At 43.1% G+C, this 144,179-nt stretch overlaps 1 protein-coding gene across 1 annotated transcript; it reads right to left on the bottom strand.

The window, feature by feature from the left end:
• Positions 1-51,273: 51,273 nt before the first annotated feature.
• LOC126281605 (trypsin alpha-3-like) lies at positions 51,274-119,337 on the bottom strand. The gene is made up of 6 exons (XM_049980712.1): positions 119,257-119,337; positions 117,408-117,493; positions 112,477-112,565; positions 72,404-72,542; positions 61,823-61,989; positions 51,274-51,845 (listed from the first exon to the last, which is right to left on the bottom strand). Exons 1-6 carry the CDS (start codon positions 119,306-119,308, stop codon positions 51,593-51,595), a joined length of 786 nt encoding a protein of 261 aa, XP_049836669.1. The 5' UTR covers positions 119,309-119,337; the 3' UTR covers positions 51,274-51,592.
• Between the last annotated feature and the right edge of the window lie 24,842 nt (positions 119,338-144,179).

Consider the following 144,179-nt stretch of genomic DNA (forward strand, 5'->3'; position numbering starts at 1 on the left):
GGCAGTCTATATTCATCTTTTAAAACAAATTAAGACTCTTTCGAAAGACATTGACACTGAAACATTTGCTCATTTCATGTGCTTGAAGAAAATTATTGAAAGCCTCCCATTAGTTGAGGTGCAAATACAAAATTATTTACGTAGAGTGTCTGTCCATGCTGAAGAAATACATGTCAGGTGTAGTAATTTAAGAGCACTTAAACCTTCAGTTTCGTTCTTGGAAAATCCTCTCCTTGGTGTGGAAGTGGCTATCTCATTTCACCGCCAATTATTAAGCACTCAGCAGCTGTACAGTTGGAGCTAATAGAGATTCAAGAGGAAGAAGGAATAAGGCTCTCCAGCGCTTGTTCAAATGTTCAGTTTTGGAACAAACTTCCGGAAAAAATATACACTAAGAAGAGAGTGTGTCAAGACACTGATTTTTATTTTTGGGACAACTTACGTATATGTTTGACTCACTGTACTCAACACTCAGGTTTATGATATGTATATATCGATCTATTCTAATTGAAGAACATGTAAGTGATCTTGTGCGAACCACGCTGACCAATTATCAGCCAGATTTCAAAGAGCTCACAGCAGAAGTAGATATTCGAATAAGTATATCACAAACATAACTCTCAATTTATTGTAGTGTGATAAAGTAGTTCAATAATGTTATTTTTAAAATAGTGCTTCTTCATTTATATTAATTATTAGTTCATAAATAACGCAGCTCGCTTCGAAGCAATTTCGTACGGAGCGAGTGGAGGGAAGCGTAGTTGCCAGCGTGTGCTGCCTGCACTTCAGCAGGTGGCCACAATATAATGACAGTTCTATTCTGCGCGAAATCTGGTAGGGTCGATTGATTGCGTGGATAACAGGCCGTCCGAACTGCGAATTTTCTGAATCGATTTTCAATAAACTATTCAGTAGTAAACTCTGATTCTCGCAAATTTTATAGTTTAATTCGTCAGCTTTGTGATGAACCACCTATAATTCTGTTAATGGTCATAGTCGTTGCGATGTTTCAATAATACATAAATTAATGCAAGTAATTCTTAGTTTGCAGTGAAAAACAGGTGTCGCTATGAGTTTGTGTGTGGTGGCTGATAGGTTTGATGTTGCTGTGGATTAAATTTAGGTACTATATTGAATTATTATTAAATTGGGAAGGATCCAGCTGTATGTTTCCAGTCTCGAGAAAACGGAATGTATGTAAGGCGCTCCGCCACGAACTCATGCATCAGTGAAAAAGCTAGAATGTAATATTCATTAATTCTTCGTATCTTATGATACCGAAACAAAATCTTGGCAATTGATAGCGTGCAAAGACGAGAGTGTTTTGCCATATGATTAATACGCGATTAAATATCTACCGCGTTTTCAGGAGACCGCAGATTTTTTCAGTCAAATAATGTTATCAATGAGGGCCATCGGTAGCTGGTGAAACGAGAACTGCTGTGGGTTTTGTAACAATATAAGAGATGAAGTTACACGTTGATTTTTATACTGAGAATGGTCTGTTTTGTAAACCATTGACCTGACTTGTACGCAGTTGTTAGTTTAACAATACACTATTTCAGTATTCTGTCGCCATTTCAACTGCATTACATTGTTAGTGAAATGAATATTTCTAAATTCTACCGTGTTCTGACAAAAGAAGTAGATCTTCAAATAGCAGCAAGAGAATTTACCTATTCCTCAGACCTCGTTACAGTCCTTTATGAATGGCTCCTCAACTACCTTCCTGGTATGGCTGACAGCTCCAGTCCTGTCATGAAACATTTGCAGTAGCTTCTTTTGTCAGCATTTTAACACAAATGGTCGTAAACGTTTTGCTGTTTTTTGTCACAGCACTTTTCACGTAGTTCCATATACTGCCAGTTGGATTGAAATGAGCTTGATACGGAGGAAGCCTGCTTAAACCATGCCCTTTACCGTTAGCCGTTTCGTCGACCTGGTAGCGTAGAGTTTTGACTTGTACTATACTACACGTTCCACTAGCTTCATCTTATTCACTCTAGGTTAAACTTTACCTCATGGAACATTTCATTGCACCCAGAAAAATGTCAGCTTTCGTCCACTGCACTGTTGAAGCTTTCTGCGTCGCAGCAGCGTGGTATGGCTTTTGTCCATTACTAATGTCGAATTCCGAGGAATGTTTTGCAGCAGAACGTTGTCTTGCCACCCGGTGAACGTGTTCTTGGACGACACTTTTATAGCAAAACTCTTATTCCGATGTACTACATTGTTGATAATAATGCAACACCATCACGAAACACACAACTGATCACTTTGCAACGAGATCTGACGAAAGCTGATGGGTGTCATTATACGGCAATGTTTACTCATTGTGTGGCAACAGGAGCGCTTTACCAGCCTAACCGCTGGTGGGTAAAGCATGGTCGTCATTTGTGTTACCTAGGCAACGGCGTCTCGTGCTCCTCAGGTCAGCCAAACGTCAAAAGTTGCAGCTAATTCTGAACGCACTGATGGGTAGTCGCAGCTTGAGTAGAACCTTCCTTTTCTTCATATTTAGTGAACTTGTGGTACATCCACATTACGTCAAAGTTGTTCGGAATTTTTCTACGGGATGACAGTTTCCTATATAGGGTAAACAGTCATAAAACCAACAAACCCGAGCGACGGATTCACGACTGGAAATTGAGGAGAAAAGGTCTGGTGAACAAGTGTCTTGATATGGACGGTATGTGTGCAACGACAGCAAATCCTCCCAGGGAACATTACAGAGCTGCATAGCATTGGCTTCACCATCGATTTTGAAACTGTCATCCAGAGGATGCAATGCATGTTTTCAGACATCGCTTCATGGATTTCCGCACTCTTTCCCACATTCCGGCCTCTTTCCGTATACCGTCACATGCGTCGTGAACACGGTGTTGAATGGTCTGCACGTCTGAAACTGGTTCAGCACACACAACGCTGGTAAGGTGCTCCCAGAGGTAAAAGTACAGGGTGTATAAGTCTGGTGATTTAGGAGGCTTACAGAGCCTCCACGGGGAAGATGTGGTTGAGGTGTCGGCGAATTGTAATGCGGGAAGTGCGGTGGTGCTCCATCATACAGGAACCGCGTAACCTGCCAAAGGTACGCCCCGAAGGAAATCTAGGTACTTTCCTCCATCTAGGCGTTGTGGAATAAAAATGGTCCAGGTATTTGGTCGCCAAGAATCGCTACCCTCGTGCCGATGCCGAACCGATGTTGATAAGACGCCTCAACCATTTCCCGAGCACTGTCTGTAACCCACAGGTGACAATTATGCAAACTGATGATATCAGTTGTGGTAAAGTTTGGTTAGTCGGTGAAGGAATTGATGACAGAAATTCCAGAATTGTGATAGTCTGGTGCAAAGACCATCGATAAAATCCTACCCGTAGAGGGAAATCAGCAGACGATAATCCTTGCCCTCGTTGCATGTCATATGGAAAGTACCGGTTGTCATACAGGATACAAATAATCCTACTTTGGCTTACACCATGTTGATGGACTACTTACCATGAGCTTGTGCTAGGGTTCGTCTCAATATCCTGTAGAAGCCAGTCTTCCAAATTCGTTACAAGCCCAGTCCGCCGTTTCTCTGCACGTTCGTCCAACCAAAAGGAACTGTGATCGCACAATCGGCCAAAAAATATCTTGCAATGTAATGTGATGTGGGCTGGTGTCTGTGAGAGTACTTTATTTGGTACCGCCGTGCTGCCTCTCGCCCGTTTCCGTCTGCTTGACCGTACACAAACACCATCTCGGCTTGTTACCAACTTGAGTACCGGACCATTCTGCTGCTTACAGTACATTCCGTCACACAGCCTGCAACTTACAAGGCACAAGGAACACACGGTACGAGGAACTGGTCAGAGGAACTTTCATTCGTCAGCAACGATGCATTTCCACACACTTGTTCACAGGACTTTTTTCACGTAATGGAGTGACAGGCCATTTATCAAAATATGAAGATCGTAATTAGTTTCCTCTGTTCCACTAAAAAGGTTATATTTCGGTCAAATGATATCATATTCCACTATGGCATGAGGGTTCTCCGTACATCAGGTTCTAGCAGATTATGTTATTTATTCTCTGTCATGGAATCATTAGTAATAACAGTCCTCTCATAAGAGATTGCGCAATCTCACTTCTTCAATGGGCTCGTTATGGCTTGGAAACTGGTTTCAGCTTCTGGGCAAACTACAGTACGCTTCGCTTACAGAAGATACTTCAATCGAACACGCTCTATAGTACCATACTGCAGGCACATTTAATTCGCAATTAGATTTTCTAAGGTTACTGACAAGTTTGGGTATTTCCCCCCAAGCCTGCAGATCAGTACAGATAGTGACCAATGACGTTGCAGTTGGGTCCCTTTCCCCCGTTTTAAATCAACCAACAAGTACAGATCTAGTGCATACCAAATCCTTCACCAATCATCGCATGCAGTTCATATTTCCCCATCTCTTTGAAAAATGAGTTGTGAAATGTTTCTGGACTGCTAACAACGTCCCCTCTTGGTTTACATGAGATCACGCAGAACGACGTCTTTGGCAGCATAATCACTGTTTCGTAAAGATCTCCAAATGCGTTTCTAACAACGAGTATGTCAGTTATATGGGCAGACGAGAATGTCACGTGTGGTGAAACGTATTGACGTCGTCTAACACGGCACAGCACTGCGAACTGATATACCAACAAAAAATGAATCGAATTTACTTTTTCGTCACCCTTTTTTTAAACAAACCACAAATTCAGAGTAAACAAGATCATATCTCTTTAATTTATTCATAATACGCCATACTTGTTTTGAGGTCAGCGTCCAGGGAATGGATCGAACATTCTGTTGCTACGCTGTCCTCCTTGTGAAATGCATTTGGCATGCCGAATGGTCAGTAGTGTTTCTGAGGTCTTCAGGCAAACTATTAGTCTCGCCTTGCAAAGTTGTCTCTTTGTAGCATGGTAGAACGTGTAGCTGGTGCCGGCCAGAGTGGCCGAGTGGTTCTAGGCGCTACAGTCTGTAACCGCGCGCCGCTACGGTCGCAGGTTCAAATCCTGCCTCGGGCATGGCTGTGTATGATGTCCTTAGGTTAGTTAGGTTTAAGTAGTTCTAAGTTCTAGGCGACTGATGACCTCAGAAGTTAAGTCCCATAGTGCTCAGAACCATTTGTAGCTGGTTCTACCCGGAGCTGTGACACGTGACGCAACAACTCACGAACGGGTCGCCACGTACTTCAAAGTTGAAGCTTCTTAGATTTTCTCTGCTCAGCGACTGGGTGTTCTGTGTCCTTATCATCATAATTTCATCCCCATCGACACGCAAGTCGCCGAAGCGGCGGCAACTCGAAAGACTTGCACCAGGCGAACGGTCTACCCGACGGGAGGCCCTAGCCACGTGGGATTTACATTTATTACCTTGACGCGTGTAAGAGACTGGGTTACTAGTCTAGGCAGGACTAAGCTACCGTCTTCAGATCAACAGTCTACTGATTATGGAATCAGGCTGAGCGATAAACCGCACTTTTGTTTACATACCATCGTAATGGACTCACAATAAAAAGAGAGTAGAACATTAAAAAATATAGCCGTGTCCTAATAGCAAGACAAAGTCACCCAAATATGGAACATCAGAAGTGGCACATGGGTCTGGGATAGCTAACAGTTACAAGGAGTATGTAGTTGTGGATCTGAAGATGGCAGCTTAGTCCCGTTGAAACTAGTAATCCAATATCCCACACAGGATGAAGGGCGTAAGAAACATCAGATCTGAAGCTTTCCTACACCAAAGTCATTGATCGGTCTCCAGCCTACAGTTCAACTCCGTACTGATCTGTTGCAGTAGCGCACGTTTTCACGTGTAAAGTTTTAAGGGTTCACACACACACTGCCGTTCTTATCATACAGCTGAATAAAAAACCATATTTACAAAATTTTAAAGACTCAATTAAGTGAAACGGCTGCTTTTCAATACAGAGGTATTAAATATGTGTGTTGCTAACGCAAATCTTCTTAACGTTAATTTATCAACGCTTCATGTGTTATAACCTTAGTCTAACTTACTATACAACTTCAGTGTAATGAGTGTGTTCGACATCAAGCTGTACTTAATGTAAATGGAGATTGATATCATCTATTACAGCTGAACACAAAGAGTATACAATACACCTCTGATTTAACCGTCAGTGAAGGACAGATTGGCAGAAAAAATAGTATTGGAAGACAAAGTATAACAGTTCTCCTACCTGTAAGTTTTTATCAAAAGATGTACTATAAATAGCTGCTACTTATAGTCGGTTTTTTTTCTGTAATGCAAAAATACTTCTTTTCACTGCGGCTACATTGTTACTGGTTTTAAAGCTTTATTTCTCGGAAGTTTTAATTAATGGAGCTGAAAAATAGCCTTTGTAGGACTGTAACATTGTGTGATTGTGAATTACATGTTAGTTTCTGATGGTTAAATCCAATGAAGTTTCGTACGTTGCGGAGCCGATGTTTTGCTCTCTCTGTTCGCTGAGAAAAAGGTGTCTGGACATTAGAACTGCCGATAAGAGCTTTCCGCCAATATGGCAATGAGGTGTCTCATATATTAAATGACTTCAACTGGAAATTCAAATAATTACAGCTATGGCTTTTGTCTCACTGTCCGGACTAAAAAAAACTGCTGAAAATACTAAAGGTGGGATATGCAACAGGTATATGATTGGCTATCATCTAAGAAACACAGTTTTTAACCGCGACAATGAACGCCACGCAATGAACAATTTATATGTCGTGGCGTTATTTATTTACTGTTTTCATTTTCATCAGTACTTGGCCCTCACATTAAATAATTCTGACAATCGCTGCACCATTATTATAAGAGTTCATCGTACAAAAAAAACCTGATGAAAAATAACATGTGGCATTTTTTCCGATTTTCCTATATCGTTGGGTTTCGTGTCGCGTGGAGCGGGAAAGTTCGATAATAGTGATAAGTTTTATACTGTGCCTTATAAAAACATCAACTCAACGATAATACAGGACAGAATCTTTACCGGCACTATTAACTTTGACAGCACAGAGCAGCGAGCTGGACCAACTAACCAGCAGTTGCGTGAACCGTTGCAGTGATGACGTAAAAAGAGACAATCTGAGGAACAATATAGCTTCGAATGTCATCTAATTTAGAACAGAATGAAAGAACATACGGCTAAACTCTGGTAGTAAGCGTCTTAGTGGATTAGACGGAAACGTGTCTCTCGATATTTGCTACAATAGTATTGTAATTAAAAACAAGAGTGATGACAATTCCTAACTTGAACACAGTAGTTTTTCTTCCATAACGTAAAAGTGTATTGCCGAAGTTTCGCAATATAATTAAGTACTAAAGGCACTGAAGTTATACAGTCTGTCGTCTGGTAATGTCTGCACTCCTTCCACATCCGAAGCCGAGATATACTGTATAATTGAGTACTATCTGCTATGTTGACAACGAGGCGATCACCCGTATGCACGAAGCCACAAGAACACATGTCCTCCTTTTCTCGTATGTTGTACTTTTCCGGATCCCGTCAGCGTTCTGCAGTGACTTGTGCCAAAGCTTCGTGCATTAGTTCCTGTATGTCTGGCACCTTAACTGTCTTGATATCTCTCGAGAAAAATCGCTTAACCTGGCTTCAGACCAGTTATATTGGGTTCATATTGCCATGTTTTGCTGAGAATTACAAAAATGCAACCTTTGTACGGCGTGCTCGAAATGATGAAAACTTTTGTTTTCCATATGTAGACAACAAGTATCTGTCTTAATCGTGTGAGATCATATATCTGGTACAGAATAAATAAAGAGTATTTGGTTTCTCCTTGGTCCCAAAAATTTAATGTGTAACGTCTTCTGAATTTAAACTATCTTCATTAACAATCTTTCATAAACTATCGATAGTTAAAAATTTCGATTTTCAATGAAAACTGGAATTTTGCATGTGATATGAAATTAGAAACATTTCCCGAAACTAAAAGAATTATTTATGTGTTAACTATCATTTTTAGATGAATTTTATATTTAAATGATATAGGTATAGGAACTGAAGGAAAAAAAATCTATAGGACAGACCAAACCTTGATTCGAACAGAATCACCGTTAGCGATTTAACGACATATCTCTTTTACAAATACCACTTAATTGTAGTGCATAAAGCTACTCGTAAAAGTTCAAACCGTGTTTTCTCTGTAAACCTGTGAAAATGTTAAGAATTATCTGTTTCTCGACACATATTAACGGTGTTCTACGACCGTGATTCACTGTGGAGTGGAAAGCAACCTCAGACATTTTCAGACTACGCATTAACAGCCCTACAACCAGAGCACAATTAGCGTTTACGGAGAGTGTGACTATACATGACTTTTGAAATAAAACCCACATAGCCAAAGTATGTTCAGAAAATGTTGATAGATGTTAATATGTAAGAATACCTGTAAGTTTCATTTACAGTTTCTTAGTAAGAGATATCTAATACATAAGCAGGACCAGCTTCAAAGAGCAAAAGTACACCATGTGTTGTGCTACAGCTGCTGGCCAGTCATGGCGTTTGTGAAACTTCCTGGCAGATTAAAACTGTGTGCCCGACCGAGACTCGAACTCGGGACCTTTGCCTTTCGCGGGCAAGTGCTCTACCAACTGAGCTACCGAAGCACGACTCACGTCCGGTACTCACAGCTTTACTTCTGCCAGTACCTCGTCTCCTACCTTCCAAACTTTACAGAAGCTCTTCTGCGAAACTTGCAGAACTAGCACTCCTGAAAGAAAGGATGTTGCGGAGACATGGCTTAGCCACAGCCTGGGGGATGTTTCCAGAATGAGATTTTCACTCTGCAGCGGAGTGTGCGCTGATATGAATCTTCCTGGCAGATTAAAACTGTGTACCCGACCGAGACTCGAACTCGGGACCTTTGCCTTTCGCGGGCAAGTGCTCTACCAACTGAGCTACCGAAGCACGACTCTCGTCCTGTACTCACAGCTTTACTTCTGCCAGTACCTCGTCTCCTACCTTCCAAACTTTACTGAAGCTCTTCTGCGAAACTTGCAGAACTAACACTCCTGAAAGAAAGGATGTTGCGGAGACATGGCTTAGTCACAGCCTGGGGGATGTATCCAGAATGAGATTTTCACTCTGCAGCGGAGTGTGCGCTGATATGAAACTTCCTGGCAGATTAAAACTGTGTGCCCGACCGAGACTCGAACTCGGGACCTTTGCCTTTCGCGGGCAAGTGCTCTACCAACTGAGCTACCGAAGGACGACTCACGTCCGGTACTCACAGCTTTACTTCTGCCAGTACCTCGTCTCCTACCTACCTCTTTGTGCTTGTTTACATCATCAGGTTTATTCTTACGGTGAACGATGCATATAGTCAAGTCGGCGTAAGTAGATTCCTGATGGTTGCAGCTGTTTGGGCGCAGCAGCTTCGCTCGCTTATCTCATCCAGTCAAGTAAGCCTCAGTGTCATAACAGCTCTATAGAAGGCTCATTTGACCTGCAGCTATCTTGGCTTCCCAAATAAAATTGGCAACAGCGATGCTACCTGCCGGGATCTTCTTACGCTATTTCGACTATACTTTGTCTACTCTGGCACAGAACACTGTGTGGTGTTCTGTTTCTATTTACACTGTCCGGTAATCTGCTACAGTCCACTGGTTCTTCTCTTCTAAATGAACAAATTTTGCCTCCTCTGACCATTATCTGTGTTACTGCCCCACTTTTCTTTAATGAAAGCACGAACAGTTATTGGTTTGTGTGGTTCGCACAAGTATAACTCATACTAAAACTACAACTATGCGTCCAACAATGACGTCATCAACAGTCTCCGATGATATCTTTGTTACTCTCAAGCTCTTCTTCCAAGAAGTGCTTTAACTGAATCACTTTTCTGTTTATCGCTTGTTTTATTCTATTCTACTCTTCGCTCGCTCAACGAAACTCCTTCTTCCCATAGTTAGCAAACGCGAACTCCAACAAACTTCTCTTCTCTCGTACGCATGTGTAAACCATCAAATGTCTCGCCGTTCTGGGCCGTAGCACCTGCAGTTACACTAATATTACATAGAATCTATATTAACTTGAGCTAAAACCAAGGGAAAAACATATATTTGCTGGTAACATTTCTGTTTTTTGGATTTTGTATGTAAAATGAAATGTGACCTGTTTTATATTGAATCAATATAAAAATCACTATCATCACCGGAAAGATACTATACTCATTTACAATGGATAAAAATCTCCAATATAGTACAAGGTCAAATAATAAAGAATGAAAACCCTAATCAACTAAAAGAAAATTAATACGCCTATGGAATATTGCCCACTAAGCTCATTTTCCGCATCACAACTAGCATGGCCGTCCGGTGTAGCCGAGCTGTTCTAGGCGTTTCAGTCCGGAAGAGCGCTGCTGCCACGGTCGCAGGTTCGAATCCTGCTTCGGACATGGATGTGTGGTTCGTTAGGTTTAAGTAGTGTAAGTTCTAGGGGACTGATGACGTCAGATTTTAAGTCCTATAGTGCTCAGAGCCATTTCAACAACTAGCATTCTGGTGCATTACATTTGTTCCTAGACAGAGACTAATCTAAGAAATCACCAATGTCACATATCTTAGAAACTTCTCCAAAATGGTGAAAACCGTTAGAATGCACTCTAAATATGAAAGGCTCCTTCTTCTTCAAAGAGGGGCCTTAATGTGGTAATGTCTTTGGCATCTGTTAGAGCGTAGACGGGATTATAAACCTTCGAGCAACGAGGACAGTATCTGATTCCAGTGTCGCAGTAGGTAACACTGGACCGTTGTCATTCTCAGCTGTTGCCAGGAGGCATTTTTGGCATCAGAGGCTTACGGAAGACCGGCCACTCGGAGGTTATACAATTCTGAAACTGTCGTCTCGGCTCCTCATTCGGACATTTGCTGTTGCAGTTAGATGGGAAGTTCGGAAGGTGTCACGGTTATCACATTCGGTTCCAGACACTTGCCACCTATAGTGCTTTTAAAATTAGTTCTGACTTGTGACAAAAATGAAATGGAATGATCGTATGGCATTGTTGGTCGGGAGGCCCCATGCGGGGATGTTCGGCCACCGTATTGCAAGTCCTTTTCAGTTGACGCCACTTTTTTTTCTTCATACTCTTCAAGTTAAACCGCATCTCTCTCTCTAACTTTCCCCCTTTTTTTCCTTATGTGAACATATATACACTAGATTATAGGTAGACATATAACAAAGATACATAGAGACTCCCTATATTTTACCTAGAACAACATGTAAGACACAAGAATGAGATCAGTGCACGAATCATCAAAACTCCATTGCGAGACTGAATGACAATTGATGGAAACAAAAGGAGGTCGCCCACATCTTAGAGTTGTTTCGCATAAGCATGATGCAATGCAGCTGATAAGAAATTGACAAAATATTCATGGTGTTTTTCACTGTTTTATATCTTAGAATATTGGTCCCAAATTTAAGCCAAAAAGGTGAGTCCAACGTGAATTTGCCGATCGATAAGAGCATAGACAGTATGGCCCAACATCCACACAGCAGTATTGTGTTTTGCACGAGGGAAATATTAAAATCCGGTCCAATGACACTATCAGCAGAGACGTGGGCCGGAGTAGTTCACGTGATGAGAGACACCATTAACTGGCAAGTCCTTCACACATCGGAAACATCATGACATTGCAGGCTGTGTTCTCTGGTGTCAGGCACGCCACACCTGCCACAGTTGGGGGAGGAGTGAAACTGAATATCGGCTAAACGCTGATTGGTGAGCAGTGTGTTGTTGACAAGTTTGTACCACAACACAGTCACATCGGATGGCAGAATACTGTTATTGATATTTGACCACACTTGCTTCCACTTATAGTAGGTAGCCGAGCTTCCAATTTATGAAGGGGAGGTTGTCCCAGCAACTTAGTATAGAGTTGCCGTGCTGTCCTGTGTGTATCCGTGTCCGTGTGGAGGACGTAACTTCTACTAAGTATATACTCTCGTACAAAAGACACACCGTAAGGGATGTTCGCCACCGATACTGGGGCGTTTTCAGATTCTGTCCGATAGCTTTCTAGCAGGACTGCTGTCGATCCATTGGGGAAGCCGGCCTGCAGATCAGCAGTGCGGTTCACGAGGAACGCGACTGAAGTCTACTAGCCCGAGTCCTCCCCTTGACGGCTCCAACACACAAAATGCTGCTCGCACATTAAAAATTTCGTGACGCCAGAGCAGCCAGTAAACTGCTTGAGATATAGCGCGTCCTATTAGTTTCGGCACGCTAAGCAACTGCGCCATATACCACGCCTTAGAGAGGATAAAGGAATTTATTAGTTTGACTTTCCGGTGCAAGTTAAGGTGCCGGGTTGCGTGGCTTTTGCAGAGGCCCTTAATGGAGTTGAGAATTCTTCTCCAATTTCATGCTTGCATATGCTGCGGGCACGCAGTTATATCTAGACCCAATATTTGGTGGTCTTTCACGACTCTTTACCATGGACAATGTCGGTGGCAAGCAGACCCAGTCGAAGTAGAACAGTTTTAGAAGTATTGCTCCAGACGCACGTTCATATTGGTGGAGGGAGGCGCGTATCGAGTCTATGCCTGCTGTGTGGTCAATGAAAGCGCCGACATCATCTGCGTATGCCACACATTTAACGGAAGCATTATTTCGGCGACTTGCGAGTGAATGATGATGAACTGATTATAAAGAACACACAACACCCAGTCATCACGAGGCAGAGAAAATCCCTGATCCCGCCGGGAAAAGCGAGCGAGGTTGCGCATTGGCTAGCACACTTTACTCGCATTCGGGAGGACGACGGTTCAATCCCGCGTCCGGCCATCCTGACTTAGGTTTTCCGTGATTTCCCTAAATCGCTCCAGGCAAATGCCGGGATGCTTCCTTTGAAGGGGCACGGCCGGCTTCCTTCCCCGTCCTTCCCTAATCCGGTGAGACCGATGACCTCGCTGTTTGGTCTTCTCCCCCAAAATCAAATTAACCCGCCGGGAATCAAACCCGGGACATCGTGCGCGGGAAGCGAGAACGCTACCGCAAGACCACGTGCTGCGGGCTGTGACTTTTGACAGCTGAGTGTGGAGGGAGTGGAAATAAGGGTAGCTGCCAGCATGATCTGAGCTCATCAGCTGCTGACTGAATGAACTGCAAGCCGCGCAAGCTGGCCGATCTGCTGTCTTTCTTGAACTATTGTAAAGAAACTGTCAGCTGAAAACATGTGATTGTCGCACATCTTACAGGTTTATTTGTCAGCTTGACGATGAACTGCGTAGCATTTAGTTAATGCTCGTAATTATTGTGATATTTCGACATTAGGCAAACTCCTCCAAGAAACTCTTAAAGTTTACAGTGAAAACGGCCGCTATGAATTTGCGTTTAGTGCACTTTAGGTCATACGTTTCTTCGTGTGAAATGCAGAAAACATACTGAATTGTTCTTGAAACTTGAAGTGATCTGTCTGCAGTTTCGAGAAAATTGAATTTATGTAAACCACTCCATCATGAAAGCACGCGCCAGCGGAAAATCCAGAAAGAAATAGTCATAAATCCCAAGCAGCTCATAATCCGATCGAGATATCGGAACAAGATGTTTGAAAAATGATATCACACAAAGAGCAGAGTATTTTACTATATGATTAATATGCTAAACTTCCATATCTACCGTGATAATCAAGCGACTATACATGTTTTTCAGTGCAATAATGTAAGTTTTAAGGACCATTCATGTCCGGTGAAACGAGCACTGCTGTGGGTTTTGTGACAATATTAATTGAGAACTTATGCGTTTATTTTACTCTGAGAAAGGGTTGTTTCACAAACTATTGACCTGACTTGTCCTCAGCTACTTGTTTCATAACATACCATTTCACGATTCTGTCGCAATTCCAACTGCATTAGAATGTTAGAGAGCTGAATATTTGTGAACTATGCTGTGTTTTGACCAAAGAAGCAGATTTTAACATGGCAGCAAGAAAACTTATGTATTACTCAAAACTCGTCATAGTCCTTTGTGAGTCCTTCTCTTTCCACTACCTTCTTGATATGGCTGACAACTCGAGGCCTGTCCTGTGCTGTAACATTTCCCATGGCTTGTTCTTTCAGCATTTTAGCTTCACTGAGCGCATTCTCAGTCGCATTTAAAGTAGCGTGATACGGATGAAGGCTGATTAAACTATACCATTTAGCGTCAGCTAGTCTGTCAACATGCAACTGTGACGTTTTTGGGTCGTAGAGCACTTCACGTTCCATTAACTTCACCTTGTACGTCCTATGTTCAACTTTGTCCAGTGGAACATTTCTTCATACCCACAACCAAATATCCAATTTCATCTACTGCGCTGTTGCAGTGTTATCCATCACAAGAGAGTGGTATGGCGCAATGTCCGTTATTATTGTCGAAAGAAACATTTTGCAGCAGAACATTCCTTTCACAGCCAGTGAATATGTTCCTCAATGTTAATTTTTATTGTTAATATTGTGTTTTCAGACGTACTGCACTGTTATTAACGAAGCATCTACACGAAACACTCATTCACTACACCTGACGACCACAGAACACTTCAACGCTAGGGTATAACAGTTTACAACGACAGCTAATGAACGTATGTAATCTTAATACAATTATTGCTTCAGATCAATTCATTTATTTGGTGAATGTTTACTCACGGTATGGTAACGGGGGCGCTTTACCAACCGAACTGCTGGCAGCTTGGTACGGAAAGCCCCACTGATGTTAACTGGGCAGTGGCGTTACATCATCGCCGCTAGCCAAACTCAAAAGTTCAAACTACACTACTGGCCTTTAAAATTGCTTCACCAAGAAGAAATGGAGATGATAAATGGCTATTCATTGGAAAAAAATATTATACTAGAACTGACATGTGATTACATTTTCACGCAATTTGGGTGCATAGATCCTGAGAAATCAGTACCCAGAACAAATACCTCTGGCCGTAATAACGGCCTTGATACGTCTGGGCATTGAGTCAAACAGAGCTTGGATAGCGTGTACGGGTACAGCCGCCCATGCAGCTACAACACGATACCACAGTTCATCAAGAGTAGTGAGTGGCGTATTGTAACAAGCCAGACGTTTTCAGTTGGTGAGAGATCTGGAGAATGTGCTGGCCAGGGCAACAGTCGAACATTTTCTGTATCTAGTAAGGCCCGTCCAGGACCTGCAACATGCGGTCGTGCATTATCCTGCTGAAATGTAGGGTTTCGCAGGGATCGAATGAAGGGTAGAGCCACGGGCCGTAACACATCTTAAATGTAACGTCCACTGTTCAAAGTGACGTCAATGCGAACAAGAGGTGACCGAGACGTGTAACCAATGGCACCCCATACCATCACGCAGGGTGATACACCAGTATGGCTTTGACGAATACACGCTTCCAATGTGCGTTCACCGCGATGTCGCCAAACATGGATGTGACCATCATGATGCTGTAAACAGAAACTAGATTCATCCGAAAAAATGACGTTTTGCCATTCGTGCACCCATGTTTGTCTTTGAGTACACCATTGCAGGCGCTTCTGTCTGTCATGCAGAGTCATGGGTAACCGCAGCAATGGTCTCCGAGCTGATAGTCCATGCTGCTGCAAACTTCGTCGAACTCCTCGTGCAGATGGTTGTTGTAAACTTTCCCATCTGCTGACTCAGGGATCGAGACGTGGCTGCACGATCCGCTACATCCATGCGGATAAGATGCTTGTCATCTCGACTGCTAGTGATACGAGGCCGTTGGGATCCACCACGGCGTTCCGTATTACCCTCCTCAACCAACTAATTCCATTTTCTGCTAACAGTCATTGGATCTCGATCAACGCGAGCAGCAATGTCGCGATATGATAAACCGCAATCGCAATAGGCTACAATCCGACCTTTATCAAAGTCGGAAACGTGATGGTACGTAGTTCTCCTCCTTACACGAGACATCACGACAACGTTTCACCAGGCAACGATGGTCAACTGCTGTTTGTGTATGAGAAATCGGTTGGGAACTTTCCTCATGTCAGCACGTTGTAGGTGTCGCCACCGTCACCAGCCTTTTGTGATTCCTCTGAAAAGCCAATCATTTGCATATCAGAGCATCTTCTTCCTGTCTGTTAAATATCGCGTCTGTACCACATCTTCGTAGTGCAGCAATTTTATGGCCAGTAGTGTAATTTGAAACGCACTATAGTCTTGTTGCAACTCTGCTACTCTTCTTTGGAAAGAAACACGTAATTTCCCATGCTCTAAAGCGGCATCATTTCAACAACCGGAGCAACTGTTTCGGGCAGGAGTGTTGCAGCAGCCTGTTGACTGCTGCAACCAACATTCAACATCCCCATATGTTAGAAACACTTCGCAACTCTCTAACTCCCCACCCCCTCCTCCTCCATTTTTCACCGCAACCAAACTCATCGTTGGTGAAATATTCTCTCCGGTTACCACCAAAGCTTTCCCCCAACAGTATCTTCAGTGAACAGGAGGTTTAATTTTGCTTCCGGAGTAATGGCACGTTATCCACCAATCTTTAACACCTGTTTCTTTAGTAATTTACAATCCATGTCTGTTTCCTTTTAAATGTCAGCTTTACTTATAGAAGTCTGCAATGAAGTCGTAGCTGGAACCGTGTTTTTGTGATGGTTTTTTTTCCAGTAATGTGAATGTTGCTGTTTCAGATGTATAAATATTTTAAGTACAATCTTTTCCCTTGTACGTCGTAAACCCTGTCCACCTGCTCAGGATTTTAATAAATCGGTTTAGAACATCTTGAAAGTAGCGACGAATTCGCTTCTCTTACGCGGTGAGGACTGATACCGAAAATCATAATCAGTTTTCACGTCAAGAAGACAAGAGGTTGCCACACTCTAGACATTTAAGAGGGGTGACTCTCTACCAAACAAAAAGCCATGCAGTAGCTACACACGTACCATCGGTGGCATTGCTCACGACAGTGAAGCCGTTTTCAAAGCTGCGGATAATATTACACGATATTCGAATGACGTCTTCTGTGAGTAAGTAAATTTTGTCTGTTGATTAATACACGCTTAAAACAGTGGGCTTCCAGCTGCGTCTAATAGCTAAAAAGCCACAAGCTTTCGACAAAGCACGTTTTGGCCATCATCAAATGAAGTGACTGCTGATGAGCTGTCGGTACGCCCTTGTACACTCCAGCTGCCGTCTGTAACGTGACTGGTCGAATAGATGCTTGTGCGTGTACGTTGACTCATTGCTCATTGTCGTCCGTTTCAACCTCCAATCGCTGGATAGCACGTTGTGCTGAGTTGTAGGCTACGGTCTCTATTAAGGGTGTTGTCAGTGATCTTTATTTTGATGGTTTCTTTAATTAGACAATCCCAGAAAATGTTAGTGCAAGGTACAACACAGATTTCGTCAAATCTGATCTGGTGACCATTTTCTAGAACATGCTCTCAGCTGTAATGGGTTTTTCGGGGTAGCGTAGGCGATATAACCTCTCAGTCTTTTTCTATAGTGCACACTGTTTCCCGACGTAAGACTGATCATACCCGCAAGACATCTTGCAGACACAATGTTTTCTGAGACATGCCGCATTTTTAACTCGTCTCAGTAACTGCCGGATTCTTTGCTGATGCTAGTTTGTTAATTTTTAGCAAACGGCCTATCTTGCCGACCATTTACCCACAGAAAGGCTTAAAACCAAATTTTCTAGCCTGCTCCTTGTTGGTGGTCTTATTGCGATTCGTACTTGAGATCCAATTATTTATTTGGTGAACACTGTAGGCGTCATTTCTGAAGACCTCGTGATGGTGGCTTAGCTCATAGGTATCTGATGCAATCTGGTTGTTGCTACATGTACGAGTGCGTTCGGTTAGTAATTCCTTTTTCGGACTGTGTAGGGCACTGTGCAATATTCCTGCTTCAGCACCTATTGTTTTTCAAGTTTCAGTTGGTGGGAGGGGCTATACGTTGTCTTCCAAATGGTGTCTGTACCGGAGATGCGGTCCAAGCAGAAAAATGTCATTGAAATCCTTTTGGCGGAAAACCAGAGCATCGCAGCCAGCCGATGTGGCCGAGCGATTGTAGGTTCTACAGTCTAGGTTGTAATCCTGCTTCGGGCATGGATGTGTGTGATGTCCTTAGGTTAGTAAGGTTTAAGTAGTGCTAAGTTCTAGGGGACTGATGACCTCAGCAGTTAACTCCTATAGTGCTCAGAGCCAGGGCAACGCAGATATTCATAGGCGCTTGCAGAAAGCCCACAGAGACCTGGAAGCTAAGAAAAACACGGTGCGTACTTGGGTGAGCTATCGGTCACAATCGGAATAAGATCGCGCGCTGCTGACCGATTTCCCGCGTGCCGGCCTGCCGCACACAACTGACATTCCTGCAATGTTAGTACGCGTGCATACTCTCATTCGAGGTGATGACGATTAACCGTCAAACACATCACTGCTCTACTGGTTGTTGATGTTGGTATTGCTAACACACTCGTTCCCCTGTTGAGGTAGTCGAAGGTGGATGACCGCTGGGTTCCTCGCGGCCTAACAGAAGACCATGAAGTCCAATGGAGGGCCATCTGTGCGGAACTGCTTGCGTGTTATCGGGCTGATCTTGACAAACTTTTGTTGAACGTCATAGGCACTGAAAATCTGGTTATCACCTCGAACCGGCACCAAAAGGGCAATCCATGTAATGGCCCATACTACCTCTCTTCCAAGGAGAAAGCTAAAAGGCGCCTTCTTAGCCATTACAGTCACGGCGATGGCCTTGTGGGAAACTGAAGGCGTCATTCTGATCGACGACCTCCCTGATGATGCTACCCTCTAGAAACTGAAGAGACGACTTAAGCGCGTTCGACGCAAGAAACACGCAAACGATCTTCTCCTTGACCAAGCTAGACCTCACATAAGTATGCGCACCAGAGAAGAGCTCACAAAACTTCTGTTCTTCCTTATCCACCTTTCAGTTCGGATCTCGCACCTTCCCTACAGTCATGGACTGTGCGGCTGGTCCCGGCGGAGGTTCGAGTTCTCCCTCGGGCATGGTTGTGTGTATTTGTCCTTAGGATAATTTAGGTTAAGTAGTGTGTAATCCCAAAGGATTTCACACACATTTGAACATCTCGCACCTTCCGATTTCCATCTGTTTGTCCCAGTGAACGAGGCACTCCGCGGGAAGCAGTATATGGCAAGCAGTATACGGCAAGACGTTGACTCCGACATCGAGCAGTAGAGTGGTACGATGTGAGCATACAGGCCCTCCCAGTAACGTGATGTGAGGTTGTCGCATTGAAGGGAGATTATGTTGATAAACAGACTTTTGTAGCCCACAGAGCGGGGAATAATATGCTGTACTGGTATCCTAAATAAAACAAACCTGCGTCCAGCAAAAAAACATACTGTAACCTCCCCACAATAAAATAATATAAATAGTATTGAGATTTAGTGTAACCTCAAAACAGGAAAATTCCTAAACCTCTCAACAGTAAAAATATAATTATGTCGTTCACATTCAGTATAACCTACCAACAGGAAAATTGCGTAACCTATCAATAATAAAATGTGACTAATCTCTCAATAATAAAAAATGTGACTCACTTATAACCTTTCAATAATTCACAGTCAATTTAACACGGTAAATTTTGGACGTCAGCAGTGCTGCGTCATGGCCCTGAAAGATCATACTGAATAAATTCAAAATTCTTACCTCAGTCTAGTCGCCGGATAATGCATATATATCAGCTCCTACATGAAACTAAACTTTTCTGGCACAGCCCAGCGCAATGCTGGCAGACAGAGTTGTCATGTATAAAAAGAAACATCTGATTTTTCCTTTCAATAATAGGGATGACCAAGGATTGGAGAAATTAGTAAATTCCTTAAATTGAAATAAATGATTGTCAAAAGTTACTTTTTATGAGAAAGATTATTATTAAGAGATTTTTAAAACATTTACATGGGACTTGTTATAACAATGCTACATATGCGCGAGGCTGCTTTTACCTTATACTACAACGCTCAGGCTCCGCCATCGCTCCACCACGACCGGCCCAGCCAACACGATACGCCAAACTGCTAGCTAGCAACTACTTACTCCTACTAACACACAGTTCCTACTGCAGTCAACACTGCTCTTTGGTCTCAGACTCTCTTATAGCTTACATATCGCAGGCAGCGCGTGAGCAATCCATCGAAATTACCCTGCTCTAGTGCGCTGGCAACAAATTCTTTAATCATGGACCTCTTACATAGCCCTCCACTGGAGGGGGGGGGGGGCAAAAATTTGGCAGCGATGGTGAGTCAATTGCACTTGCCATGAGCAACAGATTTTTCTGTAATCACACTGCTCTAGTGCGCGGGCAACAAATTCTTTAATCATGGACCTCTTACAATACGACGGGTGGGAACCTAAATAGAGGCAACTATTTATTCACAGTCGTTACAAAAGAGTTACATGTTTGCACCAGTTACTGTCCTTCGAAGTAGTCACCAGCGTCGTGCATAACCCACTGCCAGCGATGTGGAAGGTGTAGTATATCGTTAACAGAGCCTGTTCTGTTGATGCGAATGGAGCGGTTAACTGGAACAGAGCAGCCACAGCTTGCGCTGTATGCGCCCGCGCATTGTCGTGCAAAAAGTGTCGCCGCTTCTTTATCAAAGCTGGTCGCAGGTGATGCTCCAAAAACGAACTGTAAAATATTGACGGTCTACCGTGGAGGAACGTAATGCGTACACGAGAATCACCATAACCTTAGACCGCTCCATTCGCACAATCAACAGAACAGGCTCTGCTAACGGTATACTTCGCCTTCCACATCGCTGGCAATGGGTTATGCACAACACTGGTGACTACTTTGAAGGACAGTAACAGGTGCAAACATGCAACTCTTTCGTATCGGTTGTGAATAAATAGTATCCAGGGTTAGGTTAGTGTTGTTTAACGTCCCGTCGACAACGAGGTCAGTAGAGACCGAGCGCCAGCTCGGGTTAGGGAAGGATGGTGAAGGAAATCGGCCGTGCTCTTTCAAAGGAACCCTCCCGGCATTTGCCTGAAAGGATTTAGGGAAATTACGGAAAACCTAAATCAGGATGGCTGGAGACGGGATTGAACCGTCGTCCTCCCGAATGCGAGTCCAGTGTGCTAACCACTGCGCCACCTCGCTCGGTCACTATTTAAGTTCCGAACCTCGTATATTGCATTACTTATTGAACGCCTCTTGTACCAGTATTTGTAACATCATGCGCTTCTGTGCCAGATGACGATGGCTGATGGCGTTCAAGTATGGTATACGTAGGCTTTCAGCAGCCGCTGTGGCCAAGTCTTCCATTTCGTTTACAGTGACCTAGGACATGGAGGCAGGGCAACGGATCCTCTTTTTCTGCTTCATCTACATCAGCAGTCATACGACTTGACAAGAACCAAGGAGTGCTTGGTCGAAAGCTCGTGACGTTGTAACAACGTAACTCTGTTGGCCGCCGGAGTACATTTTGTTCAAGTTACGTATATGAACTCTTGATGGAATTCAGCATGATGCGGCGACCAATGAATGTCGTGGACTTGAGGCGTTACTAAATAGTGCTTGAGAAATTGTGTCATTAGGCGACAGAGACACTTGCCCAGATTTGGATACGTAAACGCACACGCATAAGCAACGGTCTTCGAAACGGCGCAAGAAACGGCATCTAACCCCGTCGGACGACTCCCTAATACATATGCAGGGCGACGATCAAGAGGGTTCCGACACTCCTCATCCAGAATGCCACCTCTCAACAGCAGTATCCGTCAAGAGCGATCTGAAAACATGACATCGCATGGCAACCAGCAGTCTACTGCCCCTCCCAGGCAGTAAAAGAGGAACTACAGAGAACGGCGCAGCCGAGCCCCGGCCGACGGAAAACTTGTCCTCGTTAGACAGGGCTGATGATTGAGAAGGGGACCCACAGACAGTGGCAGCAGGTGATCCAGCAGGGGCGACGCCCCTCTAAAGTCAAACTTATAACCAACGACTGCGAGCAGGACGGAGTCACGTAAAGTTCTGGTACAACAGCAGACGGCATAAGCTCCCACGGCCGCTATACATGCGACGGAACGTAGGCAAGCAAATCGGCTTACTTCTATCAACGTCAATAACGTACTGTCACAGATTAATATGTCATTGCTCAAAGCCATGCTACAAGCAGCGTACATCGACATCTTCCCCCTACAATAAGTATACAGCGATGAATTTCCTGTCATGTACAGTTACATATCTTACATGACACACGCCTCTGAGACTTGCAGCGGCATGGCAATACTTCTTAAAGCTGGCATGACGGCCGACGATGTACTGTACTTACCTTCTGTAAGGGGATTAGCAATGACAGTACTTGATGTACGACTCGTCAACATCTATGCACCGTCCGGTACAGAGAGGACGCGAGAGCGTTCCTGCTTCTTCGCAGACGAGTTTAGCACAACCAATTTCCTCGATGTACCCTGTGTCCGAATTACGAATGTTGGTGCAGAGTGTGCATCTGGTTGACATCTGGGAGCATGCCCATAGCCTCAAAAATGATTCAAATGGCTGTAAGCACTATGGGACCTAACATCTAAGGTCATCAGTCCCATAGACGTAGAACTACTTAAACCTAACTAACCTAAGAACATCACACACATCGATGCCTGAGGCAGGATTGGAACCTGCGACCGTAGCAGCAGCGCGGTTCCCGACTGAAGTGCCTGAGACCGCTCGACCACAGCGGCCGGCTCCATGGCCCCCATCCTGGATACACACATACAACGAGGCATTCCGTTAGCCGTGTCGACCGAATATACGTCCAACACAATCTTAACGCTGACGTCCTGGAAGCGGAACTGTAGCCTACACCCTATACCGACCATACAGCAATAATATATGCAATCGCCCACCCGCTGCAGCAATTTTGGCGTAGCCGCGGTAATTGGAAAATGAACGTCGCCCACCTGCGAGAGACAGCTTGTCGAGACGTCATTGAAGATTTTTGGAGATTTGGTGAGCGACGACTTCGATTGCCTCCCATGACACTATGTTGGTGAATGGGTTGCGCCAAACCGGCACTGCGCCGTGCAATGGTGACATATGGTTTCGAGCAGGCAGTGTTGCGACGTCAGACGATGGACTACTATTTCACCGTGTTACGGGAATGGCTGGAAAAATGTCTACTCCGGAGGGACAACATGTGGTCCAAAAGGCCATAATTATATACATCATGACACGCCACCTCGAACGTAATGTGGTCAGGGCGCAGACACTAGATCGGGTTGCAGGAAAATGCCCATTGATGTATCACATCATCAACGAAATCAAAAGACGACGAAAAGCCCTAGTACATGTTATGGATGATAGCAAACACGTAACATCGCAACAAGACATAGGCAATGCTTTTGTATAACATTACACTCAACTTCACAAAGCAATGCATACTGATACGGCGGCCATTAACGAAGTTACACTTACGATTTTCGGCACCATTGAACCTGAGGTGGAGGTACAACTGGTGGAGGAAGTTACAGGGGACGAAGTTACGGAGGTAATTGGTAGTGGACGGTCAACAAATCGGCGGGACGAGATGGCCTCTCTCTCGAATACTGCAGGATCTTTAGCTATGTTATAGCACCACGATTACCTAGTACCTGTCTAACATTCTGGGTGGTGTCTGTTTGTTCTATACCGTGTCTCCCTAGCACTTTCGCGCAACTACGCTCTGAGCGTGTTTTTTAGGGAATTGACTAGTTTGAACCTGGGACCTGTTGCTGGTAAGGAGACGCCAGACCACACGTGACATGTAGAATTCAAAAGAGTTCAGTGAGACTAGCGATGATATAACCAAATACTTAATGATTTCAGAGTCAGCTCCACTGACCTCCCTGTAAAAGAATCTTAATAGTAACTAAATTTAGTGGAAGGGGTTCAAGGCTTTCCTATTTTTAGTTAGCTGGTAAAATAACGTCGAAAAAGCAGTTACGTTTACCATTGGAAATTTTATTCTACTCACAAAACGTTGTTAATAAATTGCACTATTGATAAAAGGAAATGTTTCAATACAGGATGGTAAAAACCAACTGCGTAAGGAGACGCCAGACCACACGTGACATGTAGAATTCAAAAGAGTTCAGTGAGACTAGCGATGATATAACCAAATACTTAATGATTTCAGAGTCAGCTCCACTGCACTCCCTGTAAAAGAATCTTAATAGTAACTAAATTTAGTGGAAGGGGTTCAAGGCTTTCCTATTTTTAGTTAGCTGGTAAAATAACGTCGAAAAAGCAGTTACGTTTACCATTGGAAATTTTATTCTACTCACAAAACGTTGTTAATAAATTGCACTATTGATAAAAGGAAATGTTTCAATACAGGATGGTAAAAACCAACTGCGTTCAACAAAAATGTGAACGAATATTCCCTGAGTGGGTTTCCAAGTTCTACAATAGATCGAAGGATGACCTATGCCATATCACATCTATAATCTAGGTTTAAATTAAGTTTCACAAGAGAGAAAACTATCAAAATGGTCTACAGTGACCCTCAGTTATCTTTAATTACTTGTCTAACTGAGTCCTAAATTAGAGTGGCTTGTCAAAATTTATATAATAGAGAAATCATCGCGTTTCAGATTTTTACTTCAGGTGGTAAATGTGAACACAATGAGCTTTAATTTACGATCGACACTAGTATTACGCAAAAGTGGGGGTGAAAAAGATGAGACTTCTGCAGTTCTCAGTGAAGCTTTATGCGCTGTTATGCGGCATCGCTTGCGTTCATTACCTTGTCGTTGGTTAGGCAGCTTCAGGGGGTAGCGGCCGGAGCAGCAGCCATCCAGCTCGCCGTGTCCGAACTAACTAACCTCTTCTAACTTCTCCTTACAACCATTTACCGATGTTGGTTTAAAAAAAAATCTGGCTCTGTTTTCATCTGACCAATCAGGGTCTCAATGTTAACCTTAAGCTCCGCCTACAAAAATTCTGTCCATCCAATGAAAAACGTTATACTTTTCCTGGTTGGGCAATGTTTTTAAAGTTTGAAACGTAACAGAGACGCGAAAAAGTCTCACGCTAAGACTTGCGGGTGGTGTGGCCCTTTTTGTGTTATCGTAAGATCTATACTGTTTTTCTGGAGGGCTCTAGCTTTTAACTTGGCCTGGGGGGTGGTCCTTGACGTAATAGAGACGCGAAAATGTCTCACGCTAAAACTTGCAGCTGGTGTTGTCCTAGTGGTTAGCTGGCGACGTGGGTGTCCAGTCCGTCCCTTATCGCAGGGCCTTCTATTTTAACACGGTTCTGCTCTCGGCTTCTGTTCTCGTTTCTCCTCTCGGAACTGCGTCTGTCTCATGGTGGGAAGGTATGACATGCATTTAGGCATTCTTGTGTTAGTCTGTGGTATTCCATTTGCTCACTCGTTACTCGTATTACTTTGGTTAATTTAATGTCACGATTTATTCGGAGCTATGTGACATACTACTGGATTTGCTTATCATGTCAGGGTTTTCATGGAAGGTGTTGGATTTGCCTGACATCTTACACCTGCCGCGACTTAATGTCTCCTGACGTTCCCTTACCGCCGGCTTTTGTGGAGGAGCTGTCTATCCCGATACATAAACCCTCGGGTGGTACACGGATACGGGACTATAGACCACTGAACCCCTGCTTTAAATGATCCACCAGATTATAAGCAGTACGCCTCCGAAGAGTATTGCGCCACGTACTCTCACTCGATCAAACTTCGCTCGGCGGAGATAACGACATCCAGACCGCGCTTGCTGAATATCGCGATTTGATCGCCCTAGCAACAAACACATGGCGCCTCCGTGCAGCACTTGCGTCATTAGATTCTTATGAAGCCTTTGACAGAGTAAGCCGTAACTATCCTGCGCAAGTCCTGACCATTTATAGCTGTCATGATGCTGCTACCCAGCAAAGCCTCCTCCAAAGTGCTCGTCAGTGGACGGACGACAATATCTCTCGTCGTAGCGAGATCGGTCAGACAAGGATGTCTGCGACATTATATGCTCTGGATATCGACCGGCTACTTTGCGGCCTACGACACCGCTTGACGGGACTGACTCTGCGAGGATACACATTTAGATGGAAGTCATATGCGGATGGCGCGGTGATGACAGTACGGAATGAAAACGATATGAGTGTGGCTTCGGAATGGATACGCAAGTATGGAATGGCCACAGGCAGCCGTATAAATATGGACAAGTCTGTAGAGATGAATATTGGTGTTCGACTAGCGGATGAGTGTGTTGCACCCTTACGGCTCATGAATATATTGAAATGCGTTAGTATTGTTTTTACAAGTGACATATGTCACACAGCAGCGTACAAGTATACGAGAGTACTACAGTCAGTCCGTACGGGCGTTAGATGGAACATTACACGGGCATTAGACAAGATCCAGCGGCTCACGTACGAGTAAATTAACACCTACCTGGCGTCACAAATTCGCATTTTACTCAAGTGCTCCCAATGTCGGTGACGATAGCCCGACGAATACTAGCGGCGTTCGGTTCCTTTGTGAATGCAGATCTACTTTTTAAAGTAAGATACAACGCCCTTACCCTCCCTCTTAGTAGGGGTGGACTTAGTCTTGCGCATGTCCGTGATCGATCGGTGGCACTACATATCACCACAATGTTAAAAATGTGGAGACAATATCAGACTTGTCTGACAGGAATCTTAAAAGAACTAGCACCAGTTTTTGGAATGGCGCCAGTGGCAGTCCAGCACATTTGGTTCAAATGGCTGAGCACTGTGGAACTTAACTTCTGAGGTCATCAGTCCCCTGTAACTTAGAACTACTTAAACCTAACTAACCTAAGGACATCACACACATCCATGCCCGAGGCAGGATTCTAACCTGCAACCGTAGCGGTCGCGCGGTTCCAGACTGTAGCGCCTAGAACCGCTCGGCCACTCCGGCCGGCTCCAGCACATTTCCCAGTCACTCCAGCACATGCGCACTTTCTTTCAAAGAGTACAGCTAGGTTTATACAGCTCTGCCGGTAACCATACCTGCAACAGCGCATGACATCTATCGGATACTAACGAGCGCACGACACAGCAATCTTATTGAGAGCAAGCATCCACATACACTCCGGGAAATGGAAAAACGAACACATTGACACCGGTGTGTCAGACCCACCATACTTGCTCCGGACACTGCGAGAGGGCTGTACAAGCAATGATCACACGCACGGCACAGCGGACACACCAGGAACCGCGGTGTTGGCCGTCGAATGGCGCTAGCTGCGGAGCATTTGTGCACCGCCGCCGTCAGTGTCAGCCAGTTTGCCGTGGCATACGGAGCTCCATCGCAGTCTTTAACACTGGTAGCATGCCGCGACAGCGTGGACGTGAACCGTATGTGCAGTTGACGGACTTTGAGCGAGGGCGTATAGTGGGCATGCGGGAGGCCGGGTGGACGTACCGCCGAATTGCTCAACACGTGGGGCGTGAGGTCTCAACAGTACATCGATGTTGTCGCCAGTGGTCGGCGGAAGGTGCACGTGCCCCTCGACCTGGGACCGGACCGCAGCGACGCACGGATGCACGCCAAGACCGTAGGATCCTACGCAGTGCCGTAGGGGACCGCACCGCCACTTCCCAGAAAATTAGGGACACTGTTGCTACTGGGGTATAGGCTAGGACCATTCGCAACCGTCTCCATGAAGCTGGGCTACGTGCCCGCACATCGTTAGGCCGTCTTCCGCTCTCGCCCCAACATCATGCAGCCCGCCTCCAGTGGTGTCGCGACAGGCGTGAATGGAGGGACGAATGGAGACGTGTCGTCTTCAGCGATGAGAGTCGCTTCTGCCTTGGTGCCAATGATGGTCGTATGCGTGTTTGGCGCCGTGCAGGTGAGCGCCACAATCAGGACTGCATACGACCGAGCCACACAGGGCCAACACCCGGCATCATGGTGTGGGGAGCGATCTCCTACACTGGCCGTACACCTCTGGTGATCGTCGAGGAGGCACTTAATAGTGCACGGTAAATCCAAACCGTCATCGAACCCATCGTTCTACCATTCCGGCAAGGGAACTTGCTGTTCCAACAGGACAATGCACGTCCGCATGTATCCCGTGCCACCCAACGTGCTCTAGAAGGTGTAAGTCAATTACCCTGGCCAGCAAGATCTCCGGATCTGTCCCCCATTGAGCATGTTTGGGACTGGATGAAGCGTCGTCTCACGCGGTCTGCACGTCCAGCACGAACGCTGGTCCAACTGAGGCGCCAGGTGGAAATGGCATGGCAAGCCGTTCCACAGGACTACATCCAGCATCTCTACGATCGTCTCCATGGGAGAATAGCAGCCTGCATTGCTGCAAAAGGTGGATATACACTGTACTAGTGCCGACATTGTGCATGCTCTGTTGCCTGTGTCTATGTGCCTGTGGTTCTGTCAGTGTGATCATGTGATGTATCTGACACCAGGAATGTGTCAATAAAGTTTCCCCTTCCTGGGGCAATGAATTCACGGTGTTCTTATTTCAATTTCCAGGAGTGTATTAATTGGTAATTGCTATGGCAATCGATACACCATGTTTCCTTAGACACAGAGACACGTGCAATGTGGTGTCTAGCAGTTAACGGTAAAAATGTCACCCGATCCAGACCCCATGCGATTCACATGACAGGCTCATCATTGTGCCCCCAGTGCCACACTCTGGACAACGATGACCGCCGGCCCCTCGGCAGAAGTCTGGCGTTTAGCGACACAAGTGATCGCTTTCTATTTTCGAATTGGACAACACAACATTGAACCAGGGATAATATCCTTCCCGGGCGGGACGTATTACCCATGTGCCAAAACTAATGCCGTAACATGGGTTCGAGGCCGGACGGTGCTCTAATTGTTGAGAGATGGCCCAAAGAATGTAATGGACTTTTGGACCTTTTTACAGGAACGATCTCCAAAGACAGTGAACAATCCGAAATACAAACATTATTTCTTTAGCTTCCTATGGAGTGCGTTTCAAGAGCCTCCGAATGGCTGGAACGTCCAGGATAGGATAAGTTGTATTATAGATACGAAGAAAGAATGAACGAAAGATAAGAATCGGTGGATACCATATAATTACGATAAGACATACCCGGATGACTGAATAGTGTGGGGGGGGGGGGGAGATTGAAAATACGATTCGGCATTGTGATGTATGTTTCTTTCTCTATGTAATGCGAGAATAATGTTAAGTTTAATAGCTTTCAAGCAATAGAGAAATATTAGTTGCAGTATGACAATGCAGTGGTTGTTACCGAAATTTAACTTCACTTAAATGTGATACGTGAACCAGGAGTTGCTTTATATTGTGAAAGATGTTCGATGAAATCTGAAGCATAGTTGGAGAAGTATTTCAACATCATTTTATTGTGGTTTTCATTTTTGACGTATGTATACCTTTTCAAAGTTTACTACTTACTACAATGTTAATTTTACGGCAGTTTCGTTTATAGTTATCCTGTTGAGATATATACCACTCAGGGTGGTCCATTGATCATGACCGGGTCAAATATCTCACGAAATAAGCGTCAAACGAAAGAACTATTACAATGAACTAAACTTGTCTAGCTTGAAGGGGGAACCCAGATGGCGCTATGGTTAAGTAGGAACCCCCATTTTCTACTACACATTCGTAAAGAAATACGAATGTTTTAGTTGGACCACTTTTTTCGCTTTCTGATAGATGGTGCTTTAATAGTCACAAACGTATAAGTACGTGGTATCACGTAACATTCCGCCAGTGCGGACGGTATTTGCTTCGTGATACATTACCCGTGTTAAAATGGATCGTTTACCAATTGCGGAAAAGGTCGATATCGTGTTGATGTATGGCTATTGTGATCAAAATGCCCAACGGGTGTGTGTTATATATGCTGCTCAGTATCCTGGACATCATCCAACTGTCCGGATGGTTCGCCGGATAGTTACGTTATTTAAGAAAACAGCAAGTGTTTAGCCACATGTGAAACGTGAACTACGACCTGCAACAAATGATGATGCTGAAGTAGGTGTTTTAGCTGCTGTCTCGGCTAATCCGCACATCAGTAGCAGACAAACTGCGCGAGAATCGGAAATCGCATAAACGTCGGTGTTGAGAATGCTACATCAACATTGATTGCACCCGTACCATATTTCTATGCACCAGGAATTGCATGACGACGACTTTGAACGTCGTGTACAGTTCTGCCACTGGGCACAAGAGAAATTACGGGGCGATGACAGATTGATATCCGTTTGACATATGATATCCGTTTGACCTATGGCAGCGCCAATTAGCGGGCCAACCATAGCGCCATCTGGTTTCCCCCTTCAAGCTACATAAGTTTCGTTCTTTGTAGTTTTTTTGCTTGACGCTTATTTCGTGAGACATTTGACCCGGTCGCGGTCAATGGATCACCCTGTATATATATCGATAATCTCACTTTATAATACCAAATAAAGTGTAGTTTTTTGTTTTCTATTGTTCCTGTTTAAATGTAGAAAAAGGGCGGTAGAGCACTTGCGTGCAAACAAAAATAGAAAAAACCAAATTAAAACCTCATGCATGATGCAGTAGATTTCACGCATATCATTGTTTATGATGTCATATCCCCAATTAAGGCGACCACTCGCTTAAAGCGGAAAATCTGGTTTCGAGTCCCGGCTCTGCTCAATTTCAGACTTGTCGCACTGAATTCATTTCACTGTTCAGTTGTAGCTGAAGCCAGAATTTATTTTACTTCATCATTTTATTCTATGTGAGCGCCGCGAGTCTCTGGATTCTCACTTTCGTAGAACTTACTTAACACAGCCAAAGGTGTACTTTACACTCGTACCAGTACACGGTCCAGGGTGGCTTTCCGGCAGCCTCGTAGTACGGTGTAAGTGAAACATTCTAGCGACAGTTACTTGTAGAGTGACGATTGTCGCGCAATGGTAGTGGGGGCGGGACGATCGCTGCGGTGCTGTGAGCCGCGTCGTTATCTCGGAAATCGGGAGAAGTGTGTCAGGGCGGTTGGCGGGAAGGGAGGAGCAACTCGCAGCGGGGCCGATAAGCGGCGGCGGCGGCGCCAGTGCGAAGCCAGGAAGTCCGAGTCTGTCGGCGCTAAGCGAGTTGCCCTGTTATCGACTGAGCTGCGGCCTCAGGTGGGCAGAGTGCAGCGGCAGCGGCGGCGCCAGCGCTGTCCGCTACAGTTTTCCGATAACAGGGGGACGCTGAAGTTCCAGCCGGGGCCGCTCACATGCCGATACACTTCACTGTCGGGGACCTCAGCCGGCTGGAACCTCGCGTTTAGTGACCGTAGGAAACTGCGCTCTGTACGAGCTTTTGCCCGATGCATCCTCTCGTAAGCAAATATATCGGACCGACAACCATCCCTCCCTCTCATCGTTCAGGACGCTGCGCGTACCACCCTGCGTTACGGGACATCGCAATCGGTTTCCTGCTCGCCCCTCTAGTTCTTCACTTCGGGTTTAGCCAATTAGTGCCCTAGATATCGATGTTGCTTCGGTTAGCGTGACCTTTGCACTGAGAGATCTAAATGGTACAACATTATCTATTGTTGATTGCATTATGTGTACCAGTACTGTACCCCTGAGTTCGTTTAAGAGTGCTACATTTCTGGCTCTTGGAGCCAAAAGTTCTGTTCCCACGTTTCACGTTATCAGCGAGCGAAGATGCAGTAGAAAAGCATGACGTCACACAATGGAATGAGGTATGAACGATGGGTGGTACTACAGTTACTACTTTAAATTGCCCCGAGAAAATCGTCTGGTGTTCTTAGGCGTACGCATTCACTTACCGTATCATTGGCTTCTTTTCTATTTCATTTGATGCAAGGTGCGTAATCATAAGCCTCAAACATTCCTGTAATCTTCCTCTTTCTCCGTCGGAAAATCCAACTGTACCGATCGACCACGGTATTAACCTTCATGGCTACTTTGCAGTTCACATATTAAGTGCATGTTTCATCGAACCACATTCAAGCTCTTTCTCTAATTTTCCACTGCCGGAAACGTGAGCGGAAAACGAACATTTAAATCTTTCCGTTCTAACTGTGACTTCTCGCATTTTCTTATGATGATAATTACTCCCTATGTAGGCCAATAAGATATTTTCACGTTCTAAAGAGAAGCTGGTGACTGAAATTTCATGTGATGTACCTGAGAAAGGAAAACGCCATTGTCTTAAGAATTGCCACCACTATTCACCTCTCGTGCCCGTGGCACTCTCTCCCCTGTTCCGCGATAATACAAAACGAGCTGCCATTGTTTGGACTTTTTCAACGTTCTGCGTCACTCTTAACCGTTGTGGATCCAATGCACCACAGCAGTACTTCCGAAGAGGGCGGCAACGTGTAAGCAGTCTGTTTAGTAGACCCATTACATTTTCGAATTCTTCTGCCGATAAATCGCAGTCTTTGGTTTGCTTTCCCTGAACAGTATCTGTGTCAATGTTTCACTTTAAGTTATTCTGAAACGTAATCCCTAGGTATTTGGTTCAGTTGAAAGCCTTTAGGTATGTATGATTTAACGTTAACTCTGAGTGCTCATTTAAATACTCATGTGGATGACTTCATAAATTTTGTTATTTGGAGTCAATTAACACTTTTCGCACCCTACAGGTATCTCTTCTAAATAATTTAGCACTGGTTTAGATAATCTGATGACTTTAAAAGACGGTGAGTGACAGCATCATCTGCAAGCAATGTAAGAGGGCTGCTAGCTTCTTATAAATCCTTTACGTAGATCAGGAGTAGCAGAGGGCCCTTAATGCTTCCTTGAGGAGAGCCAGATACTATTTCTGTTGTACTCGGTTACGTTCCGTCACGTACTACGAAAAGCGTCGGTTCTGACCAAAAATCACGAACCCAGTCGCACAACTGAGATGACACTCGATAAGCACGTAATTTGATAAGAAGTCTCACTGGATGTGGATACGGAGGGGCATATGGTCAGCACTTAGCTCTCCCGGCCGTCAGTTTTCGTTACCAAAGCCGCTACTTCTCAAGTAGCTCCTCAGTTGGCCTCGCAAATGCTGAGCGCACCCTGATTGCCAACAGCGCTCGGCAGTCCCAGACAGTCACCTATTTCTTGTATTGCGTCATCAGAGACTTTCTCCACCACATTAAGACTTTCGGGGCACTCTTCCCAAATATCCTCTTACTCCTCTGCACTTAACAGTCGCATTTCTCTTGCACTCTTTATTTTCGCATGCGTGCTTTTAATTTCTTCGAAATTTGTTTCGAATTTTCTGTATGCTGAATCAGTCTTTCCGACGAACTCTACTTTTCCTATTTCTTCGCATTTTTCCTTAAGTCTTTTCGTCTTTTCCCTGCACTTCTGATTTGTTTCATTGCATCACCTTATGTAGCTGTATTCCTCTTCTCCCTTTGCACATTTTTATAGCTCTTTCGTTCAGCAATAAACTGAAGTATTTCTTTTGTTACTCAAAGTTTCGTGGCAGGTACGTTTCTTGTTCCTGTATTTCTGTCCCCAATTTCTGTGATTGCTGTCATTAGAGATGACTCTTCCTCTTCGCCAGAAATACAGACTGTGGTATTTATTATTGCAATATCTACAGCTCTAGAGAACTGCAAACAAACCACATCATTCCTCTGTACTATACTTTCGCTCTTCTTTCCACACAGATTCTTCCAGAGGATTCTTTTAAATTTAATTCTACTCTTCATCAGTACTATATTGTGATGTGAGTTTATACAGAGTGAACATTAACAAAACCGAAAAATTCCAGGAAAAATTCCTAACTCGGAGTGGAGGAAAAGAGATCCTATCAACATGACTCCGGAAATGGACGGAGAGAGTAGCAGTGCTGCTTCGCATCCACGTCGCAACAGATGTTCAGTGTTGTCTTCATGGGACTGCAGGTGATAGCAGCTATTGTCATGCAGAACACACAGTGTCGTATCTTGGCTTACGCCATGTTTGGCGTGCCATTTTCCTGGAGCTTGTACTAGGGTTCATCTCAGTATCCTGTAGAACTCGGTCCTCGGTACTCACAGTACGCCGACTCCATCCACGTTCGTTTGTCTGAAAGGAAGCATGATCACACAAACGCCCAAACATTTTGCATGATCAAATTCTTATAATAAGCGTAATCTTCTTAATGTTCGTTTTAACTTAAGCTAAGCGTACTCTCATTCAATCCTTTAAGAACCATGAAGCCATAACTACAAGATAGTGCATTCGACTTTTTGTAGATTTATATTATGCCGAACACTACCCAAAAAAGAGATAGTAGATAGCTTTTATTGAAAACACCAAGACGGTGCTTAACAATAAGTTTGCTTCCTCGATTTCCTTAAGAGCTCACTTACATCGTGCAAAATATTGAAATTCCATGCCTAGAGTCCGCATATCACCCAGCAGAAGATTGTGTAGACGTTATTAACATTTAAACCGTAACACGTTACATACACGTGAAGATTCCATTACATCAGGCCGTCCGCGGTGGCCGAGCGGTTCTAGGCCCTTCAGTCCGAAACCACGCGACTGTTACGATCGCAGGTTCAAATCCTGCCCCGGGCATGGATGTGTGTGCTGTAATTAGGTTAGTTAGGTTTAACTAGTTCTAAGTTCTAGGGGACTGATGGCCTCAGGTGTTAAGTCCCATAGTGCTCAGAGCCATTTCAGTCATTTTTTGGATTACATCATGGTCACACAGAAATTCCGAAGTCAGATATTAGACTGTAAGCCATACTCAGGGACACATAGAGGGATGAACATCAATAAAACTGATGAACTGCAGGAACGGATTCCTGGCTAGAAATGGAGAAAAGATCCTATGAACGTTAAGTTTGGAAAAGCGTTGTTGACACGGTAGATGGCGCTGACGATTGACAGTTCCTCTGACCACGCACCTTGTGTTCTTGTATTTTGTAGGCCGTGTGATTAACACGGAGTACTGTAAGCAGAAGAATGGTTCCGTATTCATGTCGGAACAAACCGAAATGGTGTTTGCGTTCGGCCAAGCAGATGGAAACGACCGAGAGGCAGTACGGCTATGCGAAGATGAGTAACCTCACAGACATCAACAACGCAAAACACTATCTCCAGCCCATTTGGGCGTTTGTGTGATCATGCTTCCTTTCAGACAAACGAACGTGGATGGAGTCGGCGTACTGTCAGTTCCGAGGACCGAGTTCTACAGGATATTGAGATGAACCCTAGTACAAGTTCCAGGAAAATGGCACGCCAAACATGGCGTAATCCAAGGTACGACAATGTGTATTCTGCATGACAATCGCATGTGGATGTGAATAAATTAATTAGGATTTTAAAATCAGAGGGAAGAAGACTAGCAAGAAATCTGGTATGTAAAACGAATAAAAAAAGTCACTTGTGTTTACTTGTTTCTGACAGGCTTGGCAAAACATTTCTTCCCCAGTCCACTGCCACAAAATACCAATTTCTTACGAGTCTTGTTTAGACGTGACAAAATACACTTAAAATGCACTACATTATGTGACCCAGTACAACACGCATCTTTACTACATAATACAAAGAAAAGAGTTAAAAGTCACCACTTTCCTCCTATAATACTTCTCTCTATTGAAGGATGGCTTTTCAGCTAAGGCCGGCTTAGTTTGCCCAACGCAGCGGTGTGTGGACATATTCTCAAACCGATAAAGAGGTGAAAAGTGTCACAAACAATGTTGGTTTCAGTGCGGGCTCTGTTTCTCATACCTCACGAACAACAAAAATCAATAGACCCAAGTGTGACCAAGGTAGCAGCGTGATGGCACATTACACAATTATAGAGACAAGCGACATAGCGACATACTCATTGTTAATTTCAAAGCACTGTACTGTATAAATTCATTTATTATGTGTTTTCTTAAAATGTACAAATGCACATTATTGATATTTTTAGTTTTAAGTCAAAAAATGTATTTAATAATCACATTTTTCAGCGAAAGTCCTCTTTAGCCTCTACTCTTTCTGTGAAAGTCATATTTATCCACTATTAAGCATTTAAGTATGATTTTTCCCGTTTTCGGTGCTATAAGATTAAGCTAATCCTATTCAGCTTCTAGTTCACTGTTCTGTTCCTGTGTGGCCAGTGAACTAATCCTCTATACCACGACAGGTGTCCCAATAACATGTCATTTACAGAATAATTGTTGCTTAGTCAGTATGAGTAACACTACTGATTTTAAAGGCTAAATCGTCTAACAAATTCGTTCAACTGGAGACACTTCACAGTGCATGTAGAAAATATAATACTTAAGCGACAACCCACTGTGGTCTATATGTTGGATAAGACTCCACGGACGTAAGGCATTTCCACAAGACAAGACCACTACAAGTTCACCTCGCTGCGTAATAACGACGCAGGTGAGTTCGGAAAGCCGCTGCAGATGCAGGTCTGAAGGACCCGATAAAAGCCTTTTTGTAGTCACCGACATCAGAAAAAAGGATAACATTGTCAAAGGGAGCTGACAGAGTGACGACACTACGCAACGTGGAGTTAAGCAGATATTGAGGGAACTAAAGGCTACTCGAGACACTGCAGTTACGCTCTGAGAGAGGAAAAGGGATGGTGTGTATCATTTATCGTGTAGTTATAGCAACAGTAACAGAAATCTGAATGACGTAACGAAGAATTCAAGCTGATCAATGAGCCACTCATATGAGGCGTTAAAGTATTGCACGGAAAGTTCTCTAATGGATCAAATGGCTCTAAGCACCATTGGACTTAACATCTGAGGTTATCAGTCCCCTATGCTTAGAAACTACTTAAATCTAACTAACCTAAGGGCACCACACACATCCATGCCCGACGCAGGATTCGAACCTGCGACCTGTTCCAGACTGAAGCGCGTAGAACCCGTCAGCCACAAGGACCGGCTGTAGGTTCTCTCTAATTGGCTTCTGCATACGGTGGACAGGGCGATACAAAAATGTGTACACAATTTTAGTTGACTGTATTTCTTGAACTGTAAACTATACTTTTTACATTCGTGAAAAGCGAGCGCGCGACTACGGTGCAGCGTGCATTTTGGCGTTAGCGTAACGTTGAACTTCCCACGAGGAGGGCACTGATTATTCGAATAAACTATTTCTGGACCTGTCTGTCTGTGAAAGTTAAAAGTCTAGGAGAGCCGCGTGTATCGGAGAAGCATGTGGAGCGCATTCCAGTGAGCTCTGACGTGGCAGATTAAAATCAACCCCTACAGCGATTGGAGAACTTTGACTGCAGAAAATAGCTGTTTGGGGTGTAGAAAGGCGCCAGTTAGTGTGCAAACCATACCACGTTACTTTATCGTTTGAGTGAAGAGCTTGTATTATTTGTAATTGGTATAGGCTCCTCGGGCAAACGATAAGGTAAGGCGTGTAGAAACGTGGAAGGAGACGAACTGTTTGTGCCTCGTTTAATTTTTAGCGGTGAAACTACGTTTCAGCTAAATGTGAAAGTCAACGGGCACAACGTTCTGATATGGAGCAACAGAACTCACATGTAACGCTGAAACATGAGAGGGACAGACAAATATTTAATGTGCTCCGCTCCGTATCGTTGAAAAAGCTTTATAGATCTTTCTTTTTTGACGACGGTACGGTTACTGGTGTCACTTATCTGAGAATGCTCTAAAACTTGCTTTTCCTCTAATGAATGAAGATTTCGAATATTACATTTTCTATCAGGTCGGAGCTCCGCCCTATTGGCATCTGAATGTACGACGTTCCCTGAATGAATCTCTATCTCAACGATGGACGGGTCGCATGGGGAATTTATCGTGTGGTTATAGCAACAGTAACAGAAATTTAAACGAAGAAACGAAGAATCAAAGCTGGCCAGTCAGCCACTCAGTGTTTTCAGTGGATGAAATGTCTATAGGGCATGATGATCAGGGCAACGGGCGAACACCCACTGCATGGGCATAAGCCACGACAACACGGCCACCTTGCGACCATATGTTATTCTTCTAAAAGATGTCATACAGACCTCGAACACAGTGTTCAGCCATAGGCCTTAAACACAACAGAAATGTTGTTCAAATTACCGGCTACGCGAACCAAAAGTGTTCACTTCTGGTCACCTATGCCTACTCATCCCGCATCCTGTGATTCTTTTCTTATGGGGATTCATGAAAGGTGGTGTTTACGTGCCACCTCATGCCACAGATTTGAACGACCGAGTGAAACATATCGCAGCTGCGGTGAACTCAGTGATGGGAAACAACATTCACCACGGAGCGTTGGATGAATTCAGTTGCCGCCTAAACGTAATCCGTCCAGCCGGAGGAGGGCATATTTATTATCTGTAAACTTCTATGTATGAATAAATGTAGTTCACAGAATTAAAACGCAACATGTTGTTCAGGAAATATAGCCAAATGAAACTGAGTCCATCGTTTTAAATCATCCTGCGTATCAGTTAGCACCAGTGCTGGTACATGCCTGTCCCTCCCTGAAGCGGTCACTGCAAGGCAGCCATCGCCACTTTAACAGACTGTCTTTTCCGGGGGCGCAGCTTGGGCAACGGCCGCATCGCCGACGACAGACCGAAGCTCGGCTGGTAACAAAACGCCTACAGCATTCCACTGTGTCTACTTACCAACGTCCTATTCGTCTTTAAGTAACAATTACCACCCGAGAAATGTGATTTTAAGATAATTATACTGATGCCCATCAAAATTTACAAACCAGGAAAGATACCAAATAATAAACGTTTACTTGTAGTGCATATGATTAAATTTGTAGCTTATTTGGGAGTGTGCAGGGCCGGCCGGGGTGGCTGAGCGGTTCTAGGCTCTATAGCCTAGAACAGCGCCATCACTACGGTCGCAGGTTCGAATCCTGCCTCGGACGTGGATGTGTGTGATGTCTTTAGGTTAGTTAGGTCTAAGTAGTTCTACGTTCTAGAGGACTGATGACTGCAGAAGTTAAGTCCTATAGTGCCCAGAGCCATTTGAACCATTGTTTGAGTGTGCAGGGTGCGAAATTTAGTGGACGGAGCTAGCAACTGGGCAGCAAGAAAGGCTCTCATCTGGATAGATAACGAGTGGACCTGAGCTTGGGTAACTGATGTGCATATGTCATTGCTACTGCAAAAATTGCCTGACTTCATCATTCGTAGTGCTTGCCAAGTGATGGTATTCAGATCCCACAACAACCCATGAGTCAATGTTTTCAGTGGGTGAAATGACTGTAGGACATGCTGATCAGGGCAAAAGGCGAACACCTACTGTATGGACGTAAGTCAGGAGAGTATGGCCACCTTGCGTCCATGTGTTATCCCTCTAAAAGAACACAGTGTTCAGACACAGACCTTAACGCGTCAGAAATGTTTTCCAAATTACCAGCTACGGGAACCAGAGGTGTTTGTGTTGCTTATTAAAGTCCACCTGATACTGTCACTTAGGATGCTGGGCCCTCATGATGTAGACGAATGCAAACAGGCAATGTTCGTACAGCTGGGAGTCTTCACACACTGATTTATCCATCGTGAAACAGTACGTAGAGCTGGGAGTCGTCTGAAACGGGCGCACACCTGTTGGCACTGCTGCGTCAGTGAGAGAGGCACACACGGTCCCCGTGTTGACAGTCCGTGGTGCCAAAGACGTCGTTCCATATTCCGTGTAGATACTTGTCTTGACGCAGACATGCTCATTTTCTGACTCAAGGCATGTGACATCGCTGTACAATGCGGAATGATCCAGTGGACAGAAAGCCTGCCATCAAGGGCTCAGTTCACGTGGAGCCATTGGGATAGTGCATTATAATGAGTAAGCCTTTTTTGAGCCCATCCAGCCCATGCTCCCATGACAGTCGAATGAACCGGCGAACGTGAGCAACAGTATTATGGAAGAATGAACTGTCCGTTACCACTACTTTCTTTTTTGAGCTATCAGTCTTCTGACAAGTTTGACTCAGCCCGCCACGAATTCCTCTCCTGTGACAACCTCTTCATTCTGGATTAGAACTTGAAACCTAAGTCCTCTGTTATTTGCTGGATATATTCCAATCTCTGTCCTCCTCTAGAGATTTTATCCTACAGCTTCCTCTAGAGCCGTGGAAGTCATTCCGGGATGTCTTAACAGATATCCTGTCGTCCTGATCCTTCTTCTTGTAAGTGTCTTTCACACATTCCTTTCCTCGTCGATTCTCCGGAAAACCTCCTCATATCAGTCCACCTAATTTTGAAAATTCTTCTGTAGCACCACAACTGAAATGTTTCGATTTTATGCGGTTGCAGATTTGCCACAGTCCATTTCTTACTACCGTACAATGTTGTGCTCGACACCTATATTCCGAGAAATTTCTTCCTCAAATTAAGCAAAAATGTTCAAATGTTTGTGAAATCTTATGGGACTTAACTGCTAAGGTCACCAGTCCCTAAGCTTACACATTACGTCACCTAAATTATCCTAAGGACAAACACACACACATACCCATGCCCGAGGGAGGAATCGAACCTCCGCCGGGACCAGCCGCACAGTCCATGACTGCAGCGCCCCAGACGGCTGGGCTAATCCCGCGCGGCTCAAACTAAGCCCTATGCTTCATACTAGTACAATTTTCTCGATCTGGAATGCGTTTAATGGCAGTGTTAGTCTGCTTTTTATGTCCTCTTAGCTCCAGCGCCATGGGCTATTTTGCTGCCTAGGTAGTATAATTCTTTAATTTCATCTTCTTCGCGACCAGGAACCTTAACATCAGTTAAGTATCCCGCTGTTCTGATTTCTGCTACTTCTCGTTACATTCGTCATTCTTCGATTCACTCTCAATCCATATTCTGTGCTCATTAGACTATTCATTCCATTCAGCAGACCATATACGTCTTCTTGATTTTCATTCAGAATACCAAGGCCATCAGTGAATCTTATCATTGATATCGTTTCACCTTGAATTTTAATTCCATTCCTGAAAATTTCTACTATTTCCATCGTTGCTTCTTCGATGTACAGATTGAACAGTAGGGGTGAAAGACTAAATCAGTGTCTTACACCCTTTTTTTAATGAGCACCTCGTTCCTGGTCGTCTACTCTTATTATTCCCTCTTGGCTCTTGCACATATTGTATATTACCAGTCTCTTCCTATAGCTTACCGTCATTTTCCCCAGTGTTTCGAACATCTTGCATCATTTTACATTGTCGAACGCTTTTCCCAGGTCGACAACGTGTCTTGATTTTTCTTTAGTCTTGCTTCCATTGTCAAATGCAATATCAGAACGGCCTCTCTGGTGCCTTTACCTTTCCTACAGCCCAACTGATCGCCATGTAACACGTCCTTAGTTTTCTTTTTCATTCTTCTATGTAATATTCTTGTCAGCAACTTCGATGCACGAGCTGTTAAGCTGGCTGTGCTCTAGCGGCTCTAGCAATCTTTGGAATTGTGTGTATGATATTTTTCCCAAAGTCAGATGGTATATCACTAGGTTCACGAACTGTACACACGAACGTGAATAGCGTTTTTGTTGTGACTTCCCCCAATGATTTCTGAAATTCTGATGAAATGTTATCTATCTTTTCTTCCTTATTTCATCTCAAGTCTTGTAAAGTTCGTTTATTGTAATACTGGATCGCCCATCTCTTCTATATAGATTCTTGTTTCTTCTTCCAAGACGTAATCAGACAAGTTCTCCCTCTGTCCTTTGCGTTTAACACTTTAATTCCCATTACACTCTTAATGTTACCGCCCTTCGTTTTAGTTTCACCACGGTTGTTCTGAGTCCGTCCTTCCGACAATAATTTCTTTTCGACTTCTTCATATTTTTCACGAAGCCATTCCGCCTTACAATCCAAGCGCTTCCTGCTTATTTAATTCTTAAGTGACTTCTGTTTCTGTATTACTGAATCCCCTGAAGATTTTTTAACTTCTTCCTTTCATCGATCAACTATTGTCCTAATATACATTGTTTCTTCTCCGTTATCTACTTTGTTTCTATTTTTTTCTTTCCTACTTCTGTGATTGACCTTTTCAGAGATGTCCATTCACCGTCAACTCAACTGCTTGCTGAGTTATAATTTATTGCAATATCTCTAGAAGCCGAGGACTTCAAGCGTATTTCTTTATTCCTTAGTACTTCTGTATCCCACTTCTTTTCGCAGTTAATTATTCCTTACTAGTCTCTTATACTTCGGCCTACTCTTCATCACTACCAGATTCAGATCTGAGTCTGTAACTGCTCCTAGGTACGCCTTACACTCCAGTATCCGATTTCAGAATCTCTGCCTGATCATGAGGTAATCTTTCCGAAATATTCCCGTATCTACCGGACTTTTCCAAGTATACTTCCTCCTCTTGTGCTTCTTGAGATTTTTCGCTATTAATAGCTGAAATTTATTACAGAACCCAATTTGTCTTCCTCCTCTTTCTTTCCTTGTACCACGCCAATATTTTTGAATAACCCTACCTTCTACTCCTTCCACTAAAACCGCATTCAATTCCTACACGACCATTACGAGGGACATTTCATAAATAATGCACATGTTGGTAATACCATGGATTTTTTGATACAACAGCAATGAAAACTGAGTCTGATGTAGTTAGCAATTTGAGGAAAACTCATGTGTTTTTATTTTTTCGTTGTGTATTCTAACATAAAATGGCGAGAAGTAGACATGGACCCTGCAGGAGTCTCCGGTCCTGTTACTGTAGAAGGTCAGAGGTCTTACATCAAGGTAAAAATTTAACATGGCAAAAGCCCGACAGAAATCCACAGTGCGTTAAGTGAAGTTTGTTGTGAGCTTTTAGTGAACCGTACTACAGTTTCACGTTGGTGAATTGTTTCAGTTGTGGTCGTATGAGCATAGACGATAATCCAAGACCATTTTTTCCTGTCTCTCTTTTCCTCTGTCACTGTATTCATCCCTGTTTCCCGCTGTTCATTGCCATTAGAAGCCAAAATACTGTCCAATGAAGATGCTTCAACATAAAGCAAAAAGGGGCTAGTATAAATAAGACTTTGGTTATAGTCACAAAAGCCAGAATATATATCAATATTACTGGTAAAACTGCAGATGCGGAAGAGAATCTGTAGAAAGAGAAAAGACCACGTGGGTATTGTATTTGTGGATCGCCTATGGCTGTTTTAGTTGCTGCCACGGTCGTCGTCTACATCGCTGCGTCAGCGTCTGACTCATCTAGTCTTTCGCTGATGACGATGGGATCGAGCATATTATCGAAAAAAAAAATTCCTTGTCCATGTCCCCCTTCCATAGCCGTTCTGCCTGTCGAACACATTGACCCCATACTGAAATGCTTCGTGCAACAGTCTCTCTGTGTCAGCAGTTTTACATGTCGTGTTTCGTTCTGCGACATATACTTTTACTTCTGCCCATATGAGCTCTATCTGGTTGTACTGGCAATAACATGGTGGCCAATGTAAAACTTTATGTCCATGTTCCTGTGCAATACAATCGATTTCTCACACGATACTTACGAAATCCTACAAGATTTAACAATTCAGCCCGAGTTGGACAGGCGGAATCTTCTTACTAGAAAGCTATAGCATGATATCGGCATTTTTGTACTTTTTGTGGGAGCGTTGTCAAGAACAATTGAGTGCTAACTCGCATTGTCCATAACAATCGCTGAATTTGCAGGTAAGTATGGGAGATACTGTTTTCTAAGCCATACTGGGAATATCTCTGAGTTCACTTCAGAAAGATAATCACCTGAATCGCCCATTTTTTTCCCTGGACATGGTCCCGGCGGAGGTTCGAGTCCACCCTTGGGCGTGGGTGCTTGTGATTGTCCTTAGGATAATTTAGGTTAAGTAGTATGTAAGCTTAGGGACTGATGACCTTGGCAGGTAAGTCCCATAAGATTTCAGACGCATTTGAACAATTTTTTCCCCGGAACACTAATTGGCTTTCTGGAATGAATCCTGAAGCAGAACCATCGTGAAGCACAATCATTCGTCCCCATTTACCAGCTACTCCTTTAAAATCATATGAAACATAACTCAGTTTCCAACATGCTTTCCTTGTACGATTCTGGCTCACCCATGTTACATAAAAAAAAATATTCTCATTGCCAGATTCTCTTATTTCATGAATACTTCGTAGGAACTGAGCTCTTGAAACAGCGATATGACAACGTCCCATTAAAAATTTTCGTTTGTCAGTGGTGTTTACGTGTTTGAACCCTATGTCTTTCAGTATTCTTCGCATTGAGGTAACACTTCCTTTAAACGTAATAGTTTCACGCATTTTCAACTTAATTTTTTTAACAGCCGGATATTCGCATGTCTTGTACGTATTTAACACAACTCGTATTAGAACATCTTTGTCAAAATCGTCTAAATTCGTGACAGGTTTCTCATGACTGACGTTTCACTGGCGATCTGAAAACTGGGCAGATAAATTACCTTCATTGACAGTCGACAGAACACTTCTCAAGTTGATGCCACAGTCTTCTGCCGTGAGTTTATGAGATCTGGCAACATCTGTGGTAGGTACACCGTTTTCTGCTTCTTGCTTGAAGAAAGCGCGCATCCTGCAAGTTATGTCTCTCGCTTGCTTATGGAGAATTTGTTGCTTAACACCACCCTCACCAACTACAAATCGAACAAGCTCAGTAAAAATTCGCCGAATAACTGCCACAAAAAGATCTAAAACTCACACTCCCCCAGACGTTCACAGCCGAGTGCTGAGAAAACTACTGAACGGGTATTGGCTGCCGGACGATGACGTCACGTCAGATGCGCGGAACGAGCCTAAACCGCCGTCGTTCATAGCTCCAGCTGTAGTTGTCCAGAACAGAGAAGTAGGAAATGGTTGCCGACTTGCAGGTGTCTAGAACACTCGTCACAAGTTTTTTCTGTACAGGTCTATTTTTAAAAGGCTCAACAAACGTGGATGCGTGGCACTGACCGTGTTTGCAAATGGGGGGTGGAGGGGGGGCCCTTAGCAGGATCCTTTGCCGTTTTATTCACGCAAGGGTCAATGTCGCACATCTCTGTGATCACGTCACAGGAGGGCACAAAAGAGGAGAGCTGAGAAAGCATACGCATCCTTTGCTGCGTCGAATGGTTTTGAGCGGTCCCTTGTGGTTCCACAATGTAGATCAGAGCAAAAATTGCGGTGCCACTGGGCTGTGAATGGGTGCGATCACATTCAGTCTGGTTGCTAGCCGACAATGAATGACCTTAGGAAACGTCCAAAAGGACCGTGGGGTGCCAGCAGTGCCAAACATTGTCAAGAACGTCCTGTTTCTAATCGCAGTGCGAGCTGTCGCGTTCCGCTGCAAAGTGTGTGGGAATCAACTTCTCACAGTAAAGAATTGTTTCGTTCTTGCCCTTGATGCCATACACTGTGGCCTTTTCGTGCCGATCCTGAAAGGTGGTGCGTCTGAAAAGATTTCGTGGGCTACTCATAAGAAAACAGGGTGATATCAGTGCAAAGCATTGCGTTTCTGACCTGCATCGCGGAAGAAAGAATGGTTAAAATGTGGGTAGCAGAAGGTGCGACAACCATCCAATAATGTAACACGCTCACGGTGACACTGGGCACAATTTCGGAAAAAGCGACATTTGGTCAAGGGAGTGAGTGATTGATTAGTTTGTACATTTTTTTTTGCTTATTTATATACGCAATCACATTCTTATTACACAGTCATAACCCGTTTCCGCCATACAATGACCATCTTCACATTCTATAACAATAAAAAAAAAATTATATAAAAATCTGGTGCCATTCTGACATCATTAAGCCACGTTTCTCCTCAAATGAACTTCTGAGCTCTGACCTTACTGTTTGAAATCTTTCCCAAGGTGAATCGTAGGTCGTCAAGCTTTTGGTTCATTACAGTTGCAGGTTGTAGGGATCTTCAAGCCAGATTTAAAACTTATACGTTCCAATGGGAATTTAAAACTGTGTATCGAAGAAGGGATGCTATAACTGTGTTAAGCAGTGTATTTTCACGTTACACGCTTTTTGTGTAGTATTTATATATCAGATTACTTGGGCAATGCACAACTTTTTCGAGTACCATTCAGAATGTTACTTGTTTGTTTATATCACGCTATGTATCATTTCGACTGCTTACCGGAAAAATAAACTGGTCTATTAAAAGGAATACTGGATCCAAATTCGATCCCGCCATTTTCCTGCCATGTAAAGTACACAAGCGGCAAGACGCAGTCAATACCTTCGCTGCGCAGTGCCGATGGTACTGTTATCGACGACTGTGCCGCTAAAGCGGAGTTATTGAACGCAGTTTTCCGAAATTCCTTCACCAGGGAAGACGAATGGAATATTCCAGAATTTGAAACACGAACATCTGCTAGCATGAGTTTCTTAGAAGTAGATACCTTAGGGGTTGCGAAGCAACTCAAATCGCTTGATACGGGTAAGTCTTCAGGTCCAGATTGTATACCGATTAGGTTCCTTTCAGATTACGCTGATACTATAGCTCCCTACTGAGCACTCATATACAACCGCTCGCTCACCGATAGATCTGTACCTACAGATTGGAAAATTGCGCAGGTCGCACCAGTGTTCAAGAAGGGTAGTAGGAGTAATCCATTTAACTACAGACCTATATCATTGACGTCGGTTTGCAGTAGGGTTTTGGAGCATATACTGTATTCAAACATTATGAATCACCTCGAAGGGAACGATCTATTGATACGTAATTAGCATGGTTTCAGAAAACATCGCTCTTGTGCAACGCAGCTAGCTCTTTATTCACACGAAGTAATGGCCGCTATCGACAGGGGATCTCAAGTTGATTCCGTATTTCTAGATTTCCAGAAAGCTTTTGACACCGTTCCTCATAAGCGACTTCTAATCAAGCTGCAGAGCTATGGGGTATCGTCTCAGTTGTGCGACTGGATTCGTGATTTCCTATCAGGAAGGTCGCAGTTCGTAGTAATAGACGGCAAATCATCGAGTAAAACTGAAGTGATATCAGGTGTTCCTCAGGGAAGCGTCCTGGGACCTCTACTGTTCCTTATCTATATAAATGACCTGGGTGACAATCTGAGCAGTTCGCTTAGACTGTTCGCAGATGATGCTGTAATTTACCGTCTAGTAAGGTCATCCGAAGACCAGTATCAGTTGCAAAGCGATTTAGAAAAGATTGCTGTGTGGTGTGTCAGGTGGCAGTTGACGCTAAATAACGAAAAGTGTGAGTTGATCCACATGAGTTCCTAAAGAAAACCGTTGGAATTCGATTACTCGATAAATAGTACAATTCTCAAGGCTGTCAATTCAACTAAGTACCTGGGTGTTAAAATTACGAACAACTTCATTTGGAAGGACCACATAGATAATATTGTCGGGAAGGTGAGCCAAAGGTTGCGTTTAATTGGCAGGACACTTAGAAGATGCAACAAGTCCACTAAAGTGACAGCTTACACTACACTCGTTCGTCCTCTGTTAGAATATTGCTGCGCGGTGTGGGATCCTTACCAGGTGGGATTGACGGAGGACATCGAAAGGGTGCAAAAAAGGGCAGCTCGTTTTGTATTATCACGTTAAAGGGGAGAGAGTCTGGCAGATATGATACACGAGTTGGGATGGAAGTCATTAAAGCATAGACGTTTTTCGTCGCGGCGAGACCTTTTTACGAAATTTCAGGCTCCTACTTTCTCTTCCGAATGCGAAAATATTTTGTTGAGCCCAACCTACATAGGTAGGAATGATCATCAAAATAAAATAGGAGAAATCAGAGCTCGAACAGAAAGGTTTAGGTGTTCGTTTTCCCCGCTCGCTGTTCGGGAGTGGAATAGTAGAGAGATAGTATGATTGTGGTTCGATGAACCCTCTGCCAAGCACTTAAATGTGAATTGCAGAGTAGTCATGTAGATGTAGATGTAGATGTAGATGTAGATTCTCACCCATTCATCAGTACCAGATTCTACGTCCACTAATCACTCCACTTTCAATGGCTAGAAACTGAAGCTGACGTCATATCTACATTCATTTCATATAACTAATGTAAGCACGTTTTTCGATGTACAGTTTCCCAGTCAGACAAAAGTCAATGTTTTGATTTAAAGTAGGAATTTTTATTTCATTATTAAGTGTGTTTCTTTTCTGTAAAATGCACCCATAAGAAGGACTATTTGCCCTTTTCGTGATGGATATGTAACATGGGAATACGTTTTTACTCGTGTCTTGGAGGTCCGCAGAACGATTATTTCACACAATGCTTCTTCTGAGTAAAAATTATAAAGTTTCTACGCTATGTTATAGCGTTCTGTCTGTCACTTAACAAGTTAGTAAAATGCGAAAAAGTCAGTCCCAGGAAAGCATTATACTGCTCTAACCAGTCTTCGTGCTGTATTGGTTATTGGTTCCAAATACGCAACAGCAACCACACCTGCACTCCGCAAGTCACTGGGAAGTCTGTATCGATTGGAATTTGGAGTACTTGAATTATTCTCTATTCCATGTTCAATCCACGAATGATGTATATGTATAGGATGAGAAATTGGCGGTATAGCTTCCTTTAATCCGAATTTCTCTACTTTTATCACCAACATCATTACGTTGAGGGAATTATGTTATTGCAGTTGTTTTGAAAACGAGAATTTCCGATTTCCAATACGACGATTTTGCTCTGCACTGGGTCTTTCTTGTAGTGTCTCCCATCGATGAGACTTGTCTTTCAGATGGTTATAGTAGTACTGAACAGGAGTTTTAAGTATTATCTCCTCGAAATAGTTGCAAATACGGATCAAACTGTGAACACATTTTGCATTCCATGCACATTGCTTTTAAACAGAAGACAGTGGCTCGACATTTCGCTACAGTTAATTACATTATTAGATTATTGTTATGATAAATGAACACAGATGAACGCGCGAACTCCAATTAGAAAATGGACGACACATAAATTAAATGTCCTTGTTAAGCTGTTTCAGTTACAGAGTAGCAAAATTATTGTAAAGGGAAACAATTTTACGACATGTGAGTGATAAGTACCGTGCGTTAGAGAAGGGGGAAAACTATGCAAAGATGAAGATAGTCGATTGCCTGACAGTAGAACAGCATGCTGCGACTGGAAAGCCATGAAACTAAGACACGAAATGGTTGTAATCAAGAATTAGTAGGTAACAATATCTCCTCATTCCAAATTCTTTAAAGAATCGAAGCCTCATGTGTAAAAATTTCGTTTCACTGATCTCCGTGTTAATCTCATCATTTTTATAAACTATGTGTGGCATACAATTTAACTGTTACTTTCAGTGTTGTGTTTGGATACTGCTAAAGGGGACTGTCTTATTGACCATGTCGATTTTCAAGGAGTTTTGGGTGTAACTGTGAATGAAGTTACGATTTGATAAATGTAAACTCTGTAGTATGGATATTTTTGGAAATTTGTGTTAAGTTCCTGTGGGACCAAACTGCTGTGATTATAGGTCCCTGGGCTTACGCACTACTTAATCTAAATTAGACTATCTTATGCTAAGGACATCACACATACACATGCCCGAGGGAGGAATCGAACCTCCGATGGGAGGTAGACACGCGTACCTTGACAAGGCACCCAAGACCGCGTGGCTACACCGCGCGGTAGTTTCGATATAATCAAATTCTTTGTAACTCTGTGATTTGAGAGCAAATAGGTTAGAGGAAGTTAGAGAGTAGCAGTGTGCAGTGTGTATTTGACAGTCAGGCCAAGTGCTTTGTCTGAAAAGGAAGGAAGCTTGTCTGCTGTGTAATTAGTGGGGGTAACATTATTAAAAATGATATTTTGTAATAATATATTTTGAGGAAAGGGATTGGTGAAACTGTAGTAGTCTAGTAATGATAAAACCAACTCTTTAGGTACTACAGTTTTTTTATTCATATACTAGTAACTGTGTAGTTTGTTATTCTTAGGACATTGCGTATGATTAAAGTTTGCTGTAGGAATTTAATGTGAAGCGCATGGACTTACCTGATACTTGAAATAAGAGTCATGGAAGGCATCATGCTGATAACAGGCTGCAGAACAGACGAGTCTTCCGTGCGCACAGGTATGCCAATAAAGTTAATTACCGTCAAAGTTGATGTTCATTGTAAGGCACAGTAATTGTCAGTGTGGTTTTGTGAGGCTTAAAACCACTAAAATATTTCAAAAAATTGCTATCTTGTGAATTTTCAAGCAGTTTTAACAGAAAGTCAGATGCGTTAATTTTTATGTTCATTTGCTGTTTAATTACAATAACAGTTCCGGTACAATGACTACTTACAAGAGTAAAGATAAATATTAGCAATGTTGAGAGTCAACATTTTAATCTGAAGCATTTTGTTTGGCAATTAGATAGCATATATTACTTTCACTGAGAACTGATTCATTTCTTGCAGGCGAATTATTTGATGTACTGGCTTGTCTGGACTTCACATCGTGTAGCGTGCGCCCCGCTTATTTCCGTTTAAAATAAAATTTTCACTTAATTCTGTTGCCCTGTACCGAAATTTTCGCATGTCGATATCAAAATAAGTTTTACCAATTTTTCAGATTCCAACTTGACACTTACTAAATCAAAACGTTATGTTCGATACTCAGGCTCAACTGTACAAACAGCGAATATGTAGTAAGTGAGAAATATTTTTGGCTAATTGTTTTGTGGAAAGGGAAGAGTGTGTCTCCGGAAAAAGTTCCGGAATGGGTTGAAATTACGCTGTATGAATTCTGTCAGAGTGATTTTTGCGCCGTGAGTTACGATGCCTCATCACCCGCCAGGTTACCTGAGAGCCCTAACGCGCTGCTTCCTGATCGAATCCGCCCGGCGTATTAACGACGACAGTCAGTGTGCCGGCCAGCCTGAATGTGGTTTTTAGGCGGTTTCCCACATCCTCCTAAGTGAATACCGGGCTGGTCTCCACGTCCCGCCTCAGTTACACAGCTGGCAGACATCTGAACACTGTCGCACTATTCCATGCATTACACTAGTCACAAACAATTGGGGTACACTCATTCCGTCCCGGGAGTATGGGGTGGCGACAGGAAGGGCATCCAGCCACCATTTCACATTAACATCGCCACATCCGATTAACCATTCCGACCCCGCATATCCGCGAGAAAAACAGGAGCAAGCAAAAGAAAGAAAGAAAGTTATGGTGCCTCATGTTATATACACAGCTTCTAATACTTGACTTGTTGTGTTAAACGTTTCACGTAAGATTATTCGTGTCAGTGAGTTAATTATGACAGCATCGTAATTTTTAAATGTGGTCAATAATTATATGAGGAACCTAAAGTGCCATTTCTGTTGCCCCTGTAAGTTAGATAGGCAACTTGCACCTGTTGATGATGTGACCTTGTAGCCGGTAAGTAATATAGAATGCATGCAATGATGACAAAGAGGGGCAGGTGTGCATGAGAATCATGTACGGTAAACAAGTGTATTATTTTTTATTGTTGTACATAAATATCGGTTATCGACACAACAGTGAATGAGGTAGTCACATGTGTAGATGCACGTCACAACCTGGTCAATGTGTCTTATTGACTGAAATGAAGATAAGTTCTCTTTAAAAGCGCACTGTCTCAATACAGTTGTTGTGGTAACATCCATTCGACACCTAGATCGTGGACAGTTATGGGGTGTAGAATAAGGCACAGGACGTGGACAGCAAGGGAAAGGGACGGAAAACTGACAAGTGTGAAATATCTGAGACGGTAGTTGATGCGGTGCGGGCATGGCTGGTGCTTTCAGGCAGTGTCGTAGTTGCGGACGTACTCGAGCACCCAGTCGGCCATCTCCGCCACGTCGGCGTAGACGCCGGGCTGTCCGGCGGACACGCAGCCGGTGGCCCACGACACGACGCCGATGAGTCGCCCGTCCGCCACCAGGGGGCCGCCGGGGTCGACGCTGCACGCCGCCCCCGACTCCGCCGCCGCCACGGCGCACAGCATCCGCCTCGTCACCTCCCCCACCTTGGCGTACCTCGTCATGCAGAGCGATCTGCAAAGACAATATCGCGTTGCTGCGTATGACGTCTTTCGTCTCTTGATCTACATTTTCAGTTTGTAGTTGCCCCTTGTAATACCACAGCTCTGCAGGGATGAAAAACTGCTGTCGTCACATTAAAATTAAAATAATTTTCAATTGCGTCTTGCGAAAGATCATTCGAGAGTGGAGAAAGTTGTTAGTCCAAGAAGAAACAGATGAAGAGCGGTTCGGACTTGGTCCTAAGGACAAAGGGGTGTACAATGACTGTGTGGCCTTTGCGGATGACCTGGCCGATTTTGCTAACGACATAGACTCAGCAGTCAACAACATTCATAGGCTGTCAGAAATTGCTGAAAAAGTTGGACTTGAGATCTCTTTTCAAGAGACAAAATATATGAAGAACATCTATAATGAACCTGAATAGATAATCACCAATCTGGGAAAATTCGGGCGAGTTAATGTCAGGTATCTCGGTGAAGTCATCCAGGAGAATGGATTAGAAGAAGAAGCAATTAATGCCAGGATGAGGAAGTTAGACCAAGCATGACACCTGACGAAGAGTACCTATAGCAAAAAGTCTATGAGTGTAGGGGCCAAGTACCGACATTATATTACAGTTGTAAAACCTGAGGGCTTATATGCGTCCCAAACTTTGACAATGAGTAGACAAGGTCAAGCTGAACGGCAGGAAAAGCGAGAGCGTAGGATATTACAGGGCATCCTAGGTAATAGAAGGATTGATGGACAATGGAGAGTGAGAGCAAATAAGGACTGGTTAGAGCAGGACAGAACCAATCACAGCACCCATTAAGAAGCGACGATTGCTATATTACGGTCGTCTCGTGGGAATGGACGGTGACTGACTAAGAAAACAAGGCCAAGAAGGTTCGAAGAATGTGAAAAAGATCTTAGGCAGATCGGAATCGAAGAAAGAGAAATTCCTGACAGGAAAAAATTTAGAAGATTGGTGAACAACTACCAACGTTTTAAAGTGGCATCTACGTCCTAAAGACGCTGAGGACCATTATCCGAGGAGCATAAACAGGCACTTCCTGGTGGGTCAGTAGGTTCTTGCAGGAAGTCAAAGCTGGAACAAGAACAAGACCTAGACACTAAAATAAATTTGGTTGTTACCACCCAATCCATAGAGGCTCAACTCGAAAATAAAAAGCAATTAGGTTAATTTCAGATTAGTGGATATCAACCGTAGTCCCACATGAGTTAATCAAGCCGTGACTATCGATAGCTCGTCTTTGACTCTGCACGCGGCAAAGTAACATAAATTGCATCCGCGAAGACGCAAGGAAAGCCGTCCTCACACGGGAAGAGTTAGCTGTTTTGTCACTTCGTGTTATTTCACGTTGAGAAGCAACTTCCTAGCGTGACAAGCAAAATAAGTCCTGAGATATTTCGGGTATGTGTTAGAAAAGGATGAACCAGTAATTGGTAAGAACACTGACAACGTCACGAGCAGAAATTGCGAGACACCACTGTGTATTTGTCTCATTCAGGTGAAGTCCAAATTTGGTAGATTTTATGCGATAACTTGCACACTATGACCACATGCTGTTTGCTAGGCATCAGTAGACTGAGGTTCTCTCGAAATAACGCTGTCATTGGAACGATTGGTTGTAATACAATTCCGGGAAATATTATGCAGATGGTTAATAAATGTTCACGTCTAGTTATTTTCATGTTACAACTAGAGTGTTATGAAAGTACGAAGTTCAGAGGCAACGGCAATTTGGATATTCATTAAAAACTCCTCGTTCATGGTACTTTTTTATGTTTAAAGGTCATTTAATAACATATCCGCGATTAGACACGACCTTCAGAAGCTCGTAAGTAATATACCAGGTAATTAGCCGTCGAAGTTCAGCGTAGTGTAGCTGGTAGAGATACCGAATTGGGATACAAAGTGTAGCTCTTTGCTATCATGGCCATCTTCTGCCGCAGCTGTTAAAATCTGTTACTATTGGTTTCTCCGCCATAAGCTTGCTGCATTTAATTAAAGAAAATTTTACCTCAGATGCGTTCCGCTTTTATTTACAAAGTGTCTTCTGTATTCATTTCTGTTTGTACATATATGGTTGTTTTGGATTAAAAACAGCAATTTGTTTATAAAGTTGGTGTGTAATTTACTTACAGTACATCTGACTCTTCTTTACATATTCTCCAAGTCACTGCTTCTTCTCTCTCTGTAAACAGAGGTTAATGTCGAAAGAAACATATGCACTAAGTAAGAAAACGTGCAAAAAGAGAAAAACTGTCTCGTTTAAATGTGCAGCGAAGTTTATTTCATATGGTAACAAAGAGGGAACAAGTAGTTTTAATCCTAAGCGAATAAAAATGTTGAAACGCACACATCCATTTTGCAGAATGACCAAAGAAGTTGCTTGTAAATAAAAGCGTAACGAGTCTGGTACAAATTTCTCTTCCATTAATTGCTATAAGCTTAAGAGTGGAAGACTAATAGTAATTGAAGTGTAGCTGATTCGCGTCTTTTTGAATTCAGTTTTCCCCACCTCTGCGTTTCTGATAGGCCGTGTGACTTTCTTAACAAAGTACTAAACATATGTTCTGTAGTGTTCGATACTACCTAATTATAAGTTCGCTTTCTCTCAGGAGTGATAATGTCCGTTTTTGTGAAGTTTTACTAGCTGATGTTCTTACTCATTGGATGTGGAACTTCCTTTTTGTCTTATAACGTGTTTGAATTTTTATTTATGTACGCCACAGACAGAACAACATGACTAGCTTGTGGACAAGGGAGGAAATGTTGCGTTTTAACTGAGCTAACGCAGCAGTTTTACGCGCGTCCACTTTCATGGACAAACTGTGTGGTTTCGGAGCCAGATTTAATGGACGGATGCACCTGTAGAGCGCTACATTCCCAAATCACGTTAACTAACATGTCCGCCCAGGTGGGTTTACCGTGCGCGTCCACGTCAACGTTGCAGTCTCGTCCCGTGTGAGGACGGCTTTACAAGGAAGTAGCGGCGGCCGTGTGTGAGGCGACACCTCAGTAAACATTAACTGTGCAGGTTACACTAGCAGGAGGATGTCAGCTGTGAACTGTACTACTAGCACACTCCTGAGCTAAAAACACGAAGAGTTCGTGGTTTGTGTACATAGGCTCGCCGGCTGAAGACTGTGGTGTTCTGCAATATGGCGCATTCCGTGTCTGTGGCTAATACGTGTGTGTGTGTGTGTGTGTGTTTTACTGAGGTGCGACTCTCTTGATGTGGGCAAGTTCTTATACCACATCTAGCGCAGCTGTAAATACCGGGGTAAGTGTCTTACCAAATTTGTGGCTGATATGGCTTAACACAACTTTTGGGTTGCCGATTAACATATTGATCTTCATTCTCCAAACAGTTGTTCTAAATAATCTGTACTAAACTGTTAGTAATTTAGACTGCTTTGGGTAGCACGTAGGAGCTTCCCTTAAGATAATCCTGGGCTTCTGAGCTTTTCATCTACCGTTCTCATTACAGAGTGTAATTGTGAAAATTTTTACGGTCAGAGCTATCGTTTAAATTATTTTATAATCATTTTTAGTCACTTTTCGACTGAATATTTCACCTTGCTCAAATGGGCGCATTATAGTATTGTTCTGTTTTTATAGGAAATTTAAAGGTAGACCTTTTTTATACTACAGCGTCTACATGACCGTCAGAGGGAGTTCTCAAGAGCACAGTTTGGTAGTTTAAGGTACTGGAAAGGCTCGACAATAGTGTGTTTCATTGTTTATTAATTAATTGCATTTGTTAAACTGTGTCAAGTGCCAGTGGCCCTCAATGATGTTTGAAACAAAGCTGTTTGTTTATAGTCTTGACGCTTTAATCTGTTATTGGATTTCAAATGTTTCAAAGCAGATGGAAAACCAGTGATAAGCAGGGAAGGGAAAACAGAAAGGTGGAAGGTTTGTATAGAGGGTGTATAGAAGGGAGATGTACTTGACGGCAATATTGTGGAAATGCAAGAGGACGTAGATGGAGATGGAAGATATGATACCGCGTGAAGAATCTGACGTGCACTAAAAGACCTAAGTCGAAACAAGGCCCCAGGAATTGAGAACATTCCGTTAGAATTAGAGATAGCCTTGAGAGAGTCAGCCGCGGCAAGTCTTCCATGTGATGAGGAAGATGTAAGATACAGGCGAAATACCCTCGTATTTCAAGAAGCAAATAATAATACCAATTCTAAAGAAAGCTGGTGCTGATAGATGTAGAATTCATCGAACTATCAGTACAGTAAATCATGGTTGCAAAATACTAACACGAATTCTTTACAGACGAATGGAAAAACTGTTTGAAGCCGACTCTGGGCAAGATCGGTTTGGATTCTGGAGAAATGTAGGAACACGTGAGACCATATGAAGCCTACCATTTTTCATTGAAGATAGGTTAAGGAAAAGCAGACCTTTGGTTATAGCAGTAGGCAGTGGTAGACTTACAGAAAGCTTTAGAAAATTTTGTTTGGAATACTCTCTTTCAAATTATAAAGGTTGTAGGGATAAAACAGAGGGAGAGAAAGGCTATTTACAATTTGTACGGAAATCAAATGGCAGCTATAACGGTCGAGGGGTTGAAAAGGGGGCAGTAATTGAGAAGGGAGTGAAGCAGTGTTGTAGGCTTCCCAGTATGTTATTCAGTCTGTACGTTGAACAAACAGTGAAGGGAACAAAAGAAAAATTTGGAGTGGAGTAGAAATTAAAGTCCAGTGAGACGAAATAAAAACTTTGAAGTTTGCCGATGATATTGTAATTCTGTCAGAGATATCAAAGGACTTGGAAGAGCAGTCGAACGGAATGGAAAGGGATAATATAAGCTAAACATCAACAAAAGAAAAACGAGGATACTAAAATGCAGTCGAATTAAATCAGGTGATGCCGAGGGAATTAGTTTAAGAAATGAAATACTTAAAGTAGTATATAAGTTTTACTATTTGGCCAGAAAAATAACTTACGATGGTCGAAGTAGAGAGGATATAAAATGTAGATCGGCAATGGTAAGAAAAGCGTTTGTGAAGAAGAGAAATTTGTTAACACCTAGTATAGATATAAGTGTCAGGAAATCTGTTCTGAAAGTATTTGTATGGAGTGTGGTCATTTATTGAAATGAAACATGGACGATAGACAGTTTAGACAGGAAGAGAATATAAGCCTTTGAAATGAGTTGCTACAGAAGAATGCTGAAGATTACATGGGTAGATCACGTAACTAATAAAGAGGTTTTGCATAGAACTGGGGAGAAGATGAATTTGTGGCACGACTCGACTAGAAGAGGGGATCGGTCGGTAGGACACATTCTGTGGCATGACGAAATGACGAATTTAGTACTGGAGGGAAGCGTGGAGGGTAAAAATCGTACACGGAGACCAATACAGTGTGCAGGTTCAGAAGAATGTAGGTTGCAGTACGTAGTCGGAGATGAAGAGGCTTGCGTGGGATAGAGTAGTTTGGAGAACTGCATTAAACCAGTCTCTGGATTAGTACTACAGTAAGAACAACACACAGTTTTTATCGTTTTTTAGTGTTAAGGTATTCAGTAATATTTAATAGAAATGAGACAGCTATCAAAATCATCTTCTTAGAAATTTTCCGAAGGTAATTGGGATCGCTAGTACGTTTACTTATCGTTACATTGTGAAATCACCGCCAGCACGCCGGTCGGGAACGACAGGGAAGAGAGCGCTGTGAGAAGAGGTCAGGCAATCACAGACTGACCGACCTCCTTCCAGGACGACAACGCTACAGCAGTGGCCCTTAGGTGAAGACGACGTTAGCGCCGCGTCAGACTGGTGACAGCCCACTTTGATAGCAGCTTCAATGTTAGCCACTTCGTTAGCCGACGCATTTTATCCTCTATCATTAGCAATCTCTACATAGCACAGACATGTGTTTGCTTGTTCTGAAGAAGATCGATTATTTTGTATGTCGCCATTTGTTTGCGACACATCTATCAAAGTTAAGTATTTGTATTGACTTCTCAAAACAAAAGTTCATTAATACGAGTTGTTTGACTGTTTGTCTAGCGAACCGAGTTTGCAGGATTCTTAGACAGAACTGTGGAAACTGAGAACAGACAGTTCAGTCTTCTTGGATAACGTATAAGTGTTTTGAAAGAAGCATTATATGTGGCGTATAAATCACATGTATGCTCCACTTTCTAATGAACCCGTTACCGCTCCACCATTAACTCTGAGTGTAATTGGTTTCGTAATTTGTACTGATCGTATTTCCAATTAATTGAGAAGTTAGTAATTTTTAACAAGATAGCGTTTTCCGTCTTCAGGGAACCCTTTTGGCAAAGTTTGAATGGTCTTTCGAGCATCACACCAGGCAGGTGCCATACTAGCAGCTCTGGCAGTCAGAACTCTCAGTCTGACAACGAAACTAAGCAATTATCCCCCGAACGACCCATAGGTTTTTTGTAAAAAGATGAGCAGTCTGCGTAGTCAGATGTTTTCCTGGGAACCTGATATTCTAAATAACTTCCACAGCAAAAGCTCTGCCTCAGACGCTGTTCATCACGTTTTTCATGCGACGCCAAACGTCGATGGAAACGTCTGTTTCCGTTACAAACAGAATGATTTTTTAAATGGAATTTTACGCGCCCTTTCAATATATCGGATCCAATTAGTCCCGTGCGATATTCCGTTTATCGATGTGTTACAGTAAAGCAGAAGATTAATCAATACTTCCGCAATGACAGCACCGCCTTGGCTCGTGATACCTGTTACCACCGTGCAGAAGCGCTGTTCATTCTTTGCTGGAGTTCTTACTATTCTTTTCTATGACGCCTTTTAATACATATCACTTAAACGAATAACACACTAGACTAATTTGGGACCACTCTGTTGAAGGGACTCGTCAAATTCTTCTTTGATTCATTTAGTTGATAGGTTTCATGTGTAGTTTTGGTATATGAATTTTTGGCATCTGAATCGATTGTGAGCGAGCAGCGATGTTGTAAGCTGTATCGTAGAAGTTACGTATCTTTGAGCTACGCGAGGGCGTAGTGGAGCAGACAATGTTTAGCTTTGGTAGAGAGAGCTGTCGAGGGTCGGCTGTGTTTGTGTTAGGCAAGTGAGGAAGGTTATGAAACTGATTTGTGGAGGAATAAATCAAGTGGAATGTCATGTAAAGACAATAATGATGTCACTTTTTTTTTCACTATTGCTGCGCCATCGAACTAACGTGATTATTGTACTGGAAGTTGTTTGATTTGAGAGACAGGAAAGTGTTGTGTACATAGTTCCGCGTAGTCAGCGCGTACACAACTTTCCCACTAGAGCGCGCCCCGCTAAGCACAACAGCGCAGGCGCAGCGCTCGTCCATCTCCGCACTACGAGATGGCGCTGCCTTAGAGACGGACCAAATTCGGCTTCCGCCGATCCGCGTATTAATACCTAACGCAGCCAATGAGATTGCTGCTAACGTAAGACCTTTCCTCCTCGCGGATCACACTCGCGCAGTGATACATGAACCCTCGAGGTATGATAAGGAGTGTGCAGTCAGTCTGCATTAGCCTGCATCAGTCTATAGTCAAGTTTCAGTCAGCGCCTAATAAGATTATCATATTCCTGTACATAGCCATGAAGATAAATGTATAGACACTTTCTCAAGTATCAGATATATGTGAGAAAAAGATTAACGTACCAATACCAAAGGAACTTCAGATGGTCAATTGTAAATAGCATCCAGAACCAAGTTAAGTAATTTTTATGCTTGTCATTATTTTAATAAATGTGTCTAAAAATTAATCAAGTTCTGTTTAAAGTTGGTCACCGTCAGTCTGCTACTCTAAGCGTGCAAGTGGCATCTCTATCGTCTGACCTAACGGCAGAAGATAAACACGCCACGATAAGACCACGAGACATATTGCTGACACTCTCCTACTTCGTTGGAGCGACAAGTCAAATAATCTGATGGTGTGTGTACCGAAGGTCTTACAGTACGCACACCACAGAAAGTGTATTGTTTAAATGTTGAGAAGTTCATTAAATTTAAAATCTGCCTTGAGCAATTTTTCTCAATATACAAAAAGAACATAGTGTTATCATTTATGAGCGTATTTCATTTTCTTACCAGCCTTTCTCTTACAGTTCTTTTTAATGCGTGATCCAACCAAGTATGTTACATAAACAGTTCGATTTGGAATTAACAGAGAACTCAATGCACCTCTAGAGTGTCTCTGTGTGTAGATATAGTAATTTGCAGCTTTAGCATAGCGGCGCGCAATGCAGAACGGTACTGCAACGCGTTGTCCAAATTTGCGCAGAATAAAGGTAAGAAGAGAATGTTATTTATTCAATCAGGGCCTACTTACGTTATTCAGAGACAGTTTTTGTGATGTAATTTGTACAAAGCCCATTACCACAGGTTTCACGTTCAAGTTATTCAGGCATTTATACTGCTCAAAGCTCTTGCAGTCAGATTACTAACTTGTACAGTATGAAATACTTCCCCTTTCATAATGACGAATAATTAGTATTACAGTGCAGCCTGGGCTTCATATTGCGACTGTACAAGTTTCTTTACATCAGTTCTTTTATTATCACAACTCACACTTACAGTCATAAACAGAGGACTGCGCGCATCTCGTGGTCGTGCGGTAGCGTTCTCGCTTCCCACGCCTGGGTTCGATTCCCGGCGGGGTCAGGGATTTTCTCTGCCTCGTGATGGCTGGGTGTTGTGTGATGTCCTTAGGTTAGTTAGGTTTAAGATGTTCTAAGTTCTAGGGGACTGATGACCTAAGATGTTAAGTCCCTTAGTGCTCAGAGCCATTTGAAGCATTTGAACAGAGGACTGTGGTCCCTATTTTTATTTAGATAACTCTCATAGTTTGTGATTGGAGCTGACCGACGCTGATAGTCATAGGAAAAATGTGGTGGACAGGATATGTTTGAGTCGACTCCAGTCCACGTTGCAAAGACTAAACTATCTGCCGAATCGCCGGCGAAGTGTGCCTTAGGATCCGTAGGAGAGGCAGCTGGTATGCATACACATACATATATAGTGATAAATAATAGGCTTGTAAAACTCCCTTGGGGCACGCCCGAAGTTACCTTTACGTTTTAAGACTTATCTCAGCTCAGAATGACATGGTGTGCTCGCTTAGCTATAACTATATACTATCACAGGGCTGACTTTGTATTCATAGGTTTATATTTTGTTCACTAGGCGGCAGTACAGACCTGTGTCGAATGCCATAAGGAAGTCGAAGAACATGGTATTTACGTGGGACATCATGGGATATTCCCGTTTCAACCTCTAAAAGTTCAGATATAAGTAGCCTTCAGAATGGCGTCTGTAACGGTGGTATGGTCCAATCAGAGAGTCGTCACTGAGTTTCCAGATATTCATAGGCACCTAGGGAAACTTGGCAGTAAACAAAAGCATGGTGAGTCGTAGGGTGACGCGCCTGACACCATTGCAACAAGGTAGCACAAACCTGTCTGATCTCGCGCGTGCTGGCTGGCCACAGCCAACTGTGGCTCCTGTAATGTTGGAACTTGCGGACATTCTCATTCGAGATGATTGACGTATCACAATGAAACACCTCACTGCTCCACTGTACGTCTCTGTTGGCAGGGTTTACACGCAGGAGCTCACAAAGCTCCATTTCTTCCTCATCCGCCCTCCTGCCCAGACCTCACACCTTTGAACTTACATCAATTTGCCCCGATGAAGTATTCATTCCACGGGAAGTGGTACATGGAGATGGGGTGGATACTGATGCAGCAAGTTGTTGGTTTAAATATACCAGCCTGGTAAGGTGGCGTAAGGCCAGTCGCATTGAACGGAGAGTGTATTCTAAAATATAATTTTGTAGCCAAAAGAATGGGCAATGATATGGTGTATTGGTATCCTCAGAAAAAAAGCCTTTAATTACTTATTGAACGCCCGTCGTACATTTGAGGTTTTTATTATACTTGGGAAACATCTCTGTAAGACAGCAGCCAGAACGAAGAGAACTCACCTGTTGGCTACCTGCAGAGTGTCCACCAGCAGTCTGTCAGACATGAGGCGCGGTTGTCCAGCACCGGATCCCCAACCAGTCTGCACAGCGACGGCTCCAGTTAGGGGCTCCGTCCTGGCCAGAGGAAGGGGCCGCGCCAGCCGTCCGAGCTTGAAAGCCGAATCTACCTGCGGGACAGCAGGTAAACAGTTGGTTCATAGTCTGGTGCGAGCAGCGCTTAAGCACATGCTTATTTCAGGACGAAACTGCCGAAATGAACGGGTCACCACTGGATATGGGTGTGTAGGCAGTTCCCTCACGTAAGGAAGGCCTCGCATTATATGATTAGTTTTTGCTGTATTACAAGATATAACTTGTGTTGAATTTCATGTTCACAATGTTAGTAGTTCTCAGTTTCCCGACCAATCCATGGTTTAGCTGAAATAATTAACTGAAAGTCGTAACATAAAATATTCGCAAAAAGTTGAGAACAAAGTCTTTCGCGATGGTACTGTCGTATAAAATATTGTCGGACGTCTTCCCACGTCAATTCAGGGTGAAACCTCGAGCCTTCGACGACTACCACTTTTGTCTTCGTTAGGAGCAACTGAAGGTCTGTAAACATTGCGAATAATATCTCTGCATCTTTCATGTACCGACAGCTCGCTTCCATGCCCCGCCAAGATTATATCCGCTGTCACGCTGAAATTCTCCTGGCATATATTCTTATTTCTACAGGCTCTTTAATTACAGAATCCCAATAATTAGGAAGCTGGGACAATGCTTTTGTCTTTTTATACAACGTTTTGTACTTATTTCTATCGCTGTGCTCAGTAACTGCAGATTTCTTCAGTTCTCGATTTATAATATGCCGTTGATGTTCTGCACAGCGGTCGGAAAGGGGGAGGGGATGGGCTGACCGATGTAATTGTTTCCGCACTGGATAAGGGATGTTATAAAGCTCAGGAATCACTATGGAGAGTAGAAAGAATGATATCTTAGATGCTTCTGTGAATGCTTTAAGTAATGTATCTTGTCTTTGCAGTCTTTAAGAGAGCGATACGGAATTGTACTACGTTCCTATGTTCATCAATTAAAGTTACTTCTCGTATCTGTGTAAGCAGTCTTTCTAGAGTTAATTTACGTCTATCTTTAAGCGTCTGCAACTTACGTTTCTCCACCATCTCCATGACGCCCATGCTGCCCATCGCCGTATACGTAAGTGATTGCAGAAAGCTTCGCTAAACTGGTCATAGAATTGCCTCAGTATCTGATGAACAATAACTAATGTGTAACAGTTGCTATGAGTAATCTTGACTAACAGTGGAATTAAGACAAGGGATAGAGTGACTCGGAGTTTTTCTGTGATATCAGTGCAGCAAGCATCTATAGAGCTCTACGGCTAAGAATGCTGTCTGTAGATGCAGAACTGACACTAAAGTAATTTTATCTGTTTTTACACCATTTTCAGTGGCAAAGATCGCATTATCCTTAAAGTCATTATATTCATTTTAAAAAAAAATCAGGATGGTCGCTGTAAGTCTGCGGATTGTAGTTGGAACCTCTCTACAAAATAATTTCCGTAACAGTAAGAAATATAATTATTTATAGCATTCAGCGTAACCTCCCACAGATAAATTCCGTAACCTACCAATAATACAATGCGACTAATCTCTCAATAAAATTGCGACTCACTTATAACCTTGCAATAACTGACTGTCAATTTAACCTGGTAAATTTTGGACGTCAGCAGTGCAGCGTCATGGCCCTGATACATCATTCTGAATAAACTGAAAAATCTTACCATAATTAGGTCGCCTGATAACGCGTATATATCTGCTCCTATAAGAAATTTTTCTATGGCGCAGCTAAGTGGAATGCTGGCCGATAGATTTGTCTTATATAAAAGGAAAGAACTGATTTATCTTTTCAATAATCGGGATGACCAAGGATCGGAGAAATTAGTAAATTCTTTAAATTGAAATGAATGATTGCCAAAAGTTACTTTTTATGAGAAAGATTCTTACTAAGCGATTTTTTTAAAAACATTTACATGGGACTTGATATGACAATACTACATATGCGCGAGGCTGGTTTTACCTTATACTACAACGCTCAGTCTCCGCCATCACTGCACACGACCGGCCCAGCCAACACGATACACCAGACTCCTAGCAACTACTTACTGCTACTGCTACACAAGTTCCTACTGCAGTCAACACTGCTCTTTGGTCTAAGATTCTCTTATAGCTTGCATGTCGCAGGGAGCGCGTGAGCAATACATCGAAATTACATCTGCTCGAGTGCGCTAGCAACATATTCTCTAATCATGGACCTCTTACATAGTCTACGCTTGAAGGCCTTTCGACTGTCCACAAGCGCCTCTTTTTATGCCTACCTCGAAGTACGGATGAGAGACATGCACGCAGCGATTCGTTATTAATCAAGATTCCTCAGACGAAGTATTGAAAACACAAGCCTTGCACACTCGTTATTCTTTGAGCAGATAGCAAAAGATGAGAAAGCGGTCGAAACTCGTTGTGGGCTGTGATGTTTATGGAGAAAGCACCATGAACGGCGGGACGACGATAAATTGGGACTGTGTGATTACAGACGACCTTACTGATGCTTTTGATGAAGTGCGAAATGGGAGATTTTCTGTCATCATTGCGATGTGGTGCAGACAGTTAAGACGAAAGTTGAAGAAAACACAATTCACCTAACTCCGGGGAGCGGGCTGATGAGTCTTGACGCACGTTCAATCACATCCCACATGTGTTCGATCGGGTTCAGATGTGGCGAGCTGGGAGCCAGAAAATCAATTGGCACTCGCCATTGAGTTCCTCGAATTATAGCATCACACACCTGCTTCCGTGCCATGAGGCATTATCTTGTTGAAAAATGGCACGGCCGTTACGAAACGTGATCGTCACGGAGGGGTACACTTGGTCTGCATCCGATATACGATACTCTTTCTGCCGACATGGTACGTTGCACGAGTTCCACTCGACCGGTGGATACCTAAGAGAGTGTTCCCCCGAGCATAATGGAGCCGCCGCCAACTTGTTTGCGTCCCGCTGTACAGGAGCCAAGGAGCTGTTCCCCTGGAAGACGACGGATTCGCACACTCGCAATGGGATGATGAAGTGGCTATCGGGATTCATCATACCATGAAACGCTCTACCACTGCGCCGAAGTCCAGCGTCGATGGTCAAGTGCCCATTTTAGTCGTAGTTGCCTAAGGCTCACCGTTAGAGTGCTCGTTGCACTATGTGTTCACACACACTTGTACTCCACTCAGCATTAAAGTTTGATGTTAGTTCCAACACAGTTCGTAACCTGTGTTGTTTTATCGATCTGCCTAGCCTACCACGGCCGATATCTGTAATGAAGGGTGGCCGCCTAACCCCTAAGATATCTGGATGTGGTTTCACCTTGGTTTCGCTACGTGTTGAAACTACCCACCACAACACTCGCCGAGCACCCGCCATGTGGTGCAGCCTCCGAGATGCTCGTGCCGAGCCTCCGGGCCATCGCAGTCTGCCCCCCGTCAGACAGATCACGCGCCTTCCCCATTGTACATAAGGACAACATGGTCGATAATATTACATGTCCAGCCGGCCGCGGTGGTCTCGCGGTTCTAGGCGCGCAGTCCGGAACCGTGGGACTGCTACGGTCGCAGGTTCGAATCCTGCCTCGGGCATGGATGTGCGTGATGTCCTTAGGTTAGTTAGGTTTAAGTAGTTCCAAGTTCTAGGGGACTGATGACCACAGCAGTTGAGTCCCATAGTGCTCAGAGCCATTTGAACCAACCATTACATGTACAGTGGGTGAGTGTGACTAGCAGTCAGTCATTCCTCGCCAGCTGAAGTTGCTGTCACCTGGACAGGGTTTATATCGATAGTTGATAGTGATCGGAACGTTCTGGCTGATGAGTGTAAAAATGAAGCAAGCGAAAGGGAATACAAACGTTAGAAAAATCAGATTGACACAGAGTGCACAAGGGCTAACCAGGAATGGCTAGAGAATGACTGTAAGGATTCATTAAGCTATTTCAGTAGGAGTAAGGTAGCAGTTATAAGAGTCTAGGAGCATGAAATGGTTGACAAGTGAGTGAGACAGGGGTATAGCCTATCCCCGGTGTTACTCATTCTTCTGTACAGTGAACAAGCAGTAAAGGAAACTAAAGAAGATTTTGGAGCAGAAACAGAAGTTCTCGGAGAAGAAATAAAAATTTTGAGGTCTGCCGATGACATTCTAATTCTGTCAGAGAACACAAGGGACATGTACGAGGAACTGAACGGAATTGAGTGTATCTTGAGAGGAGGATATATGATGAACATCAACAAGAGCAAAGGAAGTATAATGGAATGTGGTCGAATTAAATCAGGTGATGCTGCGGGAACAGATAGGAAACGATACACTTAAAGTAGTAGATGACTTTTGTTATTTGGGCAGCACAGTAACTGATGATGACTGAAGCAGAGAAGATATAATATATAGACTGGCGATAGCAAGAAACGTGTTTCTGAAGAATAGAAATATATTAAAATCGAATATAAATTGAAATCTCAGGAAGACTTCTCTGAATATATTTGTCTGGAATATAGCCAAGTATGGAAATGAAACATAGGTGACAAACAGTTTACACAAAAAGAGAGTTGAAACTTCCGAAATGTGGTGCTACTAAATTATGTTGAAGATTAGATGGGTAGATAACGTAGCTAATGAGGAGGTACTGAGTAGGACTGGGGAGACAAGAAATTCGCGGAAAAACTTGCTCAAAGAAGGCATCGTGTGGTAGAACACATTCTGAGACACCAAGGGATTACCAGTTTAATATTGGAAGGAGGTGCCGGTAGTAAAAATTCGTAGAGGGAGACGAAGAGATGGATAGAGCGAGCAGATTCAGATGGATGTAGGTGGCAGTAGTTATGAGGAGATGAAGAGGCTCGCACACGAGAAGCATGGAGAGCTGCATCAAATCAGTCTTCAGACTGCAGATCACAACAACAACAAATATTGCTACTCATAAAAGTGCGTCTGGACATTATGAGAAGAACTGCAATTGCTGTCCCCAACAGCGCTGAAATGTATATTGAAGTCAGTAGCGGGAATTCTTAAACTTTAATTCAAGCTGTCCCAGTTTACTTTTTTGTTTTTGGTGAATAAACTGCTTTAATAAACTGCGTGCTCTGTATCATTTTAAGTATGTACATCATATTTAGACTTTGGTCTATTGTAAATTGATGAAAGGTTTGTAACCAATTATAAAAGCCACTGTTCACAATGAAGCCTCGTCAAGCACGAAATATCCTAATTGGAACTAAACACTACATATCAGGTCTTTCAGAGCGCCGCTGTCACTCAGTCCTTGTGAAGCAAACTGAGGAGCTACTTGATTGAGAAGTAGCGGCTCCGGTCTCGGAAACTGACATACGGCCGGGAGAGCGGTATGCTCACCACATGCCCCTCCGTATCCGCGTCCAGTGACGGCTATGGGCTGAAGATGACATGGCGGCCAGTCGGTACCGTTGGGCCCTTATGGTCTGTTCGGGAGGAGTTTAGTTTTGTTTTTAGACCACCCCTGTGTCTACAGATCATACACACTGCATCTCACGGAACGTTTTGCAGTAATCTCGGAAATGTCAAATAGATGATCTTCCGAAATCAGATTCGACCCATTGCCCCGCCCACAAGTCCTATATCCGTAACGGGTTAGGTATAGGGGGTGACTATCTGATGAGTTAAGTGTCAAATAATGGTGTTACGTAGATGGAAGATTTAATATTCGCCGCAATTCTGTGATAAATTTGACAGCCAAAATCGATATTTACAATTTTTCTGAAGTCCTTCCACAATGACAACGTTGTTTGCCAGTCCTGGGGTTAGGAAATGATCTCCTCACTCTGCTATTCCTACACGAAGTTCATTCCCTCTGATTTCTATTTTGGTATAAGAGTGAATATAATTGGCGATAAACTGGAAAACTGCAATACTCTGTCTTTAAAATGAATTTTCTTCCAGAATTCTTTCTATGCATCAAAAAAATCTTGGACACAGAACATAATTCTATAGTTTTGATTTGCATAAATGGTATCACAGTGTGACGCAATGTGGATATTTTTGTGGAAGATGGTTTTTAAAAGAGTAGTGACTGTAGGAGGTCAAGTGATATCGCTTAAAATGGGAAAAGAAAAAAAGGGTGGACTGACACGGAGCATATAAACGATGTGTAAGACAAAGGAAGATAAATGACTGTTGATGCTTTCTATAAACAATGGTAGATAAAGAAGAATTCATAAGAACTGAGATTGTGGGGGGCCGCACGTCTAATTCTTTGTGTTTCATATGGTACTCAACAAATGATCACGTTTCGTTGAAATATAAACTGGAAATATGAGTATTATTTCATGTGAGTGTAATCGGGGTGTCTGTGCATTTTCAATATTCACCGCTACTGAACAGCCTTCCACAAAGTTTTCTCCATATATTTCACTCCCAGAGACTGCCATATTACAGTCAGCAATAATTTAGACGAGGAACTTCGTGAAATTGAAGATGGAAGAATGGCCATAATGAATACATCTAAAGTGAGGACAGAGCGGGAAGTTGGCATTACAGATCGTCAACAGATAGGAAGAGTTTCTGTGCATACAACGGTACTCACAGAAAATAATAACAGCAGACAGTGGTGTGGGCGAATTAATAGTGGCGTGTATCAGTTCGGACTACAGTAAGCAGTTCTACTTGGAGTTCACATTGTGGAACAAATTATTTAGTGATACAAGCTATTCGTTTAGAAACACTCACGCAGGCGAAATTAAATTGTAAGTAACGGAGATTGACATTCATTCTTAGCAACTGTGTTAGTAGGGATTGCTTGTTAATTACCGAATTCACTAAGAAGCTAGTAACGGGACATTGAAGAGCACCTCAGCTTGTAACTCAAATATGCAGAAAATCTTGTGGTAGACCCAGTTGACTTCATAATTTCCATTTTTTAAACACTCAACTGAGCTTGGTACACACACGACCGTTCATATGACCCAATGACATTTGCAGTAGTTTGCTGAATAGGGGTATGTGGGCCGATATCTGGTCGGCATCATAAAATATCAAAATAAGTCTTATGCAGCTATGCTGGAAATGTCGATTCTTTTTCATCACGATGTTGTTGTAATTTCCTCTCGTAGGACAGCTGGAATTGCAAAACTGCAGTCTTTTTAACTCTTTTGTTTTGCGGTTGCTTTCCAGACATTCCTGGGCAGACAAGGAAGTTTTTTAAGCATTATCACAGATGTTGAGTATCGTCTTTCAGATATGTTTCTGGCCGTTGTAATTATTACGTAATTAATACCTTGATTTTAAACTCATGTAAGCAATATTTGCCTATTAGCAATGAAACTGATATGAGTGTTTTTAACATTGATTTATAGTTACTGCTTCTAGGCGCGCAGTCCGGAACCGTGCGACTGCTACGGTCGCAGGTTCGAATCCTGCCTCGGGCATGGATGTGTGTGATGTCCTTAGGTTAGTTAGGTTTAAGTAGTTCTAAGTTCTAGGGGACTAATAACCACAGCAGTTGAGTCCCATAGTGCTCAGAGCCATTTGAACCATATAGTTACTGCTGTGACACAACGACGTGGATAAGTCGTGTAACTACACTGCAATCAACATAGATAGTCTTTTTTTTTGCTCTTGGTCTTGTTTTAGAGCTGTTCTTCTGCTTACTCTCATTCGAATTCTTATTAGCACAACATTAAGTAATGTACATTCATGAACTTCGTGTTGTGAAAATGGCGTGATATGTTGCAAGTAAACATAAAATGATGTAAATGTGTGTTAATTTCTTAGTACTGTGCTAATAAAAATACCAGTGACAGCAGAGAAATAGGTATAAAATCAGAAGAAGAGCAAGAGCTATGTAGAATAGCATCCACAGACTTTGTACTGATGAAGTAAATATCGACAAAGACGATTATTACACGCATCTGAGGATGAGAGGGTGAGAAACAAAATTTAAACTGTTACTACCCACAGATTTCTCAAATGAGGCCACAGTTGATGACTGTGTAGAACTGTAAGCTTTTCCTATTGTTACAAATATGTTTGACAACGGCCGCGTGCAGACTTGCGATATGGTTGAGGTCTTAATGTTCGGTTCCTATTTGAGCTAGAAACATAGGGTACAATCGTTTGGTTTATCCCTGACCAGCGGCAATTTCTATAGCCGTTTGAAGATTTGCTGAGTTTCTTTTTTCATGCCACATACATGTTTAAAACTTGTGGAAATTGGTTCAAATTTTATAAACGGGGGACAAACACATATAGTTAATGAGTGTACACTTGTTTTGTGCAATACAAGTAAAGGAAACATAATAAAAAACGTATAGCTGATCAGTCGTCACCAGAATCGACAAAAATGTTTTACTACTGCAAAGCTATGGAGCTCTAACGCCAAAATTATGATACAGTAAAAGTTGAGAACCAGACTAAAAATTCTCCTATCATAGCAGGAAAAGAGAAAAATATGTTCCACACGGAGTTAGGGATGTAAAAGAAGGAAACTAGTTTTTCGATTTATCTGGAAGCTTCAAAGATACTTAAAATTTTTTGACTTATTCGCACTTTTTTACAAGTTAACCGTACGTTCACAGTCCAGTGATCCCTCATAGCGTGATGGCGCACCTGCATCTTGCAGTTTTTAGTCTGAAGTCCCTGATTGTGCGTCCAAAATCCAACAGATTCGACAGCTGCAGTAAACTATGTAATATACCGTATGGTTGAAGAGAATACATGTAATATCTGAAAATTTTATAAATTTTTTGTGGGGGTAAAAGATGTTTCGGGGTGGTTTTCTTGCTGGGATGATGACACCATGCGTCATGTTACTTTACTTGACACAATGCGTTATATTACATGATATGAGTACTAATACTAACAAGTAAAATAGCGCATATATGTCTAGAATTTTAGGTTTAAATACGCTCCTGGAAATGGAAAAAAGAACACATTGAGACCGGTGTGTCAGACCCACCATACTTGCTCCGGACACTGCTAGAGGGCTGTACAAGCAATGATCACACGCACGGCACAGCGGACACACCAGGAACCGCGGTGTTGGCCGTCGAATGGCGCTAGCTGCGCAGCATTTGTGCACCGCCGCCGTCAGTGTCAGCCAGTTTGCCGTGGCATACGGAACTCCATCGCAGTCTTTAACACTGGTAGCATGCCGCGACAGCGTGTACGTGAACCGTATGTGCAGTTGACGGACTTTGAGCGAGGGCGTATAGTGGGCATGCGGGAGGCCGGGTGGTCGTACCGCCGAATTGCTCAACACGTGGGGCGTGAGGTCTCCACAGTACATCGATGTTGTCGTCAGTGGTCGGCGGAAGGTGCACGTGCCCGTCGACCTGGGACCAGACCGCAGCGACGCACGGATGCACGCCAAGACCGTAGGATCCTACGCAGTGCCGTAGGGGACCGCACTGCCACTTCCCAGCAAATTAGGGACACTGTTGCTCCTGGGGTATCGGCGAGGACCATTCGCTACCGTCACCATGAAGCTGGGCTACGGTCCCGCACACTGTTAGGCCGTCTTCCGCTCATGCCCCAACGTCGTGCAGCCCGCCTCCAGTGGTGTCGCGACAGGCGTGAATAGAGGGACGAATGGCGACGTGTCGTCTTCAGCGATGAGAGTTGCTACTGCCATGGTGCCAATGATGGTCGTATGCGTGTTTGGCGCCGTGCAGGTGAGCGCCACAATCAGGACTGCATACGACCGAGGCACACAGGGCCAACACCCGGCATCATGGTGTGGGGAGCGATCTCCTACACTGGCCATACACCTCTGGTGATCGTCGAGGGGACACTGAATAGTGCCTGGTCCATCCAAACCGTCATCGAACCCATCCTTCTACCATTCGTAGACCGGCAAGGGAACTTGCTGTTACAACAGGACAATGCACGTCCGCATGTATCCCGTGCCACCCAACGTGCTCTAGAAGGTGTAAGTCAACTACCCTGGCCAGCCAGATCTCCGGGTCTGACCCCCATTGAGCATGTTTGGGACTGGATGAAGCATCGTCTCACGCGGTCTGCACGTCCAGCACGAACGCTGGTCCAACTGAGGCGCCAGGTGGAAATGGCATGGCAAGCCGTTGCACAGGACTACATCCAGCATCTCTACGATCGTCTCCATGGGAGAATAGCAGCCTGCATTGCTGCGAAAGGTGGATATACACTGTACTAGTGCCGACATTGTGCATGCTCTGTTGCCTGTGTCTATGTGCCTGTGGTTCTGTCAGTGTGATCATGTGATGCATCTGACCCCAGGAATGTGTCAATAAACTTTCCCCTTCCTGGGACAATGAATTCACGGTGTTCTTATTTCAATTTCCAGGAGTGTATCTTAGAAGTTGCCACTTGTGTCGAAATCCTAGTTTGCTTCTTTTACATCCTAAACTCTGCTAGGATATATTCTTTTTTGAGCTATAATTTCCGTTATGGCAAACTTATGGTGGATCTGGAAGGTGAAGGAAAAACTGGCGTTACGAATCTTGAGCCCGTTAGTGGCACACATTGGTGTAAGTGGCTCACCTTGATGAGGCCGATGTCGTAGTCGAGTCCGAAGAAGTCGTAGTGGACATGAGACGCCCTGTCCGCAGCAGGGTGCAGCGCTCCGCCCCTCTTGGTGGTTTCGCTGCCAGACCGCACAGCCAGGCCGAACGTCGACAGCCTGCCCGTGGGGAAAATGAGAAAAACTGTGTTAATGTAGCGAGGATATCTACATGTTCATCAAAATGTGAGTGCCAGAATGTGAATCTTGTAGAGTCATGTACTAATTTCATCTCCCAGTCGACCAGTAGTTGAGCGTAGAGACACTAGAAACATACACTGTAGCTCAATGAAATTACGAATAACGATGTTTTACGGTGTGATAGGAAAAAATAAAGCATCGAAATTATTGGTTGTTTGGGGGATATGCATTGTGAGAAATTCAGCACACAGTGCTGCCAACTCTGCTGTTAACAACAGCTCTAACACGTCTGGGCATTGAGGCGAACTGAGCTTATACGACAGAGACAGTGCGCCAGTCAATGCTGCTTAGTCTCATGTCGTAGTTTTTCAGTTGTGCAACTGGCTAGTGGCAACGTATGACAAGATGTTTTCAGTGGGTGACAAGTATAGAGAACGGCCTGGTGAGGGGCACAGTAGAATATCGTCAGTTTTGACGTAGGTCAAGACACCCTGGGCAAGAAGTGACAGCGTTTTTTTTTTATTGGCAAATAACCTCAAGGTGACGTAGACCATACGGCGCAGTTACGTCAGAAGAGTAACACCTGCTGCCTGAAGTACCAGTTATGCGAACCAGTGGTGATCGCATTGTGTTCCCAAAATACGATGAACATAAACAGTTTTCAAATTTAAAGGAAAAGTTGATAAGATTAAACAAGAACATGAAAATAAAAACGTGTGAGATTATAAGTCTAGTGCCAACAGCTTCAATACCTGTTCCTTCAAATCACTGTAGGGCTTAGGCTAGCAGTTGTATGGGTAACCGTCCAGCTCTGCCTGACGCTGTTTAGCAAGAGGGATATACATCATACGGTGTGATCGAAGTCTCTCCGCAGTGCCATATTATGGTTAGCCGAGAGTGCCGCTGCCGCAGTAAATATGCCGAAATGAAACTCAGTGAAATACAAGTAATTAATTTATTGAATATCCGTTTTACTTACAAATTTTCCCATTAAATGTTGAAAGTGTCCCCCCTGTTGATAAATACACAATTCAATTCGTCTAATCATGTTTCCAAACACAAGCTGTAACGTTACTTCTGTAACAAAGCAGTGAATGTGGATATTGCAGTTTTAAATTCATCGATGCATTTTGGTCAGGTGGTGTTAGGTCACACGATTCCCTGTGAAATTATTCTATCACCAAAAACATCAGCAAGAAGCAGTGACATTGAGATGCGAATTCTATGCGCGGTTGAACCATCTTGTTGGTAATAACCGTTCAGTATTTCACTTAACACAAGTTCTCCTATGAATGGGTACAGAATATCACTGTAGTATCATTGTGCGTTTATTGCTTTGTTGAAAAATATGGGGATCAACTATCGGACGTCTAGAAATTGCGATAGAAACTCGTATATTCACGTAATGAAGTGGTTCCTCATGAATACACAATGGATTTGCAGTACTCCACATACGAGAATTTTGCGAGTTCATGCACCCGGATAAATGAAACCACGCCTCATCAGTGAAAAACGTTTTATTAAGAATATCCCTTCCATTTTGTTGCAGGAAATTTTTGAACCATTGACAATAATGAGTCTCTTGCTATTATCAGTATTTCTCAGTTCTTGTACGACTGTCACTTTGTATGGGAAAAGTTCTAATTTTTTCCTTACATCTGTGAGGGCCGTTGCGACAATAACATCGATATGCTGGGCCAGTTTTATTACTGACTTGTTCGGACTCATGAGCATCTTAACGGAAATATCGAGAAGTTTATACTCAGACAAAACGATAGGACAACCACTTCTCGGTGCATCTGTCACTGAACCCGTACTACGAAATGTGTAAATCAAACCTCGCACAGTCTCGCGATGTGGGAGTGTTGTTCCCGGGAAAACTGAATTAAATGTTTGACGAACTGAAACTGTATTTACCGCCAGATTTGAACAATTGTTAGACTAAAACCACACGTTCTTCAATGGTTAGCATTTTAACAGTAACAACAACGAACAAAAAACTAAACTTAAACGTTCACGTCAACACGTAACGACACACACCAACGATACTACTGACGCGGGCTGAGATAAACGAAACAGAGGAATGTCGGGAGAGTCCACTCGAAGGGAAGTAACCCAGGCAGGCGAACAATGATACGGCAAGCGCGGCTAACAATCATACGGCACTGCGGAGAGACTTTTTGAACACCCCGTAGATGTTTGCCAAGGAAACACTGAGGGAGAGGTCGCACGTTCTATCTTTGCTAAGACTCATTTGAAAGGTTTGCGTTAATAACGAGAGGAAAAATGTTAGCTGCTAATGACTCAGCACATGCATCAGAAGGCAGACAGAAAATGAGGGTCTGGAAGGTGGTGAGATCAACCTTCTATTGGATGTATCCACTGCACTTCAAAAAATAGACATCGTCGACATTCAAGAACTGTTCAGAACAAAATATTAACTTGCATCATGAACACAGAATGATAAATGTCGCGCCGCAGTGATCACAAAGGTAAGTACTACCAAGGTCGAAGCCGAACTGCTTGGGAGTTACCAACCGCGCAGAACCTTCAGCTAGGTATCAGCTCTAATAGAATACATGCAGAAACACCTTATTCTTACGGGCTGATGAGAACTGATAGAATGTGATGGCATGAAACCGTATTAGAAACAATCTTCCAGGGATATTATCGTGAAACTGGCTATCCTTTAAGGCATAGCTGCAGATCGGGCAATAATATGTTTTGTGGGCACAGAAGAAACATACACCCAGAGGCTGAATTTATCCATTGGTTCCAGGTGGTGTGAATTGCAATGTCAGACACTTTTACACTTTTCAGAAGGCATAGTTTGCTCTAAAGATGTATGAATTTTATACGCATACGAGGAATCAAGCAAAAGCAAGTTATTTGACCAGCTGTTGGCCGAAAGCGGTGCTCATACGATAGTTGTATATCTCCTATGCTCATTTTCCCACTCTTGTTTCCTGTGACGAAATAATTCGCTACTTCCCTTGCAACATCAGACATATTAGAAAGAATCGTGCGCGCAGAGCACCTCACACCTCTCGCAGCACAATAAATAACTTTCCAGCCAATTTATCATCCAGATTAACAGTTGGCATTGTAGTATATCAATGCGTTAACGCATTGATGTTAGTAAGTATTCATAATATTCTCTTGCTATCTCTTATTTCCAGAGTTCCTTTAGTACACATTTCCTCTCCAAAGCCCCATTGCTCGGAGTAGAAAACAAATTCCTTACTGTACAATGGCATAAGTTTGTTTATCTCATCTACAAATTTTCTGACCGATTCCGCTGTTGGATGCGCATCATCAAGTTGATACTTTGTTAGAAATTTCATTATCGTAAATCTTCCAGTTCCGTATCACTTTCTGCATTTATGCAAACATCTACTGCGTCCCTTGAAATCCCTGTAATATATGTCGCGGGTAATTTGATGACATAGTAGGCCGTTGTGATGCACATTCTGTAAAACCCGCTAACATCATTTTTTGTAACAAGTGTACCGTATCCTCTCTTGATTATCCGTAATTCTTCTGATGCACAGCATGGTCATATTGATGCCAGCTTATTCGAAATCTGTTCATAATTGTTTTTTGGATCTTCAATGTACGTAATTAAATTTAATACCGGCTCCGTCGTTCACTATGTTTCACTGGCTCAAACAGTTCAAATGGCTCTGAGCACTATGGCACTTAACGTCTGAGGTCATCAATCCCATAGAGCATAGAACTATTTAAACCTAACAAACCTGCGGACATCACACACATCCATGCCCGAGGCAGGATTCGAAACTGCGACCATAGCAGTCAGTAGCGCCTAGAACCGCTCTGCCACAGCGGCCGGCTGTCTCACTGTAACAGAATTTGCGGCTCGCTGTCCGACAAAGGCCCGCATCTCGTGATCGTGCGGTAGCGTTCTCGCTTCCCACGCCCGGGTTCCCGGGTTCGATTACCGGCGGGGTCAGAGATTTTCTCTGCCTGGTAATGGCTGGGTGTTGTGTGATGTCCTTAGGTTAGTTAGGTTTAAGTAGTTCTAAGTTCTAGGGGACTGATGACCACAGTAGTTAAGTCCCATAGTGCTCAGAGCCATTTGTCCGTCAAGGATGATGAACTTCATGTCTCGACACCTGTTTCAATATCATTTTCAATTGTTAATTACGTATCGTCATCACAGTGTCCGCACGATCGGGCGTATATTACACCACGCATTCCACTGACTCATCTTGCAGGGAAGCTAGTACTTCATTTGCCGGTTCTTGCTCACTCTACAAAATTTCTTCGATTCTTTTCTAACGACATGTCAACTTCGTCTACTGTTTTAATTACAAGTCAATGTTTGATTTGTTTGTTGTTGCGACTGGTCTGCTTTGTATCAACATTGCTAGCACTGTAGCACTATTGTGAGTAACTCATCGTCTAAGCAATTCAACTACACCACATAGCCTCATGTTGCACTTGCCATTGGATACCTCCAGTCTCGCCCCCTGTTGTGACTACATGGTAAACAATATCAGGGGCGTCGAATGCCTTTTGAGGCTTCGCACTCAGGGTCTGGAATCATATAGCTTCAGTCGGTTACAGCAACTATGGCTGGGTTTTAGCGTTGGGAATACTGTTCTGTTTAAAGGGGATACCAAGTGGGTTGAGGTGTGTATGAGACTTTGTAATGAAGAGGGAGGCCTGCTATGGTAGTATGTGCAATTGCGCAAAATCACTGAACAGTGGTGGTGTAGCGCTAACGTACATTAAAAGCGATACAACATTTATTCGATTTCCTTCTGTATCTGTTACCATTTAGATCGCATTCATTCATCACCATTAAACTCATGGTAGTTTTTCACCCTCTTGAGAGCCATATTGCTCATGGCGGCTGCAGTGTAACACGTGTTAAGTTCGGCTCGCGAAATTTAGTCGAATTCGAAGGTGTTCTCGCAGGAGGCGTTGTCTAGTACAAGTGGAAATCGTGTAAACAACAGTGTTCTGTGCAGTAGTGCTATTTTTTTCTGTGCTCCGCCAATATCTGCGAGAAAATGGTAAACAGAAGAATCAACAGCAGCGCGTCCAGCAGCGGGGAAGCAGCAGGTGCGGCGGGCCTGCTCCTGGCGGAAGGTGCAGCCGCGGCTCCCGGTATAGCGGAGCTGGTTCGCTCTGAGGTAAACGCTGCGCTTCGCGATAAAAACAGTCTCGATCTGATAGCAGGCACCAAATCAGATACTGTAACGGCAGCAGTATTAGCCAAAATGCGTGAAACTGTTGAGGCCAATACGGCCGAAATTACAGCACTAAAAAAGTCTGTGTCTGAATACGAGAAAAAGGCACGAGAGTTGGAAGTGAAACTATCTGCCGCCACAGACGAGCTAGAACAGTACCAAAGGCGAAATAGTCTACGACTGTTTGGAGTAGCAGAAAATAAAGAAGAAGACACGGACAACCTGCTTATACAGGTTGCGCGTGAAAAATTAGGCGTCGAAGTGACCAAGGCAGACATTGACAGGAGCCACCGGGTGGGACAAAAACTACCAGGTGCTACCAAACCTCGTCCAATAATAATTAAATTTGTGTCGTACCGAAAAAGGGCTGAGATCTTTACCCAGAAGAAGAAGTTAGCAAGGACAGGGATTACAATAAGGGAAGATCTGACACACGAGCGGCTAAAGATTTTAAACAGTGCCATATCCCATTTCGGTCTTCAGAATGTGTGGACTCAGGATGGCAGAGTAATCACTAAGACTGCAGCTGGAAAGAAGACAGTCACAAACATGACAGAACTAAATAGTATTAAGTGAACCTACTCGAGCCAAAAGTCAAACTTAACACCATTTTCAAATTTTAACAGTCCTATACTCAGATATAGTCTTGTAATTGTATTAACTTTTTAATTATTTGTACCTTCAACTAATTGTTTATGTAACTTATTAACTTTTTAATTATTTGTACCTTCAACTAATTGTTTTTGTAACTGTATTAACTTTTTACTATTTTTTTGTGTCTTTAGCTGTAGCCATTGCTTAGTTTTAGTTACTGCTAATACTTTTTCATTTTCTCAGTTTATTCTCTTCCATTCTGTAATAGTTCTATTGCAATTATTAGTCTCTCCTTTAGTTCATTAGTCACCATCTCTTCGGTTTAAATTGTTCATAACAAAAATCACTATCAGTATCACTTTAGCAAATTTCAATTTAATTCTAGCTTCCTACGATACTCTATTAAATATTAAGCTTACTTCTCTCTGCTGGCAGCATCGGCCTCTTAAATCACTCCTCTTTCCCTTATTTCCACCCTAAGCTGTTTCAAATACTCTAATTACACTTTTCCTCTTACGACATAGGATACTCAGTGACACACAGCTGTCACCATTTTGGTCATATTCTCCCTGCACCGAATACCACTAATCCATTTTCTATACTCCCGCAACCTCAGCAAATCTCTTGCAGTCGCTTTTCTTTCGGCTCTCGCGGAGTCACAAACAGGGCGCGCAAAATCTCGGACACCCTTGTAATATGCCACTTGGCGGAAACACCGGTCAGTGCCCCTCGCGGCAGGTAGTGCCTAACAAAGGGACAAACCAGTCTGCCACCCTACTCCAGGCTGCTCAGCGGAACGCGTCCGAGCTTTTAGCAGCTCACTGCAACATTCAGTCTTTACCTGCGCATTACGAAGAACTTAGCCTCCTCTTCCACCAACTAAACTACCACGTAATCCTCTTATCCGAAACGTGGTTGAAACCACACATATCCTCTGCATCTATTCATCTCCCAGGGTACACATTTCTTAGGGCAGACAGATCAAAAAAGCGAGGTGGCGGGGTCGGCGCATATATACGAACAGATCTCAAAGCGAAAGTCTTATGTACGTCAAATCCTGCTGAAGAAAAAGAGGCTGAATTCATGTTCATTGAAATAAATATACAAAGTCGGAAATTCTTGACTGGCGTCGTGTACAAGCCGCCAAAAATAAGCTCAATGAGTTCCTTCCAGTCGGAATTACATTCACTTCAGTGTCAATACGAACATGTCATCGTAATGGGTGACTTGAACATAGACCTACTAAGAGACACTCCCTCCGCAATAAACCTAAGAAGATTGTTTAGTTGCAATAGCATGAACATTCTTCCATTACAACCTACACACCATACGGCGCACAGTCATACTCTTATAGACGTGATCGCAACGAAACAGACTGACAAAGTAAGAGATGTTGGTCAATCATCGGCCCCTGGCCTCTAGCACATGATGTAATATTCCTGGCCTACTCTGTGCAGCCCCCAAGGATCAAATCGTGTTACATAACTTGTAGGAACATGAAACGTATTGACCTTGACGCTCTAACAGCCGATTGCTCAGAAATCTCATGGCATCAAATAATCAGAGAACCTACAATCGACGGCAAAATTAATGAACTTGGTGATAAACTCACAGCCCTCTATGACAAACATGCACCTGTGCGCACAGTCCGTGTAAGAAAATCTCCTGCTCCATGGCTGACAGCTGAATTACGTCAAATGATGACTAATAGGGATGCTGCCCACAGGCGTTTCAAGGCAGATCCGAAACCCGAACGTTTTGAAGAATATAGAACGCTACGGAACAGAGTGAAACAATGCATTCGCAATGCCAAACTCAGGCACGCTCGCTCCCTTGTATGCAGCGATCTGACACCCACGACTCTATGGAAGAATCTCCGTAGCTTGGGGGTCGGAAAGGCAAAATCGGAAACTACTTTTCATGTGTCAGCTAACGAATTAAATGAATTCTTCTCTGCACCTCTGAATACCAGCACGGCTGATCATTACCATCCACAAGAATCCCCAAACAGGATAACTAACAACGGTACCTTTCATCTAAAACATGTAACAACAAATACGGCAAGAAAAGCAATAATGAGAATCTCTTCTGATGCAATAGGCAACGACAGTATCGGTATAACCATGATTAAGAATGTTGCCGATATCTTACTACCTGTCTTAACTGACATATTTAATTTTTCCCTCGTGAACGGAATATACCCCACTGCATGGAAAAGAAGCATAATTCGACCCATCCCTAAGGTCGAAAACCCGCAACTGCCTAGTGATTACCGACCAATTAGCATACTGCCTGCTGTTTCCAAAGCACTGGAATATATTGTTCATGACCAAATCACTGAACACTAGCATGAATTCAGTCTATATGACAAATTTCAATCCGGTTTCCGAAAACATCGCAGCACAAACACTGCTCTAATTAAAGTAACTGATGACCTGAAATATGCCATCGACAATCGAAAGGCAACAATATTGACGCTACTGGACTTCAGCAAAGCTTTTGACACTGTTAACTTTGACATATTACTCAGAAAAATGCAACAGCTTAATTTCTCTGATAGTGCAATGAGATGGTTTGAAAGCTACTTAAAAGACAGACAGCAATGTGTTGTCTGCGAAAATGAAAAATCTTCCTGGAAACATGTTTCTTCGGGAGTGCCACAAGGATCAGTCTTAGGACCACTTTTGTTTTCTTTATATGTCAACGATATTTCGTCGGTTTTGTCCTCCTGTAAACATCATTTCTATGCCGACGACCTCCAGCTCTACCTAAGCGTCAGACCTGAAGACGTAAACACTGCAATCGCTCTGATGAATGATGATCTGTCTTCAGTAGTGACATGGGCGAAAAACCTGGGGCTTAAATTAAATGCAAAAAAGACGCAAGTAATCTTAATAGCCCATCAGAAATTATTAAGTTCAGATTTCCGCGAACGGCTACCTCCTATTCTGCTCGAAGGTACTCCAATACCATATGAGAAAACAGTGAAGAACTTTGGACGAGCATCTCAACTGGGCGGAGAATACAGTTGCAGTGTGCCGAAAGACGTCTGCTTGTCTCTATGCTCTCAAAAAGTTTCGGAACATATTCCCACAGGACTTGAAACGCCAGCTCGTGCAAGCACTATTCTACCGAACCTCCACTATTGTGATGTGATTCAACAAGGCATGAGAAGTGAAAACAAAAGACGGCTAGAGCTAACCATGAATGCCTGTGTGCGTTACACCTGCAACATTCGCCGATATGATCATGTTAGTGCTTCATACTCCGAGCTAGGGTGGCTGCGGCCGGACAAACTGCGTGACTACTACACTCTATGTCTACTTCACCGACTCCTCATCACGCAAGCACGCCAGTACCTAGCTTCAGAGATTAAAATCCTGTCATGGCATCATAATCGAAACACGAGGTCACTCTTATCTGGTATCCTAACTGTGCCCACTCACAAAACAAAAACTTTTGCAAACTCCTTCTCAGTTGCTGTCCGCCTCTGGAACAAACTGCCCCTTACCTTGAGGAAAATTCAATCTCCTGTTGCATTTAAGAAGAAGTTGAAGCATTTCCTACTATCATCCGCACAAAATTCTCCACAAAATTAATGTGCATGGCCAATCCTCTCATCTGTCAAATTGCAAAGCTAGCGTCTCCTATCTTGCTCCTGAGATGCCTTCCTCTTCATCTATCTCTATTAGACACGCAGTCTCCTTTTCCTTTATATTTTCCTTAATTATATTTCATCATGTCTCTCTATTCTTCTCCTCGCTTCACCATGAGTCTCCCTCATACTCCCTGCTGCCAGCACTCCTATCTTAAATCTTTCTCTTCAATAATGTATTTTTCGACGTGTACCTTTCTAATTGTTTATCTCACTTTTTGTATTAGATGTAGTTTAACATGCCTACTGAAACATATGACTGTAAAATAAGTAGAATGCCTGGTTAGATGTAAGAGAGGGCCTGATGGCCCTAATCTTGCCAGGTTAAATAAATAAATAAATAAATAAAATAAATAAATATTGGCAGGTATAAAAATGTATCTCTGGTTTTGCTCTACTCTAGAACAAATTCAAAGCCTATCAAAATCTAAATGATCCTTCGGATATATGTGTTTGGAAGCACGTAACGGTTTAATGAGAGTAAAAGCTTACCACTCCCATATGGTAGAAATTGTTGAACCGTCGTTATTTCCGTAACAGATTTAGACAACAAGAAGCTTTAAAAGCATATGTTCAAATATCTCTTAAAAATTTTGGGTGCTTTACTATGACTTCTGTCCCTGCAAAGCTAAGGAGGTTGTGCTATCTTTCTCTTCAACTCGTCGGCTTAATGAAAACCAATCATAAATTTTATTGGGAAATTAAGATTTCTCGCTCGCCTTTAGACCGTGTAAATAAATAAAAGAAAACTAATTTTACAGCTGGGAGAATCCAAACATGATATTTACTTTAAGTTAATTAAGAAACGACACCGGCAGAGAAACCACGTTAAAGAAGCCCCTGTGGGGAACCGGCCTGAAATGCTAAAATGTCCGGGGAATCCTTAGAAAAGTAACAGAAACAAGTAATTAAAATCTGTATAAATACAAGTGTGAACGAAGGATTTCGCTACTAGACAATCGGCGTTCCTTACTTATTTCTTTATACTAAACATAATATTAACTGGTTGCGGATGGTTGCTCCTAATGGCGGCTGAAATAATTCACCCTTCTTCATCCTGTTCTTCATACGTCACTGTTTTATCTCACAGAACTAGTCTCATACTTTAATAGATCTTTGTTTCTCTGCCAGTAGTCAGTCGTGAAACATGTAATTAACTCGCTGCAAATGAGAGAATATTCTGGGAATAGATCAAATATTCCCTTACAGTGAAATATCCAAGGGCAGAAGTACTTTTGCGTACAAACATGAGAAGAAAAATCTGAGGTTAGCTCTTAGCTTCTTGCGTATATATATATTGATCTAAAGTTCATGCATGTGGTCAAACTTGGACGCTTAGCTGCTTAAGATCGTACACCTGCAGATGGAAATAAAATGGTTCACCCCTGCTCTATCACTGCGTCTCAGATATCAAGAAACATGAATTTGCAACTACATATCGGTCTGTCTGCATTTTAATGTTTTAGTCAGCAAAAGTAAGACTGATTTCGTGCGTTGTTCCATTTTTTTCCTGACTTTAGGAATCGTTTAATCTGTCCTCACAGTCCTCACCTGATTATTTCTAGAAACGGCATAACTAATTCCCACATTACAGTAAGTTTTACAAATGTTGTCATCTATCGCTACTTCCCGAGCCACGTAAATTAACACAAGGAATGAGTACTTCCACAAATAAAAGAACTTTATTGGTACTTTTAATTTAGTGCTGAAAGGAACAGAAGAAGGTAAAAAATATCAACTGCACGAGGATTTCAGTAGTGCGTTAGCATAAGAGGCCACGAAAATTAGAGAGACTTTGGCCTACACCGAGGCCTATACATTCTCATATATTCCTCATTGCACATAGGAATGCTACAAGACAGACAGACTACTGATTCTAAGTGCGCCCGGCTAGTCAATGCACTGTAGCTTGTGCATTAATTCTGTGGACGCGCACAGTTAGAAATAGTCTCAATAAAAGTCATTAATTAATGTCCATCCTGTACTGTGGTTGTTGCGTAGTGCTGTAGAAAATCTAATGTACATGTATTTAACGAAATATCAAGTGTGCGAGAAATTAATGGTGAGCACCTGCTGTCAACAAGCAACAAACGATGTTGTGGTGGGTACGGTCGCTTTGCAGAGTGTTTGCAGTCTGTTATTGGGACAGACACAAATAGGTTAACCCGAACATCGCGTGTTTGTTCGGCCTGCGAGTGAGTACGAATGTGGCGCTGATGTCCCATTTGCATGCAGTTTTAGTGAAGTTAAACAGATTCACTCACAGACTGCTGTATGTTATGGAACCTGTTACAGCACGTGAACACATAATGTATTGTACGACAACATGTAACATTAATCCCATAATACACCAGTATATGGACTGTAAGTCACAATGATAAGACTTTAGTCCCTTCAAAATGTGCAAGAACGATGACGAAGATTTATTTAGGGAGTGTAGAGAAAGTACCAGTCGTTAAAACATAAAAAATTTATACCATTATTTCTCAGTTTGCACAACAGGTAAAATTAATTATTCGTAGTCTGTGTGCTCAGATAAACACATTAGTATGAATGCTCTTTAGAACGAGTAAATATTTCAAACTAGGATGTACGATTCAGTTTATGAAAACAGCATAACAGTGGAATATTTATAACAATGAATGGATCAATGAAACTTACGAATTTAAGGTGATGCTTTTGAGGTTACTTGAGAGAGAGTACGTAGTCTATGGACAGAAACTGAGTTACATAGGGGTACATCGCTGCCTGACGTGAAGTTGGGAGACTTTAGAAAGAAAAACTACGAATGTCGAAGAGTATTTGGATGTCACTCTTCCCGGACACTACTTCAGTGCACATGCACTACGCCACAACGCCCGTTGAAGGATATTTGACAGTATACTGTGTACTAGGTGCACCGGATTTAATAGCGAAAACTGACACGTTGAAAGTACATCTACATCTACATCTACATCTACATCTACATGACTACTCTGCAATTCACATTTAAGTGCTTGGCAGAGGGTTCATCGAACCACAATCATACTATCTCTCTACTATTCCACTCCCGAACAGCGAGCGGGAAAAACGAACACCTAAACCTTTCTGTTCGAGCTCTGATTTCTCTTATTTTATTTTGATGATCATTCCTACCTATGTAGGTTGGGCTCAACAAAATATTTTCGCATTCGGAAGAGAAAGTTAGTGACTGAAATTTTGTAAAAAGCTCTCGCCGCGACGAAAAACGTCTATGCTGTAATGACTTCCATCCCAACTCGTGTATCATATCTGCCACACTCTCTCCCCTATAACGCGATAATACAAAACGAGCTGCCCTTCTTTGCACCCTCTCGATGTCCTCCGTCAATCCCACCTGGTAAGGATCCCACACTGCGCAGCAATATTCTAACAGAGGACGAACGAGTGTAGTGTAAGCTGTCTCTTTAGTGGACTTGTTGCATCTTCTAAGTGTCCTGCCAATGAAACGCAACCTTTGGCTCGCCTTCCCGACAATATTATCTATGTGGTCCTTCCAACTGAAGTTGTTCGTAATTTTATCACCCAGAGGCAAAACCGTTTCATTATAAAAGAGGCCGCATACGAAACGTACGCGAAATAGTTGCGTATAGTTGGTTACCAAACGCCGAGGACTTCAAAAATGCTTCAAATGACTCTGAGCACTATGGGGCTTAACATCTGGGGTCATCAGTCCGCTAGAACTTACAACTACTTAAACCTACTAACCTAAGGACGTCACACGCATACATGTCCAAGGCAGGATTCGAACCTGCGACCGTAGCAGTCCCGCGGTTCAGGACTGAAGCGGCTAGAACCGTTCGGCCACCTCGGCCGGCGCCAAGGCCTTCGGTATGAAGTTTTGTCCTGGTCAATCTAAAAGCATTTGAAATGTAAGCTTTAATAAACCACGACTGCTCTTTGATATTTCAGATATGAACAAAAACAGTAAATTCATTTCTCCAAACATATAGTTATGCAGACTTAAACATTTACAAGTCAAACTGGAAAATAAAAGTGTGCTCCCTTGAACTTAATGACTGCCTTACATACTCGAGAGTCCGCTCAAGTAAGTTTTTGTAGGAATTGTGAGTCTAAATGATTCCAGACACTATTAAAAACATCCCAGATGTGTTCCTTTGTTGCTATACGAACTCTAATTTCGATTCGTCTGTGAATAAAACTTTTTTCCATTTTTCATGTGTCCACTTGCTACGTTACCTAGCCCATTCGAGTCTCTTATTTTTATTTACGTGCTTCAGAAGAGTTTTCTCGCTGCCACAATTCCTTACAAGCCGGTAACAATCAGTTCCTCTTTCAATGTTGCAGCAGATATTTTTTTTGTTTATTTCTATTAACAGTGCGCGAACTTGTGCTCATGTTTTCAACCTATTTCCGGAGAATTTTTCAACACGGTTAGTTGTTTTACAACGTCGTCTTGGTCTTGATAGTGCCATACTGTTGCTTCCGACTCACACTATAGACCCGCCGCATTATTTCGCAGCTAAGGTCATAGATAAATATGCTTGTGTGAGTGCTACAATTGCAGCACGTTTGTCTACACATTTCTCCATTCTAGGAGCCTTATGTTCAACAGAGCACTAAGGGAACAGCAGTGCAGCGTGGAATTAACACTCACTCATCACACAGGTAAACAAAACGCCAGTAAAGGTAACTGTTTTATTATTTAGACAACACTTTTCTGGATATTGTAGCCTGTAGATGAAAACCGTCATAACCTTGAAATGTTTACCAGTGTTGTTCTATTCCTTTGCTTATTCAGCTGCAGGCATGGTATTATAAAGTATCTACGTGACATTAGATGTACAGTATTAGGATTATTGTAATTAATTAACAGTATTGTAAGTTCCCCTGTAATTCACCAATTCCCCATGATTGTGGTATCTTATACATGGGCGGCCGCTGTGGCCGAGTGGTATTAGGCGCTTCAGTCCGGAACCGCGCTGCTGCTACGATCGCAGGTTCCAGTGTTGCCTCGGGCATGGATGTGTATGACGGCTTTAGGTTAGTTAGGTTTGAGTGGTTCTAAACCTAGGGGACTGATGTCCTCAGATATTAAGTCCCATTGTGCTTAGAGCCATTTGAACCATTTGTTATACATGAATGTTGGGGCACCGGCTTGGTTTGATGCTGATGTAACTCGACGTCTAAGGCGCTCATAATGTCCAAGATAGATATGAGGGACAGTGGCCTTCAAGGTTACATGATATATGGTACGTCCTCTGAATTTCTCTCTCGTGCGCCATCTCAAAAGCGAAGTTTACGGCACTCTCGAAGATAACGTTGAAGAACTGTTTAGTATCGACAAGATTTACGTTGTGATCCGGGGATTTGGTGAGAATTCGTAACTTACTGCAAAGACGAAGGCAATAGCGCATCTGTGAGCGAAGGCTACAGAGAAAGCCACTACTTTAACTGATAGGAGAATATAGTAAATTGTAGCATGTTACGTGCTGAAATAGAATGGTACCTCCTTTTGATACCATGGCTGCCCAGTTAGGTCGGGAGTTAATCGACAAGTTTACATTTCAGTTAAATATGCCAATAATTTATACCGTAGTCAGTGATGGTTCGTAACCACCTACTAAGCTATCTCGCCAAAAGCTCGCTTGTGAACTCATTTTTGTTTTTGCTGTCGTATATTCTGAAGTGTGACAGATTTCATTATTAGCCCTGAGTTACTATCAATATTTTTGACTATCACAACTGCCACCGTGGGATCATTAGTGACCCAGAAATTATTAGTGTCTCCATTTACTCCGATTCCATTTTTATGGTAATTTTTATACATATTCGGTTCTGCTTGTTTAAAAATCCTTTAATCTAAATATGAGGTACAAGAAAACCAGAAACTCATACAAGACGTGTTTATTTCAACAACTAGATGTTTTCAATTCTCAATGCAGAGGTAAGCTTAAAGCAACAAATTTTTAATTTTACTAGTGACTTTATTGCTTCATCTGCCTAGTTGATTAAAGTCCAATTTAATCTTTGAAGGGAGAAATGTAATTTTTAATGCATGGTAAAGAAATTAACAGCCATTACATCACGTGTAACGAAAGTTTCAATTTCTGAAATATTATTGTTCCTAATAAAGTTACACTTTGTTTTATTGTACACATAATGTTTCCCGCTGAGAGTGGTTCTTGCAGGTATATTTGTTGCACCTTGAACAAGAGACTGACACTTTTTTGTCATGATTTCTTCAGCAGAAGTTACATCTTTGGCACTTTTTACGCCCACATAAGCTTGATGGTTAACTGATCTTCCAAACGAAATACTGAATTAATTAATGTTTTCAAACTTGTTGATAGAGTTGGCACAGTAGCACGTTGTTTCATGTGCTTTTCAGTAAGAGTTGTTAACATTTCTTTCGTAAATTTACAACGTGACATCTTTGTGTTAGGATTGGAATACTTCCTTATAGCGTAACTGTTAACAATATCAATAACCATTACAGCCCATCATATGGCTGGTGGCCACCTTTTACATCTTCTTGCACATCTGTAGAGAGCACACTTCTGATCAAGGGCATCCACGCCCCCCTTTGTAGAATCGTAAAATGGAATAATGTCAGGTTTACCACACTGCTGCTCATTGCGCTTGTCCTGATGTGCTGATGATAGCATGAAAACTAATTTACATTTCTTAGGGTCATAGGAGCATATTGTAAACCAGAATTTAAAGTTTCTGTTTCCAAAATGTGCCAACGTATGCCAGGCAAGCTTTAGTAATTCATTATCCAGTTCTACAGAGGTGAACCAGTTATCTCCACTTACGTTTCTGTTTGTCTTAGCACAAGGTTGAACCAGCTTCAGAACAGATGGTGTTGGGATGCTTAGTTTTCCCTGAATAAATAAAAACGTTTAGCAGGTAGTGGGACTTTGCACAACGCAAACGCATAATTTTTAACCCATAATTTTATGGTTTGTTTTGTAGATACACTTTAAAAGAACAGCTCCCATGAAAGCCTACTATCGTTTGATCAACTGTTGCAAATTATGAGCAGCTATAATTTGCTGCTGAGTTGGATTTAAGCTTTTTAAACAATTCAGAAACAGCTGCCAACTTGTCACCTGGTTGTTTTCTGTGTTCCCTAGTTTCTCGGTTATCAAATCTGACAATGGAAAGAGGAAAAAGGAACCGTTCCTAGGACATTGTTGATCTAAATATGGGTCCTCCTGTTAGTTCCATACCAAAAAGCGAGCTGTTTACATTCTCGTGATTAGATTTACGATCATCTGCGAGATAAATCAATCCGAAAAAAGCTCGCATTCCTTCTAGAGACACATGGTCAACGTAAGTCACAGTCACACCATAATTTGCACTCACTTCAGAATTTTGTGCGTTTGTGTGATCTACTATAACGTTCAGCATATCATCTGTAATAAGCAGAGGCCATGCTTCAGATGTAGAAGGCTTATACTGCTGAGCAGGTCCAATCAATCCTGGGTAATCGAACAATAATATTACGTTTTCTCGTTCTAGAACTACTGGGCGGGTTTTCGCGACCTTTTGAACCTATTTTCCCTTAGTCGTAAATACCACAATTATTTTCAGAGATTTTGTCTTCAGAGACATTTACATCATAAATTGTTGTATATATATTGTGAGCACTGTGTTCACATTCACAATCACTTATATCGGAATCGTGTTCCTGGCTTCGTTCTTCTTTTGCAGATTCAGTTTCTATGTTATCTAAATAGTCCATAACCTCCTTCGCCGTCATAACATGTCCGTCGATGCGAATATATTCACTACTCATTGTTAGATCACATTCACCACTCAGAAAACACAATTCAGAAATAATGTGCACTTAAGTCTGGAGTCTTCTATGATCCCAAAATCCTATTACTCTGTAACAAACAGCGTCACCACTAGCACTAATACGTTTCCTTGAAGACAATTTACTTCGAAGAGAATACGTACAATCTTTGGCACAAGAGCGGCGTTAATACAGAGATAAATGACCCCACGATAGTAAGTGTAGGTTAATTAAGATACACCCCTTACAGCGATGTACAAAAAAAAAAGTCCAGTGACAGCCCTACGTAGGACGTAGGAAAGACAAGGGTATTACCCGGCCATATCGGACTCAGCTGAGTGGAAGTCGGTAATTATATCTAAGATTAGTTATATTAATACAAAACTAATGTGAAAGCAACATACCGAAAACACTGTCTAAGTCAAAAAGTGAAATAAAAAAAACGGCCCACCACTAAGGGATTTCTATATGGGACGGAAACCGGTACATGTACGGTCTAAATAAAAAGATAAGTTTCTGAAATGTAGCTCGATTCATTCAAGAGAAAGTGGTTCATTAGTTGAGCTGGCATATAACCTGTTGGGCAGCGTTCGGCCCTTATGGAAACAGATATTGGGCTTGATATTGATTGACAGAGTTGTTGGACTTCTTCCTGAAGAATATCGTGTAAACTTCTGTTCAAATAAAGCGTTAAACCATCTAAATCGTGAACTGGTTTGAGAGCCCTGTCCATAATGCTCCAAACGTTCTCAGTTATGTAAAGATCCGCCGACCTTGCCGGTCAAGGTGGGGTTTAGCAGACACGAATTCAGGCAACAGAAACTATCGCCCGCAGATGGCGATGGTTGCACTTTGACGATCTAATGCAACAATTGGACGGAATTTGGCTCTGTATCCCTCAGGAGGATGTCCGATAACTCTTGTCCATCAATGACAAGACGAGTAATTGCTTGCGTAAGGGTCAGAGGTGAGCCAACACATTATTTATTTGCTCATTTTGTGAAGCCCTGTCTCTTGAATAAATCATTCAACTTTTCTGAAATTATGATCATTTGTATATCTTCACATGTTCCATACATCTTCTGGCCTTGTCTTCGCCAGAAGATGATGGGTACAAAACTCATCGAAACGTTGCGACAAGACGACGCCACCACTCGGCTGATAACCAGAGAAGGATTCATCATCACATCTTCCAGTCATCGTGCCATTCGGATAATTCCTTCGTGGCCCGTAGACTTTTCTTCTTTTTTCGTCGTAGACTGTAATATGATAAACATTAAAAATAAAGTAGTAGAATCAGCTGAATGTTAATATTCAGAGAAACTCTAGACAATAGTTGGACTGAATGGAAAATTGATAAAACAGAAGAGTTAAAATGGCCTTGATCGTTTGCAGTAAGTAGTGTTTTCGTAACTAAGCTTTCGATTTGCCTAAAAACGAACGTTTATAGCCAACGTGTTTCATTACTTTTCAGTTACCGCAATGATGCATGGACAAAAAGCGAAAAGGGGCAAGTTGGTTACGAAGGAGGGGGGGGGGGGAGCTAGGATGGGGGGGGGGAAATATATTAGCTTTAAGCCCCATGAGGGTTACAGTTACACAACGGACCCTGAACCAGATAATGTGGTTCCCTTCGGCATTTGAAAAACTTTGTGATTCCTCGTGCACCACATTCACCTTATACAGACGATCAAGATTATCCAACGCCTTATTTAATATACTTCTCTTTTTTTGGTTCCACAACAACAGTCGTAATAAAGCAAATCAAGGCATGCCATATTACTAGACCTCGGACTTCTAGGTTATAAAAATATTAAATTACGTACCTAAAATATTTTCTATCGCTTACAAAGATACGTTATTTAAATAAGAAAATAGCTAACAAAAATCGGACATTTTTCTGTCTAGAAAGATAAATAGATTGACTAAAACCCACATTATATTACTGTTCGTGTCCATAAGTACAGTCACAGTAAATATCTAACATTTCTGCCAGATTTTCCGTTGTGAAACAGCATCTGATTGTTGCCAGCATCATATCTAAAATACCAGGGAAGCAGGTTGCTAGCCTCACTTGCCCCGAGACCCATTGACTTTTACCCCTAATGGCTGAGGGACTAACCGGTGATACGACTCGGTAAACAAATGGTAATGAGATGGGGAGCTATTAATATCAATGGGGGCTACTCTGGGAAGAAGGTAGAGCTGGCAGAGGCTGCAAGTGAGATGGGGCTGGATGTTTTAGCTGTTAGTGACATTCGGGTAAGAGGTGAGAAGGAAGAGGAAGTGGGAGAATACAAGGTCTACCGGTCAGGAGTCAAAACAGGAATAGTACAATGTGGTGTAGGGCTTTATATCAGGAAAGAAATGGAACCCAGCGTAGTAGCAATAAGGTATATAAACGAACGACTGATGTGGATAGATTTGACAGTGTCTAGCAAGTAAATTAGGATTGTGTCACTATATTCGCATTGTGAAGGACAGATCAAGATAAGATGGATAGTTTTTATGATGCACTCAGTGATGTAGTTGTTAGAGTAAAGGACAAAGACAGGGGTTCTGCTCATGGGTGATTTTAATGTCACGATTGGAAATCGAACAGAAGGGTATGAAAAGGTTATGGGTAAATTTGGAGAGGATGTTGAGGCCAACAGGAACGGGAAACAACTCTTGGATTTCTGTACCAGTATGGGCTTAGTGATCACAAACTCCTTTTTTAAACATAAGAACATTCACCGTTATACTTGGGAAGGCAGGGGAACCAGATCTGTCATTGACTATATAATAACAGATCAGGAATTCAGGAAGGCTGTGAGGGACACACGTGTATTCAGGGGATTCTTTGATGACACTGATCATTATTTAGTCTGCAGCGAAATTGGTATTGTGAGGCCAAAAGTGCAGGAGGTCAGGTCCATATGTAGGAGGATAAGAGTGGAGAAACTTCAGGATAAGGAAATCAGGCACAAGTACATAACAATGATCTCAGAAAGGTACCAGTTAGTTGAATGTAGTCAGTTACAGTCTTTGGAAAGGGAATAGACAAGGTACAGGGACACTGTGCTAGAAGTGGCTAAAGAATGTCTTGGAACAGTAGTGTGTAAAGGTAGGATGAAGCAAACAGCTTGGTGGAATGACACAGTCAACGAAGCCTGTAAAAAGAAGAAGAATGCGTATCGAAAATGGCTACATAATAGAATTCAGGTAGACTGAGAAAGTTATGTTGAAGAAAGAAACAAATCCAAACAGGTAATTGCAGCATGCAAGAAGAAATCTTGGGAAGACTTTGGAAACAGGTTGGAGACTTTGGGTCAAGCTGCTGGAAAACCATTCTGGAGTGTAATTATCAGTCTTCGAAAGGGAGGTAAGAAGGAAATGAGAAGTATTTTGGACAGGTCAGGGAAACTGATGGTGAATCCCGTGGATTCCTTGGGGAGATGGAGGGAATATTTTGAAGAGTTGCTCAATGTACGTGAAAATACGATCAGTAATGTTTCAGATTTCGATGTACAATGGGATAGGAATGAGGATGGAAATAGGATCACATTTGAGGAAGTGATGAAAAAGGTCAATAGATTGCTGTGCATTAAAGCAGCTGAGGTGGATGAAATTAAGTCGGAAATCATCACATACAGTGGAATTTCAGGTCTTAAGTGGCTACACAGGATGATTGAAATGGCCTGGGAGTCGGGACACGTTCTATCAGTCTGGACAAAAGAAGTAATCACACCAATCTTTAAACATGGAAACAGAAAAGATTGTAACAACTACAGAGGTATCTCTTTATTCAGCGTTGTGGGTAAAATCTTTTCAGGTATTGTTGAAAGGAAAGCGCGAGTGTTAGTTGAGGACCAATGGGAGGAAAATCAGTGTGGGTTTAGGCCACTTAGAGGTTGTCAGGACCAGATCTTTAGCTTACTGGAAATAATGGAGAAGTTTCATGAATGGAACAGGGAACTGTATCTATGCTTTATAGATCTTGAAAAAGCATATGACCGGGTTCCTAGGAGGAACTTATTGTCTGTTCTACGAGATTATGGAATAGGGGGCAAACTTTTCCAAGCAATTAAAGGTCTTTACATGGATAGTCAGGCAGCAGTTAGAGTTGACAGTAAATTGAGTTCATGGTTCTGAGTAGTTTCAGGGGTAAGACAAGTCTGCAACTTGTCTCCACTGTTGTTCATATTATATATGGATCATATGTTGAAAACAATAGACTGGCTGGGTGAGATTAAGATGTGTGAACACAAAATAAGCAGTCTTGCATATGCAGATGATTTTGTTGCGATGGCAGATTCGATTGAAAGTTTGCAAAGTAATATTTCAGAGCTAGATCAGAAATGTAAGGACTATGGTATGAAGATTGGCATCTCCAAAACTAAAGTAATGTCAGTGGGAAAGAGATATAAACGGATTGAGTGCCAAATAGGAGGAACAAAGTTAGAACAGGTGGACAGTTTCAAGTACTTAGGATGCATATTCTCACAGGATGGCTACATAGTGAAAGAACTGGAAGCGAGGTGTAGCAAAGCTAATGAAGTGAGTGCTCAGCTACGATCTACTCTCTTCTGCAAGAAGGAAGTCAGTACCGAGACTAAGTTATCTGTGCACCGTTCAATCATTCGACCAACTTTGTTGTATGGGAGCGAAAGCTGGGTGGATTCAGGTTACCTTATCAATAATGTTGAGGTTACGGAAATGAAAGTAGCAAGGATGATTGTAGGTACTAGTAGATGGGATCAATGGCAGTAGGGTGTCCACAATGAGGAAATCAAAGAAAAACTGGGAAAGAACTGTATAGATGTAGCAGTTAGGGCGAACAGGCTTAGATGGTGGGGTCATGTTACACGCATGGGAGAAGCAAGGTTACCCAAGAGACTCATGGGTTCAGCAGTAGAGGGTAGGATGAGTCGGGGCAGACCAACGAGAAGGTACCTGGATTCGGTTAAGAATGATTTTGAAGCAATAGGCTTAACGCCAGAAGAGGCACCAATGTTAACACGGAATAGGGGATCAAGGAGGAATCTTATAAAGGGGACTATGCTCCAGACTGAACGCTGAAAGGCTTAATCAGTCTTAAATGATGATGATGGTGATGATGAAACTGCATCTCTTGTCTGTTAATAGCATCTTATATGCCGAGAATGAGTTGTCACCGGACCATATTTAAATGCCGCTATTACGCGCAATGAAACCGCAGGCTTAAGTTCTGTTGATTTAACTGATAAGATGTCAGCCACTGTGAAGAGGGTGCCCAGTCCTGGTATTTTTAAGCACTGTCTTCAGTGTCTCACTAACTTTCATATCAATAGAATCTGCGACAAAGTTGATTTTTTTCTGTCACCCCTTCCATCAATTTCAATTGCGTGTAGACTGGTTTCCTTGAACACACTAGAACTTTAATAATTGGGACCAAAAAAGCGTAATGAGCTTTTACGTATGCAATAGCGTTGGAAATTGTCAGGTCCTTTAGTAGGCCATTTCCCTGAAGTAAAGCTCACAGCCTCCTCCCGCAATTTAAGAACAAGAGAGTGTACTTAACAAGGGTACGTCAGACTATCAGTTGTCAAAATTACTGTTCTGGCCTGACACTAAAGCTGGTGTTGTACGTATCAGCGCAAGAAGACATGCGACTGTGCCCCCAAAGAAAATTAGACCGTCTTTTCTATTGCATATGCAGAGAGACATAATCTATTACGACACAGCCACTTACCTATATCTTTCCGTAACGCTCACTTCGTCTCTCAGATGTTTCCTATCTGAGACTGAGATCTAATATTATAACGCTTTTTTAAAACTTTTTAGTCGTAAGTTTTATGCGCTCGTTCATGATTTCCTGTCTTACGCATGTCTCTTCGTCTCTATAACACCTATGCCCAATGGCATCATTTATTTCTTACAATCGTTGTATCTGCCATAGGTAGACGGCATCTTCTAAAGGTTGAAAACACATAAATTTATACACAAGCCTTTCTGTCTTCGATATCCTCTACATTATTTAGCTGGTAAGACTACAGATCTGCGTTGCTCGGTTCAGTGGACATTTTCCACTCCCATATACAAACGATATAGTACTTGTAAGTCATCAGTTTATGTTTTTATTTCATATCAAGTTAAGTTGAATAATAATTTTATACTTCGCATGTAAGAAGGTTAATAATATTGATACAATCAGCTGCACTCTGGATATAACACGAACTTTATCATTGCTGTGCAGTCATGTAGTTTTGCTATCGTCACAAATAATAAAGTAAAATTTATGTAAGAGTTATCTACCGAAACAGACGCTTACCTGTAGATGGTATGTGAAATGTCCCATTGTTATACGAGATTTTAATACCATAAAACGTCCAGACATAATTACCAAAATGGTTATGATTTTAGGCTAGTTACCCAAAATTGGTGACTTCTGTAGTATCATTTCTTATCGGAGGAAAACTCTTATTAGTAACAATTACTTCAGGATTTATACTACTTAAAATATGAGTAAATCTTACAGAAGTGGATAAAGGTGCCTTCTAACGTTAGCACAAGGATGCTGAAACATGCTTGGGTGTAAATGAAAACAGCATTAGGCAGACCACAATCCAAAACTTGGCAACTTTTAATGTTTTTAAAATTACCGCACACACACACACACACACACACACACACACACACACACACACACACACACACTACTCCCGCGAAGATTATTTAGGTCTAGACCACAGTCAGACTTTTAACATTTCAAAACAAAAGTTGTCATTGGGTAACTTGGTGAATCACAACTCAGTCTGAAGTGCTTTTTTATGCTAATTTACGATGACGTTTTTTGTGCACTAACGAGACAGACTGTATAACCATTTCCTCCTTCACCGGAGGCTGACTGACATTTCGACCACGTTTATTACTGAAGCAAATCTGTAGTAAATCTGAGTGGAAGTAGCTGTAGAAAATGTTTTGCGACTTTTAGTTGTAGAAAATCACTACACTGGTCGTTCGTCATCTACATAAGGTTTTAGTCATTCTTATTCTATACTGATTTGAGTATTTGATGTTGGAGTACCTCATAGTGGAGTTTCCGGATTACATTATCCAGTTTGTACCTACATCTATATCCAGTCTTGACAAAAGATGGCTGGCCGAGGGCATTTCTCACTCTTCCAGGTATTAGAGTTTCTGCCTGTTCTATTCACATATGGTGGGAGCAAAGAATGACTGTTGCAGTGGCTATTATTTTTCTAATCGTCCCTATGGGAAAGCTACATAGAAAGCTCTAGTATGTTTCTGGTATCCTCAGTTAATATATGTTCTTCAAAGTTTGTAATTAGACCTTCTTCCTCAGTATTTTGTCTCATCGTGTGGTTTTCCACAACAACTGTTCCAATGGAATTTATGCAATACCTCTTTGTTTCATAATTTAAAGACGGATAAACAGTTAACGTGGTTCTTAGGTCAACACTTCGTCATTATAATCATGATCAGCTTATGGAATACTTCCTTATTTCTATTATCTGATAATCAAGTCATTGCTAAAGTGTTCGAGTAATCTGTGTTACTAAACGCTTAAAACTGTGCACATTCCAGTTGCACGTTGCCTACCCAAGAACTTCGAAGGGGAACAAAAATTTAATTTTCAGTATACAGCTTCCGCCTTTTGCAAACACAATTTTTTTCTCTTTACCCTGACATGTTTCGCTTACGGTGCAGCAACATCACTGTTTCTTTCTTCTTTTAGATTTTCTTCCTTGTCACCCACTTCAACGAATCATAAGAAAAAAAATATGTTTGCTCCATTGGCTGGAGTTCCAAGAGAGGCGTTGTGCGTCACGGAGAGATTTACTACTAATATTTCTAGAGAGCGCTTTCCGGGAAGAGTCGGGCAACATATTACTTCCGACCAAATATGCCCCACGTAAAGACCAAGAGGAGGAAAATTCGAGAAAATAGAATCAGTACAGAGGCTTACCGACGATCGTTCTTCCAATGCGCTATTCTCGAGTGGAACAGGGTTGGCGGGCTTTGTTAGTGGTACAAAAAGTGTCCTCCATAACACACTATAAAATGGGTTGCGGAGTACGTCATATTTAGAACAGGAACCAGTGTCAGGAAAGGTGCCGTTGCCGCTGTGTTACCATTTCAGTTCAGACATATAACGCGTCTACATCGACTTAGGGAAAGAAAAGTTCACTAGGGACTGTGTTCTGAATTCGCGAAACAGCCACGTCTGGGCAGAAGAAAACCCTAATGCCAATGATGTTCGTGTATTCCAGCACCGATTTGGTATTAACGTGTGGACAGGTATTCTGGACGGTCATGTGATTGTGCCATACCACTTTCCACTCAAGCTAACTGGCCCTGCATACTCGATTTTCCTACAAAACGCATTGGACCCGTTCTTGGAAGCTGTGACAACTGAATATCAGTCACAAAATTTAGTTTCAACATAATGGTGCAGCACGTAACTTCTACCATGCGTATCTGAGTCACCTCATGAGAAGTTATGGCGAAAGATGCGTAGGCCGAGGTGGTCCAACATGTGGCAGACGCGGTCGCCGGACTTAGCTCCGATGGGTTACTTCTTGTATGGTAGTGTCTAAAGTTTAATTTACGGGACTCCTGTGGAGACAGAGGAAAATCTCCTGGCCGCTGCCCTAGAAACTGAAGACATACCACGGAGGATGGAGGGTGTGTACCAGTACAACGTTGGTGATTGCCAAAACGATCTGCTGTCATAATGTGTCAGTAATGTACATTCAGTGTTCTGGGCTATTTTTTGTTTTGGAGTAAAGTAAACACGTAATATTTAAGTGATAATACAAACAAATGTGATTAAGTGATATGTGAATATTTCGTTATGTACCTCTCCAGACATGGGATGCTATTCTGAAGATTATGTACTCAGTTCCCTCTAAAACTGCTAGACGTTTGTTACGAAAATTTCCAAACACCCTGTATACGCTAGTTCAATATTTCCATTCCTTTGAAAAGGAAAGGGGTTGGGGGGGGGGGGCGGTTCTGGTAGATAATATCTTATGAGCTGCTTTTACAGTTGTCGGATGTGTTAAAGAACTGTACATTTTGCGTAATAAGAGAAATTTCTTATCCATGTGTTTAATTTTCTTCACGGAACGACAGACGAGGCTGTTTTCGCCTCTCCAATTGCAGAGCCTCATTTCCTTTCAGATACATGTCGAGCCGTTAGTGGGGCAATGACGGTTTCCATTTGAGAATATCTGTGAGAATCTCTCCGATTATGGTATTTACCCTGCAACAAAAACTAATCTCCTGCAGTCCTTGGTCAGAACAGGAGAAATGGTGCTGTTTCAATACGCATCTTGAACGATACCTCTCGAATATAGGAAAGTGAACACTTCTTACATGTTTGGCTAATTGTTTAAAGTGTGTACAATCGATGACTTTCTCGGTCAGTCATAGTTATCTTTGAAGGCCAGATACTGCACCACGCCTCAGTCAACTGCACAGATAGGTTAGAGGCGACAGCGCCTCGGAAACAACAGCAACTGTAATTCAGTGTTTATTCTAGTTAAACGTGGAATGTCTCTGCAGTTCCTGAAGCTACTATCGTAACACAAGACAGAAAATAATCTCTAGAATATTATTTTGAAACATATTCCTATTTCGCCTTAAGGAGAGAGCAGTTAGAACATTTGGAATCTTGCAGTCAGTTGCAAGAAGCGTAGTACAGAGGCATACAGTTTGCGTATTCATTGGGAATTGGCGTTACGATATAAAAATGAGAAATGCTTCTGATATGGTGATGCTCGAAGAAAGGATGGAACTTTCTCCTCTTTTGTCGTTTCTTTCGATTATTTCCTTTCTTTCACAGTTCCCCAAGTTTCTTTCACAATTCGGCCGAAGCCGATGGAACTTCCCCCGACGTTCGGAAGTTCATTGTCTTTGAATGAATAATTTCTCCAATTCGGTGCTGTAGCCTGCCTTTGACAGATTTTTTAGATAATCCACCTTGGAGAACAGAATACCGATTTGGGAATCACTAGATTATCGGTGGATATGTGTAACGGGGGAGATTTGGAGCTAGTAGGCAAATATTATCCACCTCTTGTAAGTAATATTGTTTGCTTGCTTCAAGCCGTCCTGGGAGGGTTTCACAGATTTTCACTGTCCAGGGCAGGCAACAGTGTTTTAAGTATATAGAAACCATGACGTACTCCCAATGTCAGTGTTACTCAGCACAAACTTCAGTGTATTCCTATCTGTGTGCGATGTGGTTTCGTGCTCAGATATAAAATGACGTCGTTCAGAATATGGTAGCAGACTTCGAATTCTTTTAATTTCTGAAATGTGGTATTAAATTCGTTGTAAAAAGAAGTGTTACTCTTTGGTGTACCCGTTTTTTAAGATACGATACAAACTTCCGTACAAAAAAAAAAAAAAAAAAAAAAAATAGACTCGTTTAAAACTTGGTGTACATAAATTGGTGCTGGGTCTTAAAACTATATTGTGTGGAGGTGAGCGTTTTAGCCCGTACGATGTCGAAGGCTATAGGAATAGAGCTTAATGTTTATTTTGGTAAAATGTGAGGGAAAAAATAAAAGTGTCTTTTTGAATGAGTCACCCTAGTGCTTCCTCTCTCTATTCCGGAAACTACTCAAATCCAATTCTGGGGCGTCATGTTCCTATCAAATTTAACTATACAGTCTTCACCACTATGCTAAATTATGCAGTGGAAACCTGAAAGTGCCAGGGCTAAATTTTTCATTACTTACCGAAGAACAAACAAGCTCTAATACTGGCATTAGAAACTAACATTGGTGTAGAATCAAGAAAAAGCCCAAAACGGGTGGAGGAGGTTGAACAATCTCCTGCAGACAACAGGTGCGAGAAGAGTGCCAACTAGAAAACATTATACCAAAAGAAATAAGGACTCCTTTAAACATAATTGAAAAAAAAAGGATTTTTTTTCGCAAGGCAATTTCATTTCATGGAGCTTATGTTGATAACATATGTGTGAAATGTGCTACTTTTGCAAAGCCGCAAACTAAAAGAGGGAAGAAAATAATTGCTGCTAAGATGTAATCATGATTATAATTCTAACACTTTAAAATAGTTATGGAGCCCTGAAAAAATAACTGAACTTCTCTGGTAGTGTGGAGAACTAAGGTGGATTCATGCCTTCAGGCTAAACAATACTCCTTTTTGCTGAGTGCACACGAATGTTATGGGTAGGATTCGTGGCTAGTATCTGTGTTAAGAGATTCTCTTAAACACCAATTCTAGCGTCCCGCTTATCTCGCTAAACAGTTGGGAGCAATATTATCCACACAGGCCATAGTAGCAATATAGCCTGAGAGCGTGATGGAAAATTTTAAAGACGAACACACGAGATAACTCCTAGCAGAACTGGAAACATGTTTTCAAATACGCCTTATGACTAGCCTGATAAAGACAGCGAACAGTTATTCGGTCTGCCTTGTTACCATGACTTGAAGACTTATCTCCACGCAGTTTCCAGACTCAAAGAATTGCTGTCAATAGACACATAAAGATATCATTATAACAATATGCTAATAATAATAATAATAATAATAATAATAATAATAATAATCATCATCATCATCATTATTGTCATCATCATCATCATCACCACCAGCATCAGCATCATCATTGTCATCATAGTCACATCATCATCGATATCTTCATTATAATCATTATTATCATGATCGCCATCGTTAATCTTATATGGAACAGAGCACCCAGATTCCTTAAAAGTTAACGGATGAAATTTCGTTAGCGAAATTACTTGCTATACGTTACTGCAAGTTTCATCTACATTTACGTCTGCATTTATATATACACTCCACCAGCTAGAGTGTGGTCTGTGGCGAAAAGTACCTTGCGCCCCAGCTAGACTTTTCTTTCCTGTTCCACTCGCAAATATAGCGAGGGGGAAACCACTGTTTACATGCTTCCATATGAACCCTACCGCTTTTGTTTCCTTGTAACAGAATCACTCCAAGCTCGAATTAGTTTTTATACTCCTGTGTAACTACACTACTGGCCATTAAAATTGCTACACCACGAAGATGACCTGCTGCTGACGCGAAATTTAACGGACAGGAATAAGATGCTGTGATATGCAAATGATTAGCTTTTTAGAGCATTCACACGAGTTTGGCGCCGGTGGCGACACCTACAACGTGCTGACATGAGGAACGTTTCCAACCGATTTCTCATACACAAACAGCAGTTGATCGGGGTTGCCTGGTGAAACGTTGTTAAGATTTGTTATTGTTCTTTTGGTTTTGGGGCGCAAAACTGCTATGGTCATTAGCGCCCGGTCTGTGACTTAGGAAACAGTAAAAAACGAAAATGGAAACCAGCAGCAATGGGAACGAAACTCAAAAAATTGGAGAAACTAAAAGCAGAAGGAAAGCTTAAAAAGCCACTACAGAAAGGGGTTAGTTGTCCCCAAAGAGAGCTTCAAATGACTGACGTCATCTCACTGGCACTAATAAACTCGAGAACGCGATCGGCCGAGCGCGTGTCATCTGCTAAAATGGACGATATATCAGGCGACAGCTGTAGACGGGTGCGTAACGGAGTAAAATAGGGGCACTCAAGTAAAAAGTGACCTACCGTCCACAGCTGAGAGCAGTGGGGACAGAGTGGGGGAGGATCGCCGCTTGATAGATGTCGATGGCTAAAAAGACAGTGCCCTATCCGGAGTTTAGTTAAAAGTACCACCTCCCGACGACGCGTTCGGGAGGAAGAGGTCCAAGTACAGGGAACAGCTTTCACGTCCCGCAATTTATTATGGGGAAGTGTCGACCAATGTGCGTGCCATAAAAGAACAACACCACGACATAAAACGCTCCGTAGATCGGCGAACTGAATCGATTGAATAACTGGCTGAAGAAGAGAGACTGCAGCCTTGGCCGCTATATCGGCCGCCTCATTTCCGCAAACACCAACGTTTCCTGGGAGCCAGAGGAACGCCGCCTAGACGCTCCTCAAATGGAGCAAGCGCAGGCAGTCCTGAATCCGGTGGACCAGAGGGTAGACAGGGTAGAGAGCTTGGAGACTGACGAGAGAGCTGAGAGAATCTGAACAGATAACATACTGTATCCACTGATGGCGGCTGATGTTGTGGACAGCCTGGAGGACAGCGTAAAGCTCCGCAGTATAAACCGAACACTGGTCGGGAGGCCGAAATCAATCTGGGGTGTCGCCAATAATATAGGCACTACCTACACCTAACGATGTTTTCGAGCAAGCAGGGTAAATAAATGTTGCTTCCTTCGTTTGTGCACATAGAGCAGCAAATGCCCGACGATAAACAAGTGAAGGGCTACCATCCTCGGGAAATTGAGAAAGGTCACGGAGAAGGCAGGTCCGGGGACGGAGCCAAGGCGGTGCTGTACCCCAAGTTGTGAAGAACGTTTTAGGAAAGCGAGAGGAAAGAGAATGGAGCAGTTGACGGAAGCGGACTCCCGGTGGTAGTAGGGAGGAAGGGCGGCTTGCATACCCTACATCCAAGGAGGCGTCGAAAAAAAATGACATGGGCCGTATTAGCAGGCATGGAAGACACATGGCTAACATAACGACTCAGAAGGACAGCTCGCCGATTGGACAGCGGAGGTTCAGCAGTCTCAGCATAAAGGCTTTCCACAGGGCTGGTGTAAAAAGCTCCAGATACTAAACGTAACCCACGGTGGTGAATAGAGTCGAGGCGCCGGAGAATAGACGCAAAGCAGAGGAGTAAACTATGCTTCCATAGTCCAAGTTCGAGCGCACTAAGGCGCGATAGAGGCGGAGAAGGACCACTCGGTCCGCTCCCCAGGAGGTACCATTCAGGACGCGGAGGGTGTTGAGGGATCGCAGACAGCGAGCCGAAAGATAGGAAACGTGGGAAGACCAGCACAGTTTTCTGTCAAACATATGACCCAAGAATTTTGCGATGTCCGAAAACGGAAGGTTGACAAGTCCTAGATGTAAGGAGGGTGGAAGAAACTCCTTACGTCGCCAAAAATTAACACAAACGGCCTTACTGGGAGAACAACGGAAGCTGGTTTCGATGCTCCAAGAGTGGAGGCGATCGAGACATCCTTGAAGATGTCGTTGAAGAACTCTGGTCCGTTGGGAGCTGTAGTAGATCGCAAAATCGTCCACAAAGAGAGAAACTGAGACATCGGGAGGGAGACAGTCCCTAATTGGATATATGGCAATGGCAAACAGTACAACACGTAGCACGGAGCCCTAAGGTACCAGATTTTCTTGGGAGAAAGTACGAGAGAAAGTAGTGTTCACCCGCACCCTAAATGTGCGCTCTGCCATAAATTCGTGAGGAAAAAGGGGCAGCCGAGCTCGAAAGCCCCAAGAGAATAGTGTGCGGAGGATACCTGTCCTCCAACAGGTATCGTATGCTCTCTCCAGAACAAAAAATGTTGCTACTGTTTGGTGTTTCCGGAGAACATTGTTCATGATATAAGTGGAGAGGGCAACAAGATGGTCAACTGCAGAACGATGCTTTCGGAAACCGCAGGTGTTTAAAGACTGCGGGACTCCAGCCACCGAGCTACACGGCACTTCACCATACGCTACAAAACCTTACATACACTACTCGTGAGAGAAATGGGGATAGCTTCCCGCCATCGTCTGGGAAAAGTACTGTCGGTCCAAATTCGATTATAAAGGCGAAGGAGGTAACGCAGACTGTGGGTTGATAAATGCAGCAACATTTGGATGTAGATGCAATACGGTCCTGGGCTTTCGCGATTTTGAGAGGAAAAAGCAAAAGGTTGCACTTCCGCTGTACGTTTCTTCGGGAGAAACGCTGGCGGGTAATTTGAAGAGCTCGAAATCTCAGCAAAGTGTTGACCCAATGAGTTAGAAATTGCGACGGGGTCCACTAATGTATCATGCGCGACAGTGAGCCCAGAGACCGGGGAGAAACTAGGCGCGCCTGATAACCGTCGAATCCAAATCCAAACTTCCGAGGAGGGAGTGAAGGTGTTAAATGAGCTAGTAAAGAAATTCCAGTTTGCCTTCTTGCTATCGCGGATGACGCGATGGCATCGCGTACGGAACTGCTCATAGCGGATACAGTTGGCCAAAGTCGGATGGTGGCGGAAAACGGAAAACTCGAAGAGTACGTCGTCGCTCACGCTTTGCGTCACGGCGTGCCTCGGTCCACCATGGAACGGGGTGGTGGGGGGGGTGGGGGGGTGGGGGGGGGCGCAGGTGCAATTCGGAGGTGCGTGGTATTGAACGTTCCGCAGCTGTAAGAATAACGTCTGCAATATGTGTGACCTCATCGTCGACTCTAGGAAAGTGACGATCTTCGAATGTCGCTAGAGACGAAAAAAGTGTCCAATCGGCTTGGGCAAACTTCCAGCGTCGCGGGCGCATGTATGTCAGTTGAGGCTGCAGTCTAAGGACACATGGAAAGTGGTCACTCGAGTGTGTATCAAGGGCGAACCATTCGAAGTGCCGAGCTAGAGGAACAGTACCGACCACAAGGTCAAAATGAGAGAAATTTGTCGTGGAGGCAGACAAAAATGTAGGGCCCCCTATGTTGAGGCAAACTAGATCCGCTTGGTGGAAGACGTCTATCAATAGTGAGCCACCCGGACGAGGATGTGGAGATCCCCAAAGTGGGTGGTAGGCAATGAAGTCCCCAACCAGCAAATAGCGCGGTGAAAGCTGACCAAGAAGATGAAGGAGATCAGCCCGTGCCATTGGTGTGAACGATGGAATATATACAGTACAAAGAGAAAAGGTATATCCAGAAAGGGAAAGACGGACAGTGACAGCTTGGAAGGGAGTGTAAGGGGATTGGGTGATAATGGAGAGTATCATGGAGAAGTATCATGAGTCCTCCATGTGCTGGAGGGCCTTCTACAGAGGGGAGATCAAATCGGACTGACTAAAAATGGGGCAAAACAAGGCGGTCGTGGGGACGCAGCTTTGTTTCCTGAAGACACAAGTTGACCGGCGAGTAGGATCTTAAGAGGATCGACAATTCATCCAGATTTGCTCGAATGCCGCGGATATTCCAGTGGACACTGGACATAGGGTGAACAGAAAATGGAGGAATGTGACCAAGGTTGCTGTCAACTCAACGACTGTTCAGAGCTTGCGACCAACAGCATGTAATGGCATTCAGCCGAAGGCTGAAGATCCTGATTCATAGGTTGTTCAGGAGCAGCCCCTGCCACCAGCGATCGGCCGGTTGATCGTCTACCAGCAGTGCGCCTCGGCGACACAGAAGACGGCCGAGGGCGATCATCGCCAGGTGGTGCTGTAGATGAGACACGCCTTGGCGGAGGAGGAGATGAACTGGGTTTCTTATTAGCCTTCTTGGAAACATGATGTTTAGATGAAGGAGGAACCGATGGTTGTGAAGTTGGGGTACGTAAAAAATCTTCACGAGTAGGCTCTTTTTTCGAAGTCTTGGTGTCTGAATTTTGGGCACGAGATTTAGCACAACTCGATGAGGGTGAGCCATAGAGTGGGCAGGCGAAAGTGGGGTTGTTGAACAGGCGATCTTTGCGCTGGCCGATCTGACGACCGTGGCACTAAAGATGAGGTCACAAGTCTGCGTGGCCGCCTCCTTCGTTGGCCGAAGAGAGGCAAGGACAGTGCTGTATTTTCCTTTCTGAGTCACGGTGGGCTGTCGATTGGCGAATAGTTTTCGAGCAGCAAAGGTCGACACCTTTTCCTTCACTCTGATTTCCTGAATGACCTTTTCGTCCTTAAAAATGGGGCAATCTCGAGAGAAAGCAGCGTGGTCACCCATACAGTTGATGCAACGAGGGGATGGAGGTGGACAAGCACCCTCATGGGCATCCTTGCCACACGTAACACATTTGGCCGGATTGGAACAGGACAGGCTGCTGTGATTGAACCGCTGACACCGATAGCAACGCGTAGGGTTTGAGATGTAAGGGCGAACGTAAATTATCTCATAGCCTGCTTTGATTTCCGATGGGAGTTGAACTTTGTCAAATGTCAAGAAGACAGTACGGGTGGGAATGATGTTCGTGTCAACCCTATTCATGACTCTATCAACAGCCGTTACGCCCTGGTGAGACAAGTAGTGTTGAATTTCCTCGTCGGACAATCCGTCGAGGGAGCATGTATAAACGACCCCACGTGATGAATTTAAAGTATGGTGCGGTTTCACCCGGACAGGGAAGATTTGTAGCAGTGAAGAACATAGCAATTTTTGTGCCTGGAGGGCATTGACTGTTTCTAACAACAAGGTGCCATTTCGTAATCTGGAACAAGACTTTACAGGACCAGCAATTTCGTCGACACCTTTCTGAATAATGAAAGGGTTGACTGTGGAGAAATCGTGACCTTCATCAGACCAAGAAACAACAAGGAACTGGCAACGATGGAAGGACTGTGTGTGGCTGAGACTTATTGAACTTACGCTTGTGAGCAGACATAGTAGAAGAAGAGGAAACCATTTCGATAGTATCCCCCATGATTACCGGCGTCTCCGATGGCGCGCTCCTTCCTTGTGGGGGCCTCTCTGAGGTCACTCCCACCTTAGGCGATTGTTCACACCTCAGTTCACACCTCCCGAGAAACGGATGGAGGGACCAATTGGCACTTTTGGAAGGAGTCAGCTCGGGTAATCACCCCTCCCTGAGCCTGGCCGTTACCAGGGGGTACATACGTGTCCTACCTGTCTACCCGGGGCGGGGAATTACCCTGTCACCAGCTACGGATGGAAATGCGTGGGTCGGCCTTCAGACATGCACAGGGGGGAAAAAAGAGAAAGGTAAAAATCAAAGTGAAAGGAAGGAAGAGAGGTCTCAAACGCTGCAGCGGAGAAAAGGGCAAAGAGAAGAGGTAAGGAAAAGAGAAGGACAAAGGAAGGACGAAGACTTGCAAGTGGAGGAAGCAAAGAATTTGTTACAGTTTCGATCGTCCGTCTCCGGACTTAGGCACAAAACATACCCCCAGAGGGGCAGAAAGGAAAGGAAAGAGGCAGAGGTGAGTGGGGGGGGGGGCATGATGGGGGATGGGGAAGGATGCTGAAAGGGAAGGTATGCAGCCCGGAAAGGAAGGAAGGCCACATTAGCTCGGGGTCCCAGAGGGGCAGAAAGGAAAGGAAAGAGGCAGAGGTGAGTGGGGGGGGCCATGATGGGGGATGGGGAAGGATGCTGAAAGGGAAGGTAAGCAGCCCGGAAAGGAAGGAAGGCCACATTAGCTCGGGGTCCCGTGCTCACTATGCACGTATCCACAAAAGAGTTGTCGACCCCCTGGGGGGGGGGGGGGGGGTAGTTGTGATGCCAGTGTAAGGACGAGAAATGCGTACCATCACGTTTCCGACTTTGATAAACGCCGGGTTGTAGCCTATCGCGATTGCGGTTTATCGTATCGCGACAATGCTGCTTGTGTTGCTCGAAATCCAATGACTGTCAGCAGAATATGGAATCGGTGGGTTCAAGAGAGTAATGTGGAACGCATTGCTGGATCCAAACGGCCTTGTATCGCTAGCAGTCGAGATCACAGGTATCTTATCTGCATGGCTGTAACGGATCGTGCAGCCACGTCTCCATCCCTGAGTGAACAGTTGGGGCGTTTTCAAGACAACAACCATCTGCACGAACAGTTCGGCAACGTTTGCAGTAGCTTGGACTATCAGCTCGGAGACCATGGCTGTGGTTACCCTTGACGCTGCATCACAGACAGGAGCGCATGCGATGGTGTACTCAACGACAAAGCTGGACGCACAAATGGCAAAACGTTATTTTTTCCGATGAATCCAGGTTCTGTTTACAACATCATGATGGTCACGTCCGTGTTTGGCGACATCGCGGTGAACGCACCTTGGAATCGTGTATTCGTCATCGCCATAGGGGCGTATCACCCGACGGGATGGTATGGGGTGCCATCGGTTACATGTCTCGATCCCTTCGTGTTCGCATTGACGGCACTTTTAACAGTGAGCGTTACATTTCAGATGTGTTACGACCTGTGGCTCTACACTTAACCCGTTCTCTTCGAAACCCTACATTTCAGCAGGATAATGCACGAGCGCATGTTGCAGGTCCTGTATGGGCCTTTCTGCATTCAGAAAATGTTCGACTCATGCCCTGGCCCTCACAATCTCCAGATCTTTCACCAACGGAAAACGTCTGGTGAATGGTGGCCTAACAACTGGTTCGTCACAATACTCCAGACACTACTCTTGATGAACTGTGGTATCCTGTTGAAGCTGCATGGGCAGCTGTATCTGTACACACCATCCAAGCTCTGACTCAATACCCAGGCGTATCAAGGCCGTTATTACAGCTAGAGGTGGTTGTTCTGGGTACTGATTTCTCAGGATATATGCACCCAAACTGTGTGAAAATGTAATCACGTGTCAGGTCTAGTATAATATATTTGTTCAATAAATACCCGTAGTGTAGGTTTGACCGAAAGTTCAATATCTGTCAGCTAATGACAGTTAGGCAAGATATACATTAGTGAGTACTCCTTTTGAAGTTTTCCAGTTCACTCAAGAGTTACTGTTGCAACAGTGCATTTGGAGTATATGAAATATTTATATTTAAGATCAGTAGCACAAGCGCTTCTGCGGTACCAGGTAGCCATCCATGCTGATATACCGAAATTAGTATGTGGTGTAGACTCCACGGGCAGGTGTGCCGGTGCTGATTGGCACCCAGTCGTACAGACAGCGAATACTGTCACGGGATACGTTATGGAACGCCTGCTCGACCTGTTCCCGTAGTTCTGTAAGAGTTGTTAGTTGACGAGTCGTACGAGTCACTTCTCGTCCCAACATATCCCACACAGGCTCGATGGGATGTAAGAGAGGAGATCGTGGTGGCCATCGAAGTTACTGTACGTTTTGCAGAGCACGTTGAGTAATACGGGCATTGTGTTGTGGAGCATTATCCTGTTAGAAAAATAAATCACCATCTTGTTGAAAGTATGGGTCTAAGATTATTCTGCAGGTCCTTAGCGTTTGTTAGCATCCATTTCCGAAACACAAAACGTGAACGAGAAGTGTAGGTTATTGCACTACAGACCTTGAGGTCCGAGATGGGGGCAGTGCGTTTTGGACGGATGCATTACGTGACAACGCCCACCAGGTCTACGTCGTTCGCGCAATCACATGAGTGCATGCAGAATTTGCTTTCATCGCTGAAGACTACGGCGCAACATTCCATCCTCCACATGATCCTCTGCACCAGTGCACGCTGATGCTGCTATAGCTAGAGGTGCGCAAGCCTGTAGTCTCTCTGCTAATAACTGGTTCGCAGCAGTTCGCATTGACATGTCTGTGTTCACAATACCTCTTACCTGTACTGTGATAGCTACGCGATATTCCACTGCCACCCTCAAAATACGACCATCCCAGAGGGTGTCTGTGCTGCGCAACTGTCCAGAACAACGTTTACGGGTGTGAGAATGTTCATGTGACCACTGATACCAGCATCATTGCACAGTTGACACAGCGCGTCAAACTTAATCGATAATTTTCCGAAAGGATCATCCAGCCACTCGGGGGGCCACAATTAGACTCCTTTCAAACTTAGTGACTTGGCTGTAGGAAGCTGGTGTCAGTCTCTCTGGCATGGTTCCCTGCTTCCTTCGCACGTTTGCACCGTATTGACCATTTTTGCTGTGATAATTCCGTATTAAAGAGTAAACATAGGTAGTGCTCTGGTAGCTATGCCACTATGTTATCTGTTGGCGGACAACATTTAAAACATTATCAGTACATCTACTATCCCCTGGTGGCATACACAGTCATCGGATTAAAATCGACGGCATCTTTTCAGGTATACTAATTTTTTTCCAGCAGTGTAGTTGCAGAATAAAACAAATTTTGGACACTTTGTTGTGGTTGTTGTACACTTATGCTCATAAATTAACGATCATTAATGTGGTGCCAAACAACGTAGCACTACACAAAACTTGCGCTACTAGCATAGGCACATAGGGAACACACACGACACAGATGTGTAAGTCCACGGTATTGGTGATAAGTTGAGAAGACCGTCCCGTAACACATGTGCTACAAAACGCCACTGTTTTCTGCGCATCTTCTCCGACCTCAATATGGGATATGATCACCATGCACAGATACACAGGACGCACAACGGGTGGGAATACTCTGGATGAGGTGGTTGAGCAGATGCTGAAGTATAACCTCCCATTGTTGCACCAGTGTCTATCAGAGCTCCTGAAGTGTCCTAGAGGTTTGAAGACGTGCAGCGATACGTCGAACGCGAGCATCCCAGACGTGCTCGATGGGGTTTACGTCTGGAGAACAAGTAGGCTACTCCATTCGATATCCTTTGTTTCAAGATACTCCTCCACGATGGCAGCTCGGTGAGCTGTACGTTATCATCCATCAGGAGCAAGGTGTGACCCACTGCACCCATGAAAAGGCGGACATATTGGTGCAAATTGACGTCCCGACACACCTGACCTGTTACAGTTCCTCTGTCAAAGACATGCAGGGGTGTACGTGCACCAATCATAATCCTACCCCACGCCATCAAACCACGACCTCCATACAGGTCCTTTCAAAGACCTTAGGAGGTTGGTATCTGGTTCCTGGTTGACGCCAGATGAAAATCCGGAGATAATCACTGTTCAGACTATACCTGGATTCATCCGTGAACATAGCATGGGACAACTGTTCCAATGAATATGTACTGTGTTCTTGACACCAGGCATTATCGGCTTTCCTGTGACCAGGTGTTAGTGGCATGCACCTTGCCGGCCGCCGGGCGAATAAGCCATGTCTCTTCAGTCATCTGTTGACTGTGTGTCTGGAGACAACTGTTCCAGTGGCTGCGTAAGGTGCCGAACAAGGTTACCTGCAGTACGCCGTGGCCATCTGCGGGCACTGATGGGGAGATATCGCTCTTCTTGTGGTGTTGCACATTGTGGACGTCCCGTACTGTACGTTTCCTGTCTGCTGGAGTCGTTGCCATATTCTTGTGATCACACTTTTAGCCACACGGAGGGCCCGTGCAACGATCTGTTGTGTTTAACCAGCCTCCAGTCGCACTAGTATTCTATCCTTCATAACGTCATCAATATGTGTTTTTTGAGCCATTTTCAGCACACCATTAATACGTCTGAAAAAGTCTGCTCACTTACTCGCTGTCGGCATTAACCGAGCGTTCCGAGACGCCGCAGTGATGGCCTCTGCGGCTGGTCCCGGCGAAGGTTGGAGTCCTCCTTCGGGCATGAGTGTGTTTGTGTGTGTGTGTGTGTTTGTCCTTAGGATAATTTAGCTTAAGTAGTGTGGAAGCTTAGGGACTGATGACCTTAGCTGTTAAGTCCCATAAGATGTCACACACATTTGAACATTTTACTCTTTGCACCGTACTCTGACATGCACCAACACACCTCTACGTATATGGACTGTTGTCAGCGCCACCGTGCGCCGACCGCAGGTCAAATCCACCGCATGATCATACCCCGAGGTGATTTAAACCAGCAAACCGCTCACCAGAGCTTTGTTTCACAATGTATCAGCATTATCCTTCATTTATGAGCATGAGCGTACAAAAGAAAAATGACTTACAGGCAAGTCACTGATGAGTTCATCAATTGTGTTTATATTTCGTAATGTGGCGAAGATACTTGTCCCTCTTCCAACATCCTTGGTGTGTAGCACTTGGGTATTGGTCCAGGTGATAAGCTACTCACCCATCGACGCAGTGCCCTGCTGTGACGGCCCAAATCTCAGTCAGTATGGAAGCACCGCAGTGGAAATCCTCGTAATACTCCACACTCAGCTGAAACACAGCAGTAAACCGTACTTACGCAGAGCAGAGCGTAAACAGTTAAAACATTGCAGCGAAAATGTGAAACTACACACGAATGACGAGCCTCACTCTAATGTTGTATAATGTGGCCAGCTCACTAACGCCTTTCCACAGTTTATAGATTTAAAGTTCAGATGTCCCGTTTGCTGTTGGAAAAGATTCCTGAAAAATTATTCCTTTATTAGACATCGACTAATACCAATTCAGTGCTATGTATTATACTGTTTAATTGAGCTCTGTTGCTTAAGCTCAAATTGATAATTCCATACAAATTTTTCCTTTGCTATGGGAATGGCTATGATGATATGTGTAGTGTTGGCAGCATCTTTTTGAACTGGTAGGCAAGACCAAGTTTCAAGAGCTCTTTAAAAAAGTTAACCTTATTTATTTCACAATTTCTATTTTGAACGAGTATTAGTTTTACATCGCATATAATGGGATCATCATTTTGGCAAAAAAATATGCACAGTACTCCCATTTTGTGTGGGAAAAACTCTTTTCTGAACTCCATTCGTAAAATGGATGCCGTTACGTTCGACGATATTTTGGAATTAGCACATCATGATTGACGTGGCACCAACGACTGACGATCGGTTTATATTTTCACTGTTTCACTCAGTTTTCGATTCCGCGAAAGGGATGTTGGTTGTTATATTTTCATGCGCAAAAATCGATTACTAATTGTATCGATTACTAATTGGCCAGCTACATCATTTGTTGTGATATTTCAGGCAGAAGAATTTTTATTACGTGAATACTTTCCTTTGAATGGTGAAACTGACATACTAGGTCGATAGCGTGTTTGTTTTTTCTTGCATTCCATTAACTGTACCATACTGAACTTGTAAACACCGCCTGAAGCTATGATTATTATTAATCGGGAGATTTTCAGTAATATTTTGAATCTGATGGATCCAAAAGTGCTAAAACAGAATGACAGTGTTTGTATCGACTATTATGTATGTGATCTGTTACCGACAATCTTAGCCGCCTGCTTATGATAATTACAACTGAGTGGACGCCTCAGCGGCTACCAGTGAATCGCAAGATCCGGCAGCCATCACCTCAACATTGGTACCAATCAGTTCTCTTCCGTAAAAATCACACTGCAGGAGAGACGTCCAGAAAATAAAGGGACAACCTGATTGACCGAGATACATCTGACTATGTGTCAGCGCGTGGTGGTTTTGGCTCGGTCTTGTAAACTCGACCCGGACTAGAGAAGGCAACTACTATGGCCACAGTGCGCCGAGGACCATATTGAATTTCGTCAAAGATGCAAAGACGAGCGATATCAGTGCTCCGATCAGCTTCAGAAGAAATCTTCGCTGACAGCTTCCAGCAATTTTATAAACATTAGAAGAGCTGTACTGTGGCGATGTTAATAGCTTTGTAGCAAAATAAAAGAGTTTTTCTAGTTTTTTGATACTTTTAAGTAAATATTTTAGGTACACCTTGCGTATGTGACAGGAAACATATTGAAACATTATGTATCGTGTCTAGTGAGTGTAAAATAAAAGTTCATTTCCTTTCTCGCCCCTTGTTTCTCAATCGCTTATGATAGGGATAGAAAAATATAGAATAAAACCGTAACAGATTTCTCCGTACCGAGTGAGTACAGAAGACCACGTCTGTATCGTATGAAAGTGATGAACTCAAAATATGTCTGTATTCTGGTGTCATACGCAAAACGTCGCGTACAGTTTTGAGCTACTAGCTGATAATAGTATGACAGGCAGTATTGTCCAACAGTGGAAAATAAAGAGTGTTGTCGTTTCAGGAACGAACAGTAGTTAGCATCATTGGTGGCCAACAAATGACGAGCGAAGAAAATAGATCGCATCTAGTGTTACAATATAAATTCGGTCACTAACACTATGCTACAACAAACTGCTAGGCGATAGTAATACTTTGAACAAAATATAACTACCTTCAAGAGAATATTCCTAGAGCTATCAGTATTTACTAAAACACTGAAAATGCTCCACTTAAGTTCTTCAAGCAGCGAACTATAATCTTGTTATACAAGTGCAATTCATATAGGAATAAATGCGTTCTGTGGTTTTACTCTCCCAGCATTCCAGAAAAATTTTACACAACTCATTTAGCAGCGCAGCACAGCACGAGAAATCAAGATTAGGAAAGAAGTATGCATCTAAATCCTTGCCCTAGCTGCTTTTTATTTGGTCCACATAAGTAAGGAAGGACTAACACAAGCTGATCACGGGAAAATTCAGTTTGTACTTCGCAGACATGCAGGAACACGTGAGGCTGTACTAACCGTACGGCTTACTTGAGAAGATAGGTTGGGGAAAAGCAAAGCTATTTTTAAAGCGTTTGAAAGAGAAAGCTTTAGAGAATGTTGACTGGAATGCCCTATTTGAACTCCTGAAAGTAGCAGGGGGAAAATATAGGTAGCGAAGGGTCATTTAAAACTTGTGCAGAAACCAGGCGGCAGTTGTGAGAGTCGAGGGACATGAAAGGGAAGAAGTGCTAGAGAAGATAGCCTATCCTGTGTTGTTCAATCTGCAGACTGAGCAAGTAGTAAAGGAAGCCAAAGGAAAATGAGGACTAGGAATTAATACTCAGGAGAAGAAATAAAAAAACTAAGGTCTATCGATAATACTGTAATTCTGTCAGAGACGCAAAAGACTTAGAACAACAGTTGAACGGAATGGATAATGTGTTGACTCGAGGATAAAAGATGAACGTCAACAAACTCAAAACAAACGTAACAGAATGTGTAGAATTAAGTCAGGTGATGCTGAGAGAATTAGATTAGGAAACGAGACACTTAAGGTAGTAGATGATCTTTGCTATTTTGGGAGGAAAAAAATGATGGCCGAAGTAGAGGGGATATAAAATGTAAACTGGCACAGGTAAGAAAATCGGTTTTGAAGAAGAAAAATCTGTTAGCATGGAATATAGATTTTAGTGTCAGGAAATCTTTTCTGAAAGTATTTGCACGGAATGAGGCCATGTATGGAAGTGAAACATGGACTATACACAATTTAGACAAGAACAGAATGGAGAATTTTGAAGTGTGGTTGTAAAGAAGAATGCTGAAAATTAGGTGAGTAGATTACGTAACTAATGAGGAGGTAATAAATAGAATTGTGGGGCGGGGGGGGGGGGGGTGTGGGGAGCGGAAAAAGTTTGTGGTGCTACATGATAAAAGAAGAGATCATTTGATAGAACACAGTTTGAGTCACCAATTTAGTATTCGAGGGAAGGATTCAGATTACAGTAGTTATTCGAAGATGAGGTTTGCACATGATGAAGAACCATGCAGAACTGCATCAAACTAGTCTTTAGACTGAAGAACACAACAACACGAGTACGCAAAAATTTCACGGCGACCGGGGTGCAATTTAGACGCTTTGCTCACAAGAAACGCACTGTCTCGCGTACTTGAACTATGGAGTACGTTTCCCTTTGCCGATCCATTGCCCCCACGCAGTGTCACGCACCTGTTAACCATAAAGCAGCAGAACTGTCTACAGGGAACCTAGAAGATGGACACCCTGCTTAAAAAGAGCCATTCCTGTTGCGCAAGGTCTTAGCGTATGACGACATGTCACCCTACATTATGTTTTCTTTCTTAACCAGTGAAGGCTCCCATCCCGATTCTTTAAATAATCGAACTCTCATCTATAAAACGGCGTCAAAGCTCAGGTTGATTTAGAAATGAGTTAATGTGATAAATATTTGACTTTAAGCATGTAAGCGAGAGAAAGTTTATATCATGTTCGAAAATGTAAGTGATGATCTGGAAGAACTTTACCCTCACGTCTAATCCCAATTGCGTCCCACTTGGTATCCTCACAGGTTCGACAACGGTTGCTGCCTTCTCCAAAGTCAGAAACAAATGGCAGCTTGCTGCTTTCGGTGGGACGAATAAGAGAATAGGCCCTCCTCGCTGCTGCCGGCCACGTACAATAATTACTCAGTAAACCGATCAGATCAGTGGTAGGGTAGCGCCAGTTATATTTTGGAACATTTAAACAGCATTAGCATGTTAATATTTCGGAAGTTATAAGAATTTACAGAAAACGAGAGTTCGCAGAAGTCTAATCTGGAAAAATAGGAAAGTATATCGAGCCACCTAAAGGGCGGCAGGATAATATCGGAGATAAGCTTACACAATTTTCATACTGATCTGAATTATGAGATACGAACTGGATCATCGATATTCTCTTTCTTCACATTTTGGTAGAGTGGTCACGCCAAGTTTAATAATTAACTGTATAAAATTAGTTAACTGCTGATATTCATGACTGATTTTGCAGTTCTGCGACCGTAGTACCTATGTATTATTTCTCGTGATTTCTGTATAAATGTAGGATTTCATCCCGTACCACTCTTCAGTGAAGGTGCGCCACTTCGATGCCTGCACGGTGTAGTTAAGTCTGGCACGCTATTAGCCATCAAGCATATGACTCTAGCAGTTAGAATGTTGTCATGACGTAGTTCTCACGAATTACAATCACGAATATCGGGAACTGCTCCAAAGGTGAAAAGATGAACTTTCGCATAGATGAAATGTTGTGGTTTCCGTAATTCGGACCATTGGTAAAACCTTTACTGCGGTTTGATTATAAAGTCGCATTTACTTTGAAATTAAGTAACTCTAATATCAAAGAAATTTATTATTTATTGCTACTTCTTACACAAATTATGCTAGTAAATTTTATGCACGGAGAATGGAATGTTAAGTAGAAGTATATTTCACCTTTGGAGGTTATCAATATTCCCTTGCTCTTGGGAAATATTCCACTCGTAGCCGTGAAATAGTTTCAAAATTATTCTCACCTGGTATGGAAAATTAACGAGCGATGCTCTGGACCCCTGCTGGATCTTGGCGAACTTTCTTGGTAGCGTGTGCACGGTTTGAGAACCTAGAGAGTTATTACATTTGTCCATGTTAATTGAGTCACTAAGAAAACACTCTGCGTTTAACTAGAATGTGTTGACATTAAAACGAAATGCACTCAGAACTACGTATTAATTTTTAAATGTGTGGATGCTAAGTGATTAGATGAAGTCTTAGTGATAAACTGGTATTGGAGACAATAAACACAGAGAACATTAATTTTTGATCATGCGCTATAAGACAAAAGGAAAGAAAAGGAAAAAAGAAACCGCACCCCACAAGAGGTTTTCCCAATTGGATAGAACTCAATGAATCTAATGTACATGTACAGACAAACAAGTGACTAAAATTTCAGAAAAATTGGATGAGTTATTCAAGAGAAGGAGCTTCACGAATTGAGGAAGTCAATAGCCCTTATGTAAACAGCTATTCGGTTTTGCATTGATCGACATAATCATTGCATGTCGTCCTGAGGGATATCGTACCAGATTCCGACCGACTGGCGCGTTACATAGTGTTGGTTGGAGGGACCTGCCCGTAATACTCCAAATAGTCTCATTTGAGCACAGAGCCGGCGAACTTGCTGACCAAGCTAGGATTTGGCAAGCCGTAGGAACGCTCGCCGTGTACGAGTGGATAATATGTTTCTGAAATTTCAGCCCAGGATAGCTTGCTGTGAAAGACAAAAAAGCGGGACGTAGGTAATCGATGACGTACCGCTGCGCTGTAACATTGGCGTGGATGACAACCAAAAGTTTCTGGTAGGAAATGAACAGGCATTCACTACTGTCACTCCCTGTTTTTGGGCCACATGGCGGGCGACAGTCGGGTTGGCATCTCACCGCTGTTTCGCGCATCTCCCAAAAAGCCTTCGCTGGTTATTGGGGCTCAGTTCGAAGTGGGACTCATCACTGAAAACAATTCCACTGCATTCAATATGGTATCATGTGGAATGAGCCCTAAAACAATGCAGACAGGCTTGTTGGTGTATGGAGGCAATAGCAGTGGACACAAGAGGTACCATGAGCTCAGCCTCGTTTTGATGAGCAACCCATTAATTTTCATTCTGGTCACTGATGCACCACTTACACGTCGGATCGACGATAAAGATGAATCCAGGGCTGTGAGTGCCTCTGTGATGATTACTCGGCCCCCACGGTATGTCGTATCTCTAGGTCGACTGCTTCCTTCTGGACGCTGTGTTCGGCCGTGATTCAAGAATTCCTGCCAAGATAGTGGAGTAGTGGCATCGCTCCTATTCAAATGTCGAGCAATTCACCGATGACTCCAACCGGCTTCTCTGAGCTCAACTACATGTTCTCTCTCAGATATTGATACCTACGTATATTGTTCACGCGTCTGTCTGCGAGGCATAGTTAAGGTCAAGCTGACTACTTTGAAGGAAATTCGCAAAGACATTATGCGCTGATTTCGATGTGTCTCTAGTTTACTGGCCTTGCCAGCTGCACGGTGAAACTGCGCTCCTGTGTCACACATTCGTCCATCGGCAATCAAAGTTCACAATTTTGCATTTTTCGTCGATTGCTGTATGAATACCAATTTGCGTAACACTTTCGTGGAGAGTCGTTTCTTTGTCTTACAGTGTATAATGTAGTATCAGTATAGTGCCTAGACTTTACAAACTCTACTTAGATCTTCGTTTCACGTCTTGGCAGAAACTTTACACTCAGTTTCACATGTGTGGATCTATTTGCCTAGTGTAACCAACAGATACGTTGCACCGCGCGAATGTTTATTATTGTTTCACATGAAGGAAGTTTTACTCACCGCAGCACCCAAGAAGGATGACAAGTAATGTGACTAGATCTTTATACTCCATGTTGACCGAGCGGACTGCCTTCGTGGCGTGATAGGTTGTCTTATATAGAGAGGTCTACTGAAGCTCGTAAACACAGAATTCACTTCACGTAACATTCCACGAGCTGTTCCGGCTGATAACGACGCCGAACGCACCATGAACTTTTGACACAATTCTCGCTTTGTTTGATCAGAAGATAATTGTACAAACAATGTGTTGGATAAGACACGTGAGGAGCAATTGAAGGACCTGTCTGTTAAATCTCACACCAGATTAGGAAATCTGAGACGCTGTCCAATACTTACGCCATTTTACAAAAGAGTGTGTCACATTCACGGCGGCTGACTACCAAACAATTATTTTTGTAATGTGTTAAGAAAGGAGCAAGCTTACTTTAAGGTCGCTCTAAGCGATTACGCTACGGTGCATGAAGTTTCTGACAGGGACACATTGCGTGAACAATGGTAAAATTTAAACATTAATTTGCTGATGATAATTATTCAGGTCTATGACTAAAGTAAGTTACCTTAAAATGAAAATAGCCTACAACAAATTTCATTTCTTTTTGGCTTCTCTCTTTCAGAATGATTTTGGTCTTTGGACTCGTTTGATTGCTTAAGAGATAAATAAAAAAACATCAAGGTAAAAACGAGACCGTAAGGTTTCGAATTTGACTGTTACTTTAGAAAAATTGAGTAAACATATTAATTGATGAGGATGTATACAGAGTGTTCAGAAGTAGCGTGAGTTTGCTTGTGAGGGTGTTTCAGTGTAGATTATGCTGGAAAATGCTTGATACGAAATGAATTCCACACGTGGTGTCGTTTCCGAGTTAATTAGCAATGAAGTTAGCTAATCAGGCCAATGCGCGGTTAAATTCATGTGTCCCACTAGACGGTGTCGCTAGACGCGCTTTTCGTTTGGTTTCTTAAAACCGAATAAGAGAGCGGCAAAAAACTGGACATGTGTCCGTAGTAGATATTGGACCTGAGTTAAAACCGGAGCAGTATCGTGAGCTACAATCTACGCTATTGCACGCATTGACAATAATATTGTATATGGTGGACTGTTCGAATCTGCGCACGCCACGTCCTGGTTGGCTAACTTTGAGTGCTAATTAACTCGGAAACGGCTCACTGTATCGATTTTGTTTCTTAACGGTTACTTCGCTGCACAACTTGTCCTGCAACAATCTTACAAGCTTTTAAGACTGTTTCAGACCACCCTGTATATATACCGCAAACCATCACAGTGTTTAAGGACATTAACCTATTATCGGATCGCTTAGACAACTAGTGTTCATCATCAAGCGTCAAGACATATTGTAAGCTGATGATATCATATTTGTTTCTGTATGTTCTCGATGTGCATATCAAAGAGAGATCAAATTGGTTGCTGTTAAACGATCTTTTGTATTGTCGTGGCATAGTCTTTGTCTCTGGGCGGTCTAATGAATTCTTCGTTGAAGTGGGTCAGATGAAGGACGTATTCACTAGTGCTGTGTTGACTTGTGATGGTATCTGTTAGATGAACAAAGATTTATTGTAGAGAACAGCAAGGATCAATATGACGCATATATTTGAAGGCAAAAAGGATATAATTTTGGTTAACGCTATTATTTTTCAAGGGAAGAAGTCTGAGGTAAGACTGCAGCACTGCGCAGCTAGAATTGATTATGTCAACAAGTTAACCTGCTCAGAGCTTAGTGATAGAACACCTCACTTCCCTGAGTCATGCATTAACATATTAACTGATTAAACTGTTTGATTGTTAAAGACATTCTCTGTTAACATTGTAGCCTCTTTAAACCTCACACCGCGCTGGAGTCATAGGGACCGCAGCATAATTTGTATTGCGTATTACAAAGAAAATGTTGACTACAATTCATTCAAATTTAGTGTATATTAGGTTGGTAAAACTGCCAACATGTATACGATGTTAAATCAAACATTTGCATTGTTGTGCCGGCCGCGGTGGTCTCGCGGTTGTAGGCGCGCAGTCCGGAACCGTGCAACTGCTACGGTTGCAGGTTCGAATCCTTCCTCGGCATGGATGTGTGTGATGTCCTTAGGTTAGTTAGGTTTAAGTAGTTCTAAGTTCTAGGGGACTGATGACCACAGCAGTTAAGTCCCATAGTGCTCAGAGCCATCTGATTTTGCATTGTTGTTGCGGTAGTGTCAAGGTGTAAAGATAGTAGAACATCCTTCGGGTCTTGATTTTCCCAGTGTGCGTTTCGTGTAAATCATTTATGCAAATTGAAAATAATAATTTGTTAAGTATAAAATATTGAAATACATATTGTGTACAACTTATAACTGTTTCTTTTCAATGTAACCCCATATTATTGTATTTTATTTTTCAGTGTCAATAAGTAAATGACTCATAACAGATGACGATATGCACTTATGCACGAGTTGGACCAGGAAGACGATTATTTGGAGGCCTAGACTCTGACAAAGATCCTGATTTTGTCGAAATACAGGAATCATCAGTTGTGGAAGAGAATGGAGAAGACGATAATGACAGTTATGGTAGTTCTTCCAACTCAAACATCCTTCTAGGTAAGAATACCTATAAATGGTCTTCAAATATACCATCTAGTAGAGGAAGAACTAGATCCAGACATTTAGTTACTCACTTCCCAGATGTTAAGCAAGATGAATTTCTGGTCCAATTGAAGCATGACAATTATTCGTGACAGATGAAATGCTGGTTGTCAGGTACACGAACGAGGAAATTACTCGCAAACCTTCTTCAATCTGAAACCCATAAAGTTACTATAACACTACAAATATTGTAGAGCTAAGAGCTGCCACTCACTTCTTGTATCTCTGCGGCATAAACAAGGCTGCTCAACAAATTTAGAATACCTTGGTCTCTGTTTCGAGCTACAAGATCACAAATGTGCTTTCAGTTTTCGACTAGTTGTCTTAGATTTGGTGACGAAGCAGCCCGCATGCGAAGAAAGAAGATGACAAATTTACACTCATTTGGGCCATCTGGGCTAAATTTATAGTTAACTGCAAAACCCTAATCACCCCTTTAGAATACTTTACAACAGACGAGCAACGAATGGGCTTCCGTGGCAGAATGCTGAATGATTCCAAGACTTATTACATGCTAAACGCTATTCCATACATTTGAAAGGTAGTAACAGAAAAAAATGAAGCTGTCCCGTCTTATTATGTGAGAAAGTTATCAGAACCCTTTATTGGGACAAATGGAACCTGACAGTTGACAACTGGTTTCCGTCAGTTCCTCTTTATCAGACAGTGATTAAAAACTTTGGTTTCACAAGGTTGGGAATTGTAAGAAAAAATAAACCTGAAATACCACATTCTTTTCTACGTTCTCAAAATGTAGTATTGTGTAATCTGATTTTCAATATCTTTATTAGTTTAGAGCTAAGTATCTGAATTTTGAAAATCTAAACAGTTCATCCGATTTTGTCGAACGACGTGTCGTTAGAAAGCTGTTAGTGGAAACCTAAATTGGTATGAATTACAGGCATGTAACGTGAACAGTACATGAGTTATTGGAAGTCAAACTGACCAATTACTATGGATCGTGTCAGACCATAAGTACTTCACAGTTACACGAAAAACCTGTAGCAGCATGATTATAAATATATTTATTCGTCTATGTCTTTGTTTATATCCGATATATACTACTCATGAAGAAATTAGATAAATATTTACTGTGTTTTAGAAAACACAAAGACATTATGCTACTGGCCAACTTTGGTTTCTGTTCGCCTACTTTTGTTTCTGTTCTTTTGATACACTTTTATTTGTTTATGTATTTCATAATGTGTGTTAGAGCGTGTTTATAGTCCAGCAGTATGAATATTTATTTAATTTCAAGTTATTTAAATGTAAATCCAGTATGTCGTATGTGTCTCAATGTGTTTGAGAATGTGCGTTGTCTTGGAGACAAGGTGGCAGCGCTCTAGCCAATCGCAGCGCTCTTTACTATGGTAGGTGATTACCAAAGTCAATGGAGAGACTGGAAGGAAGTGGGGGAGGAGCACCGGGTAGCACAGGACGGGAAGGCGCTACCGACGGTCCCAGGAAATAATTGGACAGTGTTGAGCAGTTTGCGCGTGATCGCGGGAGATAGAAATAGTTTATACTGCCGACTGGTGCACTTGTGGGATTTCCATAGCTTCTGCAGTGATGATGTAGTATGCGCTTAGAAGTGAGTGTCTCGGCGGGCTATGTTGCTGCCCATAACTAAATAGGTGAAGTAGGAATCTATTGTTTCTCTGTTATTCTTATATTTTATTTAATTGCTGGACCATCCAAACCAATAACTCTTTTGCAGCAATAAACGGCATTCTTAAAGGTACTGCTGCTATCGTACTCATAATTTAAAGTCATTAAAAGAAGTAGCTGCAGATTTTATTTACACTGCTGGCCATTAAAATTGCTACACCACGAAGATGACGTGCTACAGTCGCGAAATTTAACCGACAAGAAGATGCTGTGATATGCAAATGATTAGCATTTCAGAGCATTCACACAAGGTTGGCACCGGTGGCGACACCTACAACGTGCTGACATCAGGAAAGACTCCAACCGATTTCTCATACACAAACAGCAGCTGATCGGCGTTGCCTAGTGAAACGTTGTTGTGATGCCTCGTGTAAGGAGGAGAAATGCGTACCATCACGTTTCCGACTTTGATAAAGGTCGGATTGTAGCCTATCGAGATTGCGGTTTATCGTATCGCGACATTGCTGCTCGCGTTGGTCGAGATCTAATGACTGTCAGCAGAATATGTAATCGGTGGGTTCAGGAGGGTAATACGGAACGCCGTGCTGGATCCCAACGATCTCGTATCACTAAAAGTCGAGATGACAGGCATCTTATCCGTATGGCTGTAACGGATCGTGCAGCCACGTCTTGATCCCTGAGTCAACAGATGGGGACGTTTGCTAGACAACAACCATCTGCAAGAACAGTTCGACTACGTTTGCAGCAGCATGGACTGTCAGCTCGGAGACCATGGCTGCGGTTACCCTTGACGCTGCATCACAGACAGGAGCGCGTCCGATGGTTTAGTCAACGACGAACGTGGGTGCTCGAATGGCAAAACGTCATTTTTTCGGATGACTCCAGTTTCCGTTTACAGCATCATGATGGTGGCATCCGTGTTTGGGGACATCGCGGTGAACGCACATTGGAAGCGTATATTCGTCATCGCCATACTGGCGTATCACCCGGCGTGATGTATGCAGTGCCATTGGTTACACGTTTCGGTCACCTCTTGTTCGCATTGACGGCACTATGAACAGTGGACGTTACATTTAAGATGTGTTACGTCCCATTGCTCTAACCTTCAATCGATCCCTACGATACCCTACATTTCGGCAGGAGAGTGCACGATCGCATGTCGCAGCACCTGTACGGGCATTTCGGGATACAGAAAATGTTCGACTTTTGCTCTGGCCAGCACAATCTCCAGATCTCTCACCAATTGAAAACGTCTGTTCAATGGTGGGCTAGCAACTGGCTCGTCACAATACGCCAGTCACTACTCTTCATAAACTGTAGTATCGTGTTGAAGCTGCATGGGCAGCTGGACCTGTACATGCCATCCAAGCTCTGTTTGACTCAATGGACAGGCGTATCAAGCCCGTTATTTTGGCCTGAGGTGGTTGTTCTGGGTACTGATTTGCAGGATCTATGCACCAAAATTGCGTGAAAATATAATCACATGTAAATTCTAGTATAATATATTTGTCCAATGAATACCCCTCTATCATCTACGTTTCTTCTTGGTGTAGCAATTGTAATGGCCAGTAGTGTAATTGCAATATTTAATATATAAATTTCTGTGTCAGATTCAAATTTCGCAATTGCCGAGTGATAGAAACGCCCACCATTCGATCCATGTGTATATTCATATTGTATACTGTAGACTCAGCAGTATTTTGCTGGTAATGCGGCAACTACGTATCCCAGCCCCTAGGCAACAAAACCAGCCAAAACTTTTAATATTTCAACTGTGAGTCTGAGGGTACGTAGTTTACAGTCACATTTTTTATTCGAAAGCCGGCCTTCAGTGAATAATTAAATAGAACCACACTGTGCGAAACACTAGATGGGAATAGGAAATCACTTAGGGAAGAAATTGAAAATGACTTTGAACCATTGATCAGAAGATTTGCAACTAGAATGCGTGACCGTGGAACAGAACACGAAAACATGAAAACAAATCAGCGTAATGACGAGGACGAATTGTTAGCTAACATCGGCACTGTAGCTCGGATTCAGATAGTTACACAGGTGGATGAACGGGACGAACAGCTTAACACAACGTTAAAAGTAACTAGCGAACAAGCGGATACATTTATATTAAATTCTGAAGGAATTGAGCACAATTAAAGAAGACGTTAGTGACCTGACAAAACGCAAATCGCAGATTTGTCCACCATTGTAACAGAGATTCAAATGACAATACCAATACAGTTTTCATACACAGCAGAACACCAATCTTTAATAAATTTTAAAGGCAACCAAGAGCAGATTAATCAGGAAAATAAGCCTTAGGGGAACACTATGAATGAAAAGTTCGAGCGTATTGAAAGGAAACTTAACCGCCACGACGAAAAAAAGAAAACGAAAATTACCGTGTATATTCATATTCAAAAAGCGTGGGCGACCATTAAAATTTATGGCCCTTAGACGATTTCCCACGAGGACACTACCACCCATCCAAATACAACTAGCAATCGCCGACGTGGCACAACACAGAACAGCCTGGTTCGCATAGAAATGGTAACTTCGATTGAAACCACTTTCTGACAGTACGTAAATTCAAAGTTTTCGGGAGTTACAGAATCGAAATTCAACCCCAAGCTTGGATTCATACATTCCTGTACATTTTACCCCGAATTGGCCGCTTGAACACAAATCGATGCATTATTTGGAAAATGAATCCGTAGTATGAATGCGCTTGGTAGTGAAAGATTGACAAAGCGTAAATTGTGACTAAAATTCTTCTTGGTATCACGCCGCGTCATTGCTAAAAACTTAGAACAATAATTACCTAAAACCGATGTCTCCGTCGAATAGCAAAGGCCTTCCTCAGGGCACGACTGGTTTTGCATGGGGATAGTTGCTTCTATTTATTACAGACTATCGATGTCTGACGTCACTGTTCTAAAATTTTTAATTGGTCCTCTAAATGAATGGCTAGTCATGACGTAAGGGAAGATGGAAGAAAAGAGGCTATTCGTCGATGTCCATGTCGTCAACAATTGGTAGCTGTCCGCCAATCAGCGTTCGGCTTCTGGTCGGCAAGTTTTCCTCCTGGTGTGCGCGGAAGTGGAGTGACAGTTGCTCTACAACTGTTTGAGCAGATACGTCCGAGTCCCGTGTAGCTTTTGCCCCGCGGCCCGTTGGACTGGGATGGCCATCTTCTTTGTTGATGTTGTCAGGCTGCTTAATACTTTCGATCGCCTCCCGCATTTTACGTTCTCGCATCCACGATTCTTTCGCCAGTACCCGGGCTTCCTGGAAAATGGCAGGTTGTCCGCAGTCACGGTGGTGTTCCGCTATCGCCGATTTATTGTGTTGTTGTAATCGAACGTAGCGTTCGTGTTCTGCTACTCATAAGCTGACAGGTCTCCTTGTATCCCCTATGTAGGCAGCTCCGCACTCACACCGTAGTTCGTAAACACCTGCAGTGTTAAGATTGTTGACTACATCCTTGGTGGAACCAATCATTTCGTGGATCCTGTGAGTGCCTCGAAAAATCGATTTGAAACCTCGTCGGCGGCCGACGTTGCCTATCCGTTCACTGACGCCTTTTACACATGGTAAGCGTACCAGTGGAAGCTTCTCTTCTTTGCCTTCTTCTCTTGTTCTGCTCCCTTAATTCTTCTTTGATGTTATTTTCAACCCTTATCCGGTAGGCTCGGGCAGTTAACGTATGCAGAACAGAATACTTTTGAGCTGGTGGTGGAGGCTCTCCTCGTGCAGGTAGCGATTAGTGTGCGTTGGTTTCCGGTACTCTTTGTGTCCCAGTTTACTACCATCGGCAGCTCTTTATACTTCCAGACCCAGAAATGGCAAGGTACCATTGTTTTCAGTCTCATGTGTGAACTTTATATTTTTGTGCAGGCTATTTAAGTGCTGGAGAAAGTTTCCCAATTCCGCTTCACCGTGAGGCCGGATAAAGAATGTGTCGTCCATATATCGTGGCTTAGTGTAAGGAGCGTAATCATTGGACGTAACGGAGCATAAGCTAGAGCCGTTAGCTGTTTGTAAAATTCTTGCAGTAAAAACAGCAAAACCACCCAGAGCCAAAATCACACGTGAAGAAAGACAGGCCATAAAGGAGCTCAGGAAGAAAAGGATATTGTGGTCCTACATGAGGACAAAGGAATCGCTAAGACTCTGATGGACAGTTCTGAATACGAGAAGAAGGTGGACGAACTGCTAAGCGATCCCATTCGCAGAATGCTAAGGATTGACCCCACGGCGAGGATACGCAGAAATACGAAGGCCGTCGCAAAGGACTCGAGAATTGATCCCGACACAGCCAAGGGACTAATCACCAAGGTGTCTGCTCCTCCTAGAATCTTTTTTTTTGTCATCAGTCTACTGACTGGTTTGATGTGGCCCGCCACGAATTCCTTTCCTGTGCTAACCTCTTCATCTCAGACTAGCACTTGCAACCTACGTCCTCAATTATTTGCTTGACGTATTCCAATCTCTGTCTTCCTCTACAGTTTTTGCCCTCTACAGCTCCCTCTAGTACCATGGAAGTCATTCCCTCATGTCTTAGCAGATGTCCTATCATCCGGCCCCTTCTCCTTATCAGTGTTTTCCACATATTCATTTCTTCTCCGATTCTGCGTAGAGCCTCCTCATTCCTCACCTTTTCAGTCCACCTAATTTTCAAGATTCGTCTATAGCACCACATCTCAAATGCTTCGATTCTCTTCTGTTCCGGTTTTCCCACAGTCCATGTTTCACTACCATACAATGCTGTACTCCAGACGTACATCCTCAGAAATTTCTTCCTCAAATTAAGGGCGGTATTTGATATAAGTAGACTTCTCTTGGCCAGAAATGCCTTTTTTGCCATAGCGAGTGTGCTTTCGATGTCCTCCTTGCTCCGTCCGTCATTGGGTATTTTACTGCCTAGGTACCAGAATTCCTTAACTTCATGGACTTCGTGACCATCAATCCTGATGATACGTTTCTCGCTGTTCTCATTTCTACTACTTCTCATTACCTTCGTCTTTCTCCGATTTACTCGCAAACCATACTGTGTACTCATTAGACTGTTCATTCCATTCAGCAGATCATTTAATTCTTCTTCACTTTCACTCAGGATAGCAATGTCATCAGCGAATCGTATCATTGATATCGTTTCAACTTGTATTTTAATTCCACTCCTGAACCTTTCTTTTATTTCCATCATTGCTTCCTCGATGTACAGATTGAAGAGAAGGGGCGAAAGGCTACAGCCTTGTCTTACTCCTTAATACGAGCACTTCGTTCTTGATTGTCCACTCTTATTATTCCCTCTTGGTTGTTGTACATATTGTATATGACCCGTCTCTCCCTATAGCTTACCCCTACTTTTTTCAGAATCTTGAACAGCTTGCACCATTTTATATTGTGGAACGCTTTTTCCAGATCAACAAATCCTATGAACGTGTCTTGATTTTTCTTTAGCCTTGCTTCCATTATTAGCCGTAACGTCAGAATTGCCTCTCTCGTGCCTTTACTTTTCCTAAAGCCGAACTGATCGTCACCTAGCGCATTCTCAGTTTTCTTTTCCATTCTTCTGTATATTATTCTTGTAAGCAGCTTCGATGCATAAGCTGTTAAGCTGATTGTGCGATAGTTCTCCCACTTGTCAGCTCTTGTCGTCTTCGGAATTGTGTGGATGATGCTTTTCCGAAAGTCAGATGGTATGTCGCCAGACTCATATATTCTACAATCCAACGTGAATAGTCGTTTTGTTGCCACTTCCCCTAATCATTTTAGAAATTCTGATGGAATGTTATCTATCCCTTCTGCCTTATTTGACCGTAAGTCCTCCAAAGCTCTTTTAAATTCCGATTCTAATACTGGATCCCCTATGTCTTCTAAATCGACTCCTGTTTCTACTTCGATATCATCAGACAAATCTTCAGCCTCATAGCCTCATAGGGCTTTCAATATATTCTTTCCACCTATCTGCTCTCTCCTCTGCATTTAACAGTGGAATTCCCGTTGCACTCTTAATGTTACCACCGTTGCTTTTAATGTCACCAAAGGCTGTTTTGAATTTCCTGTATGCTGAGTCTGTCCTTTAGACAATCATATCTTTTTTGATCTCTTCACATATTTCCTGCAGCCATTTCGTGTTAGCTTCGCTGCACTTCTTATTTATTTCATTCCTCAACGACTTGTATTTCTGTATTCCTGATTTTCCCGGATCATGTTTGTACTTCCTCCTTTCATCAATCAACTGAAGTATTTCTTCTGTTACCCATGGTTTCTTCGCAGCTACCTTCCCAACTTCTGTGGTGACCCTTTTTGGAGACGTCCATTCCTTTTCAACTGTGCCGCCTACTGCCCTATTCTTTATTGCTGTATCTATAGCGTTAGAGAACTTCAAAAGTATCTCGTCATTCCTTAGAACTTCCGTATCCTACTTCTTTGCGTATTGATTCTTCCTGACTAATGTTTTGAACTTCAGCCTACTCTTCATCACTACTATATTGTGATCTGAGTCTATATCTGCTCTTGGGTACGCCTTACAATCCAGTATCCGATTTCGGAATCTCTGTCTGACCATGATGTAATCAAATTGAAATCTTCCCGTATCTCCCGGCCTTTTACAAGTATACCTCCTCGTCTTGTGATTCTTGAACAGGGTATTTGCTATTATTAGCTGAAACTTGTTACAGAACTCAATTAGTTTTTCTCCTCTTTCATTCCTTGTCCCAAGCCCATATTCTTATGTAACCTTTTCTTCTACTCCTTCCCCTACAACTGCATTCCAGTCGCCCATGACTATTAGATTTTCGTCCCCCTTTACATACTGCATTACCCTTTCAATATCCTCATACACATTCTCTATCTGTTTATCTTCAGCTTGCGACGTCGGCATGTATATCTGAACTATCGTTGTCGGTGTTGGTCTGCTGTCGATTCTGATTAGATCAACCCGGTCACTGAACTGTTCACAGTAACAGACCATCTGCCCTATCTTCCTATTCATAACGAATCCTACACCTGTTATACCATTTTCTGCTGCTGTTGATATTACCCGATACTCATCTGACCAGAAATCCTTGTCTTCCTTCTACTTCACTTCACTGACCCCTACTATACCTAGATTGAGCCTTTGCATTTCCCTTTTCAGATTTTCTGATTTCCCTACCACATTCAAGCTTTTGACATTCCAGGCCCCGACTCGAAGAACATTATCCTTTCGTTGATTATTCAATCTTTTTCTCATGGTAACCCCCCCCCCCCCCTTGGCAGTCCCCTCCCAGAGATCCGAATGGGGGACTATTCCGGAATCTTTTGCCAATGGAAAGATCATCATGACACTTCTTCAACTACAGGCCACATGTCCTGTGGATACACATTACGTGTCTTTAATGCAGTGGTTTCCATTGCCTTCTGCATCCTCATGTCGTTGATCATTGCTGATTCTTCCGCCTTTAGGGGCGGACAAGAGAGTGCCCTGAACCACTATCCGCTCCTCCACCCTCTTTGACAAGGCCGTTGGCAGAATGAGGCTGACTTCTTATGCCGGAAGTCTTCGGCCGCCAATCCTGATTATTTATCAAAATTTAGGCAGTGGCGGGGATCGAACCCGGGACCGAAGACGTTTTGATTATAAATCAAAGACGCTACCCCATGACCAACTAGAATTTACGGAGTACCTAAGTTACAGAAGGAGGGTTATCCGCTGAGGCCCATAGTGAACGGAATGGATTCACCAACGTATTATGTTGCGAAACATCTGGCACCTAAGTTAGGCCGTCTTGTATGACAAACAGACTACTGCGTGAAAGACTCTTTCCACTTAATACAACTGATTAGCGAACAGCGAATAAGGCCATCAGACATCATGATCAGTTTTGACATCAAGTCCCTTTTCACTAACGTACCTATTGAGGAGACTATGCGCTTTCTACAGGATCAGATCCAACCAGATATCTGCGATCTGGTGCGCTTAAGCCTGTCATCGTCACCTGTCGGGGAAAATATTACGAACAGTTAGATGGAGTGGTAATGGGTTCCCCGCTCTCCCCTGTAGCTGTGGACATCTGCATGGAAGCCTTTGAGCAGACGGCCCTAGCCTCTGCTCCGTTACGTCCCAGTTGTTGGCTACGATATGTAGACGACATATCCGTTATCGAGCCTGACGGTGAAGCGGAATTGGGAAACTTCCTCCAGCACTTTAATAGCCTGCACAAAAATATAAAGTTCACACATGAGACAGAAAACAATGGTACCTCGCCATCTCTGGATGTGGAAGTATACAGAGCTGCCGAAGGTAAACTGGGACACAAAGTGTATCGGAAACCAATGTACACTTAACGCTACCTGCACGTGGAGAGCCACCACCACCCAGCTCAAAAGCATTCTGTTCTGCATACGTTAACTGCCCGAGCCTACCAGATAAGCGTTGAAAATAACATCAAAGAAGAGTTAAAGGAGCTACAACACACGTTTCGTGCCAACGGCTATGACGACAACACCATATGAAATGTAGCTAAAACCAAAGGGAGCAGAACACGAGAAGAAGGCGTAGAAGAGAAGTTTCCACTGGTACGCTTACAATGTGTAAAAGGCGTCAGTAAACGGCTAGGCAACGTCCTCCGCCGACGAGGTTTCAAATCGATTTTTCGAAGCACTCACAGGATCCACGAAATGATAGGTTCCACCAAGGATGTAGTCAACAATCTTAACACTGCAGGTGTTTACGAACTACGGTGTGAGTGCGGAGCTGCCTACATAGGGGATACAGGGAGACCTGTCAGCTTACGAGTAGCAGAACACGAACGCTATGTTCGATTACAACACAATAAATCGGCGATAGCGGAACACCATCGTGACTGTGGACAACCTGCCAGGTTCCAGGAAGCCCGAGTACTGGCGAAAGAATCGTGGATGCGAGAACGCAAAATGCGGGAGGCGATCGAAAGTATTAAGCAGCCTGATAACATCAACAAAGAAGATGGCCATGCCAGTCCAACGGGCCGCGAGCGGTCGCGGGGCAAAAGCTACACGGGACTCGGACGTATCTGCACAAACAGCTGTAGAGCCACTGTCAGTCCACTTCCCCGCACACCAGGAGGAAAACTTGCCGACCAGAAGCCGAACGCTGATTGGCGGACAGCTACCAATCGTTGACGACATGGCCGTCGACGAATAGCATCTTTCCTTCCATCTTCCCTTACGTCATGACTAGCCATTCATATTAGAGGGCCAATTAAAAGTCTTACAACAGTGACGTCAGATCGATAGTCTATAATACATAGAAGCATCTATCCCCATGCAAAACCAGCTGTGCCCTGAGGAAGGCCGTTGCTATTCTGCTGACACGTTGGCTTTAGGTTATTATTGTTGTTAGTTTCTAGAAATGACGCGGCATAATACCCAGAAGAATGACACTGGCCGCGAAAACCTACATTCTTATAAAACGTAAATTAGTTCTATCGTGGATTTTTTGTAAGCTTACTGATCGCAAGCCACACAAGATCGAGTGTAACATAGCATTATAATGTTATCCATCTTTGAACAGTATGACTTGGCGAGTCCAGCAATATACTTTGAAGATATAGTACGCAGAAATCAGTACGTATCAAAGCCATACAGTCCGTCAGAGTTAATTCACATTTGTTTAATAAAGTTGCCTGCACATATGAGACATATAATTTTTGCTGGCATGTGTAGAAATGATTTAGAAGCTTTTCAAAAATTACTCCAGGAGCTAGAATTGGACAGTGACAATGGTTTAACGAAAAGACATAATAAAGATTACAAAAGAAACTATGGCACACAAGACGCGTGTGAAGCGCGTGAAACAAGAACCATGGGAGCTCGCGCAAGAAACGCAACCACACAAACGATTACAGATGGGATAAACGGCATCGTTCGTATGATGCAAAGCCTCCCAGCTGAATAATAATTATTATAACTGAAGTACTTTATGGAGCTTCGGTTGTGAATAGATATTAAAGAGGGTGGGAGATGAAACCGATCTTTGCGCATTGCCTGCCGACAATTGGCGAATGCCAGAACGCATTCCCTGTTGAGCCACTAGGAAAGTCCTACTACGCAGGAAGTCATCCACCAGCTTGACATAAATATCCGGTATAGGGGTCTGTGCCACCTTGCGCAATACGCTGACGACACAGCACTATACACCACTGGCCGCATTACTGACGCCGTCGTCGCCCGCCTCCAGCGACAGGTGGACGCCACCATCACCTGGTGCCGGACAAACAAAGTAGCTCTCAATGCCGCCAAAACTACGGCAGTTTACTTCACGAAGCGGCCCCCTGTCCTTCGCCGCAGTATCTCGATTGCAGGTGTGCAGGTGCCCTCGTCCCCGACAACCATCTATCTCGGGATCCAGATGGACCACAAGTTGCTCTTCCACTGACATGCGGAGTATGTCACCAACAAGGGGCAAAAGCTAACCAGGGCTTTGTACCCGCTCTTTCGCAGTAGGGAACTTAACCTACATACCAAGCTCCGCATTTACCGAACAGATATAATGCCTGCCCTCACGTATGGATCTGCTGCATGGGCCACGATTAGTGTCACCAGGATGCGGACATTGCAGCGGCTGCATAACAAGGTGCTCAGGTAGAGCCTGCACGCCCCGCTACTCACGACAATTGTCACTCTCCACGAGGAAGCGGATATCGTCCGCCTAAAGACAACTATACGCAACAACGCGCGGCGGCTTTATGAGAAAGTGGATGCCTTGCGGGACACTGTCCATGGGTTACGCCACGTTGGGACCACACTTCCACGCCCCTGGGATCGACATCCGGTTCCCCTAACCATCCTAGAGGAATCGGATTCCGACCATGGCTAACGATAGGTCCGGTACGCTCACCAGAGACGCATCCTTTGGCAGGACCAGACCCCATTCTACTTCCAATACTTTTCAATCATACCCGCCCACGTTAGGCTAAATTTTTGTGCCTGACTCATGTACGGGACTACAAGTCCCAAAGCCACACCCCCAAAGTGAGTTGCAGTGACGCAGTCACTGCCCTGTGGATAAATTTACTGCCTCGCCAGCACAGTTAGACCGCAATAGACCTGTGATGCTGTAATGTAACGTAAAAACGGTTGTGAATAAACATAGCGTGAAAGGGCGGCATTGGTTCATAGTCAGAGGCCAGTTCGTGGAGAACCCCCAGTTAATAGTAAGGGTTTATGTTGTTGAAGGTCTGCTTCTAGTAGTGGCTTGTTTGGGCTCAAATACGCTGCTGCAAAGGTAATGGCACCAAGGCGTGTGGCCTCGATGTGTTCCATTGGCTGGAGAGCCCTTGGGTATGGACAGGAGCTATATTGAGGAACACAGCTGTGCCTCCACCACTGCGGTCAGGACGGTAAGACACCATGTTGCGAAGGCGGAAATCGTCTGCCGGTTAGATGTGTGTTTCTGTGACCAGTAAAACATCCACACGATGGTCATGGAGGAAGGCGTTCAATTCCGTCTTCATCCGTGATGATGTAATTCATCCGTTTTATGCCACTGGCATAAAAATGCTAGTGACAAGATCCCGAGGGAGCTGGTGGTGGTGTGGGGGTCCATTAACCTTTACAACAATATTTGACTAAGCCCTTCCACTAGGGCGATGACCTTGGAGAGCCCATCCTCCGACCGACGAATTTTTAGTGCAGTATCACGAATAACAGCCCGGATGTGGGGGTTTCGTGAAAGAGGAGATGACGTGAGGTATTTCGCGCATGGCCGCCCGAAAGGACGTATCAGTCTCCACCACTGGGGGAGTGTCCCAGGTGGTCAGGTTGCCCCTACGGCGGGCAGGTGCAGGTGCAGTAATAGGCAGAGTGGGGGTAGGGGCAGAGGTCTGAGACAGAGCCACAGATGGACTGGAGGGAGCTGCAGCTGTGGGAGCCGTCACGGAAGATGGACAATGAGGAAGAGACCTGGCTGCAGCAGCAAAGGATGTCGTGGGAATATGAGCAGGAAGGGGCACAGGAGCCACCGAACCATCTGGTGCCTGAGTGGCTGCTACCAGAGTTGCTGCTGAGGACAGTGCACCAGGCTGACCCCGCAAAAAAGGATACTTGGTCATGTCCCATTGCGGTGGGGGAGGTAGATTTGTTCTCGGTTTCTTTTTGGGGCGACGAGATGACTTCAGTGCCTTCTGGTAAACAGGGTGCCCCCTCCAGGATGCCATATGGTGGGGATCATGAGTCGTTCCCAAACACCTGGCACAGGTAGGTTTCTTCAAAGCAGGAAGTGTGCAGTTCTTAACTAAATCTGGGCCAGAACACTTAACACATCGCAACGGCAGGGAGCAGTAATTCCCAGTACGTCGTAAACGTTGGCATTTGCGATAGATGGCTGGCCCGTTGCGCCCCTCGCAAGATTCAATCCGGACTTCCGTTTACAGAAGAAACCGGATTTGGTGAATCTGCTCTATGTCCTCCCTCCGGGAAAGGGAGACGACGTGGGTAGGCATGGGATGAAGGCCCTGGTCTCATGAACCCTCTTGCTATACTGGTGGACCAAAGGATCTTCGAAATCGAGTCGAAGCAGTTCCTCCTTGAGCTCCTCTGCCGCAACCTCTGGTGGCTAGTCCTTGATGACGATTTTGGTTCGGCAGTTACCCGACATCTGGTGGGTAAAGTAAGGCTTCGCCTTTGATTTTACGAAATCTTGAATGGTAAGATAGTCGTCCCTACTGTCAAGCAGGTATTTCACATGATCTTTTTGGTAAACAGCTCTCAATTGGCCGAGAATGAGCCGCTGCACCACAGTGTTCAGTTTCGTATAATTAGTGACATTGTATACCACAATGGGGGGTACCTTCTCTTTCTTCAGAGGGCTTGACGGGATCTCTTGAGAAGGAGGGTTGGGAGCATGAGCCATTTCCTCATCCACAGTACCACCCGGTGCGGCACCCCCCGGCAGGGGGGTATCGGAACACGACCCGCTGTCACCAAAGCGCGCGTGGGCCGAGGAGCGTCTGGAGCGACGGCCAGAGGACTTTCCGACTGGGTCAGGGTGTCCAGAAGACTCGCGACGGTGACGGGAGGGCGTAGAAAGTGGTGCAGGTACAGCCGGATGGTGATCAGACAGAACCGATGTGTTCGCCGCCTCACTACGAGAAAGATCAATTACTAGGCGGTCAGGTGAATCGGCGGACGACGACGACGACACGGATGAACGGACCCTGACACGCGACGGTGGACAGTCTTCATGATGATCGGTTTCAGTGCCGGTGGTATCAACCGGCGATTTGTGGCGGTTGGCGCAATTCAAGCGATCCTTCGCCCGTTGCGAGGTGGGCGGAGCATTATGCGTGACAGGAGGCCGGCATGAGCGGATTTCCGACTCAGTTCTCCCCGAAGGGCGGCGGTGGAAGAGTCGGAGGGTCGCGAAGGCTGCTCCGCGAACTTCTCCATAATGGATACGGGTCCGCCAGACGTAGCCAGGGGCCCGGCACGAGAGGACTGCGCACACTAAAAATGTCCCAGCTATTCTGGGGTAATAACTACTAAGATACCAACGCTGACATAGCAGGTATATCAACGCTGATATGCGGTGCAAAAACTACAACGATACGACTCGGAAACCCACTCGTATTAGAAAACAGTTTCAGGGATCCAAACTGCCCCCATTCTACGTCCAATGCTTTCCCACCCTACCTGCCCACGTTAAGCTAAAACTTTTCTGCCTGACTGATGTAGTACTGTCACTGTCAGAGGGCGGTACAGGACTACAAGTCCCACCGCCACCTCCAAAGTGGATAAATTTACCTCCTCACCAACACAGTTAGACTGCAATAGACCGGTGATGCTGTATTTTAGCATATCTAGAAAAAAAATGAATGTGAACGAATTGAAAGACGTCACTGGAAGTACGGTAACAACATAGCAGTCACAGACTGTACCCTCATAGGGATGGTAACACCATCTCTCATAGGCACAAATCAGATAGATCAAATCCGCAAAATACATGGTATTGTAACAGTTATGGAAATAGCAGCTGACAGAAACAAAACGACCGTATTCACAGTACTCAACATCGTAATTCACAGTGGCAAAATTCTCGATCGATGATCAACAACGAGGACGCAATACGTTTGAGTTACTAGCGACTGCGGCGGCAAACGATACTGAGGATCACACAAATCACGCCGCTACTGAACCTTTAAACTCCTTGCATTTTTAAGAGATTAGAAACATTTTACTGGAAGAGAATGATGATAAACAAAACCCATTAGTACATCCAATAATAACGTTTCAGCAGGCAAGTGTTCTTTCGGGAACAGATACAATCGTCATGTATGACACTGACAGTGTTTCTTAACAGTTCTGTGAAGATACACAGGTTACCAGCACTTCGCCTATACACAGTGACGATAATACAGAAATATATGAAATTTTATGTCACTTTTGATTAGATATACAGACAGTTATAGTGCTAACAGTGTTGTCTGGAAAGAGGAGCGATAGGTATTTTATTGTATGAAGTTTTTCAGCATCTGTTGTGAGATAGTGATTTTGTGTTTACTGAAGTGTAATATCTACGATTACAGCTATGATGCGTTGCTTATGTGGACATAAGTGGACGAAAACAGAGCAGGGAATTGTTATTTGAAGTCTATGTTGATATTGTAATAGAATAACGAGATTGATGATGGTGTGATACGTGAGATGAGAATTATAAGATTTATCATGCACATTGTACTGGAATGATGCAATGATTATGATGATTAACGTATAGAAAAAGTGAGTGAGTAATGGTTAGGGCATAGGGACCCTGTTTCTTGTTAGAGTCAATTTTTGTTCCATGTGGATGTAATTCGTGTTTGTATGCGTAACAGGTAAGTATCTGAAAAGATGTGGCTGAATGACAATAGTGAATGAAGGTAGCGGGTCATGACACTATGCTACATCCTGTGTGCTACAAAAAAGGCAGTGTACATCACCAGTACTACTTCAGTAGAAAATGCGACACATAAACATTGAAAACAGACCAGTGCAGAACGTTCTCACAGAGATCATGAAGAAACTGAGAACTTAAGAATGGCGAGTTCCATTAATTAATTATTGACACTTTGTTGAATTTTGTAAATATTTTTACTTTTAGCCCTTTAACTCTTATTCTTTTAAAGCTACTTTGCTCATTGTATTTGCAACATGTTTTATATATCGCTATCCATAATGTTTCGAATATTTTCCTCATCCCATTCCTATCTGAAATGACCCTAAGACCAAATTCTACGGGAAAAGCTGACTGTTTGTTGTCGATGTCATATCAGAGAGAGAGAGAGCAAAGTGTGCTGCTGTTAAACAATCTTTGGTATTGTCATGGCACCATGTTCGTCTCTGCGTGCTGTGATACTTTGTTAGTAGAAGTGTGGTAGGCAATGGACTTATTCTGTAGAGCTGTGTTGACTTGTGATGCTATCTGTTAGATGAAGAAAGATTTATTGTAAAGGACACCAAGGATGAATTAGGTATATATATTTTTGAAGAAAAAATGGATATAAATTTTGAATAATGTTATTATTTTTGAATAGAAGAAGTGTGAGATAGGCGTGCAGCACTGCACAGCTAGGAATGGTTATAGTCAGCTAGTTAACTTGCTCATAGCTGAGCAGAAGAACTCACTTTACTGAGTGAGGCATTAATAGGTTATCTGACTAAACAGTTTGATATTGTCGGTTGACGTTGTACCCTCTATAAACCATTGTTGATTTCGTTAAGCATAGTATTGTACAGACCAGTGTTGTGTGACCATCACACAAAGTTGTACTCTGTTTTCTTGAAAACATTCCTCATTCTAAAATAGTTGTCTTCGAATATTGTTTCATGGGAATAGCTACTCTTCCCACCCCAATGTTTATTATTCACATTACCACACACTACAGTTTGAATATGTATTTAGAAACAAAAATCTACCACACCACATGCAACAGTTATAGTACATGTTTATAAACAGATATCTAGCTTTGTAGCTCTATGCGAGCTGTTGGCTGTTGTGCATTCGAGAAATCTGCCACAATGTTGTCAAGAAGCTAAGTAACGCCAGATTTGGCATAGAGACTGATTAGTGTTGTTCTTCACTTGCTCATTTCATATAAAGACAAGTTTCATTCAGATTAGTTAGTTAAGTTGAAATTAGGTTGTGTTTAGTCCAAGGATTGTAAACGAGTTTAAGTTGGATGACAGTTTACAGGTACCTAGTTTTGGTAATATGTATACTTTTATAGAGTGGGAGTACGTTTGGGCTAAGTTTCATACTGAAACAAATATACTGGGGAGGTTAAAATATAAGTAACCAATCATTAGTTTGCTACTGATACTGTTTACGAGATTATCACTTGTTTCCTGAGTTACCAAGTTGTTCATTAGGCCCAGAGCAGATGTTTCCCTAAACAGAAAACATGTATGATTTATATCTTAAAGGACAAGCTGCCATAAAAATGTTTGTGGTGATGAAATGCTTGTGTCTTATTGACTGTGTGTCTGTATGTTGGTGTGGAGCTGGAGCACCTATCTTCTTTTCTGCAGCACCTTGTTTGCAATGTTTTCAATGTATTTTAATAACGGTATTAATGGAGCATTTAGAACACATATACATCGAGTTATTATGTATCAGGATAAGATTCTGAGTAAGCTTCACTTTAAAAACATTATAAAGTAATTGAAAACAGTGCAAAAATTTGCTATGGAATCGACGACAGGCGATTGACCACGGCAGCGATAAATAGACGTACATGCAGTAAATCACCATATTATTATCATAAACATGTGGATGTACATGACAAACTGTCTTTTGTCAAAAAACATAAAATACTTGTTTTCTATTTCTATGTAAGGGCGCGTGTGATATGAGCCTAACACAATAAATTAGTGAAAATATAGTTAACAGTAGGAGTAGTACAAACAATGTTTATGTGATTTGTGTCCCTCGATTCCTGATTACGTGCACTGGTGGGTCTGAACTCATCACTAATAAATTAACGTCATGAGTAAAAAAAAAAACTTTAAGCATTGTGATTGTTGTACCCACCAGGGTAGCAGAGTGTGATAACGTGCTGCTTTCTGGACTGTGGTAGGCGCGCCGGCACTGGATCGAATCCGCCCGGTAGATTAACGACGAGGGCCAGTGTACCGACAAGCCTGGATGTGGGTTTTAGGCGGTTTTCCACATCCCGAGAGGTGAATACTGGGTTGGTCCCCGCGTACCACCTCAGTTACACGCATCGCAGACATTTGAAATATGTCCGCACTGTTTCACGATTTACACTAGATGCAGACAGTTGGGGGTCCACTGATTCCGTTCGGGGGGGGTACGGGGTGGCGGCAGGAAGGACATCCGGCCAAGTCCGTTGTAACCACACCGACCCTGCGATCGCTGCGGGACTATGGCGTAAGCAGAAGAAGAAGAACGAAGAATTGTGATTGTTGTAGCTCGTAAACACCGTGAAGCAAAACTAATCCACCGATATGACTGTTTTACGCTGTGTATTAAGGTTAAATGTGATCTGCACTGGTTTCCAAAAGTGAAGCAACAAACCGCTATTCGCCGTCTTGTGTGTAAGGCACGATGTAATCATTCCAATTGTCAACTTACGTCCGTGCGATCGTGTCCTGCATGGGAGATGGCATTCCGGTCGACGGGCAACCCCGCCAGTGATGACGTCAGGGCCCCCTTCCACAATCGATGTGTACACTCTCTTCATGAAAACCGTACAGGTGAAACGATAAAGTTTAATTGCTGTCATGTATCGTGACGAGATCTAGGGATCCATGTGTGGTTGTTGCGAGGTGCTGTGTGCCGAGACATCGTATTCATGGCCAATAATGTTCGACCTCAGGGAGAGTACGGAAGGTTCGTGCTTTCTTGGAAAAGGTAGATGTTGGATACATGGCGTGGCGTGGTCCCTCTTACGATGTGAATCCCACTGAGCATATCTGGGATGCACTGCGAAGGCGTGTTGCATCACGTGAACATCCACTAACCAAGCCCCAAGACTTGCGAGCAGCTCTGCAAGAATAATGGGCGATATTGCCTCAACATAGATTAATGACGTCATTCAAGGCATGTCCTGTCATTGTCAGGCCTATGTTACTGCCGCAGCTGGTCTCACTCAATAGTGAGCACATTAGTCAGGTGTCTGAATGTATGTGCAAATCCGTTAAGCTGAAAAAAAAAAAAAACGAGGAACATTTTTGTCCACCGTTATGCATGTTGCAGTTGTTTACGTTTATGCGACAAAATAAACACAACCTTGCTAAATTTCCGTTAGTTACTTTAATTTTGGACACCAGTGTCATAACTACGTAGGCCAATGTATCTGACCTTAAAAAGCGAATGTTTTCACGCTCTGCTATATGAACTGCAGTGCTACAGTTGTTTCATTTCAGTGATGGGTTACATGTAAGACGCTATTCAAATTATTTTCTATAATACTTCATGAAATAAAATTCCACAATTACTTGCGGCTAGTTTCAATGGCAAAGCTTCATTATTTACTGAGCGTTGGGTACATATAGCAGTCAGATCACATCTAGCATCCTTTTCCTCATTACGGACAAGCAGCTGATAGAAGTCCCCACCATGGCTCAGCCCATAGCTTGCTGCTTTTCTCGCTATACGTCAGTTGTATTTCATCTGTGCACATTCATGTAATTATCACTGGTATCATCCAGTTGTGTTAGGCACCAGCGCTAAAACGTTACTGCCGCTGCGGTACGTATGAATGACGACTTTAGTTCAGCCTTAAAAAGGGTACATAACGTGATTCTTAAACTGATCATCATGTGGACACATTCTATCCCCATATCACACCGCACATTTATCAGTGTATGTTTTCATGACGGTGCCCATTTAGCTCATTAGAAAAGAATAACAGATCTCGGTATAGTTTTGGATGTCATTTTAATTCGGAAAGAATGAACTGCAATGACGTGCAGGAAATCTCTGTTGTTACATGAAATTAAAAACTTCAGAATATTTGCAACGAAAATAAATGAAAAACTAGTTTAGTCTTTAGTCCTATCAAACTTTATTACAGTGATGCAGTTCAACAGGACACGACTATTGAAAAATGCAGCTAACCATGAATTCTATGGTAAGACTTAACATTTATTGGTAGATATCATCAGTCATTCCTCTGCTCAGAGATGGTGTATTCGACCGAATAGGTGACAAGATCTTTACACACTGTTCTTAGTCACCGGTTTCATCAGTATCAATCCTCACATACCAAATAAGCTATTGTCATCCCATAACTGCAGTACAGGACTAATACCTCTAACATCTTGGCTGCATCTTCACCTAACTCTAGCTGTGTTTTCAACTTCTCTGTTTTAACCATACTATCGTATTTCTTATCGTTATAATGCTGTGACAGTTATTCCAGTTACCAAAAGAGGCAGACCGTAACACCTAATAAAAAAAGCGTTAAAAAATCAAGGCTGTTTAGTTGCAGACTTCTCTTCACTAAACAAAGTAATCAGTTCCACTGTTTAAAATTGTGTGTAACGTACACATTTACATGTGCACTTGCGAATTCTTATCTTAGTACTTACGGAGGAATGATTTATCGAAACAGTGATTCTTTGTTGTTGCCTTCGACTTTTCCCCACAGCATAACATCAGATCAATGTAAATTGTTAGTGTAGCTAGATTAGCTCAGCGTTGTTTCTAGAGTACTAAAGAAAATTATTAATGAACAGTTTGTTTATTCTTCTCTATTGTAGTAACAATATCGCAATAAAGGCACTTGAATGTAAGTTCCAACTAACTGTCGTATTGTTGTAAATCGAGTAAAAAGAGAAACAACTGAAACTATTTCCATACAGCCAAATATAAACCACGTCGAAGTTATCTGCTACAAAAAGAAATGTTGAATACATTCTCCCCTTCTTTTCTTTTTACATTTACTGACTTCCTCCCTTCAATTGATTTCAGTTTTAATTGCATTTAAGAATAGATCAACAGTAGGTCCACCCTCACGAAAAAATAAAATATATAAAAATGTATAAATGGATAATTGGAGGAACTGTGCAAGAACATGAAAATCCTCATAAATGATACTGCCTTATATTTCGCATATATCACCAGGAAAATAATACAGATATAAGATTTGGGCATTGATCTCAACAAGAATAAAACATAATATAAGGTAACGGGAGGTACAAATCGAGGTAATCAACATTTGCACTGGAAGTATGGATGGGGATGGTTACACATACTGAACAGTACAAACATTTGTCGGTAAGAATTACAAAAGATGAGATACAAAATTAGGAAATTAATTCGAGAATAAATGAATGAAATTTTATTAATGGTACATTAAATGGTATTTTGTTAGATCAGCAGATCAGAAACGAGACAAAGATAAATCTTGAGAAAAATTACTCAAAGCGTTATGACATGTTGGTCAGAAGTAGGCAGACCTAATTCCAGTCAGTGAAAACATTGATGTAACTGAAAGGAGACAGTCTGCAGCGATGTACAGTTGGTCGTTAGTCAGATATGAAGCCGTCAGGAAGAAAATGGATTTCACAGATTCGATTACTGATTCTGCATGGACATACGAAGAGGGCGTGACACAAGAGATTGCCACAACGGATCATGGATTGGAAACGGCAAGGAAGGAACAAAGATTGATGAAATGAATACAGAC

The sequence above is a fragment of the Schistocerca gregaria genome, chromosome 7 (genome assembly GCF_023897955.1).
Source record: "Schistocerca gregaria isolate iqSchGreg1 chromosome 7, iqSchGreg1.2, whole genome shotgun sequence".
Taxonomy (NCBI): domain Eukaryota; kingdom Metazoa; phylum Arthropoda; class Insecta; order Orthoptera; family Acrididae; genus Schistocerca; species Schistocerca gregaria.

Bases quoted from the DNA above. Each gene is read 5' to 3' on its own strand.
- LOC126281605 (XM_049980712.1), bottom strand. From the start codon at position 119,308: ATGGAGTATAAAGATCTAGTCACATTACTTGTCATCCTTCTTGGGTGC. The intron at 61,990-72,403 runs GTGAGCCACTTA...GCTGTCCCGCAG, and splicing joins ACGACATCGGCCTCATCAAG to GTAGATTCGGCTTTCAAGCT. The intron at 51,846-61,822 runs GTGAGTTCTCTT...TTGTCTTTGCAG, and splicing joins ACTCTGCAGGTAGCCAACAG to ATCGCTCTGCATGACGAGGT.